The sequence below is a fragment of the Aspergillus affinis genome (assembly GCF_023601865.1).
Source record: "Aspergillus affinis strain CMG 70 chromosome Unknown NODE_112_length_118489_cov_85_125139, whole genome shotgun sequence".
Taxonomy (NCBI): domain Eukaryota; kingdom Fungi; phylum Ascomycota; class Eurotiomycetes; order Eurotiales; family Aspergillaceae; genus Aspergillus; species Aspergillus affinis.
Genome location: NW_026515893.1, coordinates 1 through 118,489, shown reverse-complemented (window position 1 = coordinate 118,489; position 118,489 = coordinate 1). Strand labels below are relative to the sequence as shown.

At 51.3% G+C, this 118,489-nt stretch overlaps 37 protein-coding genes across 37 annotated transcripts; 16 read left to right on the top strand and 21 right to left on the bottom strand.

Moving 5' to 3' along the window:
* KD926_000670 (uncharacterized protein) lies at nucleotides 1–285 on the bottom strand (the record flags this gene model as incomplete). The annotated part of the gene is made up of 1 exon (XM_053104476.1): nucleotides 154–285. A coding segment is annotated over one exon (132 nt), but the record flags the coding sequence as incomplete, so codon positions are not given.
* Nucleotides 286–1,968: 1,683 nt separating this feature from the next.
* Nucleotides 1,969–2,492, top strand: KD926_000669 (mitochondrial 37S ribosomal protein uS14m; the record flags this gene model as incomplete). Its single annotated transcript, XM_053104475.1, has 3 exons — nucleotides 1,969–2,075; nucleotides 2,195–2,366; nucleotides 2,430–2,492. The coding sequence occupies 3 exons, from the start codon at nucleotides 1,969–1,971 to the stop codon at nucleotides 2,490–2,492; spliced, it is 342 nt and encodes a 113-aa protein (XP_052952288.1).
* Nucleotides 2,493–3,059: 567 nt separating this feature from the next.
* Nucleotides 3,060–4,586, top strand: KD926_000668 (uncharacterized protein; the record flags this gene model as incomplete). Its single annotated transcript, XM_053104474.1, has 4 exons — nucleotides 3,060–3,127; nucleotides 3,187–3,302; nucleotides 3,406–4,029; nucleotides 4,132–4,586. The coding sequence occupies 4 exons, from the start codon at nucleotides 3,060–3,062 to the stop codon at nucleotides 4,584–4,586; spliced, it is 1,263 nt and encodes a 420-aa protein (XP_052952287.1).
* Nucleotides 4,587–4,978: 392 nt separating this feature from the next.
* On the bottom strand, nucleotides 4,979–9,650 carry KD926_000667 (uncharacterized protein; the record flags this gene model as incomplete). The annotated part of the gene is made up of 3 exons (XM_053104473.1): nucleotides 4,979–6,772; nucleotides 6,834–9,280; nucleotides 9,374–9,650. 3 exons carry the CDS (start codon nucleotides 9,648–9,650, stop codon nucleotides 4,979–4,981), a joined length of 4,518 nt encoding a protein of 1,505 aa, XP_052952286.1.
* Nucleotides 9,651–11,306: 1,656 nt separating this feature from the next.
* KD926_000666 (allantoinase alX) lies at nucleotides 11,307–12,886 on the top strand (the record flags this gene model as incomplete). Its single annotated transcript, XM_053104472.1, has 2 exons — nucleotides 11,307–11,804; nucleotides 11,864–12,886. 2 exons carry the CDS (start codon nucleotides 11,307–11,309, stop codon nucleotides 12,884–12,886), a joined length of 1,521 nt encoding a protein of 506 aa, XP_052952285.1.
* Nucleotides 12,887–13,509: 623 nt separating this feature from the next.
* Nucleotides 13,510–14,529, bottom strand: KD926_000665 (TMEM199/VMA12 family protein; the record flags this gene model as incomplete). The annotated part of the gene is made up of 2 exons (XM_053104471.1): nucleotides 13,510–14,181; nucleotides 14,278–14,529. 2 exons carry the CDS (start codon nucleotides 14,527–14,529, stop codon nucleotides 13,510–13,512), a joined length of 924 nt encoding a protein of 307 aa, XP_052952284.1.
* Nucleotides 14,530–14,790: 261 nt separating this feature from the next.
* On the top strand, nucleotides 14,791–15,640 carry KD926_000664 (tubulin-binding prefolding complex subunit PAC10; the record flags this gene model as incomplete). The annotated part of the gene is made up of 3 exons (XM_053104470.1): nucleotides 14,791–14,813; nucleotides 14,968–15,439; nucleotides 15,527–15,640. 3 exons carry the CDS (start codon nucleotides 14,791–14,793, stop codon nucleotides 15,638–15,640), a joined length of 609 nt encoding a protein of 202 aa, XP_052952283.1.
* A 647-nt stretch (nucleotides 15,641–16,287) lies between these two features.
* Nucleotides 16,288–20,582, bottom strand: atg26 (UDP-glucose:sterol glycosyltransferase; the record flags this gene model as incomplete). The annotated part of the gene is made up of 3 exons (XM_053104469.1): nucleotides 16,288–16,575; nucleotides 16,631–19,234; nucleotides 19,287–20,582. 3 exons carry the CDS (start codon nucleotides 20,580–20,582, stop codon nucleotides 16,288–16,290), a joined length of 4,188 nt encoding a protein of 1,395 aa, XP_052952282.1.
* Nucleotides 20,583–21,957: 1,375 nt separating this feature from the next.
* KD926_000662 (DNA-directed RNA polymerase I subunit RPA34) lies at nucleotides 21,958–22,958 on the bottom strand (the record flags this gene model as incomplete). Its single annotated transcript, XM_053104467.1, has 2 exons — nucleotides 21,958–22,699; nucleotides 22,756–22,958. 2 exons carry the CDS (start codon nucleotides 22,956–22,958, stop codon nucleotides 21,958–21,960), a joined length of 945 nt encoding a protein of 314 aa, XP_052952281.1.
* A 438-nt stretch (nucleotides 22,959–23,396) lies between these two features.
* On the top strand, nucleotides 23,397–28,526 carry grc3 (putative RNA processing protein Grc3; the record flags this gene model as incomplete). The annotated part of the gene is made up of 7 exons (XM_053104466.1): nucleotides 23,397–23,430; nucleotides 23,500–23,899; nucleotides 23,953–24,082; nucleotides 24,134–24,445; nucleotides 24,501–26,112; nucleotides 26,322–26,749; nucleotides 26,814–28,526. The coding sequence occupies 7 exons, from the start codon at nucleotides 23,397–23,399 to the stop codon at nucleotides 28,524–28,526; spliced, it is 4,629 nt and encodes a 1,542-aa protein (XP_052952280.1).
* A 231-nt stretch (nucleotides 28,527–28,757) lies between these two features.
* KD926_000660 (MDR family MFS transporter) lies at nucleotides 28,758–30,652 on the bottom strand (the record flags this gene model as incomplete). Its single annotated transcript, XM_053104465.1, has 3 exons — nucleotides 28,758–29,116; nucleotides 29,216–29,589; nucleotides 29,667–30,652. 3 exons carry the CDS (start codon nucleotides 30,650–30,652, stop codon nucleotides 28,758–28,760), a joined length of 1,719 nt encoding a protein of 572 aa, XP_052952279.1.
* A 1,344-nt stretch (nucleotides 30,653–31,996) lies between these two features.
* On the bottom strand, nucleotides 31,997–33,499 carry KD926_000659 (folliculin domain-containing protein; the record flags this gene model as incomplete). Its single annotated transcript, XM_053104464.1, has 2 exons — nucleotides 31,997–33,337; nucleotides 33,464–33,499. 2 exons carry the CDS (start codon nucleotides 33,497–33,499, stop codon nucleotides 31,997–31,999), a joined length of 1,377 nt encoding a protein of 458 aa, XP_052952278.1.
* Nucleotides 33,500–46,274: 12,775 nt separating this feature from the next.
* Nucleotides 46,275–49,732, top strand: KD926_000658 (uncharacterized protein; the record flags this gene model as incomplete). The annotated part of the gene is made up of 6 exons (XM_053104463.1): nucleotides 46,275–46,890; nucleotides 46,938–47,133; nucleotides 47,187–47,462; nucleotides 48,088–49,044; nucleotides 49,108–49,373; nucleotides 49,437–49,732. The coding sequence occupies 6 exons, from the start codon at nucleotides 46,275–46,277 to the stop codon at nucleotides 49,730–49,732; spliced, it is 2,607 nt and encodes an 868-aa protein (XP_052952277.1).
* Nucleotides 49,733–51,531: 1,799 nt separating this feature from the next.
* Nucleotides 51,532–52,887, top strand: KD926_000657 (SDR family oxidoreductase; the record flags this gene model as incomplete). The annotated part of the gene is made up of 4 exons (XM_053104462.1): nucleotides 51,532–51,641; nucleotides 51,697–51,979; nucleotides 52,048–52,237; nucleotides 52,301–52,887. The coding sequence occupies 4 exons, from the start codon at nucleotides 51,532–51,534 to the stop codon at nucleotides 52,885–52,887; spliced, it is 1,170 nt and encodes a 389-aa protein (XP_052952276.1).
* A 1,576-nt stretch (nucleotides 52,888–54,463) lies between these two features.
* On the bottom strand, nucleotides 54,464–55,117 carry KD926_000656 (Beta-galactosidase; the record flags this gene model as incomplete). Its single annotated transcript, XM_053104461.1, has 1 exon — nucleotides 54,464–55,117. One exon carries the CDS (start codon nucleotides 55,115–55,117, stop codon nucleotides 54,464–54,466), a length of 654 nt encoding a protein of 217 aa, XP_052952275.1.
* A 4,125-nt stretch (nucleotides 55,118–59,242) lies between these two features.
* Nucleotides 59,243–63,806, bottom strand: smc4 (condensin subunit SMC4; the record flags this gene model as incomplete). The annotated part of the gene is made up of 4 exons (XM_053104460.1): nucleotides 59,243–59,338; nucleotides 59,403–59,480; nucleotides 59,536–60,288; nucleotides 60,336–63,806. 4 exons carry the CDS (start codon nucleotides 63,804–63,806, stop codon nucleotides 59,243–59,245), a joined length of 4,398 nt encoding a protein of 1,465 aa, XP_052952274.1.
* Nucleotides 63,807–64,116: 310 nt separating this feature from the next.
* KD926_000654 (uncharacterized protein) lies at nucleotides 64,117–67,518 on the top strand (the record flags this gene model as incomplete). Its single annotated transcript, XM_053104459.1, has 5 exons — nucleotides 64,117–64,270; nucleotides 64,341–64,570; nucleotides 64,632–65,129; nucleotides 65,800–66,191; nucleotides 66,243–67,518. 5 exons carry the CDS (start codon nucleotides 64,117–64,119, stop codon nucleotides 67,516–67,518), a joined length of 2,550 nt encoding a protein of 849 aa, XP_052952273.1.
* Nucleotides 67,519–67,884: 366 nt separating this feature from the next.
* S10a (40S ribosomal protein uS10) lies at nucleotides 67,885–68,401 on the bottom strand (the record flags this gene model as incomplete). Its single annotated transcript, XM_053104458.1, has 3 exons — nucleotides 67,885–67,969; nucleotides 68,032–68,255; nucleotides 68,360–68,401. The coding sequence occupies 3 exons, from the start codon at nucleotides 68,399–68,401 to the stop codon at nucleotides 67,885–67,887; spliced, it is 351 nt and encodes a 116-aa protein (XP_052952272.1).
* A 491-nt stretch (nucleotides 68,402–68,892) lies between these two features.
* On the top strand, nucleotides 68,893–71,013 carry KD926_000652 (ASCC2 family CUE domain-containing protein; the record flags this gene model as incomplete). The annotated part of the gene is made up of 1 exon (XM_053104456.1): nucleotides 68,893–71,013. The coding sequence occupies one exon, from the start codon at nucleotides 68,893–68,895 to the stop codon at nucleotides 71,011–71,013; it is 2,121 nt and encodes a 706-aa protein (XP_052952271.1).
* Nucleotides 71,014–71,512: 499 nt separating this feature from the next.
* KD926_000651 (fatty acid desaturase) lies at nucleotides 71,513–73,270 on the bottom strand (the record flags this gene model as incomplete). Its single annotated transcript, XM_053104455.1, has 2 exons — nucleotides 71,513–72,968; nucleotides 73,062–73,270. The coding sequence occupies 2 exons, from the start codon at nucleotides 73,268–73,270 to the stop codon at nucleotides 71,513–71,515; spliced, it is 1,665 nt and encodes a 554-aa protein (XP_052952270.1).
* Nucleotides 73,271–73,691: 421 nt separating this feature from the next.
* KD926_000650 (phosphoribomutase PRM15) lies at nucleotides 73,692–77,388 on the top strand (the record flags this gene model as incomplete). The annotated part of the gene is made up of 12 exons (XM_053104454.1): nucleotides 73,692–73,700; nucleotides 73,781–73,859; nucleotides 73,991–74,310; nucleotides 74,364–74,382; nucleotides 74,443–74,452; nucleotides 74,501–74,681; nucleotides 74,733–75,022; nucleotides 75,083–75,759; nucleotides 75,819–75,978; nucleotides 76,178–76,221; nucleotides 76,688–76,958; nucleotides 77,001–77,388. The coding sequence occupies 12 exons, from the start codon at nucleotides 73,692–73,694 to the stop codon at nucleotides 77,386–77,388; spliced, it is 2,448 nt and encodes an 815-aa protein (XP_052952269.1).
* Nucleotides 77,389–77,981: 593 nt separating this feature from the next.
* KD926_000649 (dihydrolipoyl dehydrogenase) lies at nucleotides 77,982–80,230 on the bottom strand (the record flags this gene model as incomplete). Its single annotated transcript, XM_053104453.1, has 4 exons — nucleotides 77,982–78,821; nucleotides 78,899–79,381; nucleotides 79,479–79,558; nucleotides 79,669–80,230. 4 exons carry the CDS (start codon nucleotides 80,228–80,230, stop codon nucleotides 77,982–77,984), a joined length of 1,965 nt encoding a protein of 654 aa, XP_052952268.1.
* A 4,192-nt stretch (nucleotides 80,231–84,422) lies between these two features.
* On the top strand, nucleotides 84,423–86,474 carry KD926_000648 (putative MFS monosaccharide transporter; the record flags this gene model as incomplete). Its single annotated transcript, XM_053104452.1, has 7 exons — nucleotides 84,423–84,819; nucleotides 84,871–85,060; nucleotides 85,121–85,512; nucleotides 85,574–85,656; nucleotides 85,715–85,943; nucleotides 86,005–86,102; nucleotides 86,172–86,474. 7 exons carry the CDS (start codon nucleotides 84,423–84,425, stop codon nucleotides 86,472–86,474), a joined length of 1,692 nt encoding a protein of 563 aa, XP_052952267.1.
* A 254-nt stretch (nucleotides 86,475–86,728) lies between these two features.
* KD926_000647 (MGMT family protein) lies at nucleotides 86,729–87,277 on the bottom strand (the record flags this gene model as incomplete). Its single annotated transcript, XM_053104451.1, has 1 exon — nucleotides 86,729–87,277. One exon carries the CDS (start codon nucleotides 87,275–87,277, stop codon nucleotides 86,729–86,731), a length of 549 nt encoding a protein of 182 aa, XP_052952266.1.
* Nucleotides 87,278–88,506: 1,229 nt separating this feature from the next.
* Nucleotides 88,507–89,363, bottom strand: KD926_000646 (uncharacterized protein; the record flags this gene model as incomplete). Its single annotated transcript, XM_053104450.1, has 2 exons — nucleotides 88,507–88,858; nucleotides 88,924–89,363. 2 exons carry the CDS (start codon nucleotides 89,361–89,363, stop codon nucleotides 88,507–88,509), a joined length of 792 nt encoding a protein of 263 aa, XP_052952265.1.
* A 994-nt stretch (nucleotides 89,364–90,357) lies between these two features.
* KD926_000645 (uncharacterized protein) lies at nucleotides 90,358–91,223 on the bottom strand (the record flags this gene model as incomplete). The annotated part of the gene is made up of 2 exons (XM_053104449.1): nucleotides 90,358–90,685; nucleotides 91,054–91,223. The coding sequence occupies 2 exons, from the start codon at nucleotides 91,221–91,223 to the stop codon at nucleotides 90,358–90,360; spliced, it is 498 nt and encodes a 165-aa protein (XP_052952264.1).
* Nucleotides 91,224–92,755: 1,532 nt separating this feature from the next.
* Nucleotides 92,756–94,799, bottom strand: KD926_000644 (CCR4-NOT transcription complex; the record flags this gene model as incomplete). Its single annotated transcript, XM_053104448.1, has 3 exons — nucleotides 92,756–92,816; nucleotides 92,899–94,454; nucleotides 94,545–94,799. The coding sequence occupies 3 exons, from the start codon at nucleotides 94,797–94,799 to the stop codon at nucleotides 92,756–92,758; spliced, it is 1,872 nt and encodes a 623-aa protein (XP_052952263.1).
* A 735-nt stretch (nucleotides 94,800–95,534) lies between these two features.
* KD926_000643 (D-aminoacyl-tRNA deacylase) lies at nucleotides 95,535–96,405 on the top strand (the record flags this gene model as incomplete). The annotated part of the gene is made up of 5 exons (XM_053104447.1): nucleotides 95,535–95,541; nucleotides 95,598–95,779; nucleotides 95,843–95,885; nucleotides 95,956–96,146; nucleotides 96,271–96,405. 5 exons carry the CDS (start codon nucleotides 95,535–95,537, stop codon nucleotides 96,403–96,405), a joined length of 558 nt encoding a protein of 185 aa, XP_052952262.1.
* Nucleotides 96,406–96,805: 400 nt separating this feature from the next.
* Nucleotides 96,806–98,215, top strand: KD926_000642 (peptidylprolyl isomerase; the record flags this gene model as incomplete). The annotated part of the gene is made up of 5 exons (XM_053104445.1): nucleotides 96,806–96,821; nucleotides 96,894–96,961; nucleotides 97,016–97,025; nucleotides 97,079–97,165; nucleotides 97,275–98,215. The coding sequence occupies 5 exons, from the start codon at nucleotides 96,806–96,808 to the stop codon at nucleotides 98,213–98,215; spliced, it is 1,122 nt and encodes a 373-aa protein (XP_052952261.1).
* Nucleotides 98,216–99,195: 980 nt separating this feature from the next.
* KD926_000641 (NAD(P)/FAD-dependent oxidoreductase) lies at nucleotides 99,196–100,592 on the top strand (the record flags this gene model as incomplete). The annotated part of the gene is made up of 2 exons (XM_053104444.1): nucleotides 99,196–99,388; nucleotides 99,466–100,592. The coding sequence occupies 2 exons, from the start codon at nucleotides 99,196–99,198 to the stop codon at nucleotides 100,590–100,592; spliced, it is 1,320 nt and encodes a 439-aa protein (XP_052952260.1).
* Nucleotides 100,593–100,752: 160 nt separating this feature from the next.
* On the bottom strand, nucleotides 100,753–102,220 carry KD926_000640 (acetamidase/formamidase family protein; the record flags this gene model as incomplete). The annotated part of the gene is made up of 4 exons (XM_053104443.1): nucleotides 100,753–101,331; nucleotides 101,392–101,665; nucleotides 101,725–102,068; nucleotides 102,146–102,220. The coding sequence occupies 4 exons, from the start codon at nucleotides 102,218–102,220 to the stop codon at nucleotides 100,753–100,755; spliced, it is 1,272 nt and encodes a 423-aa protein (XP_052952259.1).
* A 1,051-nt stretch (nucleotides 102,221–103,271) lies between these two features.
* Nucleotides 103,272–104,772, bottom strand: usgS (transmembrane protein UsgS; the record flags this gene model as incomplete). The annotated part of the gene is made up of 5 exons (XM_053104442.1): nucleotides 103,272–103,631; nucleotides 103,686–104,082; nucleotides 104,133–104,305; nucleotides 104,363–104,469; nucleotides 104,715–104,772. 5 exons carry the CDS (start codon nucleotides 104,770–104,772, stop codon nucleotides 103,272–103,274), a joined length of 1,095 nt encoding a protein of 364 aa, XP_052952258.1.
* Nucleotides 104,773–105,250: 478 nt separating this feature from the next.
* Nucleotides 105,251–106,963, top strand: KD926_000638 (uncharacterized protein; the record flags this gene model as incomplete). Its single annotated transcript, XM_053104441.1, has 1 exon — nucleotides 105,251–106,963. One exon carries the CDS (start codon nucleotides 105,251–105,253, stop codon nucleotides 106,961–106,963), a length of 1,713 nt encoding a protein of 570 aa, XP_052952257.1.
* Nucleotides 106,964–107,580: 617 nt separating this feature from the next.
* KD926_000637 (signal recognition particle 14 kDa protein) lies at nucleotides 107,581–108,054 on the bottom strand (the record flags this gene model as incomplete). The annotated part of the gene is made up of 2 exons (XM_053104440.1): nucleotides 107,581–107,967; nucleotides 108,028–108,054. The coding sequence occupies 2 exons, from the start codon at nucleotides 108,052–108,054 to the stop codon at nucleotides 107,581–107,583; spliced, it is 414 nt and encodes a 137-aa protein (XP_052952256.1).
* A 381-nt stretch (nucleotides 108,055–108,435) lies between these two features.
* KD926_000636 (MIF4G domain-containing protein) lies at nucleotides 108,436–111,226 on the top strand (the record flags this gene model as incomplete). The annotated part of the gene is made up of 2 exons (XM_053104439.1): nucleotides 108,436–109,978; nucleotides 110,031–111,226. 2 exons carry the CDS (start codon nucleotides 108,436–108,438, stop codon nucleotides 111,224–111,226), a joined length of 2,739 nt encoding a protein of 912 aa, XP_052952255.1.
* Nucleotides 111,227–111,732: 506 nt separating this feature from the next.
* KD926_000635 (uncharacterized protein) lies at nucleotides 111,733–113,154 on the bottom strand (the record flags this gene model as incomplete). Its single annotated transcript, XM_053104438.1, has 1 exon — nucleotides 111,733–113,154. The coding sequence occupies one exon, from the start codon at nucleotides 113,152–113,154 to the stop codon at nucleotides 111,733–111,735; it is 1,422 nt and encodes a 473-aa protein (XP_052952254.1).
* A 1,371-nt stretch (nucleotides 113,155–114,525) lies between these two features.
* Nucleotides 114,526–118,302, bottom strand: KD926_000634 (transcription factor domain protein; the record flags this gene model as incomplete). Its single annotated transcript, XM_053104437.1, has 4 exons — nucleotides 114,526–114,852; nucleotides 114,999–115,485; nucleotides 115,553–116,999; nucleotides 117,321–118,302. The coding sequence occupies 4 exons, from the start codon at nucleotides 118,300–118,302 to the stop codon at nucleotides 114,526–114,528; spliced, it is 3,243 nt and encodes a 1,080-aa protein (XP_052952253.1).
* Nucleotides 118,303–118,489: the final 187 nt, after the last annotated feature.

The window sequence follows — 118,489 nt, the reverse complement described above, 5'->3', positions numbered from 1 at the left end:
CCCCCCCCCCCCCCCCCCCCCCCCCCCCCCCCCCCCCCCCCCCCCCCCCCCCCCCCCCCCCCCCCCCCCCCCCGCCCGCCCCCCCCCCCCCCCCCCCCCCCCCCCCCCCCCCCCCCCCCCCCCCCCCCCCCCCCCCCCCCCCCTGATACTTACTCGGGTGGTTTGGAGGACTTTGGAGAGGCGGGGGAAGTCGCTGATTCCAGCGTCGAGAGTGTCGATGGAGGAGTCGAGGAGGTTGAGAGAGGATTGAAGGGAGTCGACTGATGCGGCGAGCGAGTCAGCCATTGTTTGGAATGTGTAGGAGGGTTGGAATAATTGCACAGGAAGATGAATTGTTCAAGACTGACTGACAGCAAATATGGGATGTATGCAATGTTTGTTATGGTTGTTTCCAGGCGGGGCGATAATCCGGTAAAGGCGGCCACCCGCCAAGACTTACCTACGGCTTAAAGCGGCCGGGCATCGGACCTCCGGGCAAACCTCGTTGTACCCGCTTCTCCTCGTCTTCTCTGCATCATCTCCATCTACTCCTCCAAGTCAAGACCACCTCGTCAAGAAAACCACTTGTCATCATGTCTCTCCTCGGAAAGAAGTTCCCCACCCCCGTCGGTAAGTCTATGCCGCCATATCCTCTTTGTTCCGTCGTATTGCAGCGCGAATATCAACTAACGGATCTCTCAACAGCCCGGCCCATGGCTCCCTTCTTCGCTGCCGGTATGTCGGGTTAAACCTCCCAGATGGATCTTCGGATGCTCAGCGGTCTCGTCTTGTTGCGAGTGACTGGCTCGTGTTGCGTCCTGGATACCTATCGTCTATATTTGTGTCGGCGCTGGTGGTTCCGAAACTAACTGCGATTCCTAGGTGCGGTCATCCTCTACGGTATCAACTCGGCTGCCAACGCCATGATGAACAGTGAGTCCCCCGGTCACATCCTCTGGAGCCCACCCTGCTTGGGATGGGGCATATAACTCCGACGCAAAAGCTTTATTCGGAATGTCAAGAGTGTCAACGCTAACCGCGCTTCTTTCCTACCAGCCGCTGAGTTCAAGAACGACCCCCGCAACCCTAACGCCAAGGCCGTTAAGCACTAAATTAATCCCAATAATCTCGGAGAACGTCAATATGGCGGACGCAGGAGGATTATGGGTGGCTTGATGGGCCCGGATATCTGTTTCGCTTTTGGTTCCGCTCTGCGGGCAGATGCTCTGTACTAGCATATAGAATACACCGTCATCGCACATATTGACGAATTGTCAAGTTGTATCAATAATTTGAAGACTGTAACTCGTGTGTCTTCGACTCTTTCAACTCGAGGGCCACCGACACGGCAAGCGTGCTAGGGGTCTTATGTGCTGGGGGAAGCAACTCTACTGGTGTAAGGGCACGCTGTTGTACAAAGTATGCACGAGACTACTATTCATAGTAGCCGCTGCATCCTGCAGTGCTTAATAGTTCTTTCCTAGCGTGCTCTCAAGCAGTATAAGAACTGGATTGCTCCCATAGCTCGCAGTGTGAACCTGGCCAGGAGCAAACCAGGCATTGAACCTTCCACGACCTAACCAGCAACGTCTCCTGCCCAGGATCAAGTAGACAAAACCATATACCATCTAAATCCATCCTAAATCTGCCGGTTGTTTTCCATAACCAGAGCGGACATCAAATTCTGCTCCCAGCATCGGCCGCCACAAGATCAACAACCACGTATGCCGAGTAAATAAGACTTTATCTGCCTCGATCCATTTGCCACTACACTCTCCATTCAAGAATAACATCCCCGTCCGAGTATCCTACACAATCGAGGCAAATACTCCGCATAAAAAGAGCAGAAGACTATCCGCGCTAAACCCCATACGGCCGCCCCGTGACCGGCGCCAAGACCCGCGGAGAAGCCGTCGAAATCCATCCAAACTGCGGCCAAACCGACAATACTCATTGCGCCTTGTCCCCCAACTCAGATATCCAGTCACCATGTCGTTCTTCCGGTCGAAGAAGCTAGACCTCGGCGGTTTTGTCAACATCCGCGCGATTCGCGACCACACCAAGCGGAAGGCTTTCGAGCAGTACGAGCCCGAACGGTACGATCTACCTACCACCGATCTCAAGAGCAAGGCTGTTGTCGCATAGCTGGGCCTTCACGGTTCTGGCTATATGAGAAACTAGAGGAATTTCTTGGCTAATGTGAGGAATTATACAGCCAAGCTCTGCGCTACATCATCCGCAACACCTCCCTCCCTCAGCGTACCCGCGCGCAGGCTCAATTGCAGCTCACCCAGATGCACGCCTACACCCGTCCCACGCAGATCAAGAACCGTTGTGTTGCAGGTGGTATTGCACGTGGTATTATTCGCGATTTCAGAATTGCCCGAGTAAGTGCTCTCGCTGGCGGTGGTATTCCCGGGATGGACCCAACTAATGTGATCACTTTCTAGTACCAATTCCGAGAACAGGCGCTGGCAGGTGAACTACCAGGTGTGAAGAAGGCAAGCTGGTAGAGGGGAGAGGAAAATATAGAAGGGTTAGAGAATGAGAAGAAGATAAAATGTTGTACACTGCCGAGATATTGCGATATCCATCAATCTCTTTTAGTGGCAACTCGGCCACCTGGTTGGGTTTGATTTGCACGAATGGCGTTTGTTCTCCGTCCTTATTTGAAAATATGTATTATATGCTGAAATGTATATCGACGAGAAATGTATTTCCGGGTCGATTTCAACCACTCACCTAACTTGGAGAGATGTGACGTGAATATGAGTGTTTCGAGTCTCTGGCGTCAGTGATGGAGCAGGCAAATAGCCGAGGCCATTAACCCTCGCCTTCACCGGGCAGGACTTCTGTTAATGTCTTCTGGGTATTCGGGTCATTGAGATGTCTTATTTGCTCGTACAATTCACTTAGGCAAACGAGCTTCGTTTCTTCACGGCTTATCGGGAACCTGCAGCTCTCATATACTTTCTCTTCTCTACCCCCATCTCCTTCTCCTCAGTCTTTCTCTCATCAATTTGTCCACAGGGCACTTTTCCTCACATATCCCATCTCTACGATCCGATATCTCTCTCACAATGTTTGTCTTCCGTCGAGACGACCTCCCAGCAGACCCTGAGTTCCAAGCCCGGCTGGACAAACTGGGGTAAGACAGAACAATCACCCAAACATCTGGAGAACAAACAAACTTACCCCGCGGTCTAGATACTTCATCAATGACAAGGACCAGATCCGCCAAATCTCTGACCCCGAGCAGGATTTCAAGTTCAAAATCAACAGGAACCCAAGATGGAACGAGCGACAGAGAGAAGTGATGAACGGTACGTCCAAGACTCTTCACATTGGTCAATGCTTGTCGATGATGTCTTGACCAAAAAATGCACGAAGCACATAATCCGATACTGATGATAATAATGCTTGCAGCTTGTATCCGAGATATCGTCCTCTCTCGTCTGCGTGCTCTAGGCCTAGCCACCCTAAAACTTCCGCTATTTTCTGCGCCTGGTGATCCTCAGGTTCCAGTCCTGGTTTCCTCGAACCTGTCGACTGCGTCCAGGGTTATCGTCGTGCTCGGTGAGCCTGTACAGGACCTGGCCATCTGGGCATACCGCAGTGTCGGCGCAAAGAGCATCGACGTTGGCTCTGCAGTGCACTTTGCCCGTGCCGTTCTGCATCCAGACAATTCTTCACGTCCAGGAACTGGCACGAACGGAACCGCTTCTCCCCATGCAGTCCCCGACCACTCCGATACGGATACGGCGCTTATCCTGGCAAACACCGGTCAACTGATCTGGCACTGTGGCTCGCAGAGCGCAATCACGATACAGTCATGGCTTGCTCTGCCTCGTGCATCGGCCGTGGATTCGTCGTTGACCATGTCACACAGGAACAAGATCCCTAGAAATGGAAACTGGCAGGAACATATTGACTGCGTGTTTGACGAGATCATGGCCCCGGGAAGTCGTCTCGTCAGCCCTGATGCGCAGATTCAGATCGTGGGTATCGCGGACGGTGGGCTGGGCGCGATTAGGTATTTGGCTGGTCGTTGTATGTCTTCTCCTCTCCTTTCACTGCTATGCTCTCTCACCTTCAACCCTTGTTGGTTGGTCGCATATACAAACACTCCCAACTAATCAAGACGCGAAACAGGGGAAACCTGGCACACGCGCATCAATGCCATCTGCCTGACCAACCCACTCCACTTCACTCACCTCGAGCTCCGCACCAACGCAGATGTCGATGTCGATGTCGATGTCGATGTCGACTCCACCGCCGCCACCTCACCCACCTCTCCTCTTCCTGCATCTTCCTTCGCAACATTTATCGCCACCCGCTGCCGTGCCTACGTCCTGTCTGAAGAACCCATCAACATGCCCGTCCCTGGCGCCGCCGAGCACGGCTGCAATTGCTTCGCGTCCGGCGAGGCGCTGAACATCGAGTGTATCTTCCCGAGTGCTTGCGACGCCATGCTCGCGTGGCTGAATATGACTTATCGAGATTCTGAGTTCTGTGAGGCAGCGTTTGAGGTGGTGGAAGTTGATGGGGAGGATGGGGATATGTCTGCTGGGGGTGGGGTGGAGGTTATTTCTACGGGTTCGGCCTGAGGGTTGAGGTTTCTTTCTGTGCTTGGATGATGAGGAGTTTTTTCATCAAGGTAGATGGGGAGGGAAATTTTTCGGTTTTCGGTTTTCGGTTCTGAAGGAAATAGAGACGTTTGTGGTTTATTCTGGGCTGCTGGTTTTTTTTGGACTTGCGTTGGGTTTTTACCTAACCCAACTTAATTTGTAAATTCTTGCGATCTTTTCCTACTTGAATCTGGCTATTCGGAGATGTTTAATCGGTGCAAGTAATTCTTCGCTGAGTAAATGGATTAGGAAAAGAAAAGAAAAAGTTGTTGCATGCGTAGTCTGGGCTTGAGAACGGATACATATTGCGTAAAGTACCACTAACCTCTAACCTCAACAATGGCCACCCACGCAATCACCAAAAAATTTTTTTACTCATCCAACTCAACATACATCTTCCCAATAACCCCCTTCCACTCCTCCAACGAAATAGCCCGTTCGCCATACGGCACGTACCCCCTTGGAATCTTCCGCATCTTGTCATGATCCCACTTAGGGATCACCAAGAACTCATGGCTCTTGTCGCAGATGTTCAGCGGCAACGCGCCTTTTTGGAGTTTTTCGAAACAGTCCCGGTCGAAGGTCAGGTTTATGCAGTCCTTGCACCACCACATTTCGCTGGCGGTTTCCCAGTAATGACCGCATTCGCCGTCACAGACCGCGAAGATCTGTGGAAGGGAGAGAGACAGGTCGGCGAAGGGTGAGGAGGGGGAGCCCAGGGTTAAGTTTGCAGTTGTGGGACTAGTAGAGATAGGGTGAGGCTCTGGCTTTGTAGGGTGTTCTTCTCCCTGTCTTGGTGATTTGTTCATGGTGGTGTCAATTGAGGGAGTGGCTTTGCTTTGCGACTTTTCTGTCTTGTCGAGAGTCTCTTGATTTGGGGGGTCGGGGTGAGCGGTGTCTTGTAGATTCTCGAGAAGGGCTTCTTCTCGGCCGGTGTTCGTATCTGAGGATGACTGGCTTGCAAGTGCGGCCATGATGACTGCTGCGGATGCGTTCCGGTCGTCGTCTAGGGGTAAGAAAACGAGGAGGAGTCTCCAGTACGCTAGGTAGTCGTTGTGTTTATCGTTGTCAGACAGGATCTCCAGAGATATCTTGACCACGCTACGAGCAATTTGCTTCGCCTTGGCCTGGCCCCCTTTCACCTGGTAGTATCGAGATAGGTAAAGCTTTGCGGGGAACAGAATTTTGTTCTCGGCCACCTCGTCTGGGAGAATCTCTGAGATCCGGCGGAGGTATTCGTGGGCCATTCCTGAGTCGTGCTCGGCGGCTCTTGCTCGACGCAGGTAGACCGGGGCTAGTTTGATCGTGAGACTGGGGAGAATGTCTTCAACATCCAGGAATGACCGAGGGAGATCGTCCTTGAGAGCGATCTCCCAGAGTGCGACTGCGCGTTCTTCGTTTTCAACTTCCTGGGAGAGAGCGTTGGCAAAGTGATAGCGGATGTAGTACAGGCTCGTATAGGCCTGTAGCTCGGAAGCTAGCTGGATAGCGTCATCGTACATCTGCTCCAGAAGACTGAACTGCTCTGTCTCTATGGCTGTCTGTAATATGATTTCATGTATAGTCTCCTTAGTGGCTAGATTGACAAGCATGTCAGAAAGAGACCGCGCATCCCCGGAGGTGTCTTGGATCTTTCCTAGCAAGGCCACGATATCCGTCCATCGGTGTTGGCCCTGATACTGCTCAAGAATCACCAAAGCACGATCGTAGCCGGTGTAGTTGGTTTCGATCGATTTAGTGTAGCTCTGAGTGGCAAGATCGAACTTTTCGAGGGACCAGTATCTCTGTCCTAAGTCAAAGAGCATTTCGGCCAGCACTTTCCTGTGAAAGTCTTCCTGCATCCATTCGCTGTCCTCTTGGAGACGTGCTGATGCGTCTTCCAGTATATTGATGGCTTCGTCTGATGCAACTGCGCGAGCTAGGTAGAAAGAAGCACGCCAATTGGCTGCATCAAGCTCCAAGGCGTTTCGACACCGCCTTTGGGCTTCGACTTCGAATGAGAAGTTTTGTAGAACTGTAGCTACCTGTACTTCCCATAAAGAGTCCGCCTCTTTGGTTTTCAGTAATTTACGGCACCAATTTTCTACTTTGCAAATGCTTTCAACAGTAGGTTTGGACTGGTCATTGGGTGTTGAATGCTCTTCACACCTCTCACCATGCTCAATCTAGAAGGTTTGTTTGGTCAGAATCGTGTCGTCTCGCGGGTGAATTTTAAGAATGACAAACCTTGCGCATAGAGTCAAACAGGAAAGAAAAGGCGTTGCAGGCCAGAGGCTGAGGAGAACTCTCCCGCAGCCAGTGGACCGCCATCCTTTTTACGAATGATTCAAGGAGATCCATCTGGGGTGACGGGCTGGCAACAAGGTTGGTAATCCAACCTCTTTCCTTATGGTCAGAGATGCTCGACACTACGGCCGAGTCTCTAAACCATCGAAGGACTTCTGTCACACCATCGTTACTATCGAGCCATGTAGAGCGGGCATGCCACACAAATGTGGCTGCCGTTTCCAGGTCATTCGTCCACAGTAGTGCGTCTGTCGATGATGCGTCGGTAAACAGCTTGAAAAGACGAGGCCCGACGGCAGCTTTCCATTCTCGATCCACAAAGGCTAAATCCACCGAAGATAGATGTTGAAGAACGTAACTCACTGCGTAAGGCCGAAGGATTTCGCGCCGTTCATCTCTTTGCTCTGTTAGAACACGCAAGCAAGTAACCGCAAGCTTCACCTCTGCCGTGTCTTTGTCATCTCGGTATATGTGGCCACCCCTGCCACGGAGTTTCTGCTCGAAGAATGACTCGAAGCCAAATCGATCATATAGTTCTGGTGGACAAACCGTATTAAGGAAGTGGCGCACAATCGTAACTTCCGAAGATTTGACTTTCTTAGTGGCGTTGGAGGCAGATTCTTCTCCATCGGCGTCAAGAGATTGGCGCCTCTCCGGTATCAAATCCGTGATTTCATAAGAGCGAAAGTCAATGTCTCCGTCACTATCCACTTCAAACAATGAATACTTTATTTGCAACTTTGTCTGCAAGGGTAGAAGCGAGAGGTCGCCACTCTTTTGATAAAGCACGGCCGCCATTTGGCGCGGCTTGAACCACTCCCTGCCGTAAAGGATCCAAAGAATGATCTCATTTACCTCCGCAATCTCTTTGGAGCTAAGTGTTTGGTTTAGTTTCTCGATCTCACCTAGGATTTGCTCGGAACGCTCCTTTCCAGCACCCTCCAGCACTTGATCGATATCATGAACATAATCTAGAGTGCTGATATGCTTAAGGATTGTAATGATCCTGAAATAGTCACCTGCGGTCTTCTCACATAAACTCTCACTGATCTTCTGTCTGAGCTCTGGGATCCCCATGCGGCTTGTATCTTTGAGCGCCTCAATGTGATCCATCTTGGACTGCGTGTACTTTTCCACGTCGGACCGGTTCTTTGTGCTGATGGATATCTTCTCAAAGGACATGCCTTTGACGGCTCCGAGTTGTTCGAAAGCCCTTGGACGACCAGTTAGAAGAACGCGGACGCGCTGATGATCAGGCGTGAGTGTCGAGACTCTACGAAGGAACTTGACCAACGCATCGCCAATAATATCACCTATCCCATCGATGACGATAAAGAAAGTCGCGTCAATAATTTGTGCCAAGTCTTTGTTAAACAAAAACTGGTCCGGGATTTCATGAGGATCCAGATCGTTGGTTTCGTCGCATACAGCGGCTGCTAATCTCAAATACGATGCGTCGGCCTGCGTGAATTGCCAGACCAGGGATTTGATAATAAGATCCAGGTGGTTAGTCCTCTTTAGCTCCTCCTTCGAATCGCCCTCGAGAAAGTAAAAGGCCAGTAAAGTGCGCGAGCCGCAACTGTCCACCGAACTCCGATTCCGGAGTCTTCGTATTATCGTGGAGGCCAGGTAGCTCTTACCGGTACCCTCAACGCCTTCGATCCCAAGAATAGGCGAGCTCGTATCCTGATTCCGTTCCCAAGCCACGAACAAAGGCTCGGAGAAGCACCACTGTCCTGTGCCCGGTACGACTAGCTTTCGAAAGTTCTGATATGCCCGCTGCCAGAACGGGTCGGGCTCGTGTCTCTCACGGTCGAGCTTATTCTCGTCGAACGCCAGCTTTTTCAGGATGAGATCCCGCCTGCGCTGCGTATCATTCTCCTTTATTTGGTCCGAGCGATTTGCGATGAGCATGTCAATCTTATTATTCACAGCCTTGGTGATGGCTAGGTTCTCCTTGGTGCCCACAGCGGCTTGGGATGCGAAACTGAAGGTTTGTGCCGTGACCAGACGCCCTTCGCGATCGACCAGACTATCCATCTTGTCCAGCAAGTCCTGGATATCATTGTCACCGAGAAAGAAGAATTTGGAAAAGACCATCAATTTTCTCCGTTTCGAGTGTCGCAACTTGATGGTGCGATCGCATATTTCTACAAACAGTTGTAGATGTTGACAGGCAACCTTAGCCAGTCGGGCATCCATGCCACCGCGGATGTAGTACTCTAGCCGACTCAGATAATGGCTGCATTTGTCGAGCAGGCCTGCCAAGCTCTCGAACACGTCCCGGTAGCCCTGCCATGCATGGATGACAAGGCTCACGGCGTTGAAACATAGCTCGGCAGGGCCAAAGACCTCAATTCGCACGCAAACATCGCAATCAGCAGCGTCTTTTTTTAGACCGTTACATGCTCATAGGCTGATTTAAATCTCGATACGGTCGGAACCCGGGGAAGAAGCAGGTAAACTCACTTCGGACGCACCGCCCGCGACCACACCCCCGACAGTGTCAATGAACTTCAAGGTATTATCGACGGTGGAGCGGATAGCGCTTTCCTTCGGCGAGGAGTCTTCCAGCACCCGGTCAAGATGGGCAAGGACATTCTCGATGGTGAGGTTCTGCCGGATCTGATTGGCGTCTCCCCCGGCCAACTGGATGACACGGGCCTGGACTTGGGACCAAATGACCGCGATCTCGTCCTTGATGGCGGAGGTCCTAAAATCCTGGGGGGATTTGGGGGAGACGGGAGATATAGTCATGGTCTATGCGGCGGAAGTATATACAAAAACACGCACTGTCTGAGCTCTGAGATGCCAAAAAAAGAGGGTCTATTCAGAAAAAACCACGGGTCTACAAAGGGACAGATCATGGGAAAAACGGTCTAGGTCCCGAGGTTCGAATTCCCAAACCAATGAATGGTCACATTTTGGCCTCTTTCAACGAGGCTGTGTTAGGCTGCTTAGGCAGCGAGAGACCTGGTCTAGCGGGACGAGGATCGTATTTGTTCAGGGTCCAGGCCTCTGACTGCAGGACTTGCAGGACTTGCAGGGCTTGGTGGCGAGCATTGTCCCCTGAAGGGATGAGACAACCTGAGGGACAGATTGATCGGCCTGCAAGTCAGGGGTGATGATTGTCGATGAAGGGATGGGGATGGACAAGGAAAGTGAAGAGGGGGAGAAATGAAGGAGAGAGGAAGGAGTGATTAGTCAGGGTCTTGGCGAAGATCATCTGAGCGGCGGCAGCCCTACTTGGCTCGACTTGACTTTCCTTTGTCTTCATCATCATCTTCTTTATTCATCATCATCATGTGAACATCGTTCCTGACGGCGGACTCCGTTCCATCGTCCGCTGAGGGGAAAAGAAAACCACTCAAAGAAGCGTCCGGATCAGCAGGCCAAGCGCATGCCGCAACTTCCGATCTGAATTCGGGCTAGTCAAGAGAGTGAGCAGACTAAACATGTCGCTTCGCGATGCTTGTCGCAGAAGGTCCCGAGGGAAATCCTATCCGTGACCAACAACGTGAAAGTATCGAGTAACAGGATATGCGGATGAGGAGTTTCGATCGAGTAAACGCCGATAATTTGCCTCAGGAGACGTCCGATAGCGGATGCCGGAGGCGCCCGATGCAGAACCACGGTTGATGGGGCCGCCTTAGCAGGTCTGAATCTTTTCATCGGGAATTCGTCCTGCTCTTTGTCAGCCCCTCGATTTGCCTCCCGATGGGTAACAGTTAATGGTAGTATGTCCCGAACCGGTAATAGTGAGGGCATCGCCGATAGCCGCCTCTTTTTCAGGCAGCGCACGCCCAACAAATCCCGGCAGAATCATGGCAATGATGAAAGAGAAAGCGTATTCATGGCATCCGGAGCGGCACCAACGTCGGCGGTGATTGCTTATCGCAAATCGATCGAGTAAGAGATTGAAAAGGTCAATTCCGGTGGCACCGTGTGGATCCATTTTGCTGTTTTTTTCACTTTTTTGTTTTTCAAGTGGATCCGCTGTCCTGTTTTTATTATTGTTTTGAATTATTTTTTTTCTCCCCCCTCGGATCTTCGCCCGTAATTCTCTGAGGATTTTCCATCTTACTCGATCAGAGCCACTCCGTCTGGGGCAATTGCGAGGTTATAAATTCGGGCTTATCGCAACCCCGGACTGGGGCTTATCTTTGCTCTCCTCTCCATTAGTTTTGGCCTGTCTTTCTCTCACTTTGGCCCTTATCAGTCGTTTATCGTGACTCCCTTGCCTCTCTTATCATCGGAACTGTCCTTATCTGTTCTTTTTGTCTTTTGACTTGGAGCTGTTAGACTTCATCCATTCTCGTCGTTCTTCACTCTTTCTCCTCTCTTCCCCTTCTCTCTCTCTTCCTACCTTCTCCCGTCCTATTCCACGCCTGTTGGCCTCCCCTCCCCTGAATCATGGAGTCCACTCAAATTCCCTCGATCAAGGTCATCACCTCGACGCGCGCGGTGATTTCCGGTCGTCTGACATCTGCAACGATCGTTGTATCGCTCACCACTGGCAAGATCACCGCCGTCTTTGACTCGGTGATCCCGGCCTCGGACTTCCCTGAGGGGACCCCATACACCGACTATTCACCCTATGTGCTGCTGCCCGGTCTAGTCGACGCTCACGTCCACCTGAACGAGCCTGGCCGGACCGAATGGGAGGGCTTTTATACCGGAACCCAGGCCGCTGCCTTTGGGGGTGTGACCACAGTCATTGACATGCCCCTCAATGCCATCCCACCAACCACCACGGTGGCCGGCTTGAAAGAAAAGCTGTCGGCAGCTAACGGCAAGTGCTGGGTCGATGTCGGCTTCTATGGCGGCGTCATCCCCGGAAATGCCCACGAACTGAAGGAGCTCGTCAACCAGGGCGTCCGCGGCTTCAAAGGCTTCCTGATCGACAGTGGGGTAAGTATCCTTCCAAGAATCTCATAACCCAACGTATCAGTGCTCACCGTGTCTTCTAGGTTGATGAGTTCCCTGCCGTCTCCTCGGAAGACATTCGCAAGGCTATGGTCGAGTTGGCCGATGAACCCACCACCCTCATGTTCCACGCCGAGATGGACCCGCCCATCACCGCGGCCGGCTCCGATCAGGCTCAAATCCCCGAAGGTCCCGCAGAGGCCTACTCCACCTTCCTGGCCTCGCGACCCTCATCGTACGAGACCTGCGCCGTGGAAGAGATCCTCTCCCTGGCCCATCTGGCCCCCAACCTGCCCCTGCACATCGTCCATCTGTCCGCCATGGAAGCCATCCCGCTGCTGCGCAAGGCCCGGGACCAAGGCATCCCCATCACCGCCGAGACCTGCTTCCACTACCTGTCTCTGGCGGCCGAGGAGATCCGCGACGGAGACACCCGACACAAGTGCTGCCCGCCGATTCGCTCGCAGTCGAACCAGGATCGTCTCTGGGCCGAACTGGAACGCCACGCCGAGGACGGCGTCATCAAGACCGTCGTGTCCGACCACTCGCCCTGCACCCCAGACCTCAAGCTCCTCCCGTCGCACGTCCCTGGACCCCACGAGGGCAACGAAGACCCTGCCGCCACTGTCGATAAAAACCAAGGCAGCTTCTTCTCCGCCTGGGGCGGCATCTCCTCCGTCGGCCTGGGTCTCCCCATCCTCTGGACCGAGCTTAGCCGACGCAAGGGCCTGACCGCCTCGCCCGAAGACACCAATACCAAGCGCGCCCTGCAGGACATCGTGCGGCTCTGCTGCGCCAACACCGCAGCGCAGGTGGGTCTGGAGCGCCAAAAGGGGGACCTGGTGCCGGGCTTCGACGCCGACATCTGCGTCTTCGACGACACCGCCGAGTGGACCGTCGAGCCTAGCACCATGCTCTTCCGTAACAAGTGCTCGCCCTACCAGGGCCGGACCCTGCGCGGCCAGGTGCGCGAGACGTGGCTGCGTGGCGAGAAGATATTCAGTCGGGACGAGGGCTTCGGTAGCAAGACTCCGGCTGGTACTCTCCTTTTGGAGAAACGGGTTTGAGACCCTAGTTCTGTGCTTTGTTCTCTTTTTTCTCTCTCTCCTTCAGAATTGCCCTCAAGGGTGATTCTTGAGACTCGTTGACAAGACGGACAGTCAATCTTTCAACAACCAAACCAGAAAGAACAAAAGACACAAGACAAGAGCAAACGACACGACACGACACGATAGATCGCTTTTTGATGATCACTAATGACCGCTTGGTTTTTTTTTTTTTCCGTATTAGACAGCAACCATCATTCCCCACGCACCTTGATTACAAGAAGCGATGGCGTAGGCTTTGCGCTTTGCTTCTGTTATTCGACCTTTTTGATCTATTTTTAGCTAGCTGCCATTATAGCTTTTGCTTTTTGATTTAATAGAGGGAAATAAAACATGATAAAGCTTAATACTTTCGCGTTTTCCACAATGAAAACCGTAGATTTTGATGAATGGAAGTAGGTAGTCCTCTTTCAGTTCGTGTATCATAATTTCTCATTGTTCCGTTTTAGATTGGTTGAAACATATTGTACACATCTGAGTCGAGAGTTTTGGCAAGACTCGACCGAAATTTGAGAGTTGGGGTATCAAGAAGAACTTTCTGTCCTAGTCATGGTCAAAAACGGGGCAACCTCGTCAACTTACGGTCATTGCCCATCCTCTGCATTCCCTTTCTCCTCCCACCGTTCTCGTACTCTCCTCCGCAATCCACCATTTGGTCCTCTGCCCCAGATCTCCTCCTTGTCTCCGTTGGTTTGTATGTCGGTGACGTCTCCCCTTTCTCCCTCTTCGGCACCATTTTGTTTTCCCTCGTCACTCTCCACCACGACTTTTCGTTCTCGGATGCGTTTTTCGCGCGCCCGCGCCTGCTCAACTTTGCGTAAATAGATAGCGTAGATCAACACCTCCGCGACGCCGACCATCAACGCCACGAGGAGCGATAGCAAAACTCGCACGGGCTCGGACACGCCGCCCTGCGAGCCGGTTCGGCCCGATGACCGCCATATCGTCGCCACCAACGCCACCAGTAAATCGGGTGTTCGGAAGCTCGTCAGCGCCCAGTAAACGCTGAACCCGGTGAGTAGGACAGAGAGGAAGATATTAAGTACGAGCCCGGGAGTCAGCGGATCCGAGTCGTCGGCCGGATGGTCGCCTGATGATTTCGATTCGTGGATCGCCGAGAGTGTCGGTGTAGATGATAAAAAGATGGACGCCGGGGATTGCGACGACGCGGCGAGGTGTGGAGAAGTCATGCGTTTGTAGGCGTCTGCTTCGGCGGCGGCGAGGAGACGGGCTTTTACAGCGAGGTATTCGGGACTCTGTGTGGGGTTGGGTATCAATACAGGGAACAGCTTGGGTGAGATGGCGTGAAGTAGCTAGGAGGCAGAGATGATGGTGGTGGTGACATGACGTACGGGTTCGGGCTTCGGCGGCGGCGGCGGAACGTACACCTTGGTCCCGTGGAGGAGCGAATTTAGACTCCGGTCATCGCTGGTGGTGGTTGTGCCATGCCTGGTTCGAAAATATCGAGCCAACCGGATTAACTGGTCATGGGCGATCGGGGTCTCTAGAGATAAGGTGTTGGGCAGGTCAAGCTCCTGGCGGGAAGAAGATGGGACATCCTCGAAGGCCGAGACGATGCGAGGCGTGGTAACCAGGCGGACCATTATCGAAGGATAAGTAAGGAAGTATTATCGGCAACAGTCCATGGTCGATGGAGAGCAGGGAGGATGGAGTCGAGAGTAGAGGGGAGAAAGTAGAGATGGGGAAACGAGAAGGGAAAGACATGATGAAAGCACGGGGGCCGCCATGCCCGAACAGGAAACCTGCTTCCCCCCACATCGACTTTACTTTCCTTCCTTCGTTTGGCGCTCGTCGGCTTCACCTCTGTCGACTAGAACCTCTCGGTGCTCGTCTACACCGTCATAATGGCTGACAAAGAATCCGGCCCGTATGTTCTCCCTTCCTGAATCCATCTCACTCACCAGCGAAAATCTGAATATTCTCCTCTCCCCCCCTCCGCCCTCCAAAAAAACTCCTACCCTATACCCCTCCCTCCAACCAACAAATCCACCCACCACGTCTAACGAACACCACACAAACAGGTCAGTAACGACGCAAACAAACCCCCGCGGTATCCCCGTCGCCCCCTTCGTCGACAATGTCGGCGACTACGTGTCGACCCGCGCGGACGTCGAAGCCACGCTCCGCTCGTTCCAAGAGATGATCTCGAAATACCAGTTCATGGAAGTCAACACGCAACGACGAGGTGCCGGCCTGCGTGAGAAGATCCCCGACATCCGCAAGACGCTGGAGATGGTCAAGTTCCTGAAGCTGCGCCGGGACGCGCAGTCCGGATCGCTGGAGACCAACTTCGAGCTGAACGACACCCTCTATGCGCGCGCTACCATCTCCCCCGAGGACTCGGAGGAGGTGTATCTCTGGCTCGGGGCCAATGTGATGCTGTCGTACCCCATTGCCGAGGCGGAGACCATGCTGCAGGATAAGCTGGTGGCGGCGGAGAAGAGTCTGTCGTTTTGTGAGGAGGATTTGGAGTTCCTGAGGGAGCAAATCACGGTATGGTTTATCCTTTTATCCTCCCATTTCCGGCTCCTCTGGGTCTGGTCTTGTTGATTGGACATTGGCTGACGCTCTTAAAAACAGACATTGGAGGTGGCTACTGCTCGTGTTTACAACTGGGATGTGGTACAGCGACGGAAAGAAAAGGCCGAAGGGAAGGGAGACGATGAAAATGAGAAGGGCCGCCCTGGTGGTTAAACTGCTTACGACGTATTTCCGCGCTTCAAATTTGCTCAATCTTGCATCTTTTCTTTCTAAACTCTTTGAAAAACATTCACCCATTCTTCTCTTTGTGTATATTCCCGGTCAGGTTAGATGAGCCCAAATAAAAGCGCTGTATCAAGGACTGTCTCTAGGTTTCATCTTAGGAGGTTCGTTTCATATGTTTGTATGGTTTCTGAGCCTAGTACCTCGTAAAAACAGTATATCATAAGCTAGTAAAGTATAAATAAGCTTGCCATCTTTGCGTCGTCGCTATAACAGATCAACAAACATTAGAAATATTAGCAAATTGGCTTGTATAGCCACTGTGAGAAGTCATCAATCATCACCCAAACTCTTCCTGTAAAAAATTACCCAAGCTAGGAAAAAAAGAAAGAAAAAAGAAAGAAAAAAGAAAGAAAAAAGAGAGCAAAAAAAAGCAAGTGACAGCAAACCAAAGCAAACCAAAGAAAAGCAAAATAACACAACACAGCACAAGCCCTATCCATGCAATCTGTATCAAACAAAAGCAATCCCAGGAAGTAATCAACTTAAAAAAAATCATCAGTCGTAAATCAAAGAAAATTCACCCGCTGAAGCATGTTCAACAAATATGCAGGGGTAATTATGAATCAGGCATGCAGCTAAACCCTGAGACCCGGGTACTTGGTAATAGGTTCAGGTAGCATGTCTGCATCAGATACGGCTCTATCTCGCACACGTCTGGATATGTCAATGTCCGTGTCGTCGCCGACAAATGTCCACTCCTCGGAATCACCGACGTCCTCGTCTTCATCTTGTTCAGCCATGGTTTTGGCCGAGGGCGTTGGAGAGAACGGTGTGGACGAAACGATCGAACGCTGCCGAGCTAGGGTTGTAGCATATTCAAGGTCGCGGTACAGTGCTTGAATAGCAGTCGCCACTCCATCCTCCTGTACAGGCATTAGAAATCGCTCGGGTCATACGAAGCAAAGAGAGGTCACTTACACTGCGAATTTGTACACCCAGTTCTCGAGCCTTCACAATCATACGCTCGCTGTGAGTGGCCTCCCACAAGGCTCGTGAAAATACGCTCACGTTCAGCCTCTTCATACAAATCCCAACACCCAGATCTTCAACGCGGGTCCCAAAGAAGAACTGGTCCCCAAAGAACGGTTTGATGATAGTTGGAACGCCCGCTCGTAAACTTGCTCCAGTCGTTCCGGCGCCTCCGTGGTGTGCGGCTGCGTCGATCTGCGAGAAAAGCCAATCGTGAGGGGCCGATTGGATTTGAATGATTTCTGGAGGAAGGGGAATTTCTGCCTTCGCACTGGCAGGATCCCCAAGACGGTCTGACCAGCCCTTGGACAGAATGCAGCGAACATCTGCCTTTTGAACGGACTCTACGACGGTCCGTGTGAGAGCAGACGGGTCTGACACGACAATGGAGCCAAACCCGATGTACACAATCTTTTTGCCATCTTTTCGCGCTCGCTGAATGAACCTAGTCAGCTCCGCGGGCGGAGTCCAGTCCGTTCCTTCGCTGAGAAACCAATACCCGGTTATCCGGATCCAGTCGGGATAGTCGAGTGGCGGGGCGACCACCGAAGGAGAGTAGTTGTAGAGAAATGGGACTTTGTTGGGTTGCATCTTATCCAAGTTTGTCGGTTTCAAACCAAGTTCAGTCTTTCTCCATCGATTCACTTGCCCCGCGATTGCCTTCCAGAAGACGTTATCAAACATAACGTAGGTGATATAGTTGTAGGCACCACCCATCTTGTGCTCGGGAACAGCGAAAGCATGTGGGTATGCTCGTGTCCTAGTCCAGGGCATCGTGAAGGCGCGGAAATACGGGATTCTCAGTGCCTCGGCAATATGGATCCCTGCCATTGCACTGGGCGATTCGATGAGGAGATCGCTTCCTTGGCAGCTTTTCCATGCAGACGATAGGAGGTCGTCAATCCAGCCTCGAAACTTCAAAGATGCTTCCCTTAAGAACGAGTATGTGAACATTCCGTTCTCCACGCAGATTCGCATAAGTTCTGCCGGGTCTCCGTCAACCGGAGCAAAATCAATACCGTGCTTCCTCACCCAAGGCTCGAATTCCGCATGTGTTGCGATTTTAGGTTTGTGGCCTTCGGCGAGTAGTCCTTTGCACAATGCGATGTATGGTTGTACGTCACCGCGCGAACCAATGGTAAGGCATGTGATCCTCAGTGACTCGGAGGGTTTGAAGTTGATAATCGAAGCCCGCGGGTCATCGAAAATGGGATGAAGCTCCGAGGACTCTTCTAACGAAACCTGGGTGTCTTCGCTGTCGATAGTGCCCATCCTAGCTTCCTGTAGCATCAAGTGCTCTGCCTTTGCGGCATCGGATTCGTCCTTCTCCTGTTTTGCGAGCAATCCCGACTCTGCTAAAAACCTGACCGACTCGAGTCCCTGATGCAGCGTCACGGCACAATCATCCCGAGCGTCGGACGCATTGAACTCGAAAAACAGTTCTTCATGTCCTCGGATGATGATGACAAGCCCGTGGTAACCGAACCGAAAGCCCTTTTCTTTCTCAACGTTCTCGACATCCTTCAGGGGAAGGATCATTTTGGTACGGGTCCCGGGGATCAGGCTGCGGAAGCAGAGCTTTTTCTGACTGATGTAGATCTTGCCATACAAGGGAAGGACGCGATGGAGATGGGCGAAATACGTTGCCTGAAGCCTCTCTGTCGGCGGAAGTGCGAAATGAGCACGGAACCGGTCCCCATGCTTGCAGCCATCTTCCCTGTCTTCGGGGTCAACGTCCTGATCATCCGGCAGTATGTCTTCTCCTTCACCGTAGTGCTGGCGGCCACCTGCCCACATTCCCGACACTTTTTCAAAGTATCCCATCGATTCGCTGGCCAGAAGAGTACTCATTTGCTTTGATCGATTCTTCAAGTATCCCGCAATTCCCGCGGCACGTTGAAGAGGATAGACCCCGGCTCTGACAAGCTCATTCAGAGAAGGAGTAGCGGTATTCGTCTTGGAAGAATCCTGCACTTCCAGGTCCGATTCGCTAATCCCGTACTGAATTTCTGATTCGTTCCGTTGGGGGATAGCCAACGGATTAACGGGAGTATGAGATCCACATCGCGCTGTGTCACCAGAGTACCGGCGTTCAGCCTTCTCTGCGCCAGAAGGCCGAGCTCCCAGGGTGTGTATTGTTGGGGACTGGAAAACATCACTTCGGGTTAGAATCTGGCTAGCCGACTCTGTTGTGTCTGTCATAGACTGTAAGACAGCTGAAGATTCAGCTGCGTGCTCAAAGGAGTTACAGAAGGAGTCCGATGGATCACCATGCTTTGTAGGAGGGGACGTCCCAACTACGTCGTGACCGAAGCTGATATGACTAGTGCTCGCGCTTCTGCGCCGTTGAGAGCTAACATTTCCTATCCCTCGTGGCTGACTCAGTGCGCTGCTCAGTGACCACCTATTCTGAGATCCCCGCGAACGTCTGGACTGAGTGGCGTGGTCCAGCCTGGGCGATAAGGCCTGAGACTGTTTTGTCGTTGTTTCGTGGGTGAGGCTTTTCAAGAAGTTGAAGGCGTCTTGACCGGAATTGAAGAACGAGAAGTAATACTGCCGACAGTTAGTGATGAAAATATTCATACTATTTAGCCAAGACACAAACCTCGTCAATGGCATAGGTTTCCCTATCAACAACACGTATCTTGAACGTATCGGCAAACTCAACCATGGGGCTTTCTTCTATGTCTATGATATTGTCAATCGGAAAGGATATTTTCACGCTGTCGCCGTCGTTGTGTGTCCGGAAGATGACTTTCTGCAGCGATTTTACCCACTCTTTGGCGCTGGCCTGGCTATCCGCTCTGAAATAATAGGTCCGCTGGTCGGTGGTCACTTGGAAATCCTTCGTCTCCTTTCCCTTGTCCTTTTGCTCCACCAAAGAGGCAGATATCCCGTATCGGAGATCCACGTGACCACTGGGGAAGTAGAAGTTGGATGGATCGGCATAGAAAGACAGAACATCCCCCTTCAACGAGAACCAATAGCGAGTGTATCGGAGATTCTTTCGGCCACGTTTGTGGAGCCAGCCGGATCTGATGGCGACGGTTGATTTTCGGGGGAGATAAGCGTAGAAGCAGATATGTCCTTCGGTGACATACATATACCCTTGCAGAAGCATGCTTTGTAGTAGAGAGCAGGCATACTCAACGACAATCTTCTCCGGAGACTCATAACCAAACATCTCCATTAACCTAACAGAGAGGGCAGATGAGGCTGGCTGCTGTGGATCACGGTTGGTCCCCTCCGCCGTTGATGGAGGGTGTTCAGGAACCGCCTTGGGGTCAAGGAGGGCTTGAGCCTCCACCATGCGACTGAGAACAGGGGCAGCGCGAGGGGTGGCACTGCGCGGACGCCTTGGAGATGGGACTCCGGGCAGCTCATCGCTCGGCGTGGACTCGGTTTGTATTGTCTGTTCTTTCCCTTTACGAAAGCTCGAGGCTGTCTTGAAAGGCCGCAAAAGCCTGTTCTCCGATATCGTCCTGCGATGACGGCGACCTCGTTCCTCCGGCTGCGGCTTGTTGTCCGTCGGCCGGTTGGAATTCTCGGCTTCCTTGAGAGGTGTAGCGGCCGCAGTGGGTGGGATCTTTCTGCTTGGTTTCTTACAACGTCCCTCGGCCTCTCCTTCACTATCACTTGAGTCGTCGAAACGCGTATGGAAGTCGGATTTGGAGCCGACGGCGGCAATCATAGAAAATATTGACTGTTGCATGTACGGTACGTGACCATCGCGAGACCCAGTGGCACCAGGCGGAGCGGTGAAATCGACCTGGGAGTCATGGTCATCCTTTAGGCGTTCCGGCAAAGCACTGGAAAACATCCGGCTTTTCGATAAAGATTGTCTTCTTGTACTGAGCTTATGGTCCACCCGCTTTTTGGTATCATCCAGAAAGGGTCGCATTGTCGGTGATTCAAACGAAAGTGGAGGGCAAAAGGAGCGGAAGGCCGACCAAGGTCAAGGAAGGAAGGGATAGACAATAGCTGTAGGCAGGAAGCGTCCCAGCAGGTGACAGCCACGAATGATCCGCTCCTTCAGAGAGAGCGTGATCGCCAGTAAAGTTCTCGAAGTCACGACGAAGACGGGGCTCTCGGACCACAGATGTGAGCCTATAACTATAAAGCAGATGATGGTACCGGTTAGTGTATATCATCATCCATCAAGGTCAAGCAGTGTTTTGAGTTCTTGGGAGAAAAAGGAAAAGGAAAAAAAAGAAAAACCACACAAAGTAAGGGAGAAAAAAAAGACCAGGGTACATACAGTAGGCTGACAAGCGACGTTGAAACCCGAAATAGTATCAGCCCGTCCACTATTCGGAGTAGAAAGTAAGGATCAAAGAAAGCGCGGCGAAAGGTCGTGATCAGGCATGACGAAGATGGAGATCAGACCGGATAGGAGGAGGGAAGTGTTGATGAAGGAGAAGGAACACAAATGGAAGCGGTCGAGGATCGTGCGTGATGCAGGCGGGCTTCTAGGCAGAGCGAGAGACAGCAGGAGAACACCAGAGAGAGAGCGAGAGACCGCAAGAGCCGTAAAGTCTGGCGTCACTCATCCGTATCAGCTGTTCACCCGGATAAGAGTCAGGCCAATCAGGGGGTGCGCATGTGACAAGGGGGACCGTGTCTCGCTTATGTCATCCGTCAGGACCCCCCGGTCCTTTCGGTAAATTACGGTATTGATGGTTCCCTGGGAAGCGCCGGGATGCCCGATTTTTAAGGCAGTTTGGCTTGTTGGACTTCTTTGACCCTCAGGGGACTTTGTGGTCGGCCGAGTCAGGGCTCCAGACTCCATGCTCCCCAGGTTATCTGAGGTAGACTGGGACAAGGACTCCGTACAGAATCCGAGGTACAGTACATCAGGTACAGACCTACCGACACGAGGCTCCATCGCCGAGGCTTAGTGGCCGCGCTTGGTTCTAGGCAGGCCCGCGGTTGATCGACGCCGTCTGGTGGGCCTGAGATATTAGTAGTTAGTACTAGGTAGGCACCAGGTCTCTCTTCAGTCTTCCCAGTCTGCCTTCAATATGATTCTCATACTGTCACTCTGCGCTGTTGCACACATATTCAATAACAACCCAATCAGAATAAAATGACCATCTCGAAACTAGCTCTTCTTGAGGTATAACTCCATTATAAGAAAACTCGTAATCTCACAATTTTTGGTGCTCCACCTATATACATACATACAAGTTTCATCTTCCAGGTATCATACGCCTGGATGCAAAAGCAACGTGCATCCACACCATGCCAAACGTCGAAGAAAATCTGATATTCATCTCTCATGCGGACTTGCTCGACTTCTTCCGCTTCTTCTCTTCCTTATTCTTGCTGGACTTCTTCTTCTCTCCGTCCTCGTGCTTCTTAGACTTCTTCCGGGGCTCGCCGCTAGCCGTGTTCTCTTCGGCCTCGGTAGGGTGTTGTTTACGCTTTCTTTCCTCCTTGTCGAGATTGGCACCCTTGGGGACCTTGAACGTAGGCGCCTCTCCCTCCGACTCTTCCGAGCTCGACCCGATCGTCTCGGCTGGTGCATTGCGGCTTCCCACGGGGCGGAACCGCATCTTCAAGTGCTTGGGTTGTTTTCTGGGGGGGACGACCTGTTCCTGCGCCGCTTCCCGTACTTTGCCATCCAGCTCTGATAGGTTGGGGATCTGGACCAGCTCCTGCACATGGTAGCTGTGGATGTTGTTCGCGATCGTAGGAGTATACGTCTGGGTCTTGGGGTCGTAGGTGACGAGCGTGTTCGCGGCCCCGTCGCCGTTGGTCATGCCCTCGGCGGGGATTCCGTATGCCACGCCATCGTGCTTCATGACGGGCTCGCCCTGCATGACCTTGGCCAGCGAGATCTCCTTGACTTTCGAGAGAGGGAGGGAGGCGGGTGCGGAGACGTGGAAGATCTGTTTGCCGCGGAGATCGAACAAGGCGGAGGCGACACCGGAGGAAGGCGGCGATTGTTTCTTCACGGATTTGAAACCGGAGGGGGCCTTGAATGGCTGCGCGGCGATGGTCTTCACTTTCGAAGACCTGGACATGACGGGTTAGACCACTGATGAAGACAATACGGAAACAATTGCACCTACTCGTCGGACGATTCTTCAGACTCGCTGTCTGATCCCTCGGCGGAAGAAGCGCTTTCATTGTCGCTCTCGCCTTCGCTGGAGCCGCTTGACGAATCCTGCTCCGATTCCGAATTCGAAGATTGCGCGGTCTTCTTGGTTGTTTCGGGAGAAGACGATCGGCTTTCACTCTCCGACGAGGAGGATGACGCGGATTTGGGAGCCATTATGAGTGCGGGGTGTTATGTGAAGAGCACTTCTGTCGACGCTCGGAGTTCGAAAGGGAAGAAAAAAAAGTTCGGCGGGCCTGCGATGCGGAGCGCCAAGCAACGAGTTGGGCTGGCTGTGAGGGTGACAGGCGTAGTAGAATATAGCCAATGCACAAGCTCAACTGCGTAATTAATGGTGATAAAATGCGAACGCAATGCAATGTCTAGAAGTTGAATAATTATCACTGGCAATTCCTGCGAGTGATAACGCGATAACTTTTTTTTTTTTTTTTTGCCCGACCCTCTTTGCTCCGCGGAGCACGGACCACCATCAAAAGTCCGCGGTCTGAATTATCGACGCTCGCAGGTCCCCCGCCAGCACTAACTCTCCAGATTTTCACCACGCTGTCGAATGGGCTGGAATTTGGCTGGAAACATCGCATTTTCTTGGAAATTATGAAGCGAAAGGCTGACAAACAGCCAGCGGCCGGTGCGTATCTGATCCAGTCTTTCAGTTGAAGTGCAGAAAAAAATTGTATACTGACATCAATTCTCCTAGCTCCGATGAGCGCCGTTGCGGCGCGCAAAGCTCGCCAGCAGCAAGCACAAGCTACCGTGACCCCAGTGAAGCCGTCGAAACCTGAATCATCCGGCGAACCTCCTTCTAAAAAGGCGCGTCGCACTCCCGAAAAAGAGGAAGAGAACCCGGCACCAGCAGTCCCGGCAGAGGATCGCCGCCAAACGAGACGATCAACCAGGCAAAAGACCGAGGATTCGAAGGCACAAAGCACACCGGAGAAAAAGGCTAAAGCGCCAGCCTCAAAGCCTGTCGAACAAGTACCTCCCCCTAGCACCTCGCTGGGCAATGGAAACGAGGACGCATCTGAGGAGGAATCGGAAGACCAGAATGACATTGCGCGAGAGAATGGAGTCGGTCCTGCGCAAAACGATGACGATGAGTAAGTCTCGGTCTTTTGTTGAGGCATTGAGAATTTGAGCTCACAATGTCCAGGTATGAGTCGCCTGTAGACACGCCGGCCCTCGCTCAGGAGGAATTCCCATTGTCAAGGACTCGATTGAACAAAAGCAATATCGTCTACAGCGATGAGGAAAGGCTGTGCGTCCGGATTAAAGACAAAATGGTTTGTCGTTGCGACAGAATAGCACTGTAACATCATGCTGACCCTTCACAGAGTCTAGTATTGCTTGGCCACTACGACCTTTGGGTGAAACGAGGTGTGATCAGTCTGATGGGCGCCAAACTGCATCCTTCGTCTCGAATCTACAGAGTCTATGCGCCCTCAACTCACTCTCTCCCGGTCATCAAGTGCGTCTCGAGCGTCGATGGTGCGGCCGAAATCGAGGTCAAGTCATGCCACAGCGGCATCTATCGTCTCAGGGATCTGTCTCCTCTATACCAACGGGTGTGGAATGGAAAAAACACATCCGCTGACAAGCTCACCCTGAAGAACGAACCGCAATCTACCAGGAGAACATTCTCTGTTGTAAGTGGGCTTCCTTTTCGCCGTCTTCAATACCAGCAATCTAAACCTAGCATAGCTGTATACATCGGCGGACGATTCTCTCAAGCGACACTTGCGGCCACTGCATCTGGAAAAGCAATGGAGTTCAGCTATCAAGTCTCTCTCCCAGCGTGGTGGACGGCTAAAGGCACTGATCTGCGGCCCCAAGGCTTCTGGAAAATCCACCTTCAGTCGATACCTCTTGAATCACCTCCTCAGTCCCGCCCCGCAGACTGAGACGCACTACTACAACACCGACGGCGTTGCGTTCCTCGACCTCGACCCTGGCCAGCCCGAGTTCTCCCCTATGGGCCAGGTCTACCTTGCACATCTCCGGTCTCCCGTCTTCGGTCCCCCATTCTCTCATCCCTCGCTCGACGGTTCGCAAACTGGCTCGATGATCCGCGCTCACCACATCGGAGCCACGTCCCCCAAGGACGATCCCGATCACTACATGCTCGCGGCCATGGACCTCATGGACCGTTATCGCGCCCTGCTAGCCACTTACCCCCAATGTTCTCTCATCATCAACTATCCCGGCTGGATCTTCGGCCTCGGCTTGGAAGTGGCGACCTGGCTGGTGCGCTCGCTCGGGCTATCGGATGTGGTCTACATGAGCGAGAAGGGCCCGATGGAGGTGATCGAGCCCCTTGGACAGGCCGCACACGAAGCCATGGTCCCTCTCACCATCCTCCCATCCCAACCCACCGATTTCGTCAGCCGCTCCAGCGCGCAGCTGCGCTCCATGCAGATGCAGTCGTACTTTCACCTGAGTCACGCCGACGGACTCCGTAGCCCGCTCTGGCTCGACCAGCCTCTTTGCCACACACGTCCGTTCCGAGTCTCCTACGCAGGACCCAACCAAGGCATCCGCGGCATTATGGTCATGGGCTCCCAGATCGACCCCGACCTTCTGCACGACGTCGTCGACGGCGCCCTGGTCGGCGTCGTCGCCGTTGAATCGTCGCGTGCCGTCCTCGGCGAGGCCGATGGGCCGGGACCGCAGTCCACGAACGACGCAGAGGACGAGGAGATGGAAAACGCCTCGACTGGCGGCTCAGACGTCAACATGGAAGGAGAGGACGAGAATACCCGCACCACCAAGCCCTCTAAAGCGCAACGATCCATGGACCCCGACATCGAAGCCAACATCACCCGCACGCGCAACGAAGACCTCCCGTACCTCTTCGTCGGCGCCGGAAGCTGCACCCCGCTCGACCCCCGCGCCTCGCACAGCCTCGGCCTAGCGCTCGTGCGGTCCGTTGACGTCTCGTCGCGAACCCTCGAGCTGGTCACACCCATCGCGGGGTCCGCGACCCGCCACGCCCTGGAACATGGGTACGGGCTGGTCCTGGTGCGTGGGCAACTCGACAACCCGAACTGGGCCATCAGCGAGGAGTACCACGCCGCACGAGCCGCGGAGAAACGGCATCGCGAGACGATCGAGAAGGCCAGGAAGGCCGGCAACGAGGATCTGGACCCGGCGACGCAGGCGCGAGTGTCTGCCGCTTTGAGGGACCGGGTCCGACGCGCAAGCAACGTGCCGTGGATGACGGTCATCGAGGACCATAGTCGACGACAGCGGGAGGCATCGCAGCGCGAGAAATCGCTGTGGAAGCTTCGCAAGAAGGCATACCCAGGGAGTGAGAGTGAGGGGGATTGGTAGATGATTATATTACTTTCTTATTTTGTTATATGATTAGGTACGTCCAGTATATATGTAACAATACATACCTGAATAGAGATATAGTCTTGTAGCATTGGATCCACCTGGAATGAGTGGAGCGCAAATGGGATGGACAAAGGGACCCTTGTCTCTAGTACAACCAACATTGGATCACCTGATTCCGGCCATTAGTGGCCGCCATCTCCCTCTTGGCCTTCCTCGATGGCTTTTTTTCTGATTTATCCGCTTCTACGACATTGCTCACCTTCATTTCCATGTCTCAGATGTCTGTTCCCCATGGTGCACCGTCACATGATGCCTCCTGGCAAGCCACTCGGAGAAAAGTGCGCAAAGGCACCCACAGTTGCTGGGAATGCAAGCGTCGGAAGATGAAGTGTAGATTCGATCCGCGCGTGGCTAGTGCCTCCTGCAACGGCTGTCGACGACGCGGCTCCGCGTGTATCAGCCAGGAGTTCCCCGAGGACATCGCATATGCCCTCGTGGGCATTGGATCTAGTCGCAGGGACGGCACTCCCACGCCCAGCGAGAGGGCAGATCCTAGTATTCTCGCGCCTCTGTCAACGAACATGGAGCCGTCGCGGTATCACAGGTCTTCCGAGGTCCGTCTCTTCCAGATTTCTTTTCCCAGTATGTCTTGTATGATGGCTACTGACTGCTTTCCAGCAATATCTTACGACCACCCGGAATGATACTTCACACCGTAAATATGAGAGTCTATCTCGGTTCTTGCATGAATTACTCCCGTCGCGAGAAGATATCGAGAGGATCTGCAAAGCCAGTCGCCACTCCTCCATCCTCACCCACGAATTATTGACTACGCCATACCCTACCCTCTACCAGAACGGCCTCCAAACGCCCGAGAGTTTATTGACGACCCCGGAACCAAACATGCATCCTGTTTTGATCACGAGGCACATGCTCCAGCTCGCTCTTTTCCTACAACATCTTCCCCCGGAACTTCACAAGGAGATTAAAGGCCTGTCAGAACCACCCAGAGCCATCATGGAACGTTTAGCAAGTGTTGCCATCTATCACATCACAACAAACGAGGAGCTTATTGGCAGCATAGAGAGCCTCGAATGCATCATGCTCGAGAGTTTATATCAGGTGAACATTGGGAACCTTCGACGAGGCTGGGTCGCGGGTCGGAGAGCCATGAGTGTCGCCCAGCTGATGGGCTTTCATCAATCGGATACCCCGACCCCATACAAGGCGCTCGACCCCAAGACGACGACGAATTACAGCCCCCAGCTCATGTGGCTCCGAATCGTCATTCTGGACCGCCATCTCTGCATCCTCTTAGGTCTGCCCCAAGGCTGCACCAACCAGAGTATGGCCTCCGAGGGCCTCACCAAAGACGACTGCCCCATTGGCCGTCTCGAGCACCAGCACTGTCTCATCATGTCCCGAATCCTCGAACGTAACGCATCCAAGCCCAGCCGCGCAGACCTGCCCACCACCCGCGCCATCGACCTAGAGCTACAGGCCGCCGCAGGCAGCCTCCCGAGCAAGTGGTGGCTGGTCCCCAAACTCGACAGTGCGTCCGCCGACCTGCAAGCCGTGTTCTGGGATACCCGCCGCCTAGTCCTACAGATCTGCCACTACAACCTTCTCAACCAGTTGCATCTGCCATATATGCTGTGCCGGTCCTCGTCCGCGGAGGAGAGCAAATACGACTATTCGCGGCTCACCTGCGTCAATGCGTCGCGAGAGGTTCTCTCGCGCTATATCTCGCTACGCAGCGTCAACCGCATCGCGTACAGCTGTCGCACGGTCGACTTCATCGCCCTCATGGCGGCCATGGCGCTCCTCCTCGCGCATATGGATAGCCATCGCGACGGGGTGGACAATTTGCTCGCGAACCAGTATCTGGGCGATCGCGCGATGATCGAGCAGGTGCAGGAGCATATGAACGAGATGAACAGGCTCAATTCCGACGAACTCAGCGCGCAAAGTGCGGATTTGTTGAAGGTGCTGTTGGCGATTGACATGGAGACAGGGAATGGGAGGGTGAGTGTGTTGCCGCAGGATGGGATGGGCCGGGACCAGGAGAAGGAGGAGGGCGTGGTACGTGTGCATGTTCCATATTTTGGAATCATTCGGATTGTACGCGTGGTTCCGACTAGCAGCAGCACGAACAACACCTCAAATCCACTCTCCTTGCACGTCGCCGACACAGCGGCTTCTCAGGACTTTACCGCACCTTTTGCGCCTCTGCAACAATGCCTGGACACTTCCTCCGACCCGAGTTCTTTTCAGGACCCATCCCCGCTGGCGCATCCAGAACTCGCCGCAGGCGGCGAGGAGTGGGCGTTTCAGGGGGTGGATATGGCGTTTTTCGAGAGCATCATGAGGAACGTCGGGGGCGATGGTTGATAACTGACGCAATGGCACAAGGATTCACCTGCTCATGCTAGGTTGGATACATTAGAGATCTCAAGATCAAGAAAGAAAAACACAACTAATTAGATCTCTAAATCTGATGTTTTCATTTTGGAAAAGATTCCCAATATTGTACAAGGTTTTTACCTTTCCAGAACCTCGCCTACCTACCTAAGAGTCGGTCAGATCTAGGCAGCGCTACCTACCTAACCAAAACCAACCCCCCTACCTCTTCCCATCGACAGCCTCCCTCTTTTCCTTCCCCTCCACAACCTCTGTCGCCGGCGTATCCCCGTGATTCGGCAGCTTCTTAAACGGAATGATCAACGACAATAGGACCGACAACGCCGCACACGCCAGAGAAAACGCAAACACGTCCTTAATGCCCACCATGTACGCGGCGATCACCGCCGTCAGATCGTCCCCGCTGAAAACGGTCTGGAGCTCGGAGGCGCCGGTGCTCAGGACCAAGGCAGGATCGAGATGGGATGATGATGCACTGCTAAGAAGCGTGTGGAGCATACGGTTGGCGAAGAGGGATTGCGCGATGGCGACAGAGTAGGCGCCGCTGAGTGTTTGGCACACTGAGGAGTTTGTTAGTACATATAGATGCAGCCCATAGGGATACTCGGATGCGAATTGGTACTGGTATTGGTATTAGTGATTGCATAGTGAGTACTTACTAACCATGATGCCAGTAGCGCTGGACACGTCTTCAAGCTTGGAGAAGCCCTGCACAGCCGTCATGGGGACCTGGTTGGAGATCCCAACCCCGAACCCGAAGAGCACCTCGGCACCGATGTACATGGCTGGGGAGGAGTCGACATCTAGGATGTAGATCAGGGCCATACCGGCGGTCATGATGAGGGCACCGAGAAGCTCGTAGGGCTGTGTGTAGCGGGTCTTTCCGATGACGGCACCGCTGACGACGGCTCCGAGGGCGAACAAGGCGAGGAAAGGGAGGGTGTTGACTCCACTTTTGACGGCGGACTGCCCGTGGATGGATTGGAAGTAGATGGGGAGGTAGAACATGACCTGGTAGAGGGCGGCGTAGGAGCTAGAATGGAGGAATTGGTGGGTTAGGTTAGGTAGTCATGGCCGGGAGAGAGATGCATAGCGAGAGATGATTCTTACATGAAGCAAAATAGGGCATTACTCCAGGTCATGCGCTGTTTCAAGATGCGAAACGGAGCCATGGCGCGAGGGCCCTGTAGCCATTCGGTAACGACGAAACCAATGGTGAGTACAATCCAAAGGACCAAAGTCGCGATGACAGAGCCACGGTTCCATGCTTTGGTCTGCCCACCCCATTGCAAGGCCAACGTCAAGCATACGAGAGCGACGAGAAGCAAGCAGAACCCCGGGATATCAAGGGCGAGGATGATCTCCCTCCAGGTGGCCGGGACACTCTGGATGTGCTTGGGGATTCGAAGGAACAACAATAACAGAACGACGATGAGACCACCGACGGGCAAGTTGATCCAGAAACACCATCTCCACGAGACCTCGCTCGTGAACGCACCGCCAATCACCGGTCCAAGAATGGTCGACACCATAAACACCGCCATCCAAGTTCCGATGAGAAGCGGATGGTTCCTAGGCGGCGCCACGTAGTTGATGACAATCAGAGTGCCTGCAAGGACCCCCGAGGCTCCCCAACCTTGAAGCGCACGGCCGATGATGACGGACACGCTATTCGGAGCTGCAGCGGCCACAACACTACCGACCAAAAATATCCCGACTGCGCTGAGAAAGGCCCATTTGACGTTGGCGTACTTGAACAGCTTGCCCCATAGGGGCGAGGCAGCGGCTGCGAGGATGAAAGTGGCGCTTCCATACCAGCCCACATCGTCGAGGCGGCGGAAGTCGGTGGTGATGCCGGGAATTGCGGTCGCGATGATACCGATCTCCAGGGAGACGAGGATGGTGCTCACGAAGATCGTGAACATGATGAGGGCGAGTCGCGTGCCAGTCGCATAATCGGGCGGGGGCTCGTTGAGGCCATTGTTGTGCTTTGGGGGACCGTCAGCTGGAGACTGCTCGCTATCCCGGGTCGAACCTGGCTGGTTTCCGTCCAACTCGGCCTTGTTGCTGCTCTCGAGGTCTGAATCGCCTGCCATGATGCTTGGATATTCGGTGTCACGGCAGCATGTCGACGGGTTGAGGAGAGTTGCAACTTATAGTCTTGAGTTCACAAAGAGCCATGGTGATTGCCATCTCGATGACAAACCAACACGTAAGAGGGTGAGGATGGGAGATGTATGGCGAAGTCCGCGATTGACACGGTCAACCGAGAAAACCAAACGATTCGACCGCCGTGATGTTGTACACTTGGCCCTACAGCCTTCGACCGCCGTGTGGTGCATATCTTGGCGATGTCGCACCGCCGCTCTGCTGACAAAAGCCGAGTAGTTGATTGCTAACTAACTAACAGTCGGTTAATAATATTAATCATACATCTGGCTTCGCCTATCTTGTACCGGACAGGACGAAGGCAGACCTAGGACCAAATGGTTGGGAGAAGTATACAGCGGGAGAAGTGTTGGCCCTGTTAGTGGAAATCACCTGGGCATGTTCACTTACGTCATCAGCAGATGGCGAAGGCAATTGCTTATTTTGAGGCATCAGATCGATTTACACCCACTCTATGTATGATAATGTACAATACAACATATACTACACAAGCCAAATCAAAGCATATATCCATACAAGAGAATCTAGAGAAATAGTAGAATACATGGTAAGAAGGTTAGTTCAGTTAGTTACATACAATACAAGCCCAGAAACAAACGGGGGGAAAGGAAAAGGAAATTGGATATGAACATGACCGGATCGTAATCATGATCATAGTACTGCCTTCATGTCGACAGAAAAAGAAAAAGCGTAGTGATTTATCATTTCCCATCGCCCTTCGTTAAAAAACGACATTCAGATCATGGGGCTCATGATATGATGCAACAAGCTGTCTGACAAAACACAGAGCCTCTTTTCTTCGCGCATCATCTTCCGACGAGACAGGGATAGTATTAAGAAAGACAGTAATAGTCATATCGCCAGGTTGGACGAAAAAAAGAACATAGCAAGCAAAGCAAAGGGGAATAGAACAGGAAAACTTGGACCAAATATCACTGGCCCACCCACGCTTGAAAACAGAGGAGGCTAGGTAGTGCCCAGAACAAAAAGAAAAAAAAAAGGCCGTAACTCCGTTTCCGATCTTGAGAGGACGCCATAAGTCTATTGGAACTGGTCCCTCGACGGAACATGAAAGAAGAAACAAAGACCAGAAAGAGAAGCAAGGTAGTGGCCATAGAATTCGGAGGCCTCACTGTTGGAGCTCAAAGGCAAGGGTATTGTTGAAGTCCAAGGATATTGGGGAAGGAGAAACAAAGGGTATCGGTGCTCGTATCTAAAACGTCTGAATCTTGGTAGAGCGATCGGTTGCAGGTAATAGCGGTTTATAGGATCTATGCGATAACGGACCGGCGGGGAGCGATTGGAATGGGCTTCGGACCCGACGAAATATCCAGCTTGGTCATGCCAAGATCACTATCGTCGTATTTCTGGAGTTTCTGATCGTTGGGGGTGCCCTTCTCGTTGCCCGACAAAACCGACCGTCGAGTATCTTCGTCTTCGCGTACCGTACTGCAAACAAATCGTTCCTCTGAGATGGGGACGGCTCCAAACATTGAACCCAGCTGTTGCAAAAGGGCAACGAAGTGTGCGTGAATTTCCGCAAATATGTATTGGTTGCCCACGATGTCCGAGAGGTTTCGTGCGCGAACCTGGCCGGGTCGCCGCATTCCATCGGGGTCGACGGTGCGTCCGGTGAGGAAAGAGGAAACGGGGGTATAAGGATGATTCTTGTTCCGATTGGAACTGTTGTTCTGCTCCTCGCGCCGCTTCTCTTCCTCCTGGAACTTTTCAGCCGAGTTGACGATGCCGGATGCAATGCGACCGAATGCCCTCCATATTACCGGACAGGCACGGAACGCTTTATTCGCATCCTTGCCGGCCAGCGCGACCAGCGCATAGCTGCGCCGTTTCCCGCGAGCCATGGGATCGGGAAGGCGAAAGATGTAGGCGACCGTGTAACCGGCATTCGAGTCACCAAAGCACAAAGGACCGGAGGAGAGACCGCGCGGGAGGAGCTCGCAACTCAACGTGCGGATGGAAGATCGTCGCAGAAGGGCGTAATCTGCGGGGTTGGGAGGACCGCGCAAGGAGAGATAGGTGAGAATATGCGTGTGGCAAGAGGCGTCCGACGAGACGGAAGAAGAGTGCAGGGAGTCAGGAAGCGAGGCATGCGTATGCGAGTCGTTTGGGCTGTCGTTATAATCGCAATGATTACTGCCGCAGGAGTAGACCAATTCCCTGGACCGCAGCACGGGGCTGGCATTATTACCCTTGCCGTCACCCTTGGGGGATCCCGGGGCGCCTGCAGGAAGTTGTTTGCTCACACCCTCCGGTAAGGTCAGGCTACAGCTGGCGCAAGTATCGCCGTCGGCACCTCCGACCCGGGTTATCTTCTGGGGTTCGGGAGCACTCGGTTGAGACTTGAGGAAATAAGGATGATCCTCGATCTTGGGCGATTTGGAACCCCCATTGACAGGCTTCTCCGGGGGCTTCGAGGGACTGAATTCTTTGCGCAGACCATGGGAGGAGACGGTGTCGTGAGAAGTCGCAGGGGTATCATCGGGAGAGGTGTCGGAATGTTCGGGGTAACATTGCGAACAGGAGAACGGGAGGACTTGGGAACAGATGATCGAGGTCGGGCCATGTACCTCGCAGAAATGCGTCAGAGAGAGCTAAGGAGAGCAAGGCCGTTAGTCAGATCCACGGGAATGGTACGGGAATGGAGGGTAGTCACATGAGATCATCACCCCGTATCGGTGGCAAGACAAGCGACCTGAATGGGCGCAAGCATGATTCACGGACGGGAGGATCATCAAGGGACGCATGCGCAACATTGACGCAGGTCGCAATGCGCCACCGTCGAATGGCCAAACAAGGGAGAAAAAAAAAAAGGCGAGCACTCACAATAAAATCCATATCCACGGATTAGCGTCTAGCAGTATCCAACAACCATATTAAACCATTATTGCAAGGCATGCTTTCCGGGACGGGATCTGGATGATGGCGACGGTGGCGACGCAGGACGGCCTCCCGAGGGTGAAAGGAAGAGGAAGAGGCGGAGGATTGGACTGGATTGAGGCGGATCCAGACACGAGAGAAAGAGGCGAGGGGAGGAATTGACTACCACCCATTCACTACTACCACCACCACAACAGCCGCACCGACATTCACCGGCGGCAGTAGCAGCAGCAAGGAATCGTCACGGCAGCTGCAAAGGCCAGCTTGCAGACCAGACGAGGGGATAGGGAGAGGGGGGAGGTTGGAGGAAGAAAAAAGAAGAGAGGAGAGGAAAAGAAAGTGAACGGGGATGAGGGGGGGGCGCAGGGAATATAATAATAATGGGAGGAAGGAATGGGAATAGATTAAAATATGGGGATTGAAGGGTCGAGACGAGAGATTCGGGTGTATTACTTTTTACTTTGACTTGACTTTACCTACTTTGAATTTCCGATTTTCCATTTCCAATACTTATTTTATTTTAATTCTCTTTTATTAAAATGAAAGAGAATTCTTAAATAAATTAAATTCTGGTGACGGAGGGATCTGTTACGGGACTAGACTGCCTTCCCTACCTACGAGCCTAAGCCTTTCCGGGGCCCAAGTGGAGTCGTCGGCTGCGTCTGGCCTGGACAATACAATACCCCGCCGATACGGTACCGCGTAAGGACGGGATCAGGCCGAAGAGAGCAGGAAGCCCAATGACCTCCAGCCCAACCGGTCGCTAGTTTAGATACTGAGTAGTAATAGTATCTAGTATCTACTCAGTAGTTAGTATCTACTCATCCAGTAGGTGGTCTTACTCAGAAAAGCACCCATTAATCTGTCTGATTCCTAGCCCTTCGCCTGCCCCTTGACTAGCCCGGGATCATTCCCTTTCGAGGACAAACCCTCCTCCCTCTTCAGCCTGTCAGCGCTGCCGGATGGAGTCCGACAGAAAACGGTTTCGATGCTAGATTGACTCGATCACACTTCGTTATCCAATAACCCGGTCCGTCGTCTCTTTAGTCTCGGCTGTGCGGCCTCTGGGAGTGATTCCTTTGTTCCCTCTGGCTGTGTCCGCTCCTCCATTTCAGCCCCCCCTTTTTTTTGGTTTTTCTGACGATGCTGATTATTCGGTTGTTGGCTATTGATTGATTGATTTCCTCCCTTACCTGTGAGACCGTCATCAGTCGAACGAGGACCCAAGACGAAACACGGACTACTTTTTGAGATCGTTCTTTCGTTCGTTCTCTCTGTCTCCATTTCTTTTCTTTTTTCTGTGACTATGACCATCCAAAGTGAACGCGTCGTTGCAATAGAATAGACACCTCCGTACTGTATTCGTGACCGGAGTTAAGGTTGAGGCAGCGAACCAAAGGCGACGAGGACCGACGGAGCGGGTCGGCGTCTGCCGCTAATCACACAGCTGCTCCCGGGCCTTTTTCTTTTTCTTTCTTTTGGGTTGCGCGGGTTTTGCCTTTAACCCTTTACGCAATGGAAGGCTTGTAGAACGGGAAATGGAAGAAGTCAATCACAGATCCATTTTTCCGCGTTATTTTAGCGGATGGACTATTCTCGCCATGGGGTTTTCTCGGGATTCTGTTTACTCTCGGTACTGGAGGCACTTTTATTGACTGATAATTGCTGGTTCTCAGCAAGGAACGCAGGCAATGAACATCGTGAAAACAGTGAATAAAATTAAATACGATGGAGAAAAAAAAAAAAAAAAAGGAAAGAAAGTACTCGCGATTCGTCTGATTCCTCCCCTGCCGGCTGGCGGCATCCATTGAATTTATTTAGTCTTGTGACTTCTGGAGAAGGAAAAAGAAAAAGAAAAAGAAAAAGAAATAGAGAAAAATCAATATTACGAAGGTTTCCGACTACAAAAAATAAACAGTTGATCGATCCAATGATGACCCGGCCAATTCCAACCCAAACCTGAAATGAAGCAGAAGGATTTGCCGCTTTTCCACTGCCGGCGCTCCCGACGTTGAACCGCCCACTTCGGCATTCTTCCACCTGCCCGACTTGCTGGAGATGTCCGGAGCGCTGGATCATGGATCTACTGTGCTCCGTAACTTCGAGGTTTCAACTTCTCAAGTTCTCAGGAGGCAAGTGGTGGGACGAGCGACCGACGCCCTGCAAACGGTTCGCTGCCAAACCCAATCTGGCATAGGGTCGACGTTGGTTGCTCGATCAATGGGACAACGGTCTGTTTCTGGTGGTCGTACCCGGCAGTATGGCCGTCACAGATGGTGTTCACCGGCCGATCATGGGTGGTTTCTCATTTTCTTCTCATTTTCCGTCTGATACAGTCAGACTGCCCCAAATCCCCTTGGTCTTTAATATACACGGAGGCGGAGTACATTCCGCATGGAAATATTCTTCCGGTGGTGATCCTTTTTTACGGAATATGGGATTTCCGCCCAGAGACCCTCACGACGAACCGCAATTTTTTTTCGCTACCGGAGTAGTATGGTCATTATGGTTATAATTCTGATCATTATGGCCGTTCCTTCTCCGTAGTAACTGGATCAATGCATGAAAGAGTCATATCTCGATCGAACCAGGTCGGTCAGCCTGTCAGGCAACGCGACACGGCAGGAAATCGTGATCGAGTTACCATGATCCCATCCCTCCGATTTGCTGCCCTCGTCCAGTCGCATCCGTTCCTCTGCCACTCCCTACTTCGAACGGTAACTAATCCAAGGGCCCCCAGGGCTAGAGGGCCTCCCTGGGTGGCGAGCTCCACCGAACGCTGCCGGGGCGGGCGTTCAGTCCAATCTATGACCACGCGGTTGTAATCTCCTTATTATCAATGCTGCATGCGGAGTGCATGAATCCATTCCTGGAGGCGAGGCCACTCCGTCTGCTCCGTCGGCTATGGGTAAGGGACGGGCGCGGATTGATTAGGATTGTCGCTCGTTTCTCCATCTCGTTAGGGATTACTCCGTACGAATCCAGATGATGGTTGAGAGTTGACATCTGAGTCTGACAGTCTGACGAGAATTGGATGTTGACCATCCTCCGAAGTAATTCTCACTCACCAGTAATTTTTGGTACATTACGCGAATAATCATAAGAATCGGACTAATAATAATAACGCCAATTATACCCGAACAGCGAGGATCTGGTTATTACTTCCTCGGAGGTCGAACGATAATTGGCATGGAGATAGGGATGCGACCGGCCAGATTCCCTGTCCGTTGTGAAAGGGCAACGTCACACTGCAGCCACTGGTTCATGATGCCTCTGGTCTGGATGCCTCCTGCTTACGGGAACCGCTCGGGTCGATGTGATAGATACACAGTCGATGTATAGATGTATAGATTATAGATGTACTGTATGGAAGTACTGAGGACTGGTTCCGGGGCTTCTTATCCGCGTCGGCATCGGCATCAGCCTCCCGTGATCGATGGGGAGCGACTACGGAGTTATCATTTGATGATTTGTACTGCACCGCCAAATCAAACAGCACAATTACATTATTCCCCGAGCTTTCTGACATCAGAGCCGCTCCTTTCATTTCGTGATCTGAAACCAATTCGGCCGTCGCTTCTCGATTTTGCTCGGCGTATATTGTCCGGCCATCGGCACGAGCCTCGCCTGCGTTGTCTTGATTGAGTCTTGAGTCTTGACCCTGATATGACAGATCATGCAGACCAACTACGGTTGTACTTCGTAGTCACTCTCCGTACATGGAATTTATCAGTGATCCGTCCGTTGATTCTAACCGGCTTGGGACTAACTAAAGCAGAAGCAAGGCCGGAGGACCGTGAACGGCGGAAAGGAAGCATCTGACTGTGTACAGTTTACGGAGTACTGTGTATACATCGTTCCATAATTAATCGGAATCGATCAACAATACCTGAAGAAAACACATCCGAAGAACCTCGTAATGCGATTGAAACATCCGCGAATATAACATACTCGGTCAGGTAACCAGGCACACGAGCTTCAGCCTTCACCGTGGTGGTCCAACTCCACCCGAGGATGCAAGACCGGACCACTGCGCTGCGAGAACTGCGTCCCCACGTGGCCACCTTCACTATCCATGGAAATGGGCAAAGTCGCTCAACCATCCCTCCGGACAGAGTAAACACAAAGAGGGACATCACGGTGCGACGGAGGAGTTCCTTCTTTTTTTTTTTTTTGCTCCCCTGCCCACAGTTTTTCCCGGCAGAAACCAGCTCCAACCAGGCTGACAGCAGACGGAGTGAGCGATGCGTTCATTGTGGATATAAAATTTCCGTTAGTCTTTCCGGTGCCTGAGAGGGCGTCGACGGAGGATTCCCACAGGTCCAATCGTCCGCGTCCTTCTGCAGATTACGGAGTATTATCATTTATCGCTCGTCCTTCAGAGTCCTTCAGTCTCGAAGGAGCGACTCCACGATGCCGAATGGAGTATTACCCAGGCAACTTCCACGCCCAGTAGTGGACCGTTTGCCGGATCGCGTCTAATTTACGAGTCCCCATTGACCCCATTCCTGTACTCCGTAGGATTAAATGATTACTAGTTGCGCTGGAGTTGGCCCGTGCTTTCGAGTCTTGACAGCTGAATTGCTTCGACTCAGTAAGGTACATGTTTTCGCGCGTTTTGCGTATTTGTACGCCACTCCGTACATTGGCTGTTGACCAAAGAGGATAGAATAACCCCTCGGTGCCCTCTCCAGGTCGGAATAACAAATATGCTGAGACACGCAGAGCGCTAGATCCAGCCTCACGCAGTAAACGCAGTCGCTAGCGGAGTCGAAGTAGATCGATCAGTGCGGCTGAACCTCTCTCGGGGTATCCCTGGAGTTTCCTCGTTCTCGAACTGAAGATTCCATGCAGCCGAATGAAAAGGGAAACCCCAAACAAAACCAATAATTTAAAAAAAACAAACTCCGACGTACGGAATAGACTACGAACAAGACCATAGACACCAAGCAATAATTAAAAAATAATAACTATACAGACTCCTTCGCATTTGTCAGAGTGAGACATGAATCGTCAACCATTAAACCCATTAACCAACCACGGCCACCACAATGGCAACAATAATCATACTACTCCGGAGTACTCATCAACCATCCTCCTCCGTCATATCGCTTTACCATGAGAGCCAGGTCTAGACTAAACCTGCCCGCCCCGTAATACTGACTTTCGTCTCGCCCTTCGTTATGTAATTGTCCCTACCGCCGGTGGTACGCCTTAGCCCGAGCCTTAGTCTCCTTCTTTCTCTCTCTTTCCTCTTGTCGCGTCTCTCCACTTTCATGAGTGATTTTATGCTTCTTACTAAGCCCATCACCTAAGAAAAGAGTAAGTTAAGTCCCCCTCGCCCCTCCCGAGATGTCCGCCACTTTTCTAGCCTCTTGGAGGTGGCCATTGCTTGGTCTGGCTCCTTGATTGGAGGGTGGTTGGTGCGGTGTCCTCGGTGTACCGTGTGTCACTGCTTTCTTGTTCTTCTTGTTCGTCGCCTCGACGGTCGAGTGAGATCGAGTTCCTGTCCCCCTCCTCCCCCTCCCCTCTCCCGCCTTCCGGTTCTATTTACAGTAATGACTACGTATCGATTCCTGTTCTTTTTCGTTCGATTACGCATTTGGCGCTCTGAGTGGTTCTGGGGGAGCGGACTAGGCGGGCTTGTTGCCTTGGGGCTAAGTCCTTGCGGAGTACTGCCTTGTCTAGGGATCTTTAGTGTCGGTTTCTCTAGTGACTACGGAGTAGGGATTACCCTGCTTCTTGTACAGACTATAGACGTAAGTAAGCGACTTTAGTAGTTTTTAGTACAGTATGTAAATAGGAACTACGAAATGGAGCAGATGACTAAGGTAAATAGTCTAACTATGACAGATGCAGACCAAACTACCATATGCACAATACTTACAGTACTAAGGTGCTTCGATGAATGTGATTGTGTTACGGTGCTGTGCGAGATAGCTAGCCCGATAGACAGGTAAGTACTAAGTAGGTAGGTAAGTAGACAGGGAATGTATTGTATTCTACACTGCAGCAGCTGCATATCTCAATATCTTCTACTAGCACCTACCTCTCCACCGCAGTACTCAATCAGTGCCTCATAAAGATAATCAATGATAACACCAATACTCCATAAATTAAGGACCTATTTACCCACATTCTTCGAATCCAATTCAATCCAGACCGGACCAGACCACGGCCAAACCCAATCACTCTCGCACGGTTAGACCACCACCTCCACCTCCACCTTGCCTTGTAAGTTGACATGCCTGGGCGGAGTCGAGTCGAGTCGCGTCGAGTCGTACATGTACAACGCAGCAGCATTAGCAGCATTAGTAGAAGCAGTAGCAGCACCACTCGCACTCACTCACTCGCGCCTTCACATAATTTGATTTGATTTTCCACTGCATGTCAGAATCCTTGTCTGCATTTTTCCTTCCTTTTTTTTTGGTTTTTCTGGACTTTCATTATTTATTTTCTGTTGGCCGCAGTCTCCGCTGTATCCATGGAAAAAAATCATCTTTAATAATCAAATCTGATCTCAGATCGCAGGGTGATTTGATTCCGGTCTTCCAGTCATGGTGGTTGGGTTTCGTTTCCCGCGGGGTTCGATTGAGGGGTTGGATTCATCTTCCAGGTTGGTTCCTTGCTTGTGGTCTGGTGGGCTGAGGTTTGGGTATAGTATTTTCTAGGAGTGAGTAGAACTGTAGGCAGACAATTACAAGCAGTACACCCACATTTCTTGGGTGTTGGGGTTTGCTTGTTCAGTCTACTCGAGGAGAGTATAAATATACATCACGTGTGTCACAACACCAAAAGATATGGATAATCTACGCAACACAACACTCGACATGATATACAAAAACCCCGGAACCAACTAGCTCCTTTAAAAAATCCATAAATTTCCATGTTCAACATCAGTATCTTCCAGACATGGCACGTTAAAACCAAAATAGACAGAAGCGAAACCATGAAAAAAAGAATCAAGGCAGGAAGAGGAAGAAGAAAGATCGTATGTACTTGATTTTCTAGCCAGGGCGAAGGCTTTCCCTTTCCGTTTTTGTGCTCACCCCTCGCCGCTTTTTGCTCACTGGGTAGATCTGAGCACGGGATGAGCGGAAGACTGAGTGCCCTGAGTGAGTAACCTCAATAAACTGTACCCCAACTAGCGATCTTCCTCCTTGCCCGTTTCTCCACTCCTAGTCCACTTTTGCCCGCCACACTCCCCAAAAAACCCAGCATTGCCATCACAAAAATGACGAATAAGGGAAGCTATTATTCCTTCTGACGCCCACGGCCGTTTCCCCAGTAGGAAAATGCTGTAGTTACTACGCTGCATTAACCTGGCAAACATTTTCGTAGACTTTCTACGTCAAAAGACAGCACAAGCCCAGATTGTCAGGAACCTTCTGAACATGGATCACGTGACGGAATCCATAGATAGAATAGTGAAGTGGTTAAGCTCAGAGGAGTGGTGGAGTTCGATCGGTCCGAGCTGTACGAGGCCTAAGCCATAAGGAGGATGCAAATGAATGAAGTAATACTCTATCTAAAACGTAGCCTAGAGTACAGAAATACTTGAGTGCTTCAGTGTTTGAAGAGGATTGTAGCTTCTGCAAAATATGAGCCTCGGACGGACTAATGTTGTTCCCGGCTTTCGAGCTAATTACATATCATTACTCCCCTTCGCTCAATATCGCAGAATTCAGAAAGCTTTATAAAACGAATGAATGGAGCGAGTTGAGCGCTCAAACCAACCAATAAAACCTGTATGTTGAATCTAACCATCTTCACCAGTCTTGATGAGGCCTAAACCTTTAACCAATCGATCCTGGCTAATCTTATTGGTAGTCTTTGTCAAACCGTCTGCAACCATTGATCGGTAGGGAGATATTCAAGCCGTATCTCTCCATTATTAACATGGTCCCGAATCGCATGATATCGCACTGCAATGTGCTTGGTCTTTGGGTGATTGACAGGATTGTCAGCACTCTTGATCGTTCTCTGGTTATCTTTAAAGATTATGGTTAGAGCTCGACGATATATAGCCTCCTTTCTAATTGCATATAGAAAGTGCCGACACCAAATCGCCTGCTTAGCAGCTTCGGAAGCCGCGATATATTCGGTTTCTGTAAATCTCTGAGCTGTTACCGACTGCTTTCGGCTATTCCAGCAAATGGGTAAATCATCTATCATAAAGACAAAACCGGTAGTGGACTTGTTTTCTTTCGAATTGGCGTATGCAGAATCTGAGTAAGCAATAAGTTCCCTCTTCTGACTCCCTTTTGTACCGTAAACTAACCTACAGTCTATAAAGCCTTTCAAGTACTGAAGCACATGTTTGGCCGCTATGGCCTCACTCCCTGGCCGCCTACCTTCACTAGTAGACATTTCTGCTAGGGTTTCTGATGGTTTAACCGGCTTATCCACTATGCCAGCAATATTCAACTTGCTAGGCGTTGAATCAACCTCCATTGAATCAAGGCTTGTTCTTTGGAATGGCATCATGGCGTCCATGGAACCCTTCTCCACAGGTTCACTTCCCACGGGTTCAACAGGCGTAGGATTCCATACCGAGCAGTAACCGTATTCTCGCCTACAGAATTCAGGGCTAGTGACAAGCTTTAACTTGCTACCCCTTTTCAGCAGTACTAGATATTGTTTATCACTTTTTCTATATAGCAAAAATGTTCTTTCATCTATACAGCTTTCAAACTTCTATCTGACTTTGTGTGATACAACACACGGTAACCCCAAGCTCTGAAGTGAGTCATTTTTGGTTTGTGACCATGCCATAGCTTATATAGAGTTTTGTTTTCTTCGCTTTCTTCCGCAGAACCTTCCAATTTTGTAGTTCGATTTCGCAAGTAATTTGCTGTAACAGCAGTATACTTCCAATAGGCCCGACTGACTTTTCTATCAAATAATAGAGCCCTCGCGATCTCTAAGATGACACAATTAAATGGCCCTACAACACTATTTTGCGGGGGAGTTTCAGCCTCGATAAACTCAAATTCAATACCAATTGAATTACCTTACGGCACTAGAGCTTTAAATTCAGCAGCGTTATCAGTTCTGACTACTAACAACATTTTACCGGCTTGTCGTTCAGCCTGCCGCAGCCAAAGTTCAAAATGGTGTCTGGCATTATTGATTGTTCGATCGGTCATGATCAAAAGCCATAAAAATCGGGTACAATTATCAATCAGATATGGGTAGTATTTTTTTTCACCTGTACCTTCTCGGTTTGGTTTTCAAAAGTCTATGTAAACACGTTGCAAAGGCCTTTTAGCCTTAGGAACTGGAACGTAACTCTGCTTCTTGATTTGCTTTGCCTTTATACACATCTCACAGTTGTTCTCAAGCATTGTATCTCGCTTGTTAACCCGAAGCTCTTCTATATGTATCAAGCCGATACATTCACTGAATCGTTTCCTTCCGGGATAGCCCAAATAACGGTATAAAAGCTTCTGCCTCTTTGCTGTTTCGTCATCTGTAGAGAGAGCCAATCGAGCATATTGCATTGAACGCTTTGAATCGACAAATAAAGCATCAATATGCTTTACCCAGTCAAGATATGTCGTGTTCCCTGTCCTTTTCCCTCTAGTAATAACCTTGCCATTCTTCCGAAGTTGATATCCTCTCTTCGAACCTCTTGATTCGAAATCAGCGTTGTGGAGTGCCTCTAAAGACAATAGATTTCCTGCCAATTCTGGCACATACATGATACCTAACCGCACTGTTGAGCCATTCGGCAGCTCAATCTTTGCAATTCCTCGCCCTTCAATAGGCAGTTGCGTACCGCTTGCCACGGTAAGGGTCCCCTTTCGCGTGGGATCGAGATATTCAAAAATTTCTCGCTGACCCGCTGTATGACATGTAGCTCCACTATCAAAGTACCAATCTTGATCTACCGAAGCTCGGCAAGCGCCTTCCCTGACAAACATAGTTCTCTCCTGCAGTTTCGAATAAGTCTGATCAGTGAGTCGTATATTTCTGTCAGTATGAATAACTCGCGCGCTATAGTGATTATCCTCAGATCCTGGTCTAAATTACTTAGCTCCTCCCGATCCTCTGCAGCAAGTCTGCCTTTTTGCTTTAATTTTTTTTCCGGTCGTTCCTGCGGTTCTTGCCCTTCCTTCTTTTAGTGCTATGATTACTATCATCACTGTCACTGCTGTCCTGTTTTCTTGGGCATTTGCTCGTATAATGACCGGTTTTCTTGCAGTAGAAGCATTTCACACTTTTCTTCTTTTCCTGGGTACAGGATCCCTTCTCTGATTCCTTTTCAAATCCTCCGGGTATGTTGTCAAAGTCATCGGCCCGGTCTAGGATAAAACTCTTTGTCAATTTAGTATTCGAGCCAACCACAGTGGTTCTTAAGCCCGAATAGTTCGCATGCAAATCACGAAAGAAAAATATTACCACTAGATCATTAAGATTGACCGTTTTACTGCCATTCAAATCGACTATTACTTGATTGATTCGCTCAATTTCTCTGAAAGTTTCCCTAGCCGGCTGATCAGGGGTTTGCTGCCAGCTTGCCAATTTTAGCAATTGCTTTGCTTTTATTGCATCTGAAGATTTCAGATAAGTAGCCCGTAGATGATCCCACTTCTCCGCAGCAAACACGAGATCTTTAACCTCTAAAATCGTGTCTGCTGTCAGATCATACTCTAAAATGACATTTGCCTTCAGGTCTAGTTTCATCCAATCCAGATCTGAATCTATCAGTTGATCCCATTCCGCCCTTGTCACTTTATGAAAGCCATTAACGGCTTGCCAGGCAAATTGAACCTTCAATTGCCTTTCCATGACATGAAACCAATAACGAGCGTTTTCCTAAGAAAGCTTCTCAATTGAGAACTTATTGACCGTTAAACCCGGGTCAATAACCGCATTACCTGTAGATGGCTTCCCATTGGGCCTTTCACTGGCCTTCGATTGATAGGACAGCTCAAGTCGCTGAGGTAACTGATGAGGTATCTCTTCCGTTCGATTCGTATTATCCGATATGGTGTTGGCGTATCCACAACTCAGCGTAGTACGCTAGGAATCTACTGGCCGATGGTATTCGTAGGTAGGACGTCGAGGGTAGAGCTCGCAGCTCGATTCGGATCGATAGTCTATATAGGATGTGAAACCCATACAGATCTCCCGGGGTGCCTGGTTGGTTACAGCAAACCCGGGCTCATAACCAATGAAGTGGTTAAGCTCAGAGGAGTGATGGAGTTCGATCGGTCCGAGCTATACGAGGTCTAAACTATAAGGAGGATGCAAATGAATGAAGTAATACTCTATCTAAAACGTAGCCTAGAGTACAGAGATACTTGAGTGCTTGAGTGTTTGAAGAGGATTGTGGCCTCTGAAAATTATGAGCCTCGGACGGACTAGGTAATGTTGTTCCCGGCCTCCGAGCTAATTACATCTCATCATCCCTAACGCCCTCCAGCGCGTTGGCCCAAAGAAACAGAAGAACTACGTCCTCTGGTCCGAAATGGTGAATGATGAGAACGCCAGGCAGAATGTTGGCAGCATTTCTGCCAGGTAGCGGCTATATAAAATGTCGCCCCTATGGTTATGTGCAAAGTATGCGATCATACTCTTAATCATCCAGCGGATGGCCATCGCAGAACATCGTCTATGAACAAATATTTCTCGCAAGGGGTTAATTGTCGGAAGGGAGCGCCTCACTCAAAAGATATCAGAAGGCTAATACAAGACGGTGTATGCTAACCTATTCATCCCTGTTACTCCCTATAGTAGTTACTAAACTAAGCAATTCTAGGTATACCTGGCCTCTCAAAAACCTACCTTTACCCAGCAAGTCCGGATAGAGAGGGTAATAAGTTTTATTACTGCCCATCGATTGCTATTTCAGCTTGTTGAGTCTCCTGATTTCCGTGCCCTCCTTGAAATGAATATGCTTGCTTCATCTTTCCCGGAAATACCCTCTGCATACATTATCCGGCACCAACTTCAGGAAATAGTAGCAGAAAGACAGCGTACTCTTCTTCAAGAGCTACCTACGGGCGCTAAGCTTTCTATTGCACTAGATTGCTGGACCTCACCCTTTCGACAGGCATTTATAGCTATCACAGGCTATTTCATGGACCATGACTGGAACTACTGAGAGATCTTGCTAGGCTTCGAGCCCCTTCATGAGCAACATACTGGAGTCAATCTAGGTTTAGTTCTCTTCGAGCTTCTTCAAAAGCATCAGATTGAAGACCGGGTCTTGACGGTTACTACTGATAATGCGTCTAACAACTTAACGTTGATGGATAGTATCCAAGTCTCTCTCCAGTCACTCGAGGTGCCTAACCAGTTACCAATCATTCGTATACCATGTATCGCACATATTATTCAACACAGTCTAAAAGAGCTTCTTGGTAAAATAGAAGTGAATCCAAGGAATGACAGAGAAGAGACAGAATGGACTGAAAGAGATAGTAGGATACGGCAAGAGAACTGAAAGATTGTGCATACCCTTAACAAGGTAAGGTCCTATTTATTTTACTGTCCTCACTGCTAACGACATAAAAGATTTGACGGCTAGCAATCTTCAATAAGAGCCCCCAACGCCGAGAGAATTTCCTTGATCTTCAGGCTAAAGAACCAAAGCTTGTTCCAATACAAGACGTTCGGACACGTTAGAATTCAACGTATTTAATGCTCCGACATGCAAAGCGCCTGCAGTCTGTTTTGAATAAGGTCTGCTCCCAATACGAGAATTATGAGCTACAACCAAGTCAGGAGGAATGGCGACAGATTGATTACCTTCTTTCAATTACACAACCTTTCTTTACCTTTACGACCTCTCTCTCAAAGACAAAGGAAGTCACTATCTATAGTGTTTTCGCGATCTACAACAACCTGTTCACTCATCTCGAGAAATCTAAGGCACAGCTTGCGCGAAAAAAGGTTGGCTGGAAGAAAGTAATGCTATCTGCCCTACGGGCGGCAAAATTGAAGCTTTCGGAATATTATAGGATGACTGACGAGATTGGTAATGACCTTTATGCAATCGGCACAATCCTAGCGCCACAAAATAAGTTTGAATTCTTTCCCAATAAGGACTGGGAGCCAAATTGGCGTATGCGATACCGTAAGAGCCTCGAGGAGTACCTCGTACCTTATCAACAGCGCTATTCGGAATTACAGCCTACATCAAACAGCCAATTCTCGGTAGGGGAGATCTCTGATGGTGATATCCTCTTAATATCAGCCTCATCTCTCCGGCCACAGATGACCGCTTATGACGAGCTTTCGCAGTATCTTGAAAGTAGTAAGTGATACAGTCATCCCTTCTGTTACTCCAAATAATCTCTCTAGGTATGCAAGTAGTCAACCCGCGGACGTACTGGAAGGATCATCAGCATGAATTTCCTATCCTCGCAAGCTTAGCACGGGACATTCTTACCACGCCTGCTAGTGGGTCTTGTGTTGAGCGGTTATTCAACTCTGCTCGTAATATCTGTCACTACCGCCGAGACTCGCTGAAACCCGAAACTATAAGGGATCTTATGATGTCTATGTGTACGATCAAGTTTGACATGGAGTCCGAACAGCTTTCCCTTATAGAATTTCTACCCGGGAGGCCGAGGCAGCAAGAGAAGAAAAAGAAATTCGGAAAACAGAGGATGAATTCGATCCTATCAGTGATACTGAGGAAGATTCTTTAGTCACTATATCTCAACTTGCTGAACCAGTCAGTCAGCGTGCCCTCGGTAAAATACCAAGGGTAGAAGCTGCTAAAGAAGACCCAGGGCCTTCGATTGAATCAAATGAAGATGATGGAATCTCCCTACCTGATAATACCCACATACAGGGAGAGAGCAGTACTCAGAGGCGTTCGACGTAACCCAAATACATAGTGGGTCAAAGATCAAGTCAATGCTGTCTCAGCCAAAAGGCAAAAGCCCACTCTTGGTGCGGATTTGCTTGACGAATTGGATAAGTCCCACACTTGGCAAATATCCACTTCGGTAGCTGCGGGATTGCGAGACAAACTTCGCTGATCGGACTCATCCTTGAGATTGCCTTCTTCAACCCCCATTGACATGGTTGCCCCTTTTATATGCGGGACCTGTTTCACAGGCTTCTCTACCAGCACACATTTGCGTCGACATGAGGAATCACGTAAGCTTACCTTCCGGCCCTAAACGCGTACGGAGTTAGTCTTAACCTTGCATTCCTAGATTTTCCCGGTCAAAGACATTGTTGCTACTTTTGCGATCGATTGTACCCCCGAAAGTCTGTACAAAATCTCTTCAATCTCGCAGTTACTAACGCAAATTCATAGAGATACTGCCCGGCGTCATGCCAAGACATGCGCGAAGAGACGTGGTCGGCCACTCCCACCAACAGAGCAAAGGGGAAAACCGCGAAAATCATGTGATCTGTGTGCTCACAACAAGACCTCCTGCGATAAAAAATCGCCATGTGGGAACTGTAAAAGCAATGCTAGATCGTGTGATTACAGCCGGGTTATGCTTTCTCCCCAGAAAGAGACTACCAAACCGATAGAGACTCCGTCGCCACCATCCGGGAATTCTCCAGACAGGTTGCTGAAAGCTCGCATACCATTCTTACTACGATATTATGATGCCAATAACACAGTTCTGGATCTGATTCCAGCGCTTGAGGCTGGACGGCCAAAGGCTGTTCATTCTTCCAATCTGTCCTCTCATTCAGGCGAGACAGCTAGTGGGCAGTTGAATGTCACAGAGGGCTTTTTGGAAGAACCGGGCTTTGAAGAACCCCCTTTCATGTGGAACAGTAGCATCGAGTTGAACAACTATGTAATAGCTCAAAGAGCCGAAAATGTGCCCACCAATCACCAAGAAGGCGACATTCTTTCACTGCGCGCTCAAGAGCTGGCGCAGAATTTAAAACCCTTTGCCACATGCACCAAGTCCCAAGCCAATTTGAAAAACGCTGTTGACCAAGGCCTATTTTCAGCGACAAATATACGCCTGTTTGAACATCTCTACGTGCAGCACCATCACAGACATTGCCCAATTATTTATTTTCCAACTTTCCAAGCTGAATCTGCTACCCTGCCTCTCCTGTTGGCTACATTTTTAGGAGGTTCTTTACACTCCTATCCGAGAGACACGTGCTCTCTAGCAGTTGATTGCATTGACATTGCGGAGTCTTATATGTTCAGCTTGTCCGTGTTTAACACAGAAATTCAATACACTGCGACCTATGAGTCGCAGATGTCGGAAAATTACGATATTCTGAAAGCAGTAGTCATTCTACTACAACTACAAATTGGACGCAACGATCCTGATATCCGTCGAAGGGTAAGATACCAGCGATTTCCAATGCTGGTACATGCTGCGCGATCAATCTCACTATTCAGCTCGAGGCACGATCGTGGCTCCACTACTTCAGAAGGGTGGGTTTGGAATGCCCAGTCGGAATCACGGTTAAGGTAAACAAATGTTTCCCGCTTCTTCAGCCTAGTGCATTCAATGTAACTAATCATATGGTGTAGGACTGCTCATTTTATCTTGCTGTTGGACTGCGAATTTGTGACTTCTTTTCGAATTCCTCCCATGATCACGATTCTAGAGTCAACTGGAAATCTTCCTTGTAACGAACTGATGTTTTTTCAAAATCAGTCGTCATTATTGGTAAAAACCCCGCATTCACCTTCCCTAGTTCATGTCATAGATCTCCTCATGGATGGCGCTTGGGATGGGCCTAGTAATCCAGTTTTCAGCAATATCGGGGTATTTGGACTCTTTACTGTTATATCTGGTTTGTCATCCGATTCAAGAGAACCTCTTCCCAATATTCGGCTACAAACTAATTCTTGGTCAGGGCTGCACCTAGTGATGTTCTCGGCCTTTACAAGTCGGATGATCCAACAAAATTTAGCCCCTTTGCATCGGGCGTTGTCTAGATGGAAGATATTATGGGAAGAGTTAATCTCCCAAACTAGCAATGAAGCAGAGATGGAACTAGCTGGTTTTATGGCAAGTGCAAATGAATTGTGGCTTGTTACCAAGGCTATAATGCGGATTGACTCGGAGGAGTACTTCAGTCTATTTGATGGACAATCCCTGCAACCTTTCAACGAACTATTCCCGAGCATCATCGATATGAAAAATCAATGAGAACGAAAGTTCGACTGTTCGACTTTGATTCCAGCTTGAAATCGTATCTATCAACGCCTCGACTTTCCGTGAACATTTAGTGTTAAACGATAATTGATTGCGACGTAAACGATATCTGCAACATGGATCTCGCACTACGCTCCAGGACTGAGAATGGAGAGGACGTGCCTTCTGGACATTCAAGCAAAGAAAGAAAATATCAAAATAAGCAATTCAGAAGCTATTTGCTCGGAGACAAGCTGCAAGACTCTTCAAAGTAAGCCGACGGAAAGGTCAGCAGAGAAGTATAGCGTACATTTGACATCGCTCAAGAGATAGTGAACAATTGGAATTGACTAGAGGCTTTTTCAAATAGCTGGGCTTGTGTTCAAAAAGATCAACATCTAACAATAGTTCGCCCAGTAGTAATGTAATCGGATTTTGGGGCTGAAGGTCATTAATAAGCGTGACTGAGATCATGGCAGATGGAATACCTTGGAAAAGCCAAGACCATCCACCCTGTGCGTTCCGCCACATTTTCGCGTGGGAAAATACCGATTGGATCGATCTGCAGTGGGATAGTTCCTATTGGACTGATGCCTTGTAGGCTCGCCACCTCAGCATCCACAGGTGGGGAACTACTGGATATGACAGGTCTCCCGGACCTAGATGGCTACCGGGTGGCTTGTGGTTGGGCCGAGATTGTCGATCCCCTCGGGGTTACCGTCTCCCGGCCCCTCTGACTAAGCGGCTTCTCGGACTCGGCTCGGAGGAACTTCCGATAGAGTCCGAAAACGGCGGTTGGCACAATCACAAACTGTCTGGGCAGGAAATGAACTGCAGATTATGTTTTCCGGGCTCGGACACGGCTTGAAGGTGATTCGTAGTCAGGTTTAGTGTGAGGAGGGTGCATTCGGGTTGCTATAGTTAGTGGATACTGGAGCAGAAGGGTCCAGAAGTTCTATTTTCTAATGTTCAACGGCTCATATGGTATTCTGGACTCTTCATCAATTGTGTCACTATAACAATGCTTATATGGTGCAGACACCAACATCAAAGAAGGGAGATAGAAGACTGAGTGACTCGGCATTTTGACATGGTCTAGCAAACATTTACACGCAAGCCAGCCTTTCTAGTCGACTTGGATCGTGCCATTGAGGGGCAATGTAAACAGCCTTCTAGAGCAAGAGGTAAAAAAAGGCACTAGAGCCTTTTTAGTCATCGGTCTGCTGCTAGGGGCGTAGAATTCATTCATGCAGGACCTAGAATAACGAATAAGAACTCTTGGGCGCTGTAGGCCTACGGAGTGATGATTTTAATTATGATCTGCTAATGCCATAAGAAGATGGAGTATATTAGAATCCAGGCGGGGTGGCCTGGGCCTCGCTACCGCCGGACGTGGCCGCCTTGGCACCTTGGCGGTCCAACAGAGTTATACATGTTGGAAATTGGATAAACATCTCCCATTTAGGAAATTCTGTTTATGAATCACGAATTCACGACGTATGCAGCTCGGCGGTCCTCAGACCTGACCCTTACTAGTAATAATCCACACGCGTTTTTGACACTTGCAATAGGCTAATCATCTGGCAGAGGTTGACAGCCAAGACAAAATGACGGCATACGCGTGAAACTAGATGGCTAGAGACTTCCGAATTCTTCACCCTGTTCTTTTAGGTGATGCTTTTGACAGAGTATAATCTCCAAGAATTGGTATAAAAGCAGGTACGATTCCCAAGTTGAGAGGAGAGGTCTTCTTCTATCAGCCAATTTCATCAACCTCAAAGATACTCATCATCCTGTCTTTTACAACCAACGCGATGGTTAACCGCAACTCTGACCTTCCCAAGGTAGCGCTTGTCACCGGTGCAAATGGCATCAGCGGGCATGCCATTGTTGAACACCTGATTCGGAGACCAGATACCGAATGGTAAATAAACCTGACGCCCTCATTGCAGATAATTCAGCTGACATCGATGGTGTAGGTCCAAGATTATCGTGACGTCGCGCAGCCAGCTGCAAAGCTACTGGGTTGACCCTCGTGTCGAATTTATCGCACTGGACTTTCTGGAACCAAAGGAAACCATCGTGCGAAAGATGAAAGCTATCTGCAGTGATGTTACACACGCCTACTTTACTTCATACATCCATAACAACGACTTCTTCAAGCTTGCCGAGAAGAACTGTCCCTTGTTTCGAAACTTTCTGGAAGCCATTGACACAGTGTGCCCCAGTTTGGAGCGCGTTTGTCTTCAGACTGGAGGAAAGGTAGGCAAGGATATGGCGTTGGACGAGATAGGATGATCATTGGAGCTGACACAAGACTATTATCCTAGCACTATGGAGTGCAATTCCAAGAGTCCAATACACTCCTTCACGAGGATCTTCCTCGGTATTGCGGGCCCGGCTCGGAATCAATCTTCTACTATCAGCAAGAGGATGATCTCTTCGAGATCCAGAAACGAAGAAACACCTGGCACTACAACATTATTCGCCCTTTTGGTATCGTCGGGTTTACTCCTCAATGTCAGCCTAACCCTCCATTCAGGTGACGCTCCCAATTGACACAAGCTAATCCGAGGACTGTAGTCGCTGGAATGAACGAAGCCGTCCCAATAGCCCAGTACTTCCTCATCTGCCGCGAGCTTGGCGAAGAGCCGAAGTGGCCAGGAAGCCTCAACACCTACCACTCTCCTCAGGGCATGTCTTACTCCCCAGGCATCGCAGATCTGACTATCTTCGCTACGACTCGCGACCACTGCAAAGACGAAGCGTTCAACCACGTCAACGGCGATGTTTTGGTCAGCAAGTTTCTCTGGCAACGACTTGGAGAGCACTTCAACATGCACGCTCCCAACTATTCTTCTGTGCTAGACGAAAAGAAGTCCCAGGTCGACTTGGGGGAGTGGGCCAAGGATAAAGTCCCAGTCTGGGAACGCATTGTTGCCAAATACGGCGGAAGGGTGGATTCCTTCCGAATCGACGCATTTGAGATGATGAACTGGTTTTTCAATCCTAATTGTGATGTTATAACCCCTTATGTGGGCTCGATAAATAAGGCGCGGAAGGCTGGCTGGGGACGTGTTGATGATTCCTACGATATTTGGGCCCTAACTTTGCAGTCCTATGAGAACGCCGGGGTCTTACCAAACCATCGTCAGTTCCATGAGAACTGATTCGAATGGCACGTCATCCCAAAATTCCGACGATTGAATGGAACAAAACCCTCATGTCAAAATAGATTGTAAAGAAAGCTACAGGAAGAGCTGTGGTCGATCTCCTGCGTCAGAGTGTCAGCCGTAGCAGGCTTCATCGCAGCTAGCCGGACGTTGGCTAGCTCAGGTTGGCGCTGTCGACGGCGAGCCAAGATTCAAACCTAATCGAAGAGTAGACTGGCTCGCGGCCCGTAGAGTCATTATGAATGTTCTTGCGTGATTTGCGCCGCGACCGAGGATTTCGTCGGAGTTGGTGTTCGTAATACCCTGCTTTCTGGGGGTGCTTGTGTGGATGATACTTCTGGCACCTGGTATAGTAAGGTGACGAGTGATAGAGACTACAGATAACACTGTTAGTCCTAAGCTACTTCTGGCTACAGTTATCGCCCCTGTTGGAAAAAAAAAATTTTTGTGGATTGAGCTGAAGGCGACTAAATTAGGAAACGACTCCTCCCCCCAAAGGTGCATTGAGTCAAATTATTAGCCATCAGATTGACAGTATTCACTGTGCCCAGCTCCCCTTATTATGTATATTGTCGATCACACCAGCAACAGGAATGGAAAGGGATAACTTGGCGAGTTCAAGTAAAGCACTGTTTCTGGCTGGAGCGATGCTGAAGGCTGGTACAGTTGACAAGAAAGGGTTTAGCTCTTTTGCTACCTAGTTCCGGCAATTGGTAGGGACAACGAATCCGTAGCATGGTATTCATCTTGAAGCCTGGTTCTGACAGAACATGGCCATCCTTTTCCAGGACCGAGCAGAATAGAATCGTGCCGCGTTGCCGAATCTTCCCGCATGATGGAGTCGACTATGTAACGTCAAAGTCCGGCTAATTAATTCCCTCGTGTTGAGGTACTACCGTACTTAGGCAAGGCGCCGGGTTTCCCTCTATCGGTTGAATTATGGGTCGTTTGAGCGCAGGAGGCCTCCGCGTTTCTAACCTTGACCTGGGTCCAATGGCAATGCGAAGGGATTCCTATGGAAGGACCGTGGGCGATTGAGAACTAACACAGTCATCCCTGGTACTTTATGGCCGGAAGAGGAAGTATGAGGGGAGAGCCAGAAACTTCAATCCTTCATATCTAAACCTGGTCAAAGCACGAATCAATGTGGGTGAGCCCTACTTTTCCCCCCGACCTGCATGCACCTAGTGTGCCCTAAGAACAATCTCTGCCCCTTTCAGACCCTCACTCTCAGCCCTGACAGTGATTCTTCCCGACGCACCCACTTTAGCCCGAACAATGCACAAAGCAAGTCCATTTAAATCGATAGGTCAAGGGCTCATTCTTGAGTCTCCCTTGTGAGACGCCGTTGAGGAAGAGCTCTGCCTCGTCACCAGAGGTAAACACGTGGACTGGCGTTACTTCTCCAACTCTATCCGGCCACGTCCAGTGGGGAATGATACGCCATTGGAAAGTCTGGCCGCCAGCGTGACTGGTAGAGATAGAATCGCTCTTTCTTAAAGCCTGAGAGATCGATGATTCCGGAATACGCACTGCGGGCCTCGTCGTAGGGGTATGGCTCGCCGAGGTAGTCTCAACCCGCCCAGATGAATCCACCAGCGGCGAAGGGGTGCTCGTCCTGAGTTAAGAGGACCCTATCAGGAGAAGACCCACTGTCGGAAGAATACAGCTCGTATGCAGAGATTTCAAGAGCGCTCGAGTTCCCACCAGCTGTATCGTTTATGGGCGAACTTATATAATTCGTGACCGGAAACATGAACGAACCTCGACTGCTCAGCGACCACGCGACTTCGCTACCAAAAACAAGCTTATCGGGATGGGCGTCATGGAACGCGTCATATTGTGGTTTCCCGCGGTTTCCAACCAAGCGCGTGTATGCAGGACCATACCGCATGTCTTCGCCTTGGTAGTTTAAATTTATGATTTCGACCACTTCAGTGTACAAACTAGTCGGCGTGGATCGATGAATCGAGCCTGTTGACGGACGGGTCGTATCTTCCTCGATGACGATATTTCTGAGGTATGTGGTGATCTCAGCTGTCTCCGCGTCGTAGTTCCCTTGCTCGCCTACTTCATTACCGTAACTCCAGACAATGACAGAAAGATGGTTTCGGTCCCGACTAAAAGTCATCCTTGTGGGTGCTCTTCTGCGGCAGTGGGTTCCATAACCCCATCCATCTCCAAATCCTTGTAGAGCTTGTTTCGTTGATGTCGCCATTTCCGGCATTCAAAAAGAAGATGGTGTACTGTCCCCTTTGATAAGCCACAATCTCTGCAGGTTGCATCCTTTTAGGCCTTAATCCGATGTAGGTATGCTCCAATAGCGGCATGTCCTGATTTCAGTCGAAAAACCTGCTCGCTAGATGTTGGGGAGCCACCACAAGTGCAGGATTCAGTCGCCAGTTCCTCCCTGGCCTGTACGTCCGTTGACCTTGTTGAGATCGCTGGCTAAGCTCCTTAGTGAGCCATCTATGCTTCTGTGTTACAATGGCCTTTGTCCGGGCTCTGCGGGCAAAAGCCAAATAGATCTCTTTTGGGCCTCTCCCTGGTGGCTTATTAGCTGCCCGCTTTGCTACCCGGTCAGCTCTCTCATTTCCTTCTACCACCGCATGTCCCGGAACCCACTGGATGGTGGGTTGACAACCTTGAGTAAGGAGTAGTGTGCTTGTATTCAAAAGCAGAGCGAGTAGACTAGATGGCAAACAACCTTGAAGCCACCACGGTATCAGCAATACAGCGTCTAATTCAAAGTCAAAGGAAAAAAAGCTTTCAATCATCGCTTAAGGCGCTAGGTGCTGCTACAAAGGATGTTCTGTCGCTCAACAAGCTATTGACAACTGGGGATGATTAATTAGCCCGAAACAAAGACTCGCAGCAGAAGCAAGAGGCGGGCCAACGCGACCATCCAGGAGCAATAATCAAAGCTCTGTGCGGAGGAAGGGAAAAATAACGACTTCACTGACATGTTTTCCCAGATGGCTAAGAGGCGGGCAGAGGAGAGTAATGATCTTCAGGCACAGGCCAGCATTGACAGCATTAAAGCAGTGAAGAAAAAAGAAACTGAACTGAAAAAAAAGGTGGAACACACTGAGCAGGCAACTCATCAATCCTCTTGCTGCATCCTACCCGCGAAAATGATCTGCGGAGGTAGTTCGCTGCCTATAGCATTAATCGTGACGATTGAAGTGGCCCATTCGCTATTTTCGGGTTGAATAAATCTTGCGTTCGTCTCACGGGGTTCTGTATTGCATTATAAAAGCCTTTGAAAGGTGTCCTGCCGCGTCCATGCTTTCGAGTGTCGTTGTACATGGGGCTCTGGCCAATGGATAACATCATGTGCATTACACCGGAACTGACTGTGAAGAAAGGTGGTCAACATCCATGATCCAGGCTGAGCCGGTACTTGATAGTAATTTACCACAGGATCTTCAATAGTACTTATAAGCGGGAATTTTGGGGAAAGTGGTTGCGTTTTATAAAGGAGCCAAGAATTGTGATTGTCAGCAGCGGCGGACATCGGTTAAATCCTATTCGGTTCGATGACTACAACTGCGATGTATGTACAAACGTGTTCCTATCGAGGAAAGAAAGCTAACAAAGTAAGTCTTGTAAATGGCAAAACACATGACGTACGGTAGGCACATAGAAAGCTGTTAATATTCAGTTGTAGATGATTATCATAGGACCTTATGTACTTTGACGACGCATTTCGTTAGGTTTGGTGAAGGGTGATGGGCAAGAAGAAAGACTGGACGGACAGGACGGGCACTTTATAGAATGCAGATTTCTTCCATACCTAGAAATTTATAATTGGATAAGGAAAGCCATGTCTCACTTCTATCGTGATCACGAACAACATGATCGATTTTGCGAATTCAACATCGAGAAGCTGTACTCTATTGTAAGGAAAGGTGGAAAGAATTTCTGTATGCCTACTGGCTTTCACCTTAAGTCCGTTACATTTCGTCATGCTAGGAGAATCTGGTTTCTTCTGTAAATGTATAAAAGAAGACCAAGCTTCTTGGTAAGACTAAAGCGTATATGTATGCCATCCACTAAGACTTACAGTATCACCGTCCTCCATACGGGCTTTTTTTTTGGCCTTTTGCTAATATCCAAATTCCATCACGATTGTTTTTTTTTTTTTTTCTTTGTTAGAGGACGGCTAAGCCATGAAGGAAATCATGCATGCTGCACTAGGGGCTGTTTACAGTCCCTCGCTGCTTAGTGCTTACATATTCAAATCTGGTCCTTCTGGACATGATCGTTACCATCCTTGTCATGGTATTGATAACTTCCGACATCCTGATAACGATGATGGCTGAATTAGTCACAATATTAAAGAACTGGTAGAGCGGTCATTCAGTTGACATAATATACATTTCTCTATTGACAAACTGTAATCAGCTTTGCTCAATCACCGATAAGACGACTCACCTCTAATAACTTGCAGCAAGTAACAACTCGGCTCCAAAGAACCCCGCGTAGCAGCTAAAGGCGAAAGGAAGCTATAGGAAAGATATAGAAGGGCTAGGGATGGTCGACAAAGTAGCAAGGCAAATTCGTACGCTTGCCACTCGATTCTGCAGGGTGTAGTCCCAGCCTGTTGCTCTAGTCTAAAGTCGTGGGGCCTCATGCAATAATATCACACTTAAGTATGTGTAATCCAATGTGACTTCAACATCATCTTGGCTCTAGATATGTAGGACAAAATCTGTAGAACTGTAATGCACTATACTATTTGGCGATAAATTAGTATTGATGTGGGGATAGGAAGGTACGCAAAAGTAGTCTATTGCCACTAAACTGTATGTGCTGGTCGCCGCAGCTGAGCTTCATCGATATTGGATGCTCTTCACAAGAAACGGTCGCTCGGAAAAGAAGCGGTGCGATAGCATTCGAGCTTCGGAGTTCGGAGACTAAGGGCACCCGTTGTAGTGGTATGCTTCGCGTATATTTGGAGCTTTAGATTCCGAAACCGTGATTCCAAGAATGTTGCTACAAACTACGTCTTAATGTTAGCTAGGTCGTGATATATAGTAGTTATATCACAGGATGCTGGGTTTTCACGCTATTATTCACAATTTCAGAAGGCAGCAGGCTTTTGGTCCAGCAGTTTGTCAAATAACAAGGGCCGCAGGGAAAATCCGCTGCTCGAGTTGAGTTAATGTTATGTTACCTAACTGTTACCTAAGCCGCCCAGACACAAGTGTAAACACTTATCAATGAACCTCTCTGCTGCAACGAAGACTCTTACCAGCCGTTTTCTAAGATGGCAGCACCCCAGATATTCCAGCTTTCAGTGGCATCTGCATTCAATGGCCTGGATCCGCAGTAAAAGCTTTATGCTCATTACATGGCTAAGTATACAGCCCTCTGAACTTCACGCGGCTTGACGGAGAAACTGCATATTAAACATATTTCAGAGCCGCATGGAGTGGCTCGCGGATTATATTCCGACAATTATCTCCAGAAGCCAACGCTGTATTTGATTTTATCATGGAGCTCTATAATAGTTGCCATGGTGAATGGGAGCGCCTTGCGGCTCTGGCTAACCTCGATTTCTTCGATATCCAATTATTTCCAGACTAAGCTGCGACTTTTCTCTCCAAAAGTTTACGCCTGCTATTCCTGAAGACAAGCTCGCACATTTAGTCGCCTCCGGTTGCCCCAATGCAGCTGTTCTTTGGGAACAAATTCGGGGTCCCATGTTTCAAAAAACGCCACTCAGCCTAGGACCTCCATCTCAACTGACCCAGAGTACGTACTATCCGGGACTCGAAGGTCCCTCATTTCAGGAAGATGTGGCCTTTGTTTCGAAGGTCATGAATGAGTTAACAATTCTCCCGGAAAACACCCGCCTGGAGAAAAGATACCTTGCATCGGAAAATGATGTGTTCGATATACTTCAAGTATCAAATTATGCCAACCTTCCTAGGTACTGGGTTGTCCTTCAATTCATCGTGAATCCCTTAGTTACAATCGTAGCCGGTGGAAACGTTCCATCTGGGCTGAACTCGTCAACCAGTGACTTGGACACTCAAGGAAGCTGTTGTGCGTCTATAGCAGCTTTGCAGTCGTCAGTTCAATGACCGTTCTGGAAGTCTGGAGCGGCAATAGAACCTGCGGACTGCCTAGGGTTATTTACGTTCGCATTTAAATTCAGTACTGTGCTACCCTGCATAGAACATAAGTATAAGGAAAATAACACGAATGGAAGAACAACTAAATTGAAAGCATCCCAAAATTCAATCCCACCCTATTTCCGGTGCCAGCAGCCATAAATAGAATAAACCCAACAAAGCTAATGTGAAGGAAAACTTGTAAATAACGAGGCAAAAAGCGCACTCGATCATCGTCCCGTGATGTAATCTCTGTTCTGGATGGTCACACTTTTGGTCATATGGTTGACCTTGTAGACTCCGACAAGTCGAGAGGCGAGTTCGAACTGGAAGGTCCAATGTCAGTAATCCGGTCGATCATCCGCGCAAAGGTCTGATCTGGAGACATACCATGTTGTTTCGCAGGGAGATAACGATGAATTGTGCGTTCTTGGTTCTCTCCTTGATGTACGAGGCGACGATTGAGACCTGAAGGATGCAGATTAGTTGAGATCTCTCTCGTCTGAAAGGGTTGAATACTCACGTTTCGGAAATCCAGGGCGGCGTCGATTTCGTCCATGACGTACAGCGGAGTAGGCTTGTAGTGATGCAGAGCGAAGACCAGAGCCAAACTGGACAGGGTCTTCTCACCACCGGACAGGTTACCGATGTTCTTCCAACTCTTCTTCGGGGGCATGACGGAGAACAGAATGCCCTCCGAGAAGGGATCCAAAGAGTCAACCAGTTCCAACTCAGCGTTACCACCCATTGTGATCATCTGGTACATCTCCTTGAGTCGGAGCGAGATGATGCCGAATCCTTCCATGAACCCGTTCAGCCGGGACGACCTGAGACCGTCCAGACGTGCCTTGGCGCTATCGCGAGTAGTCAAGGCAGTCGCCAGATCCGCCGAGCGAGCTTGGTGCTCAGCCGTCCGGCGACGGTACTCATCAATGACCGAGAGATCAACCGAAGCGTTCTGACTCTTCTCCTCGAGAGCTGCGATAACCGCTTTAAGAGACTCTTTGTTCATCTCAGACAGCTCGTCCTTGGTATAGGTCTGGAGTTCTGTGGCTTCCTGATCCTCCCCCAGATCGCTGACGTTTTGCAATGTCAACTTGGACAGCTTCTCTTGCCAGTATCGTCCACGCTTTTCGTTCTCCGACAGAGCCTTCTGGTTCTCCTCGAGCTTATTCCGCATCTCAATTTCGGTAGCTCTGCTTTCGTTCAACTCGGCGACTTTCTCGTCCAATTGAGATTTCAGAGTCGAGAGTTCCTCTTTCTTGGTCTCAAGGGCCTTCGTAATGTAAGTTTCTGTTTCATTCATTTTTATGAACCACTTACCTCTTGCGCTTCCTCCACCTTTTGCCTCCAGCCGGACGCGTCGCTGTCCTGGTTGGCGACGTCTTCCGCGAGCTTCTCTAGATCTTCGGCAATATGCTGAAGTTCGTCTTCGGCATCAGCACGGGTCTTTTGGTGCTTCACGATCGACTTCTCGTTCTTGGACTTTCCAACTTCGGCGTTGGAAATCTCGTCCGAGAGAAGGCTGATCTGCTCCTTAAGCCCATCCACCTTAGCCTTCTGACTCCTCAGGCGCACACCACCAACTTCCATGATTTTGTTCTGGAGCGATTGGATTTCCTCCTCGATGACTCCTTTCTGGCTGCGGAGGTCTTCGATCTCCTCATCCAATGCGGAAATTTGCTTCTCGAGACCGGTCGTCTGGCTGGCATCAGTCTTGGAGGGCTTGTGGGCAGCACCCAATTCCTTGACGCGGCGCTGTGCATCTGCAAGACTGCGATTGGTACTCTCGATCTCAATCATGATCTTTTGGATCTTTGTCTCCATGCGAGGAATCTCCTGAGACTTCTCCCGAAGCGAAGCTTCAATGTGGCGTTGCTTTTCCTGGAAAGCCTGGAACTTTTTCTCCATCTCCCCAAGGTCACCTTCAAGCTTCGACACCTGCTCCCGGCTCGTTTCGGCCACTTGTTTCGACGACATACCGCCTCGCGCAACACGCGTGCCACCACCACTCATAGTACCGGATGTGTCGATAAGCTGGCCGTCAAGCGTAACTACCCTCCACCGACGAGCACCATAAGCGATACGGTTGGCCTGCTCAAGGTCCTTTGCGACCAAAGTGTTTTGCATCACGCTGTAGAAAGCCGGCGCAAATTTGGGATCTTTGGGATTGACCAAATCGAATAGTCGTGGAACATTTTCGGGGGTGGAGACGGCGGACATGTCTCGCCGGGGAAGGCGATCCAGAAGGATGAAGTTGGCACGACCAAGATTGTTCTTTCGGAGATAGTCGATACACTGCTGACCAACCTCCACCGTGTCGACGACCATATTATCTAGGGCAGGGCAGGCGGTGGAAATAGCGACATCGTACTCCTGGTCAATCGTGCCCAAGTTACCAAGTCTTCCATGGAATCCATCGATACGACCGGACTCCTTCAGACGCATCAGACCAGACAACACGCTGCCGCGATTCTGAGTGCTGGCCAAGCTAGCTCTTGCCTCCTCAGCCTTCTGCCGAGCGTTAGAGACATGAGTGCGGACTTCGGGCTCCTTGTGAGAATATTTCTTTAGGTCGTGCTTCAGTTTCGCCAGCTCTTCCTCGAGGGTGACTTTTTGGGCCTTGCGCTCCTCAAGGTCAGCCTCTTTGGTAGCCAGTGTCTCCTCAATCGACGACACCTTGCTCTGAGCTTCTTCAAGTTGCACTGCACCGGCGTTGCTTCTCTCGCGAATGATGTCGAGCTCACTCTGGGCCACGGCAACCGCGGAAACCTTTTTGTTGATCTTCTCATCCCAAGGCTCCAGGGACTTTTGCTTTGCGGTGACCTTATCGGAAAGACCCTGCGTTTTTCCTTTCAGACTTTCACGGATCTCCGACAACTCAGCCTCCTCAGCCTGCATCTCCTTCTCCAGCTGTGCGGTCTCTTTCGTCTTGTTCTCGATATCATTAGTATGCTTCTCCACCAGGCTTTCACACTCCGACGCAGCTAGGCGGGCGGTCTGCATGGACTTTTCCAGCTTTTTCTGTTTACCGGCTAAGAATTTTTTCTTCTCCTCGAACTTAACTGTCTCCTTATCGTACTTGGCCATTTCTTTGGCCAGAGACTGCGTCTCCTTCTCCATGCTTTCGTACGCGCGCATGCCGCGCTTGTAGGCCTTCTCCATTTCCTTGATGCCGGACTCGTTGCCTTCGTGTTTCTCGAGTTCCATGTTCAGAAGCTCCTGCATTTGAAGGATGGCCTCTTCCGTGACTCGAATGTTGTCGGCGCATTCGTCCATGTAGATTTGATACAGTGCCGACTGCTTATGGGACAGCTCATTTTCGTCGCGAATAAAGGCAAGGGCTTTATTTTTCTTATCCTCTAAGCCAGTCTTCTCTTTTTCGACATGCTGAACACGGTTATTCTTTTCCATGCAGACATCGTTGAGTGTCTCCAGTTCCGCGGCCGCTTCGTCGATGGGTTGCTTATATTTCGAAGTGCCGATGATGTCTTCAAGATACTCCAACAGTCCGTCCTCGTGTTCGTTCATCGCTTTGGCTTTCATCTGAGCGATGGATTCGACTTCACCTTGCAGAATCAGGAAACGTTTGTGGTCAAGATCGATTCCGCGGTCCCGAAGTAGGCCTGTCACCGCGGTGAAGTTTGTCTCTTTGCCGTTCATGTAGTATTTGCTGGTATTGTTTTTGAATGCCTTTCGGGAAATGATCAGTTGGGAATCTGGGACGATATCGTGTAGGCCGTCGGGCCGGTCGAAAACCTCTTGGAAATGAACCTCGACCTCGCAGAAGGGCAGGTTCGGGTGGTTAGCCGAGTTGTGAATCAGCGCAGAGATCTTGCCCTGTCGCATCTTGCTTGCTCGAAAACCGAAGACAAACAGCAGCGCATCGATGACGTTCGACTTTCCGGATCCGTTTGGCCCGACGATGGAGGAAAAGGAGGCGTGGAAGGGCCCGACAACCTGCTTTCCTGCGTAACTTTTGAAGTTCATCAGTATCAAGTTTTTCATCATCAGCCGCGATTTGGGTCCCGAGGGTTCTTCCGGGGGCTCCGAAGGGTTCAGCGTTCGCGACTTCAACATGATGTCCATGGGTTTCTCGAGGATGGTGGTATTGGGGTTGATGGCAGAGACCTGGGACTTCGGATCCTCAGCAGGCTCCTCGGCGGGTTGTTCGGCGGGCTCAGGCGGCGGCGGCTGGTTTACGGCGGAGTCGGTGATATCGCCGAGGGGGGGCACACTGCCTCGCTGGGATCGCGTTTGGGATTGCGGCGACTCTGAGGGCTCTGGAGTTGGGAGTAAGGAATGTGTTGAAATTGGCGCCAAAGAGCCGCGACTCTTGCGGGGGTGATGAGGCATACTTCTTCTTTTCTTGGCCGAAGCGTCTTTCTGTGTCGGTGTTCCGGGCTCTTCTTCTTCAATCGTCGCGACTGTTTCGCCTTCGTCGTTTGCATTGCTGATTTGCGACGACTCGAGGTCCTCCGTCGTTTGCGATCTTCGGGACCTCCGCGAGGTGCGTGCGGTACTGGGGGTGGCGCTCGGTGGGGGCATTTCGGAGGTCACACGTCGCGAAGTCCTCCTCGAAGACGTGGTCTTCTGTTGGGGAACCGGGGTGTATTCTTCTTCTTCTTCTTCTTCTTCTTCTTCCTCCTCCTCGTCATCTTCATCTCCATCGGGGTTGGACTGGGTGGGGGTAACATTTCCGGCATCTTCCTCGGAGGAGGACTCTTCCATGGCATAACTCCGTCGGGAGGCGGTAGATCGCCGGGACGGGCGACCCTTTGCAACTGAGGACATTATGTGAGGGGGGGATAGATTGGCGATGAGGGCCTCATAAGGGTGGAGGAGGGACAGGCGGAGATGTCTTTGTTGGAAAAAGCGGCGGACGGAAGTGGGTTGTTTACATTGTCTCCCGATCGGGGAAAGCGCCTCTTTCTGCCACAACAATTCGATGCCTTAGTCATTGTGTCGATGTCTCACCGCCTGCCGCACTGGCTCGGGGTGCCTGAGTCAGCGGTAAGTACGGCCGGTGTCCGATACGGTATCCAGTAAAGTATCGATTCAACGCCGCCTTCAATCCCGATTATTGTTTGCGACAACCGCCAGAATGGCTCCGTGGGACGACTTTGACTCCATATTCTACTTCGACAAGAACTTCACCTACGATGGCAAGGTCATTGAGCAGATCCTCGCCAATCGTCGAGCTCTAGAGAACCAGTTGTTCGCCGACAGACTCTTAAGACTCGCCGGAGTCAAAGCAGGTACGAACAGAGCTCAACCATGACCTGGGTCTATCTGGAGAAACATGCTGATCAGAGACGGCGCTTTAAGTGACCAAGCAGTACCCTCCTAGGTCGAACTCAGACCTTCGCACACTTGTCGACCAGATCGTCTCCTCCGCATTGGACATTCATCACAAACAAGCGTTGATCTACTACATTTTGAAGGATTGTCGGGCAGCTAGCGATGCGGCCACGCAGTTCTCGCGACGATGCCATTTGCCTGAGAAATACAGACTCTTTATCGAAGGGCTCTGGAACTTGGACAGGCTTGAGTTCAGGGTATGTCGAAGAGTCGAATCGATTTGTCTAGCGACGTTTGCTAACAAGAGCCCTCATCCAGCGCGCTGTCGAGTACCTGACCGAGCCCTCGATCATTCCCACTTTCCCCGACGAGATCCTCTACGTCCTTACACTTCCACATATTCCCAGACACGACGATAGCCTGGTCATGGCCTACTACCTGACCGTCTCTCCGCCACTGGCCACCGAAGCCGTCCAACGAGCTTTCTTCCAAACGCTCTGCCGGTCTAGCATTACGGAAGCTTTCTTCTTCACTCGCAACCACCAAGAACTCCTACGCCAGGCTTATTTCGAGCTGCTGGTTGAAATCGTTCACGCCACCGAGGCTGGGCAGATCCGCAGCCAACGGGCCATGGAGTTGATCGGGCTTCCTTTTGACGAGCAGGAGGAACAATGGCTGGAGGATACGCTGCTCCGTGGCAGCGCCAAGGGCCTGCACGGCTCCAAAGACACGGTGATGATGCGACGACTTGCGACGGGGAAATTGACCGGACTCTCGCCGGAGCTCGAGTCCCTAAGTGGGAAGAAGATCGACGGGGTGAACTGGGATGTCTTGAAAAAAAGCATGAAACACGCGTAGGGGGTCTTTCTTGAATTTTTGGTGATATTCGGCCCTCGCGGTCATGATTTCAATAGCCCTGGAAACGGTCTGGAGAATAGGAGTTTTGTGTTCGGAATCATGTACTTTTACTCGACGGACCCAAGTCATAATAGTAAACTAAAACAAAATCCGATTAGTTTTCTCTCAATATATTTCTAGTGGAATAACCTAACCCATCATCCATATCCATCGGATGGAAAGTCAATCATTGATAGATCGTAATTACGATACGCGGCGGGCTTCCGACGAAAGGTATTGATACCGGAAGAACCCCCGGGCGACGGTTTATCGATAATAATGAATTCATCCATCTTTCTTTCATGTCGGGGTGGCTGGTCCAGCGCTACATTGTCGTTGATATTGCTCTTTGAACATGCTCACTGCTGAGCGATAAGCCCCCCTTGTTAGTCTGCACGTGACACTCACTTCTAAAGCCGGTACAATACCTCAGCGCGCGCGCCGCAGGAACGTTGGTACCTTTTCGACTTTAGCTCCTAAACAGGACGACGCCATGGTGGTCTGTACTTTCTACCAGCAGAATCGATGTAGATTCGGAGGTAAGTGTCAATATCAATGTGGTAGCAAGCCCTGCTAATGATCGATCTAGATCGCTGCAAATATGAACATCCGGGCAGATCAGGCTCGGGGAATTCGTTTGCTGCTCTCGCAGGCGGAGGAGGATTTCAACAAGGTACGCCTGCGACTTCCCCGTGGACGTTCCATGCCCCAGGCTCCTGCTCTTTCTATTTTCAACCATGCATTTGTCTGTCAAGAGGAGTGTAAGGCTGCCGCCTGCTCTAGCTCTTCAGCATGTTGTCTTGTGCCCAGTCTACCCTATATTTATGTGGATTTCTTGCATATTATTCCCCAATTTGAGTATCTTGCGTTCCTCTGGAGTATATCGATTGTCTCAATGCCTCATCACTCAGCACGTTTCTGTCCTCTAACTTCTCGCCAAGGCCGCCAAAACCAGGGACAGCAGAATCAACAGACGGCTAAGTCAGTCACTCTCCATTTTGCTCAATCTTTCCTTGACTAACGGGATTTCAGATATGGCTTGACGGTCAGCGATATCAAGATTGACTTGACTGCCGGAAAGGGTCGACCGGAATGGATCTTCTCCTGCTTCGGACCCGGGCGGAACGCCCCAAGGCAGCTATTTGGAGGTCCTCAACGAGAGATGAGCTTTGAGGAACTTCGTCTGCATCATTACGAATTCGCTGCAGCTGGAAATGCGCAAGGCGCTATTCAAGAGGCCCAGAACATGTATGATGAACATGTCAAGCAGATGGAGGTCATCTTAACCGATCTGGACGGTGCCATCAAATACATCATTGATGGCGAGAATGAACACCCAAATCGCATTGATATCTGCGAGGGCAAGACGGCCCTGTCCTTTTCGGGCTTTGGAAACTCGCCATTCGGAAAACCTGAAGAACCTACACCACCCCCCGATCAAGTGTCTGGATTCGCCAAACTAGCACAGCCAGGATTTGGCAAACCATCGGGCTTTGGCCAGCCGTCGTTTGGCCAGCCAGCGTTTGGGCAACCTTCCGCTGCTGGTCAGGCTGCATTCGAGAAGCCGGCCTTTGGACAACCTTCGTTTGGTCAACCTGCGATGGGAGCAACGGGGTTCGCGGTTCCTCAGAACACTGAAAGTCCTTTTGCTCAGATGGCCAATAAATACCAGGGTCAAAATACCGGGTTCGGCCAATCTGCCTCCAGTATTTCGCCGTTTGCACAGATTAACCAACAACCTCAGCCTCAACCCCAATCCCAACCTCAACCTGCGGCGCCTTCAGGTTTTGGCTTCGTCAAGCAACCCGAGCAGCCCGCTCAGCCACCAAATCCATTTGGACAACCTGTGACGGCCCCGTCGTCATTTGGCACTTTGCAACCGCAACCGCAACAACCAGCTCCGATTCAGGCCCAGGCCCCCGCGGTAGGGATGGGGACAGACGCTGGAGCTCGTCCCTTTATCAGGGTTGAAGACCCTAACGAACTGATGCCCATCCCACCTTTGAACGGCCAGACAACTCGGGATCCCGTGACAAATAAACTAAATTCGTGGAAGGGGCAGCCGGTAAAATACTTTGATAACGTGCCGTGCTACCTACATCCCCAGGACCAGAAAACCTGGGCCCGCATATTCTTCCCTGACGGGCCGCCCGACGAGGCAAGCTTGAGAGACGCCTATGGAGAACCAGACGAGTACAACTTCGAGATCTCCGAGCAGTACGAGTTCTTTACGAAGAACGGATACTTTAAAGACGGCATCGTCCCCAGAGTTCCCCCGCAAAGAAGGAACGTGAGCTTTGATTTCTAGCTATGGGGGTTTATTGGGAATCTGCTATTATGAATCGTGTATAATAACTATTGAGCGTTTACAGGAGGTTAAAAGGCGCTTTCCAGTTGAAGACTTATTTTATTAGGACCAGAATGGACGTTATGCCGTGAGCACCAATTCACGTAGACACGAATGTATGAGCCCGTCGAAGAGCTTACGAAGATCAAGGACCAAGTTACTCGTTTTTTAACTTTTTAATTTTTGTGCCAAGTTCTAGCGGGTATCGATGTTGGCTCTGGCAAAGCCCTGAAGCAAATCTACTACATGACTCGAGGAGCACATCGGCGCCGCCCTGGGGAAGGCATGACCCAACCCCATCCTTGTACCGGACTAGAACGATCCCATTTAGGCGGCAATGGTGACCTCAACCTCAACACCGGCCTCGATGTTGATGATGATCTGCTTGACGGTCTCGGTGGGAGCGAGCAGGCTGGAGGGCAAGTCGTTAGCATCCCCCAATGTCACGTCGGGGTAGGAAGGGGTAAAACATACTCGATGAGACGCTTGTGGATGCGCATCTCGTACTTGTCCCAGGTCTTGGAACCCTCACCGTTGGGGGTCTTACGGGTGGAGATGTGCAGGGTCTTGGTGGGCAGACGGACGGGACCCTTGACCTGGAGAGCCTTGGAGCGGGCACGGTCGATGAGCTCCGAGCACACCTTCTCAAGGGCAGCGACCTTGCGGGAGGTGAGGGTGATACGGATCTTGTGGACCTTCTGTAGTGCGATGAAAACAGCCACCGATTAGTATTCACGTCTAACCGCATTGTCTGTCACAGCGACAATTATAATGCAAATAATAGCAAAGGACAAGAACATACGGGGCCCTCGCCGAAATCCTTCTCGGGCTTCTGGAAAGACATCTTGACTGAGGTTGGATGAGACCGGTGGGATTGAGATGGCTAGAGGAGAAAGGTTAGTTCTGCGGGACAGGGAAGAAATTATTGGGAAATTAGGCGGTGGGCAAAAACCATACCACAAACGAGGCTAATTGCCAATCAAGACCTGAACTTCGGGGTTCGGTAAGGTGATGATGGCCGTTCAAAAGACTACAGTTGGATCTGGGACGGAGTGTAAAGGGAGCTCTTTTTTATTTTATTCGATTTAATTTTCGTAAGTGCGCTTAGCGCCGCTTGTGGGCGTGAAAGGCTTGGCGCTCGCCTATCTGGCGCTAACCGCATTGGGAAACCGACGCAGCCTCGACTCATCGTGACACATGATTGATATCCTGGTATATCCTGGTATATCCTGGTATTAATTCCGGTTCCTCTGGCATATTTGCTCTCTGTTCTTCTTTTTTCTGTTGTTCATCTGTTTGTCTGTCACCCTCGTTGTCAACTCACACTGCAGGGCCATGGCAAATTGGCCTCCGCTTGCTCCAGTTCCACCGCCCGAGGTGCAGAGCGCCATCCCGTCCCAAGAGTGGGAGCTCTATATAGATGCTTGGGTCTTGGTACTCGGTCTACGCATAGAGGCGTCGGATGCCCAATTCCGCGACCTCGCACCTAACGATGAATCCGCAGTCTCATTCTTGACTTCATTCTACAGTCAATTATCCGCACCCGGCACGTCTGGTCTTCATGCAGGTACCAAGTCGAAGACGTTACGGAAACTCAGCTTTCTGCTGACGAGACGATATCTACTGGAGCTGTCAACCTCGCCGGCCCAGCTTCTTGAATGGAAGTATCTCGGGGATCTATGTTGTTGCTACCCTTCGAGTGCGGCAGCGAAGAAGCTGCTGTTCGATGTATGGAACAAGCATGAGAACACGATATCGTCCAGTCTGGAGAAGGCCAAGTCGATGATTATCAAGCAGCTCTCTCTTATGAACCCTGCCAAGTCAGCAAGCGTCGTGTCTGACATTCGCTCGCTGACCATCCTGGCGTCTGCGCTTCCTCAGTCCGGTCAGATACTCATGGCCGGTGCGGACTACCTCGATACGTTCTCCGATGCCTATCAAGCGCATAAACGAGAAGATGCTCGTCGAGTCCTCGTCGCGAACATCTACGTTGGCCTGGTGTCTCTGTTGAAAGGTCCTAAGCCCAACCTATCACTACTGCTCGATCAACTCTTCAGCCTGAAAGCCAGCGCCGGCGTGGGCAACCCCCAGACCAGGAAGGAGGCCACGCTTCTCTCCGACGTCATCTGCAGCTCGGATCTGCTCGTCCGACTGGAGCGGTATCTACTCTCGTATCCGCAGAAGCGCGGCCAGGACCTCGTATCCAGTCTGCGCGCATACCAAGCCGACTCAAAAGTCTTCCATCATCGATATCAAAAACAGAAGAGGACCGTCGACAAGGGTAAAGCCCGCGCCTCGGACCTCCCTCGCCCTGAAGATCTCCACATCCACAAGATGTCCCTCGTCACCCAGGTCCAAGATCTCTTCCCCGACTTAGGCTCTGGCTACATCGTGCGTCTCCTCGACGTGTTCGACGACAACCCCGAAATCGTCGTCGCGCACCTCCTCGACGACTCTATCCCGCCTCATCTCCAATCCCTCGACAAATCCGAACAACTCCCCACCACCTCCTCCACCATCCCTCACGACCCTTTCCCACCGCATCCCACGCCCCCCTCAGCCACCCCAGAACCCATGCCCACTCGCAAGAACGTCTTCGACACCGACATCGACCTGGCCGAACTCGCGCGCTCCAACAACGATGACGGCAAACTGCACTTCGGCGGCCTAGACTCCACCCTAACCACCGAAGCCGTGCTCAACGACCGCAGTCACCACGCGGCCAACAAAGCAGCCATCATGTCCGCCCTCGCAACTTTTGACTCAGACGACGACGAACGCGACGACACCTACGACGTCGCCGATGTCGGCGGCACCGTAGACGCCACGACCACCAACGCAGACGCCGACGCCGACGCGCGCAAGACTTCCGAAGACCTCGACATGACGCTCTTCCAGGCCTACAAGGCCAACGCGGCCCTGTTCGCCCGAGACTCTGCTACCCGTCGCTCGCAGCCCCGCGCGTCCCTGAAGCGCGAGACCGGAATGACCGACGAGGCTATCGAGGGCTGGGCCGTGATGCTGTCTCGGGACCCGAAACGACTCGCCCGCCTCGAAGACAAGGTCTCCTTTTCTGGTGGTGGCGGTGGTGGCGGCGTGCTCTCGCAACCGGAACTTCGTCCAACGGCGTACCGGAAACCCGGACCGAAGGGTGACGACGATCTTGACAGCGAGTCGGACGAGCCATCTGGGTCGGGATCCGCTCATAGAGGAAGAGGAGGCGGTTCTAATCCGCGCGGTCGAGGTCGTGGAGGCGGCGGTGGTCGAGGACGAGGAGGAGGCGGGAATCGACGAGGTGGTGGAGGTGGAGGAGGAGCCTCCGGAGACCAGAGCAGTACTTCGAATACAAACGTCTCGCGACAAAGAAAGGAGGAGAATAAATCGAGCCGAGCGAATCATAATCGACGACAGCAGAGAGCGAAGAAGGTAGCTAGGGCGGGGGGCATGGTTGGATGATAATGATGATGTTACATAATTCATTCGTTCGGTGATGATTGTTACGCCCGTCACGATGCCGCATGGCTGTCTACTGTTGCTTCGTTGTGCTGGCCATGCATGTTTATATTCGCTTCTTGAAGCCTGCTTCATCAGTACATAAATAGATTATCTACAGTGTTGATACTTGGACTGGTCTTCTCGGTATTCTGTAAGGTCTTATAGGATAGTACTGTTTGTTTGCTTTGATTGGGTTATATAGCGCCTAAAAGCTTGTAGTATCAAATCGACAATAGATAATTACAAAACCGTTATTTCATAATCAATACTAGGAGCATCGTAAACACATTGACGTGGTAATGCGGATGGTCTAAATCAACAGAATCCGATACCCAAACAAAAGGCCGCCATAAATACAATAGGCAATGAATATTTACAACACCCGAAGTAGGTGAGCTCGTGTGAATATACGCTGGGAGGTCAGGCAGGCAAGGAGGGGGGTAAGACGTCATCTAGAAGGCTAGTGATGGTCCAAAAGGGTGCCCTGGTCGGCGCATGTCTTGCGACATTCTTCGAGAAGACGGAGCTGCTTTGCGACGTCGCCAAGTTTGCCGAGAACTTCTTTGTTGCCGTCGTAGAAGGTGAAGATGGCGTAGGGGATGCCCGTGTCTTTGCAGAACTCCAGGACCAGTTTCTGCGCGCGACGCAGGTTGTGGCGGGGCATACGAGGGTAGAGGTGGTGGATCGCCTGGAACTGCAGACCTCCGTGGAAGAAATCGAGCCAGGTTGGGCAATCCACATCCATGGTGGTGCGCAGCATCTTCTGGGGGAAAGATTCGCTGAGACCCATGTCGGCCGTAGACATGGCGAAATGGGAAAGCGTGATCTGCAGGTGCAACGGAGACGTGACGACATGGGAAACCATGAGGTAGGTCAGGCGGGTACTCCAGTTTGGGAGGGTGCAATAGAGGACACCATAGCCAAACCAATACCAGAAGAAGATCTGACCGGCAAACTCGAACCAGCGGTGCCACCAAGCAGGGCCCCTCTTGGGAGCCTGGCCGGTGAGCAGATACTCCCAGCTCAGACGGTAGAGGTTGAATCGAGCAAGCATCAGAATGGGGTAGTAGAGGTAGTTCTGGTATCTCAGCATCACCTTGGACACGGCATCAAACTTCATGACTCGATCATAATAAGTGCTGCGAAGGCTGTCGAAGAAACGATGCGACACCGCGAAGAAAGGCATATGCTCAATGTCAGGATCATGCTCAGGCTCGTTCGTCACGATGTGATGGACATTGTGACTGCGCTTCCACCAACCCAGGCTGAGACCCCCAATCCAGTCGGCGATGATCATCCCAATCGTAGTATCCACGTGGAAATTGTGGGTGATGCCCATATGACCAGCATCATGAGCAGTGAAGACTAGCTGGTGCCAGAGACACCCCAGGAAGAATGCCGAGCTTGCGTACCATTCCCAGCGCAAAAGGACATAGGCCAAGGTTGCGAAAAGCGTGTAGCGACAGCATTCGACGAAGTACGAGAAATAGTTGCATTGGAATAGACCTTCCGCGTACATCCTATCGTTTAATTCCCGGTATTTCTGCCTGATCGAATCCTGATTTTCCCGGTCGAGAGAGGGATATTTGGCAGTGTCGAATACGATCTCCTCTCGAGTTCGTGCGTCTAGGAAGAAGGGCTTCGATTCATTTTCTTCATTCGGAGGGGTCGAGACCGAGGAATTCGTTGTGGCGGACGTATTCCGGCGGCGCGCCTTTCCATCGACAGCATCGAAGATTGGGGAGGGAGGCATCGAAGTTTCCAGGCCGGAGCTCTCTTCGTCTGTCGAACACGACTCCTCAACATAGGGACGGAACTTTCCGCCATGGATCGGAGGAAGGAAGTTCAACCATGGTCCGTTGATGCGACCGACTTGATATTTCAGCATTTGTCGGCGCGTATCTTCTCCGTGTAGTCTGCATAAGGCGAGGCGAGTCAGCAACCCGAGGATGTTCACGGCCGTCGGAGTCCGCGTAATCACACAAGGTAGCGCGGAGTGTTAAACATACACATTCATCTCATCCGTGGCATCCCTTCCGACCATATGCTTGATGGTCTTCTCACCTCCGGGGTGAAAAGGAAGCCATGAGTCCACTTTTAGCACGCGGTCATCGTAGATGATCATATGCTTGCCCTCTGCAATCTGGCCTTCAATGTATCGTCGCGATAGGATCGTCTCTTTGCGAGCGGTCGACGGCTTAGTGACGGCAGAGGCCATCTTGGACAGAAGAGAGGGACAAAAACAAGACAAGTAAAAGACAGAATCAAAGGTGAGAAAAGGATAAAAGAACGTAGTACAAGAGAGGAAGTAAAAGCAGAGGGAAGAAGAGGAAGCGGGAGAAACGGAAGAACGACGGTTGCCTGAGGTCGCAAGGCGGAGACGGAAGTGGAAACGGTCAACGCTGACGATCATTCCACTTTCCTTCCTCTTTCCCACTTCTCCCGCCGTCTCTGGATCCTATTCTTATTCTTCTATTTTTATTGCCCTTTGCCCACTCGCGATTATTGCTGGAGTCTTGCTGGATCCTCTCCAATCATGTCTGCCGTCGCAACCGAGGTAGTTCCCTTGTGACTCTGACCGCCTCGTTTATGCTCGTTAATTCCCTTGCGTAGGATTCGCTGTCGCCGTTGATCCAAAAATGGCTGGAGTGGGACCAAGTAATATGATTCTATTGACCCATCATTGGTGTCCCAGGGGTTTCATGATTGTGCTAATGCCCGGGCCCAGGATCCTGCCACGCGTGCGGAAATTGAGCAGCTGCGAGATACTGGAGCTGTCAAGGACCTAAAACTACGCCTTCAAGCTCGTATGTTCGTGCCTGGATCCTGATTCGTACCCACTTTGAGGGGGGATACTATTCTCACTCTCCCAACCTCTGTCTATACCTTGTAAACGTCTAATGGAAGCAAACTTTCTCTTTCTGACCAAGTGCCACAGGCATCCAATTCGGAACGGCCGGCCTCCGGGGCCGGATGGCAGCAGGATTCTCGTGCATGAATTCTTTGACGGTTATCCAGGCATCCCAGGGTCTAGCCAGATATCTGAAAGACAAACATGCCGACGTTGCATCTGGCGGTGTGGTCATTGGCCATGATGCTCGGTACAACTCGGCCAAATTCGCTGCTCTGGCGGCGAATGCTTTCATTGCTCTAGAGATCCCCGTTTGGTTCTACCCCCAGCCTTCGGTGACACCATCGGTCCCCTTTGGTGTAACACACTTGCATGCAGCAGCAGGAATTATGATCACTGCAAGTCACGTAGGTCTTCTGTAAGCACTTTGATTCCAACATAGTGACTAACCATTTCGTAGAACCCAGCCCAGGATAACGGTAGGAATCTTCCATATTGCAGGCTCCCAAGTTACCGCTAACGGCTGATGCTCTCTACAGGCTACAAAGTGTTGGTGTCCTTGTCTAATTCAGCTGAAGTTTAACTGACATCACCTAGCTATTTCAAGAATGGGGCTCAGATCAACACCCCCATGGATGTAGAAATCGCCCAATCAATCGAAGAAAATTTGGTCCCTTGGGCTGGTGCCTGGAAGGAACAGCAACCCAGCGAATATCTCCACACTGATGCGTACCAGAGGATCCTGCCAGAATATACAAAGAAAGTCTGGAATTATGCTGTGAGTACCGATTAGTCCATCTGGTTCTTTTCGCTGACACATCCATCGTAGAAATCCACCGTAACCGAATGGGGACCTCCGAGCCCTTTTGTGTATACTCCGTTGCACGGGGTTGGTGGCTTGGTTTTCCCGGATCTGTGTCAGTCTGTGGGAATCAACAATCTCTCCCCCGTAGCAGAACAGATTCAGCCCGATCCAGACTTCCCCACCGTATCATTCCCAAATCCCGAAGAAGCTGGGGCCTTGGACCTTGCCATGCAAACGGCCTATAAGGAGGGGAAATCTCTCATTGTTGCCCATGATCCAGATGCGGACCGGTTTGCGGCAGCTGAGAAAGTCAAGTGGGTCATTATTATCTGATTTCCCCTGTAATATGTTGCTGATTGCTTGTGTGGCACCAGTGGTTCTTGGTTCCCTTTCACGGGAAATCATGTCGGAGTACTCCTGGCATCTCATCTCTTTGAGTCTCTGGAGGGCCGAGAGGATAAGTCCCGTATTGCCGTCCTGAACTCCACAGTCTCCACGGGCATGCTGGAGAAAATGGCAGCAGCCAAAGGTATACGTTTCCAGGAATCATTGACGGGCTTCAAATGGATGGGTAATATCTCGCGGAAGCTTGAGGACGAAGGATACTACGTTCCGTATGCCTTTGAAGAAGCCCTTGGCTACATGTTTTCGGAGGTCTGCTACGACAAGGATGGCATTACTGCCGCAATGGTCTTCCTGTCAGCGGAGGCAAAATGGAGATCCCAGGGGCTCACGCCCTACACAAAATTACAGCAACTCTTCAAGGAGTTTGGTCACTTCGAGACTCTCAACACCTATTTCCGATCTCCCAATCCAGCTACGACGGCTAGCTTGTTCAAAGCCATCAGGGGCGGGCCCTACCAGTCCGAGAAATCTCTAGGGTCATTTAAGATATTGAGATGGCGAGATATGACGGAAGGCTACGATTCGGGGACCCAAGACAACAAACCGACGCTGCCTGTGGACAGTTCCAGTCATATGTTGACCTTGTGGCTTGATCGGGATATCCGGTTCACCATCCGAGCCTCAGGCACAGAGCCCAAAGTAAAGGGTAAGTTGAAGTTTTGATAGTTTCTTTGTCTTCTGGCTGACCATTGCTTCCGTAAACAGTGTACATTGAAAGCTGCGGTGCATCTCGCGAACAGGCCACGGCTGCTGTTTGTGATACTTTCCTGGCCGTGTTGAAGGAATGGATCCAGCCTTCTGCCCCGTCAATGACATATAGCAAACAGCTGCCCACCTCCTCTGGACATGTATACACGGTTCCAGAGTAAGGGCTAGACGGTCATAGATGCGGGTTCCCAGGGTGCCATTGCGTCTGTTATCCTATCAGGACGCGGCCAGAGAGGAAATCACGGGCCAGTTTCTATGACTGTCCGACGCTACTGTGTCATCTATCCTATAAAGAAAAGTCAAAGTGGAGATCTTCTGCCCTCAGTCAGAGCAACCTTTCTCATATTGACGTCTAGATGTCAGGCAAGGATGATGGTACTATGGAGAGCAAACAACATCAGTATGTTGCACAGCATTTACAACCCTTAGAAGCAACGATCAAATCTATTGGATACCAATGTTACGGCTACCGTCAAGATCATGAACAGTTTGCTTTCTTTGCTTTGAATATTTGGTCTCCTGAAGACATATAAACCTGTAGCATCTTCTGTGTTTTTCTCTTTCCCTTTTTCCTCCATCTTACCACTCTGATTCATTGTCCTTTCTACCCCAAGTTCATTCCTTGCATATCAGCTTCGTTTCTTGTCAAGATGAGCAGACATCATCACATCCACCACTATTCCAACCCTGGCTACGTCCAAAATGCCGCCGTTCATATTGACTACGGTGACAACTTCAATGATGACCCTGCCTATCCTCCCCCTGTTGGCAGACCCCGCAATCGGCCCCGGTATTATGAGCAGCCTACGTACCTGTCCAATCTTCTTTATTTTATTACTGACCCATGCTGAATGACAAACCCCTAGACCACCACGGCCACCAATCTACCAACCCCCACCACCCCAGTATGACCCCCGCCACGAGGATGGAGACGACACCTGCTTTTGCTGGTTCCGGCAACAAAATGGGCCCCCGCATCGACCCGCTCGTGTCGCGTTCGAACGTGGCCGCAACGATAGCCCCCATCCATGTCGTCGAGGACGGTCTCGCCGCAGACGCGATGACCGACGGACTCCCTCCCGAGGACCCCACCACGACAGCGACAGCGACAGCGACGGCAACCACAATAGTTGCTGCGTTTGCTGCAGGCAAGTAGCCGCCCAAGGCCAAGGATACCAGTACCAAAGCCAAGGCATCCGTCGACGACCTAGCCATAGCCGTCGACGTGGCCATCACGACCACCGTGACCGCGATCGAGATCGTGACCACCACCACAAAGCCCCAGCGCAGATCCAAATCCAAACCCAAGGCCAAAACCAAGAGCAAACCCAACGACAGGAAATCCACCATCACCACCACCGCGCTCGGAGTCCCCCCTATCGGCCACCTACTCCTGCTCGGAGACGTAGCCGTGGTCGCGATGATCGTGAATATGACCACGATCACGAATGTAACAGGTATCGTCCCCCTTGCGCAGATTTCTCACCCCCTCATCGGCCTTGACAAAAGTCTCATGTTCACGCTCATAGGCATCCGATGTACGGCCCGACTGCGCCGCTTATTGTGATGGACCAGGGCCGTAGGAGGAATAGAAGTTGTTTGTATGATTGATGATGGTTTTGATGAGCTTTCAAGCGTCTAGGGATATGGAATCTGGGGCAGGTCAGCGTGCTAGAGAAATTGTCTTGAATTGTTTAGGTTGGGAGAATGAATGTTGGGATACTTTATTTTATGTTTTCGGGTTTACTTTGATTAGTTTCACTTTTTTGCACACGAAAAAAAGACCAAAAAGGGAAGGACGAAAAGCAGGGAGAGTGAAACAAAATAAGGGAAATTGCACAAGTCTAGTTAGTTTGTTACTCTATCTGGATCGGAGGATTACGTTGTCAGCTTGATAAAGAGACTGCAATGCACGAGAATAAAAAAGAAGTCTGATGGTACAATATTCCTCATTGGGGTCTTTTCCTGGAATATGAATTATAAGCTATCTTTTATTCATAATTCTCAGTACAGAAAAAAAGTTCAGAACCAACAGAGGAAAATATGGGGCGGCAAAACATCGAAAATGCTACAAGGTTTACTAGCGAGGCTAGACTAAAGGGTCGAGAGAGATAGAAGGGTACAGAGGATCGGAGGGAAACAGAAAGGAGGTGAAGGTGCTTAGAAGTGAATGGCCTTGGAGTAGGTGGCCATGGCGGCCTCCTTGAAGGCCTCGGACAGAGTGGGGTGAGCGTGGCACGTCCGGGCGACGTCCTCGCAAGAGGCACCGTACTCAACAGCAAGGGTGGCCTCGGCGATCATCTCACCGGCGTTGGGGCCGATGATGTGCACACCGAGAATGCGGTCGGTCTCGGCATCGGCGATGAACTTGACCTGACCCTCAGTGTCGAGGTTGGTCTTGGCACGAGAGTTGGCGCTGAAGGGGAAGGTACCGACGCGGTACTTGACGCCGGAAGCCTTGACCTCGGCCTCGTTCTGGCCAACCCAGGCGACTTCGGGGTGGGTGTACATGACGCTGGGGATGCAGGCGTAGTTGACGTGGCCGTAGCCCTTCTTGATGTACTCGACGGCGGCAACGGCCTCCTCCTCAGCCTTGTGGGCCAGCATGGGTCCGAAAGTGCAGTCACCGATCACACGGATGTTGGAGACCTTGGTGCGGTACTCCTGGTCGATCACCAAACGGCCCCGGTCGTCCTTCTCGATTCCAACGTTCTCCAGGCCCAGACCCTCGGTGAAGGGACGGCGACCGATAGCGACCAGGACGACGTCGGCGTCGAGGGTCTCCTCCTTGCCGCCCTTGGCGGACTCAACGCTGAGGCTGACGGTAGCGCCGCTGTCGTCACCCTTGGTAACCTTGGTGCCGGTCTTGAACTTGATGCCCTGCTTGCCGAGGATCTTCTGGGCCTGCTTGGCGATGTCGGCATCCATACCAGGACCACCGATCTGGTTCAAGAATTCGACGACGGTGACTTCGGATCCGAGACGCGACCAAACGGAAGCCTGTTAAACCCAATTAGTGATCCGTATCGATTGTCGCGGCTATCTTCATAGCACTTGTCCAAAAAGGGCAAACTTACCATCTCCAGACCGATGATACCACCACCGATGACAACCATCTTCTTGGGGACCTCCTGCAGAGAGAGAGCGCCGGTGCTGGTGATGATGCGCTTCTCGTCGATGTTCAGGCCGGGAAAAGGAGTGGCCTCAGAACCGGTGGCAATGAGGATGTTCTTTCCGCGGAGGGTCTGCTCACCACCCTCGAGCAGGTTGACCTTGACGGTGTTCTGGTCGACCAGCGCACCGGTACCCTTGACGTAGTCGACGTTGTTCTTCTTGAACAGGAACTCGATACCCTTGGTGAGACCGTCGACGGAGGTGTCCTTGGCCTTCATCATCTGCTCGAGGTTCAACTTGACATCACCGACCTCGATACCGCGCTTTTTCGTGTCGTGGAGGACCTGGTGGTAGAGATGCGAGTTGTTGAGCAGAGATTTCGAGGGGATACAGCCGACGTTCAAGCAGGTGCCTCCGAGGCGGCCACGCTTCTCGATACAGGCAGTCTGTTGATGACCGAAAGAAATTTGTTAGTCGCCCCAAAAATAATGATTCAAACGAAAATCCTGGCCACGCCGGGGGGAAGCGGAATTGAGAGCGCACCTTCAGGCCTTCCTGACCAGCCTTGATGGCAGCAACGTAACCAGCGACACCACCACCAATGATAACAACATCGTGCTCACCTATCGCACAAAACCACCTATGGATTAGCAACGGCTCAGGTTCCGAGGGAGAAGGGCGCGACGCCCGGGTGCGTCCGAGGACATTAGCGACGGGCGAGGGGATCACGTACCCGATTCCGAGGCGTAGCCACGTTTCGAGCGTCCGAGGAAAGCGAGAGTAGGGGCAGCGACGAAGTTAGAGGGGGTGCGAGCAGTGCGGAGGGCAGCCCGCGGCGTAGCCCGGGGCAGAAGAGTCCGGAACATGATGAAAAGCACACGAGGGGAGAAAAAAGAAGAGATAAGGTAGTAGAAGTAGATCAGACAAGCAAACCCCCGAATCAGACAATCAAGGAGGGGAGGGGATGCAGCAATGGAGGGTATCAGTGGATAAGAGCTGGAGCAGTATAAGGGAAGAAGAAGGGAAGTTGGGACGAGAAAGCTTTCTTGAGGTTTGCCAGCAAAAGCTGCCGGCCCGGTATCCTTACCGTATTCCGCCCCGGTACCGATTACCTCAGCGGTATAGCGTCGGGTCAACTCGGCTATCGCGATCTCTCCTTTCCTGCCCTTTCCTATCTGTTCCTTGCCCTTGTTTCCCTTATGTCTGTCCCTCCTGCCGACTTGTTGACTGCGGTCCGGGGAGTCGAGGGACACAATACAGCTCTCTGTCCTGCTCGCGGATCTCCTGCAGACCATTCTCCGATCTGGCAGCGCTGAGCCGCATCTCCGACCATCGTTACCGGTATTGACAATAACTAGTTAGTTACTGCTGAGTCCGCTTTGTCAGCCGAGTGGACCGTTCATTCTCGTCGGAAGGGGAAATACCTCATCCTCAACCAAAAGGGTAATCCGCGACCCTCCTCCATGGCCGGGGACGTGCGGCAGGCATGGACTGGCCATCATGATTCCCCTCGCTCCCAGTCCGCGTAGGGACCATCGCTGAACCCCAAGGCCCAGACTCACCGTCTTTCGGTATCCGCGGGTAACGTTGGCCTTGACGTAATACCAGCCGTGGCTATCGTCGGAGCTGCTTCCTGGGCATTCCGTTGGTCGGCTGCCCTTCCCCGCCAGATCACTATGACCGGACTGAAACAAATATGATCAATAATCAGAGAGGTCACAACGTGCGGTCAATATCATTAGACACAATATGCCGTGTTGATCAACACCCACAAGGAGTATGCTGTGAAACCGCCAAAGATCTCCGTGAGAAAGCCTCACTCCCGGGACAGTTGAGTGAGAGAGGAAGAAAGAGAGGATGAAAGAGAGAGATGAAAGAAGAGAAAAAGACTGAGAAAAAGAGTTGACACTCGCACTAGCGGTCTTCGTTGGCTGTTGCGATATACTTTTATGAACATACGCTTACATTACGAGTAGGGGGAAACCTTAGGTCTGCATGAACTTGATTACGGGTTGCCCCTAACACTCTCCTTGGTCTCTAGGTACTACAATTCATAAGTTGTAGGATGATGAACTGCCACGGCAGGATTTCCTTCTTTTCCCTCTCGCTGTGGCTCCATTAGAGTAGATGAGATGAGTACTTTGAAACATTAGCGCTGCAAGCATAGGAAGGAGATGCCCTTACCTTGCCATCGGGGCCGTTTCTCTGGAGTCCGTCGCAAGCCCGTTTACGATCATTCGACTGGACTCGGCTCAGCGTCCGAACCACCGCTAGGGAATGTATCAAGATATCTGATATCAGGTGTATGGGAGAAGGACTGGCTGGGTTCACTTAGACATGTATGTGAGAAGCTGGTCCTCCGCCATTGCAGCTGCTTCCTCGCTTCGACGATGAGCAAATGTTTCTCCGAATTCATCGTAAACTTGGGCCAGGGTCAAGACAAGCATGCTGTCTAGTCGGATTCGACACAGCCTCACTCTTGTCCGAGCTTCCAAGAACTTTATCTGTACAGTATAGGACCTCATCTGCCCCAAGATTCATTAGCGTCCTTCAATAGTTAAAGCACAGATTAAACTTACCAAGCAATGCCGTGTTGATATAATCAGGGTCTTGGCTCGATACCCAGTCATAATCCGCATCTTCCTTCAGGTGAAAGGCGTCCTGAAGATCGTCTTGGTGCCAGCTCCAAATGCATTTGTCGCCGGAACCAGAGCCGGAACCACGGCTTTCGCAGCGCGATCAGTCTCTTGACGCTCCTTCTCTGTCACGTTCTCTTTACCCATTAGTGCAAGACATTTATCCACTTAGAATAAATCCCATTTGTGAGTCAGCTTGGCCATGTCTGACAGGCGTTTGTGGCGGATCTTTCTTAACTGGCCTCTGATAGGGGAAGAAGACATAGTGACGAACTGTGTTGAATGGGCAGTCTGCTTCTGTTGAAAGGAGGGGAGAGGTGAATCCACTATTGCAGAAGAGAGAATGTCTGAGAGAAGAGGGAAAAAGAGGGAAAGCAGTAGAAAAGGTAGGACCGCATCGTTTGGGAAAGTGATGGTGCTCATTAAGAACATATCATTCCTTTGTCACCAGTGTAACTAATGAGAATCTACAGAATGATCGTCTTTGATAAGAGGACTCTAGAGAGAGAGACTAGTTCACGAGCAGCTCCAAAAGTTGATACCTTTCATATAATACAACTGTGTTTCTTAATCTACCCAGTCTTCGCTGGAGTAATTGATATGCCGAGCTCACGGCAGCTGTCAGTGCTGCTGCTTTCTTTCTTTCTTTCTTTCCTTCCTTCTTTCTTTTTTTGCCCGGGTGCTACAGGATATCAGGTCGTCGTCATTCTACCATCATGTAACCTGAAAATTCCCAACTAGCGTAGCTCCATAAAGACCGCTAGAAAATGGTTCCAATATTTTACTAGGGCAATTTATTAAAGGAAGTAGTTCTATGAGAGTCGAACGATGATTAAATTGAAGCTATCGAGGACGCAAGATATTTGGATACTAATGTCCTCTTGAAAGGTTCCCACATCCTTTTGTCGTGACCTGGGCCGAGATCGAATATCCAACTCTCCTCCTGAGGTCTCATAGCGAAGGTTTTCACTGTCCAATACAAATGCCATATTACGGCCCCATCGCGTTGTGGGATGAAATTGATTCGGGTAAATGTAGGCCTGCGGCGGTCGACGACAAATCCAGGACACAACTCAATGACTCCAAAGGAAGATATTGGGGGCTCTTGGATCAACATCCATCTCCAGCTGGCCTCTTCGCGTCGAAATATCTCTTCATCTACAGAGTAAACCTTGCACATGTAAGGACTAGGGCCCGTTCTCTTCAGTAGTTGAGGCCACAGGTGTCTCTCCAAGAGTGGGTTTCGAATGCGTTTCTTGCTGTTATGGGGCCCCTCCATCACTGGCTAAAAAAAAAAAAAAAAAAGGGGGGGGGGGTTCTTTGGGGAGCGCTGGAGGCCTAGGTTAGCTCATGCCAGTGGTGGCATACTCGCTGAGCAGATACGAGCAAAGTGCCTATATCAGTCGATAAGAGAATTTGCTCTAGCAGTTCTGTAATTAGAAAAATACTATGCGGTCCTTCTTGATTCATCTTCGCGATAGATACTAGGTGGACAAGACAGGACATAGATTATTGATGAGACGTAGTGAGTGTTGGTAGTGCGGACAATTGCGGAAGTCTTCCAAATAGGCAGCGAGGTAAAGTGACTCACAGATATGAAGTGAGTATGACCGCATACACCCAGCCAGCCAATATCGCTACTGACTGACATTTCATTTGGCTTTTTGGTTTTCTCCTTGCAGAAAACCAACATAATTCACTTCTTCATGCGGGTCTCTTAGATTTCTTCTCACGCGGAAATTGCAATTATCATCAGATTCGAGACAGTCCAAGTGCAAATCTCGTTAGCCATGCCGGCGCTGGTAAGGCCAAGGCTAATGCACAACGAGAGGAAGAAGAAGGAAAGCCTGGGATGGCTGACCCAGATACTGCAGGACGCATCCCTTCATCTTCCCCGTAATAGCGCACTTTCTTCTTTCTCTGATCTTCTGGATTGAAATGTCTTGGAAGAATGGTAGGGCTGGCTATGTTCGTCTCGTCTCGTTCCTGTCTTCTTCTCCTGTATAGTGTCGGAAAGGGCATCCGCTCCACAGAAATATACTTCCGCACCTCCTCTCGCTAGACCTACCAACGCTACTTTGAACTTATCTTTTCACGAACCGACAGGTTGCTCTAACATTTCAGATGATATAGCAAGCTAAATCCTATCTATCAGGTCTATAATAATTTATAACTGCAGGAAAAGGTGTACCCCCACATTATGACGACTTCCCGAAGAAGACCGACTGCAGATCCAACTTTTCCCGAATCCTCCCACCCGGAATGTAACCATATTCGACCAACGTGGGGCTGCCCGATGCGATGCTTCACGATGTTCCCCCGCGTGAGTCACCCTGCCTTCTGCACTCATAACCTGATACTTGATCGGAATCCAGTCGCACCCAACAGGAACCTGCAAGATGCCGTTCTGGAGTCTTGGACACATAGCTCGGAGGGAATTCATACCCCGCGGGCCCGGTCCAGAACTAATGAACTATACGGTGTACGGAGTATGCAGCCTCGGCCTGGGCCGATCATCGTGTGCCCACTTCCCAGCCAAGTCGGCCATGGGCCGATGTTACCCCTTGAGTAGAGTCTAGAGTCTAGTATCCAGTCTCATGTAATAACTTCCACCCCACGAAAGCCACCCCCCAATTTCTCCGCGTTCTCGGTCCTGTCCATTTTCGGTCATTTACTCGACGTCGGCGTCCGGGGAGAGGAAGAGGTGGGGGTGGATATAAGGATAGCAGGGCCCTGATTTTGTCGACAGGGTCGTAAGGCACTTTTACTCTTTCTTCTCATTTACCTATAGCTGCTGACCCATTGCCCTGCCCTGCCCTGCTCCGCGCAGCGCAACCCTCCCACCATCGCCATGTGCGACCAAATCCCAAAATGGAACGTGGTCCACAAACTCGAGAAAAAGAAGCTCCTGATCGGCATCAACAGCGTCGCGGCACTCTCAATCCTCTTCTTCGGCTATGACCAGGGCATGATGGCCGGCGTGAACAACTCCAAAGACTACATCGAGCTGATGGGGTTTGGCTACACCGAGATGGTGGACGGACACCCGTCCCCCGTCGTCACGAATAGTCTGCTGCAAGGGGGCATCGTGTCGGTGTATTATCTGGGCACGCTGTGTGGCGCCTTCCTGGGGGGCTGGACCGGGGATCGCGTGGGGAGAATCAGGACCATCGCGGCGGGTGCGGTGTGGGCGACGCTGGGGGCTGCGTTGCAGTGTTCGGCGCAGAATCATAATTGGATGATTTGCTGTGGGTGTTTCCCTATCTAGGCCCTGACGGATGGATGGATGGATGGACAAGTGGAATGGTTGGCTGATGAGAAGAATGCACGTCTAGCTCGATTCATCAATGGAATTGGAACGGGGATCCTAAACGCCATCGTGCCTGTGTGGGCGACCGAGACGGCCGAACATACCTCCCGGGGGCAATTCATTGCGATTGAATTCACCTTGAACATTTTTGGCGTCGTGTTGGCGTACTGGCTGGAATTGTAGGTGCAGGACTGATTTTGGTCCGATGAGAGGATACAATTCTGACAGTACACTCGCAGTGGTCTCTCGTTCATCGATAACGGCAATTCCCCCTTCCGATGGCGATTCCCCATCGCTTTCCAGATCATCTTCCTTATCTTGCTTTTTGTGGTTGTGTGGTTCTTCCCCGAATCGCCCCGGTGGCTCGTCAAGGTCGGTCGCGAGCAAGAAGCACGGTATATTCTCGGTCGACTGCGCGGGAGCAGCGACGAGGATGTCGTTCGCGCGGAGGCCGAATTCCGGGATATTCAGAGCGTCGCCGAGATGGAACGCTCGATGAACCATAGCACGTCCTACCTGGCGATGTTGTTCGGGTATAAGACGGGTAAACTGCATCTCGGCCGTCGGGTGCAGCTGGTCGTTTGGTTGCAGATCATGCAGGAGTGGGTTGGGATTGCTGGAGTGACTGTTTGTAAGTGGGATCGAGGTAGCGTGCTATATGCCTTGAGGCAATCCTGACATGATGGGAACAGATGCGCCGACGATCTTCAGTATTGCGGGGTTCGATTCGATGAAGAGTCAATGGATTAGTGGATTGAATAACGTGTTCTACATGGTGCGTTCCCCTGGATTTCTAGGTACTCTTCTGTGTGTATGTAAAGCTGACGAGACAGTTCGCCACTCTCATCTGCGTCTTCACGCTCGATCGCATCGGCCGTCGCTGGACGCTCTACTGGGGTTCTACGGCGCAAGGCATCGCCATGTTCCTGGCAGGAGGATTCTCACGACTGGCCATCAACGCGCGAAACGCAGGGAATACCCCTCGCGCGGACTCGTTCGGCGCGGCGGCAGCCTCAATGGTGTTCATCTTCACCTCGGTATTCGGGGCTACATGGTTAACAGGTAGGAGCCTCACCCATCAAATGGACACAAACAGGACCTCAACTCTAACGAGAATACACAGTACCCTGGATCTATCCAGCGGAAATCTATCCCTTGGCTGTACGGGCACGCGGCAACGCCTGGGGCGTGGTAGGCTGGAGTATCGGTAACGGATGGCTGGTACGTCCCCCCTTCTCATCAAACTTATGAACTATACACCGAACCCAACTAACCCACTGAAATATACAGACCCTCCTCTGCCCGGTGATGTTCGAGTCCATCGGCGAAAAAACCCTCTACGTCTTCGCCGCCAGCAACGTGATCACCATCCCGATGGTGTGGGCACTCTATCCCGAAAGCAACCAGCGCACGCTGGAAGACATGGACCTGCTGTTCGCGGCGGAGACGCCGTGGGTGTGGGATGCGGAGCGCACCTTTGCGCGCCTGAAGGCGGAGAACCCGGGGTTTGTGGATGCGGCGAGTCGCAAGAATAGTGTCTTGGATGCGGAGGTGGGGATGGTGCATGAGGAGGTTGCTGTTCCTGCTAGGTAGCATAGGATACCTATGCGGGACTGTGGAGGACTGGGTATTAGTCTTTGGGTAGGCATTTGGCTCGGTATGGTATCAGGTCCATATGTAGATCAGGAACTGTACCTATTGCACCTAGAATTAGATCCAACCAAAATAAACATAAATATAACCAGAACTCCATCAAAAGACTTCCACAAACCCGAATTAATCTACATACCACCCAGCCCAAGAAACCCAACTCATCCACCCCCCCCCCAAAAAAAGAGGATAAAAAATCACCCCACAAAATCAACAAAACACTCCCCTTGGGCGCTCGGTCCTTTCCCCTTCTTCCCTCCGACCAACCAATCCCCATCCCCTCCGAACTTTACCCCCTCCGCCTCCAAAATCTCTCTCTTCCGCTGCAAATTCCTCCCCCCACTACTCGGCCCGTCACCCATGTATCCACCCAACGTGCCGTCCGACGCGAGGACCCGATGACAGGGAACGTCAGGAGCGAACGGATTCGTGCGCATCGCGGTGCCGACGGCGCGGGCGCTGCCTTTGGATGAGGTTTCCTTGGGTTTAGGGTTGGGTTTGATAGTGGTAGTGGAGGTGCTGCCCATGTACCTGGCTAGCGCGGCGTAGGTGGTCCAGCGGCCTCGGGGGATGGAGAGTAGGACGAGGTAGATGCGGCGGCGGAAGGGAGATAGGGTGGGGTGGGATTTTATGCGGTGGATGGAGCGGGTGGTCGTGCTGGATTTGGGGTCTTGGGGTTGTTGTAATGGTCGTTGGAGTTGATGTTGAGATGGGGAGAGGGAGGGAGATATTGAAGGGGGTGTCATTTTGGATGGACAGTAGGTTATCTGACTTTAGATATTAGATTTGGGTTTGTTTTTCTTGGACTTAGGGTAGTGGATTGAGTGCCTAAGGCTCCAAGGAAGTCGCTGTATGAGTATATTGAGAGTGTGGATATATGCTTACCTGATCAATCAATAATTCAATATTGTGATTGAGAGTGGAGCAAGAGAGATAGATGGAAGAGATGAGATGAGATCCGATCCGATCTCTACCTTAAAAACCAAATCCCAGCCCTGGTCTTGTCCCAGAAGTGACCAATCAGAACCCATACCCGACAGTATCCATCGGGTTCCTGCGACGGAAGTAACAAATCAAGCTCCCTGACCTAGCGTACCTGGTCGTACTTGCAAAGTGGACATACACAGTAATCATAAGTTTAACAGGAATTATGCATAGCCTAGGCTAGACTACTCCGTAGAATTTCTAGCCTCTCTGATCTCCGCGGAGTCACTGCCCGACCCGTCCGATCCTTTTATTTCTCCACATGACGTCAGGGGGGACAAACACCGCCTCACACTGCCTTCGTGCTAACGCTAGCGCCGTTTTTCGTTCCCGATTACCCGATACTTTTTCTTTGGATAGTTAGTTAGTTAGTTAGTCAATCCATGAATTAATTATGTAATTAATTTCCAGGGAACAAAAAAAGAAAGTTGTCGATCATTGAGATTGATTATATCATAGACGGAGTACACAGTGTACATGTACATCGATAACCATAAAAATAACAACAACAACATAGAAGAAGACCAAGGAAATTATATAATAAAATAATCATAGATATATTGCGCATGAGTCCAATAGATTAATCGGATCGATTGGATGAAATGGTAGAGTAAACGGAATAGACAACGCCATTCCGATCTACCCAGGATCAATCATCAACAGAGGAAGAGGAAGAGAAAGAGGAAGAAGGGCAGAGAAAACCGTGCTGTACAACCGGAGAAGGGGGAAAAAGAAAAAGAAAAGAGAACAAAATGCATCAAATAAAATCAACCAACTCCGTCTCTCAAACGCCGCATCCCACCCATCATTCGTGTCAAAGAAACATAACATCACATGAATTATAACCATGAAGCATGAAGTCGTGGCACGTAGCACCAACATCAAATCAACGTCAACATCCCCAGAAAGAAGAGAAAGGAAAGGCAAAGGAAACTAAAACAACATGACACATGGTAAAACATAAAGCATAAAGCATAAAGAGAAAGAGAAGCTAAGTCGAAACCTTCATTCCCTTCCTCACGGCTCGTCGCTTCGGCACATCCCAATGGTGGTACGACCGCAAGTGCTCGATGAGGTGGTCTCGTCGCGGGAACCCATTGCCGGCTTTGCGCAGACACTCCTCCACCGGACAGTCCTGGAAGACGGGGTTGTGGACGCTGGTCTGGTGGCGCTTGAGGTCGGCCGGGCGCGTGAAGGCGCGGCCGCAGTCGCAGGAGAACGGCTTGGTGCCGGAGCTGGAGGGGGAGGTGGGAATAGGGCTGGAGCAGGCGCTGGGGCTGGTGTGGAAGTCTGTGGGGATGGACATCGGCATTTGCATGGACACAGTGGGTGCGGGCATGGGTCTATTGAGGAGGGGTTTGTTAGTGATGCGTTGGAGGTGAGGTGATAGGTGTCGATGGGAACTTACTTGGGCTCGTCCATGAGGTATTGTTGTTGTAGGTCGAGGTCGAGGTCCGTTTCCAGGTCCATGTCTACCTCGTCGGCATCCGTGATCAGAACCTTCTCCACGGGCGGCATTGCGCCGGCCGACGCGACCGCTGCAGAGACAGGAGCTGCGGCGGCGCTCCAGACGCAGTGAGACTGCATGGGCGCAAAGTATGTGGCATTGTTCGTTTGCATCGCCTGGGCAGAGTAGGCGAGTGGGGGAGTGGTGTAATCGCAGGTACTGAAGGCGGGGGAGTTGTATGACGATGCGCTGAAGGAGGACGCATACGACGGCGCATATGGCGGTGACGAGGTGGGCTGGAAGGGCAGCTCGAAGTCGGAAGTGGGAGGGTAGCTAGCATAGTAGAAGGGCATGGTCGATTGGATCGAGTCTTCGCTGCTGGTCGAGTACGAGGGTTCCATGGGAGGGCATGACGGGGGATTGGGGCTCTAGAAGGAGGGCGTTAGTAATTTTTTTTTTTCTAGAACATAATTTACGTGGTTCCAATTTAATTGGATTTAAATTAGAGTATACGCGCATGGGGAATTGGGGTGGTGGTGGTGTACCATTGAATACTGCTGCTGCGCGAACATGATGGGCGAAGGAGAGACGGGCGAGGCAGAACAAAGGAAAGAAGCCAAGTCGAGCCGAGTTAAGTCAAGTCAGGTCAGATGAAGTCAAAAGGAAAGACAATTCCAAAAGAAGATTGGTCGAGGATCCGAGAGAGTGAAGTCACGTAAAATCCTAAGATTTTCTTTCGCAGTCAAAGACCGAGGGACTGACGGGGTTTTATAAGTTGAGCACAGCATGCATGGACTACCATCTTCAAGCAGACTACGTCGCACATGCAGGAGAAAAGAAAACAGAGCCGACTAACAGGCCTTCTCCAGGCTCCACAAGTCAGCCTAGACTAAACTAGACTAGTGGCTCCCTGTGGGTTTGGCTGTCAAACACGAACATCTCCGGACTTTCTGAGCCGTGAGCAGTGCTTCCTTTCCCCGCGACCGTCACCTGAGCATGGCGTGCAGGCAGCGACGAGGAAAGCTAGATCTGCGGATCTCTGGAATAATAATAAAAAATACTGAGAAATAAAATCAAATCAAAGAGGAAATCAACACTATTGCAGCCAAGGGTCAAGGTCAATCCGGAAGCACAGCCCCGGTCGGGGCACAGGTGATTGGTGGTGGGAGGGGCGTGGAAGTGATGCGGATCCCCGACTAAAAGGAAAAGGAAGGCCGCTAGAAAAGGGATCGAAGTCATCGAACTTTCTTAGTCTTCGTTCGGCCCTTCTAGCGCCTCGTGATTGGGGCAGCGGTGCAGGGGGTCCCTGCACACACGGGAAGGGGATCCCTCTTCCCTCGTCATCGTCATAGGGGGACTCCGTTGCACTTGCGGCTCGAACGATGATCTGATCAGTCACTCCCACTCTTGACTCTCGAGTCCTCGACCCTCGTTCGCCTTATGATCGTGCACCTCTCTTATTCGTGGATCGTCTAAGGGGGCGATGGTTGGACCCCCCTCGGAGACCTCCGACGGGGAGGAGATAAGGGGGAAGGGGTTCGTAATTCGTGTAGTCGCATTACTTTGGTGTTCACCCTGGAGACCATCCTCTCGTATCTCTGCCCTCTGGCACTCTGCACTGAAGTCTGGGGAACGCAACTCCGGACGGATCAGGTGTTCAGGTCCCGGGATGATCCCCCTTCGCTTCTTCTTCCCCGGTTGGTCCTTGACCATCTCCTCCCAGCTGCTCTTCAGGGTTAGTTTTTCAACGTCCAATCCACCTGTGCGTTGGCAACCATTCCCAATTCCCCCTAAGCCCCCCTGCTGATTTGGCCCTAGAAGGACGGAAGAACAAAAAGAACAACGAAAAATTGTCCGACCGACCAACTGCTTGGCAAAGACAGCGCTCGGCACGTTTTCCGGCCGGTTTCGTCAACGATCCGCAGCGAATGACGGGCTGATTCGACAATTGACAGCCTTGTGGTTTTTTAGTCCCTGCCCAGTGCCCAAAGTACGGTGGACCCCAGGCCGGTGAGGTGCTGTGCGCTGGCTGGCTGGCGGGTCGGTGGATTTTTCCTTTTTCCAAGTTCCAAGCCAATGTACCCTACTAACTCAGGGTTCTTCCTCTCTTTCTCCTCGGGTCGGTCGGCCGTTCGGCCGTTCGGTCGGCCCAGTTGGTGACCGTCTGGGTCGTCTGGGGTTCTGCTGGTGCCACCGTCAGTGTCCACCGCAGTTACCCATCCATAGCGCACAGCCTCTCTGCAAGATCTATTCATCATCATGATGCCGCTGATGATGATTATTACCGAGACGGTAGATAAACAAGGTCGTCGTCAACCCATCCCCAAAGAGAGTAAAGTTATGTGAGGGAAATAAAAAAATGACGCATGCCAGGGTTTGCCCTTCGTCAGTGAGGCGAGCGGGCTAAATCAACCTGGAGGCAGGCAGGCAGGCAGGCAGGCAGGGCAGGGTTAACGAGAAAAAGCAAAGAAAGAAACGCAACGGGGAGACTTGATTCAGTATGATTGATCGAGATCCAGGGCAGGAGGTAACCCGGTGACCTGGTCGTTTTAGTGTTAATCTAATTCCGGTCGGGCTGGGAGGGACCGGTTTCTTTGGATTCAATGGAGTGATTATTGTCCTGGACTTGGCTGGGCCCTGTCTAATTAATGCCTCGCTCATCATCATCATTCCTTCTCATTAATTATATGTTCTACGATTGCTGCAAGGATAGCTAGCGATGGCGCTTGTCAGGGAGCAAAAAACAAAAAGATAAGTTGTCCGAAGCAGGGTTCGAACCTGCGATTTATTGTGATACTTTGATGTAAGCTGTTATTTGTTAGTGAGAATCATAGTGAGGGAATTTATCAGGAGGACTAACACAATCGTCATGACCACTAGACCATTCGGACGGAACCATGTGGATCCTAGGTCGACAGGGCATCTATAGTAAAATTTTATCTTCCCTATTGACATACATTCACTGAAGAGGTGTTGACATAGTTGTTTGGCAGTTGCTAGACCTCGAATAATGGAAGACACTGTTAGAACCTTCTGCCTCATCGTCATTCATCATTTGACAATCCACCCAGATTGGACTTTCTCTTCACACATGAGAAATAAAATGGAATATGCTCCGTGAGATGGGTAAAATTTACATCAAAAGGACCTGGCAGTATCAAAATGTTTTACAGACAGTACTTTTCATAAAAAAAAAAAGGAAAGAGAGAAAATCAGGAAGACAAGTAAATATCATCCGACAGACCGACCATTCATTTTCATTCATTCTTACAAAAAAAACAAGAAAAAAGAAAAAGAAAGTCGAGGCCAACGGGGTGAGCAATAAGACATGGCTGCATATCCATCAGCCGCCACGTAAGAACAGCGCAGTCAAAACAAAAAAATAAAAGAAAAAAACTCCTCCCTCCCCCCTGTCCCACAAGGTCCCATTTCATTTCCTCGTGCCTGAAACATGCATTCGAACGATCAAACAGGTGAAAATTGGATGGAAGTCAAAACAAAAAGAAGACGGAAGAGAAAAAGAAAAGAAAATGCAGAAGAGAGGGAGCAAGGAACAAGATAGGAAGACAGAAAAGGGTCAACGAATAGGTACAACACTCTTTTCAACCATGTTCCCTGTATGGAGTCAGCCATCCGGTCGGTCGATCGGACTAGACGTTTTCGTTTTTTGCTTTGTCCAAATGACTCTCCGTCCCGCTACTGTTTCTGCCTTTTGCTCTTCTCGCCCCGGGGATGCGAATCAATACATAAGAATCTCCATAAATGGCATTGACTTGTTGCCTAGTCTCTCACATTATAGCTCATCTTCTAGATACTTGTACACAAACTTGAAGTCCGCCTTGCGTCGGTTCATCCTGCGTCACGTTAGCTTGCTTCTTTCCCCCCTCCTCATTGCAGATGAGGAGTGATTCAAGGGAGGAGAAAGGCATGACATACCATGTACTCTCGTAGTCGAAGAACCGATACGTCCCCTGCTCAAATTCCTCGGTGATGGTCTTCGGCTCCTCGTGTCGTTGGAACCAGGTCTGGTATTGCTTGTGAAACCGCCAGCTCTGGTTCTTCAGTGCCTTGGCCGCAAGGAATTGCTGATACGTCCCCTGCCGGTAATAAAACAGGTAGAAAAGCGTATCCGTGTCGATGCGCCCCGTGTCGTATAATCGCGGGTCGTCGAAAATCGACAGCGGCTCCTGGGGGTAGTAGAGGGGCGTGTTGTACGGGTTCTGAGGCTTGTAATGTCGGGGCTTCTCTGCGTCCGCCGGCTCGGGGCATGTTGACAGTGATGCGGCCAGGAGTCGTTGGACGGACGGCGGCGGATTCGAAGACGTTGTCGACGCTCGGCTCTTGGTCACCTCGAACGAGTGGATCAGGTCTTGCAAACCCGGAGGCAGGTGATATACTGAATCGCCGCTCTCTTCCTTGCTGCTCGAATCTCCGTTGACGGTCGACGCTCCCCGAGTGGCCGGCGTTGTCGTCGTGACCTCCGCCTTGTCCGTCGCGGGAGGGGGTGCCACCGTATTCGAAGGGGCGGGGGCGGCATTTGCGGCGGCGATGTTAGGACTGATGGCAGGAGTTTTCGACCGTACGCTGGGCTCGTCTGCCGTTGGGACCGGGGTGGATGTCGTTCGGATGGCTGGCTGTACCGACGAGACGCTGGGTGAGGCGATCGACGAAGCTTTCGAGGCGGGAACTGCGACCGGGAAAGCAGGGCTGGCGCCCGGCGGTGGAGGGAGGGGAGCGATCCCGACGCCGTTCTTGTCGCTGGCAGCCGCCGCCGCCGCCGCCGAGGCGTACTTGAGCGTCTCGCCAGGCAGACGCGTGGGAGGTGGCGCAGGCTTCATACCAGACGTAGCGCTGGTAGAGGTCGACGGGTGCAGGGTCGCGAGCACGGGCAGCGGCGATTTCATCTGCGCGGACGGTCGTCGCGGCCCCGTTGCTTCACTACTGCTCTTGGGCTTGGGCTTGGGTTCCAACTCATCATCTTGCACCGATTGCGTATCTTGTGACGAGACCCGGTCGTTGTCGGCGTTTGCAGCCGCTGGATCGATTTCGTCTCCGAAGATTAGATCGTCGTAGAGGGTCTCGTCTTCCCCGGAGTAATCCACGTTATGCCCATCTTCCACGTAATATTTTATGCTCTCCTTGAGATCGATCACCTGGTTGACTTCGATAGCGCCGTTCTGTAGGGACCGCAGCAGGAGCTCGAGCTTATTGACGTGCCACTTGTGTCGCTCGTTGATTCGGGTAAGGTCCGCTAACCGATTCGTCCTGGAGACGTCTTTCTTGCCTTTCTTTACTTGCATGTGCAGAGTTTCTTCCTCTGCTTCCATGGCCTCGATCTTCTGTTGCAACTCATCCACCATATTGGACAGGAAGTCGCACGCCTCCACCTTCTCTTTCTCTTTCGGGTCGAGTCTCGAAGCGGCGGATAGACCTTCTTTGGAGTATGCCTTGGTCTTCATTTCTTTCTCTACCGCCTTGAACTGCTCCATACACTACACCGCCGTTAGCTAGTCGCATTCTCCATGGATGGTGTCAATATCGAGGTGAGGGTTGGTGAGAGGAGGGGAAATTCGTTAGCGCACAGTTTCGATGGCTCGACGCTGCTCCAGCAGCGGTCCTTTGTCCTTGACTTCATTGCCCGAAGCCCATGATTTGATTTGATCGCGATACCGTTGAAGCTTCTTGATCTCTCGTTTCAGGTTCTCCTCCAGCTTATCCCGTTGCGTGGCATTCGTTGTCGAACGGATCTTCTCGTAGATGCCTTCGAATTGTTGGATCCCTTCGGCCACCTTCTTGAAGGTTTTGTCGATCTCTTGTTGTGTCTTTCGGGACGTCATGATTGCTGTTTCATGGGAACAGTCGGCCCAAGTTCTTGCGAGTCTTTCGCGTCGTCAAAGTCGTAGGGTGTGTGTGGGGGGAGGTTAAGTAGCTGCCGGGAGCAATGTAGGGTTGGAGATCGAATGGAATCCCCCGGTCGGTAAGAATCCGGGGAAAGGGGGGATAGTGTGTGACTCAGGTTGCTGGGAAAGTTCCAGCGAAAACAATTGTGGTTCGTTTGAAGCAGAAACAAGGTGGAATAAGGAGACAACAATGACGAGAGAGTGAGAGAGTGAACCTCCTGATGCGCTTCGATAGATTCGCCGAAGTTCCCAAACGGGTTTACCGCCAAGACCCGTGACACCGCTTTCTGGACTCGTCACAAGAGGCGAATCGCTCTGCTCTCAAGCTTTCCCCATCACCTCACATCGCCTCTCCATCTCTTTGCTCGATTCTCACAAATTTTCCTGCTATCGTCATTCTTGTTCACTTTTATTCACTTCGCTCCATCCTGGTTAATATCCGTGGTTCGACCCGACCATTTGTCTTTGCATTTGTATGAACGATGCGATATGCCGCTTGCGGTTATTCCCCCACAGCGAACTAATTAATGTTCTTTGTATAGATCCTACTTAGTCACGTCGATCGATATTGCGCAACCCTGCTTATATATTCTAATCACTAAAACCACTTCGCTATTATTCCTTTGACATTACTCTTTGCGACTACACCCAAGCCTTTCTGAACCGTTAAACATGAAGGGTGCGCCATCACTGCTGCCCAATCCCACCAAGACGCGAACTGATTTGTGTGAACAGCGGTTCTTCAGCGAGTCAAATCCGCCTCGGTCACCGTGGACGGCCAGCTGATCTCCTCGATCGGTCGAGGAATATTGGTATTGGCGGGCGTCGGGAAAGAAGACACGGAGAAAGATATGGATACGATGGTCGGACGCATATTGAGGTCCAAGCTGTGGCCAGCAGACGAGAATGGCGGACAGGTGAGTGACCATGCGACTAGGAGCTGGCATTCAACCAAGTACTGACGAGCTACCTCGACGCAGTGGAAGAAGAACGTGCAGGAGATTGAGGGAGAGGTGCTTTGTGGTAAGCGCCCGGGTCTCCTCGAGCGCATATGTTGCGCCTGAACGAGCCGGTCAACTAAATGCATGCGCAGTGTCACAATTTACACTTTACGGCGATATGAAAAAGGCCAAACCCAATTTCAACGGAGCCGCCGACGTCGAGACCGCACGCCGACTATACGACTATTTCTTCCAGAAAATGCAGGCCGCCTACAAACCCGAGCGGGTACAAAACGGCGTCTTCCAGGCCATGATGGATGTCGACCTACGAAACGATGGGCCGGTGGGTGTGAACTACCGCAGTCACGACGCGGCGGTAAAGCAATCTATTGCTTGCTTGTTTTTTCTTTTGTCGGCTGCTCTGGACTTGGAGAGGACGAGATTCGGCTAACGATTTCATGGTACAGGTGACGATCGAAATCAGCACAAAATTGCCCCCGAGCGAGAAGACGGAGAAGAAGAAGAATAAGGAAAGCGACGAGTCAACGGAAGGCGAGAAGAAGTCATATGAGTTCAAATTGCCGGCTTCGCTGTTGGAGTAAAGGATGGATGGTGACCCCTAATGAATGATACCCTTGTAGATAGACCTTTGACGTATAGACTATTTATATCACCCCCTCTACATAGACAAAATAGACACGTTTCACGATGCAGTCCGAAACACAGGAGCAGTTGGGGAAGAGCAGCTGGGGTGGTGAAGACGGTGCCGTTGATGCGGAGGTTGCATGGAAGCTTCGTGAAGCCGCCTCCACACTTTTCTGCCTGCGCGCTTCTTTCCTCTTCTCTTCTCTTTTCTTCCCCGCTCACTTCCCTCTCTCTTTTCCCGCGCTCTCTGCTCCCTCCCTCTCCTGTCTCGACTCGTCTGGGATTCATTGATCGCCTCTCCAACCTTCATATCCACTTTTCACCTTCCTCTCCTACTCTCCCGTAATTCTATCCGTCATGGCCGAATCTCAGCGTGCGTGGACCTCTTTCTTCCCTCGGCCCCTCTGAAGCTACCTGCCCGTTTACTGATGCGCTGTGACAATAGGTCGTCCTCGTGTCTTCTTTGACATCCAGATTGGCAAGCAAAAGCCCGGTCGCGTTGCCCTTGAACTGGTATGTCTTTGCCCTACGTGCTCTGTGAACTTTTGTCGCTAATTACCCCGCCAGTTCAACGATGGTATGCTTGCGCCCCTCGAGCTCTGTAACCGCCATTTCTAACCCACGTCGTAGTTGTCCCCAAGACTGCGGAGAATTTCCGTGCTCTCTCGACCGGGGAGAAGGGCGTTGGAAAGCAGGGCAAGCCATTGAGCTTCAAGGGTACGTTGATCTCTCTCTCCCTCTTGCACACTCTCTCTTCCCCCACTTCCGTCCCGCATCGTGCAATATGCAGGCAACCTTGCTTACCCGCTTCCTGCCGCGTAACTAGGCTCCATCTTCCACCGTGTGATCAAACAATTCATGATCCAGGGTGGTGACTTCACCGCATTCAACGGTACCGGTGGTGAATCGATTTACGGCGAGAAATTCCCCGACGAGAACTTCGACCTGAAGCATGACCGCCCCTTCCTCCTTTCCATGGCCAATTCCGGTCCCGGCACCAACGGCAGCCAGTTCTTCATCACCACCGTCCCCACCCCCCACCTGGATGGCAAGCACGTGGTTTTTGGCGAGGTGATCAACGGAAAGAGCGTTGTTCGCAAGATTGAGAACATGTCTACCCAGGCGGATAAGCCCACCGTCGACGTGACGATCGTGGACTGCGGTGAATTGACCGGCCAGGAGTACGACGATGCCGACAAGCAGATCCCTGACGTTACTGGTGACCCCTACGAGGACTTTCCCGATGACCACCAGGGCGAGGAGCTGAACGCCCCTGTGTGCTTCAAGATCGCCTCGGAGCTGAAGAACTTTGGAAATGCCGCCTTCAAGAGCGGAAACCTCGCCGTTGGTCTGGAAAAGTACCAGAAGGGTCTGCGTTATCTGAACGAATTCCCCGGTCCCGACGACAACGACCCCAAGGAGCTGGAGGGCCAGATGAAGGCGCTGCGCTTCACCCTCCACTCCAACTCGTCCCTGCTCGCCAACAAGCTGGGCCAGTTCAAGAACGGCCAGACCTGGGCCACGTACGCGCTCGAGGTGGCCGATGCCGCCAACGCCAAGGACGCCGACCGGGCCAAGGCCTACTACCGCCGTGCCGTCGCTAGCACCGGCCTGAAGGAGGAGGACGAGTCTCTGAAGGATCTCGAGCAGGCTTCTAAACTGGCCCCTAACGATGCCGGTATCTCCAACGAAGTTGCCCGGGTGAAGAAGGCCGTCAAGGACCGAGAGGCCAAGGAGCGCGCCGCTGCCCGGAAGTTCTTCTCGTAAGAAGCATGACTTACCTACTGACCTATCGCGAGACCAGAAAAATCTACGATGGTTCATGATTCATGATTACATGAATTGCCTCCTCTTCTCTCTCCCTTTTATTTACTTTTTATTCCATAAACAAGCGAATTCCAGCATACGGCTCTGCATTGTCGTGATTTCACGTATTTTCGATCTTTTCTATATCTTGCCCTTTGCTTCATCAAAGCCCGGTCTCAAATCTCCCGGCATGGAGAACCGGGAACTCGTTTCCATCGTATCACACTTGCTTGGTTCATCATATGGACCTGCTAAACCCCGAAACCCTCTCTCAATGCGCAGCGTATGTACTCACATAACAAAGGCCTTCTTGTCAAGGACGGAAGCCAACAATTTGGACAGAAGAGACAGACGGTAATAAACAAGCAAACCAACAAGACCAACAGATCATAAATAAACTGGTCAATTGAAATGACAGCTCATAAGTATGATACTCTTCGTTTCTAGTATGCCTTTTCAATAAGTATGTACGAACATCCTTGTCATCGCAGTGTAGGCCTGAGCAAATGCACTCTCAGAACCAGACATAGGCGGGTGATGAAGAAAAAGTCCGAGTTTTTCCCGCACATAGGGACTCTGACATCAGAGCGTAGCAAATCAATGATTCTCCACGCTATGCAGCCACGCATGAACTATGCCGCAGAATTAGATTCATGGTGGCGATATGAAGTACTGGTCAGACCAGCATGGCGAGAACTTGATATTCAAGCCAAGACAGCGAAGGAAAAGACGAAGGAAGGTCCAGCCGCCGAGCGGGGAATAAACTGTTAACTAATTCCTTTAGTCAGGTCTAGTAGCTAGTTAGTGAACTAAACTATTTATCTAGGACACATCGACATCACTGGGTCATGGCATGATTGACCTGGTCTGTCTTCTTGATATACATTCATCTCTTCCGTGTGCTCCTGTCTGCCCCCTTGATGAATGTGCAGCCTCTAAACATGACATCCTCTCCGCTCAGTCTGACTTCATCCATCCTCATCGTCGGAGGAGGTACCTGGGGATGCTCGACGGCTTTGCATCTCGCCCGACGGGGCTATACCAATGTCACCGTCCTCGACCCATATCCGATTCCCTCGCCCATTGCAGCAGGCAATGATATCAACAAGATCATGGAGCATCGAGAACTCAAAGGTAAGTACACCCAGCCCCCCTCCCCCCACCATCTCCCTCAAGCACCTATACAACAGCCTCGATCTAACACCAACCAGACACCGAAACCGACCCTAAAAGCATCATGTTCGCCACCTGCTCCCGCGCGGCCCTGAAAGGCTGGCGAACAGACCCCATCTTCACGCCCTACTTCCACGAAACCGGCTCCATCATAGCAGCCCACACCCCGGCGCTCATCGAACACATCAAGGAAAGCGAAATCGACCCGGTCAAAGACACCTTCACCGAGCTCACCACCGCCGACGACTTCCGCAATACCATGCCCCCCGGCGTCCTCACAGGCCCGTTCCCCACCTGGAAAGGCTGGTTCAGCAAGTCCGGCGCCGGATGGATCCACGCCCAAAAGGCCATGGTAGCCGCCTACACCGAGGCACAACGTCTCGGGGTTAGATTCATCACGGGCTCCCCAGCAGGAGCCGTAGAGTCCCTCTCATACGAGAACGGAGACGTGATCGGCGCACAAACAAGAGACGGGGCTTTTCACCGCGCTGACCAGACCATCCTCGCCGCTGGGGCGACCAGCGACCGACTCCTCGATTTCAAGAACCAGCTTCGCCCCACAGCCTGGACACTCTGCCATATCCGTATGACCGCCGAAGAAGCCGCACTATACCACAACCTACCGGTGCTATTCAACGTCGCAAAGGGCTTCTTCATGGAACCCGACGTCGACCACCACGACTTGAAGATCTGTGACGAACACCCCGGGTACTGTAACTTTATCCCTGACCCCCTGCACAACAACGAGATTCGAAGCGTGCCGTTCGCGAAGACCCAGATCCCGAAAGAGGCGGAGGCTCGCGCGCGCGCGTTTCTGCGTGACACGATGCCGCATCTGGCGGATCGGGAGTTGGCGTTTGCCAGGATCTGCTGGGACGCGGATACCCCTGACCGGGCGTTTTTGATTGATCGACACCCTGAGCATCCGTCGCTGGTGGTGGCGGTGGGAGGGTCGGGGAATGGTGCGATGCAGATGCCGGCGATTGGGGGGTTTATTGTGGATGCGTTGGAAGGGAAACTGGTGAGGGAGGTGAGGGATGTGGTGCGTTGGAGACCGGATACGGCGGTGGGGAGGGATTGGAGGGATACGCAGGGGCGGTTTGGGGGGTTGGGGAAGGTGATGGATTTTCAGGAGATTGGGGAGGATGAGTGGACGGACGTGTAGATGTTGACCACTATTTACTAGCAGTGAAAATGCATGTTCATCGGGAGGTTTGTCCGGAGTAGAAAAGAAGCATTAACTATGAACAATAAGCATACATCTGGCAGGCATTCGCGATGGCAGTAGACAAGCTCCTCAAATACACGGAGTTGATAACGCCCACTCAATCACTCGCAAACGCACAACTTCCCATATCCCTCTTCACCACCTCTGCCTCAGGCCGAATGTCGAAATCAAAGATATCCATCGGCACCCCCAGCGTGGTACACGCATTCGGAATATCCACCAGACCCGCAATATGGCCCTGAACCGGCGCGCAACTCAACAGCAAATAGATCTGATAATCACTATATCCATACCGACGCAGGTACTCGATGACCCGAAGACAAGTCTGGCGGTACGCGACGGTAGCGTCCAGATAGTGCTGCTTGCCGTTCTCGTCGACCGAGAAGCCCTCGAAGGTGAGGTAGCGTCCCGGGCCGAATTGCGGCTCCACGGGGCCCGGGTGGAAGATGGGGGACTTCATGCCGAGCTTGGCTATGCCGTCTTTGAGAACGGTGAATTTCAGGGTGATCACGCCGGCCATTTCGATGGCGCCGCAGAATGAGATCTCCCCGTCGCCTTGGGAGAAGTGGAGGTCGCCGACGGAGAATTTGGCGCCGGGAACGTGGACGGGGAGATAGACTTTTGAGCCTCGAGAGAGGTTCTTGATGTCGCAGTTACCGCCGTGTTCGGGGCGGCCCTGGCGTTGTTTGTTAGATTTGGGGATATGAGAATGGCTGATGGCGTGGTGTATACGTACTGGGATGGTTCGGGCACCTTCTCTTCCGACCTTCTCTTTGATACTGTCGCTGGCGCTGCCGGCATGAGCACTCTGTGCTAGGGGAGGTTTCGCGACATCCCGTTTAGTGGTGTTGGTCGAGATCAGTTCGCCCTCGCGACGGTTCCATTCTGCCAGGACTTCTGCGGAAGGCGCACAGCCTAGGATACCGGGGTGAATGAGGCCCGCGAAGCGAACATGGGGGATGTGACGAGACGAGCAGAAGATTCCTTCAAAGTCCCAGATGGCTTTCGCTCTGGTGTTTCTCCAAGTTAGAAGGTATGAGACAATCAATGAAAGTCATTCATCACGCACGGCTTGGGATAGATCTCATCTAGAAAACCACCGCCGTTCTGGGGATGGAAGATGCCGGTAAACCCCCACGGCTGGTGCTCGAATGGTTGAACGTCCTGGATTTCAACCAGGAGCACATCGCCGGGCTCGGCTGTTTCAATGTCGAACGGACCGGACAGGTAGTGGATCTGAGTTAGATCAACGTTCTTGATGTCGTCGGCGGAGTCATTGTTCTTGATTTGGCCGCCAGTCCAGTCAAGACATTCGATCTTGACGACTTCATTGTTCGCGATCTTTCCGGTGGATGGAACTAGATGGTTGTTAGATAGACATGATTGAGCGATCATAAGGTGGTAACGTGCCGTCTGGGTGCCATCGGTTCTAATTCATTGTTAATCTATGCCAACGCGGTGTTCATCTTTCTAGAAAGTACTGGACTTACATGTAGACCGGGTTGTTTCCAGGCCGGTTTATCGAGATCGACTTTGAGCGCGGTACGGATGCCTTTATGACCCATGATGATGATATGGACAGAGGAGAGATTCGGAGAATGAATACGAGAAAGAAGGACGGTTGCACCGCAGTTATAGGGAAACCCCCTCACGAGGAGTGCAAGCTATCTCCAACCCCGCATCCACTGGCCATCTTATCATTGCCGCTTATCAGCGGGACTCCTCGGGGAAAGGGATTTGCGTCCTGGACCGGGGCCCGGGTGAAAACAAGGGGACTTCATGCTGAGCTTGGCCATGCCGGGTGATTCCGCCGGCTCTAGAGGGAGATTGGCTCTTGAGCAGCTCTACATACCGATGGTATATCTTCGGGTGGCTTCCCGTGTTTATTTGGCCACACTAACCTCATTTTTAGGCAAGAGTGACTTCACCTAGTTAGCCGCTGCCTAGTTTAAAGATTTCCACGGCTGTCCACTTCCGCAGTGTCCACCCTACCACTTCGCCAGCTCTGATCTATATTTGAACGTGAAGAAGCCAGCTGGAAACGAATGTTAGTTCAACAGCCTCCAATATCTTCTTTCGGAGTTATTGAGATGTTTCCTGGAGGGGTTGAGGACAAGCCTCGATTTACTCGAATTAAATTCACCCCAAAGCGCGATTGGACTGTGATATGGCATTTATATTGGGCGGTGAAAACAATCGTTATGAAAGGCCAGGAAGAGAAGTGGATATTCGATACCAGCTCTCATGAGAGTACAAAGGAGATGTGGGAAGATTTAAAGAAAGTGGCCGTATCTAAATTTCTACCGGATTGCGTGATGGTGGTTATTACCAACCATTTTGAGCCAATTGCAGATCTGGAAAATGATGAGTTGGGTGCCTCAGGTAAATGGCTAGGTAGATGGATTACTATGTTTTCTGAAGTCCAGATCACTCAGCGCCGTGAGTTGGTATTGGTATAGAGAGGAATAGTATACTTGTTAGGTTTAACAACGCTTTTGCTTTAGTTTCGGCTTTTCAAGAATAACCAGCCGGTGAGTGCAGGAGGGCCCTTCACCACCGACTCTGCCGCGGACGGAGGAGAGCTCTAAAGGTGGATTATTAGGGAGGATCCAATCTCTATGTAAACTTTTGCCTGGAGATGTCAGGGTTGGTGGCCTCCTTGCTTTGGTGAACGGCCGTGTTGATTTTGTCGATGTTGTCCAGGGACAGCTGGAGGAAGTCGTGCTTGTTCTTCCACGTCACTTGGCTCTCAGCATAGCCTTCGCTGTCGGTAGGACTTGGGGGAGGGTCGGTGATCTTGGTGACAAGATAGGCGGTGGATGCCTCTGCTACGCCGTACATGAGAACTCCAATGTAGGGCGTCTTTAGGACAACGGTGAAGGCAAAGGCGAAGCCAAAGAGTACACCCTCCCGATCGGAAAACCAACGTTTTTTCTGCTCTTTGGTGAACTTGACGCGACAGAAGTAGGGTTCCAGCTGATGATTGTCAGAATTCCAAATCTATCGCCTAAGCGGGCAGATTCAACTCACCAGTTCACGCATCAAGCTGCGGGACGAGAAGTAGGTATGGAGAAAGGTGATGACAAAGTTCCTAGGAAGCACAAGGCCGGTTCCGAAAATGACGGCAGCCGGCGTGGTTCCAACAAAGTCCTGGAAAGAGAGGAACGAAACTGCCGGCATCACAAATCGACCCACGATAGGAAGAAGCGAGAGAACGAAAACCGCCAGCATCATTCCGACCTTTCGACCGTACCGGACCATGAAAGCGACCAGAGCGTCCGGAACAGGTTTATTTGACGCACCTGCGCTGCCGTGGGTCGAATATTTGATAAGGTTGGGATAGTACATGGCCCGCAGAGTCGCCGGGTCGTCCGACTTGTGCTTGTTGACGTATGTGTAATCGACCCATTGCAGAGATTGCATGAAACTAACTCATTAGTACGCCCTGGAGGCTTGCGAGATGGACAGATAACTTACATGTCATCTAGAGTCGGAGTGACATATCGCATCAAGGTCATCAGTAGGAACGGGACTTGGAGGACAGATTTGTTCAAGAAGTCCAGAGATTCCAGAATGGTGTCATCCCAGGTGACAGTTTCTAAGTCAACAAAGAGCGATACAACCACCAGGAGGAATTTGACACCTATGATCTGTAAGGAAAGTTAGTCGTGTACCCTGAATTCGAAGAGACTGATTGATTGGCCTACCGGAATTTGAATGATGAATTGAATAACAATTCCAACCACGATGGCTAGAGCTGCCTGTCGGAAGTGCTCAGATTTGAATAGCTCGGGATTACGTAGTGCCCGAAGAGCTGTTCCATGGGGTTAGCATCTATACTGGCTTCTGGAAGTAAAGTGATATTCATTGGACGCCATCAGAGCCACAGTCGCTGCAGACCAAAGTAGATCCCTGCATAGAGTGATCTTGGCTTCTGATGTCTTATGGTTCACGCATGGAGGTGGAGGAGTCCCGCCTGTTCGTTGACATTGGACATCTCGAACATCCGAGTTTTCCGGATTGAGCAATGATGAGCAGGGGACTAGTAGTCAAACTTACTGCCAACGACGGTGAGCTGAAAGCCGCGGATTACGGCGTTGGGTTCAAAGTTCGGCATGCCGACGTTCCTCGAGGGTCGAGTATAGAAGAGGACCGGAGAGAAGAACGAGGGGAAGGCAGGAGGAAAACGTAGACCAACGCAACGCAGGCAACCGTCAATGTATGGCTGCCGCGTGACATTGGCCAAGCAGCCGCTAGTCGCGGGCGCTTGCAGAGCCGCGCAGCCCCACCGGGGGAATGCCTGTGGTTGCCTCAGGCATTCACTCGAATTGCCGAATCCCCGCCGAGGCGAAGGCAAATCACGCGGGATGGCGATGATGCTCGATCGCTCCTTGTCTCACCCTCCGTCGTACTCCTTGGTCGTTCATTTCCTTCACTTACACTTACTTGATCTACTACCGGTCTCTCCCATGGCCCTCCCTTCTTTTGTTTCCATCTATCCATCTCTCTTGTAATCATCTTTCCTTTGATCCATCCAATGTAAACCTCCTTTATAATACTTATCACGTTCACTACCTACTTGTTCCTCATGAACCATGTCCGATCCCTCGGATGCGCCGCTGCCTCAGATACAGTCTATCCGTCGATCGGCTACACTACCGACCAAACTAAATCCGCGAAATCGCCGCACCTCGAATTCCTTTAAACCGTCCGAGAACGATCTGTTTTTCCATCCCTCCGCCAAAGTTGTCCACTTCGCCCCTAGGGCCCTTGCGCCAATTCCCTCGAGCACCGCCCCGTCGGATTTTGATTATCCGGTCGATACCGTCGAAACTCTGCCATGGAGATCGCCTACCGAGCGGACGGTCGCCTTTGCGCCGCTGCGTCTTGAGAATGTCCACGGCTTGACCGTCTTCCTGAAATGCGGCAGCGTCGTGCATGCGATTCTGAAGAACTCCCAGTGCTGGTGTGTCGATGGCGGCCCGACTTTTGTGCTGCGCATTCGCCCTCTTACCTACTACCGCATCGAGCTGCCAAACGAGACAGACGAGGACAGGGAATTGGTCACGGGAATGAAAGAGGCTTTGCCCCAGATCCTGCGATACGAAGTTACCCCGTGTCCTTTCAAGCGGGGATTTACCGTTCCGATTCCAGAGGCGGCCAAGGCGCCGAGGCGAAAGAAAAAGGCATGGAGTCCCAAAGGACGCAGGGAAAGCGCGCCGATCTATTTGGGGCTTGCCAAAGATCATAGCCCGGTGCGCGAAGACATTACGATCGATTACTTGAGTGCTGGGGAAGAGACCGATGGGAATACAACGGACGGCAGCGGTTTCACTACGCGAGGTAGTAATAGTACCATCTTGGAGACTATTCCGGACGATAACGAAGTTCAAGAAGGGTGTTGCACTCCTGAGCTGTCCGTCGAAAGTGAACCGCGCGGGCTTTCGCCTGCACCGTCTGTTACCGAGTCCTTGGATATTCCCCGGCGCTCTGTAGCGGAAACACAGCGGAGCTTCCAAACCTTGCTGGCAAGGTTTGAGGAGAACACCGAAACACAGGCTGAGCCTGACCCAGCACTCTCTTCAAGTGTCGATTCATTCCATTCCATTGAGCATTCCTTACCGCCTTTGCCTGAGACAGATTTGCAGTCATATTCTCGGCCAGAAGTACCTGTGGACGAAGGCCAGGGTCAAGACTGTGGCGAGGACAAACCGTCGGATGATTCTATCTTTCAGGAGGTTGATTATGCCGCAGAGACGAGCTTGCCAAAGATCGTCTGCCGCGACTGCTCGTCCCCCAGCCCGAAAGAGTCTCCAACGGCTTCAGTTTCCGAGCCTGGTCCTGAGCCTAAGCCCCAGCCTGAGCCCGAGTCCCAATCAAGTATTGCTGTCGACGTAACGGCAAATGTGGAGCATTCCGAAGTCGCATCGATCGCAAGTTCCAACCCCAACCTAAGCAGCATGAGTGCTGAATTCCGTCGGCGGTCGAAGGCCTCTCGGGATCGGGAGGCCTCACCAATGCCCCCGTCGTCTACGCTGGCTCTTGCTCATCCCCCGGAGAAGTACGACGCGGCTTCCATCATCCAAAAGACCTGCAAGTTGGTCTTGGTGCCTCCAATTCAGCTGTTTGTGGTGCTCATTCACATCGCCGCGCGCATCGTTATCGGGCCAACTCCAAGCTCAGATGGACATGCCACCAACTCTCGGGAGACGATGGATGATTACGATCTACCTCTCGCACGCGACAACTTCAGGAAGCGGACCGTCTCGGAGGAGATCCGAAAGTTCGATCCTTGGGAATTGGATTGATCGACAACTCTCATCTTATCTTTTTTTCAATCCGTTGGGTCTCCATTCATCCATTCATCTCATTCATCTCATTCATTTGATTTTATTCCGGTTGGTTCTGTTTTGCTATAACGTTTTTAATCCTCACCCTTGTACAACCTCTCTCTTTTCTTTGACTCATGCCTCTTTCGATGATGATGGACTTGTATGAATTTTCCTTTTTCCTTTTTTTTTTTTTTTGTTTTCCTGTATAACTTGTGGGTGGACTCGGTATTGCGTTGCTCTTGTAATCCCCTAATGTTTTGTATTCTAGCGATACAGTCATAATTATATACCCTATTATCATTACTCAGATTATGAACAGTCCGGTACGTAGACGGTGTATACCGATTGATCCATGATACATTTATCATTCCCCTTATACCTACTTATTCTCTAGAAGTTTAGTAAGGTAGGTAGACAGGGCCCAAATATCAACAGAGAAATAGAAGAATCGAAAAACCAGACAGAACGCCCTGAATGCAAAAGACAGAAGTAAACCATCATCTCCTTGAACCTAATTCATTCCAAACCTCTTCTCGCCATCATAATCACCTCCCAGCTCAACATCGCAACAAGCGGCCAACAAAAGAAATAAGCTAAGCCTTCGCAACCTTTCCCGCGCCTCCCTTTCCCTTAGCCTTCCCACGCTTGCGATCACGCTTCTTCAACCCCGTCATCCCCGCCTTACAGACCTCCGCATATCTGGTATAGAATGCTTCGAGTTCCTCCGGCGCGACGACCGTCGACAGCTTCACTTTCTGCGACGTCGACGAGGGCTTCTTCTTTGCATCTCCTTCCTTAGCGGACTTGGGGTTCGGGGCGTTGGTGTTGCCGTCTGTGGCGCGGATGAGAATCGAGGGGGATGCGGTTGAGGAGGTCTCGTTGGGAGGGTTCGAGGCGAGGAGAGGTTTCTGGGCGAGGAAGATCGAGCCGCGGGCTTTTTGGGATGTGTTGGTGAGGAGGGTGGTGAGGGATGTGAAGAACTGTAGTTTGGGGTTAGCTTTTGTGGTTATTGGGGAAGATTGAGGAAAGGAAATGCATACCTCGTCGTGAGCGAGATGTGCTGGCATCTTGACTATCTTGACTGATTTGGTGCGGGATTGTGTGATTGTGATCGAGATGATGGAATTGACTGATTAGGTGGAGGTGGAGGGCTGTGAGCCTGCAGAGAGAGTATCACAAGAAACAGTTACAAAGACGTAATAAAGAGTAATCCAATGCCACCGAGACAGAGTATTAAGTAGTGAGCGAGCGAGACAAGCCAGACAAGAAGTCCAGAACCTCCGCACTGCGGGCCTCGGGCTTCACACCGCCTTCAGAGTAGCTGTCCGCCTTCCGCTCCGCCCATAATTCTCCGACTTTTCCAGCGGCATAAAAAAAGTTCCTCTTGGAGTTTCCCAGCAGCGAGCAGCGAAGGAAAGTTCCGTCGCACAGCGCAATTTCTATTCACGATGCCTCGGCTCATGCATAATACGACCTCTTTGCCGAGGAACCTGCGCGTTGAGCTGGACATCAAGGACCACTACGGCGAGAAGCAGAAGAAGAGGAATCAGCGAAACGGACCGGCGTCGCGAAAAGATCGACGACGGGAAGAGCGCAACAGCAAGAAGACGAAACCGCAACAACGGTCGGGCGGATATCAAGGAGGGCAACGACAGGGTTATCATCAGCGAGGTGGTAACGACGATGACGGAATGGACTCCGATATGGGTGGATCGGATGACGAGGGAGATGTCATGGCAAAATTAAAGGCCGCCAAACAGAAGAAGACTGCGACGTCCAAACCGAGTGCAGAGGAGGATGCGATGGCCAAGTTGAAGGCTGCCAAACAAAAACAGAAGGAAACACAATCCAAACCGAGCGACACCAAATCGAAGAAGTCCAAGAAGAAGGATGTTGACAGCGACGAAGACATGGATGACGTATCGTCGGCACCGAAGGTTTCTAGGGCGGTTCAGGAAAAGCTGGACCAGGACGATGCAGAGATTGCCGCATTAGAAAAGAGGCTTGGACTCAAGAAGGGAAAGAAACTTCCGAAATCCTTTGCAGACGATGGTCTGGATGAGTTGCTCGGCGACTTGGATGACGGGTCAGCGGATGAAGGTCGCAAGCGCAAAAGAGAAGCCGACGATTGGTTGCAGAGCAAACGAAGAAAGGCCCAAGGGTTGCAACCCGACAGCGAATCTGGAGAGGACGACAGTGACATGGGAAGCGATCTGGGATTGGACGACTTGGACGACTTGGAGGAGGGTGACTCGGACGATTTGGATGACATGGATGAAGACGAAGATGACGATGAGGAGGAGGGGGATGAGGATGATGATGATGCTTTCGGCGAGTTTGATGAAGATGACGAGGACGAGGACGAGCACGACGAAGAGGCCGACGAAGAGGCCGACGAAGAGGAAGACAAGCCTGCCCCCAAGAAACGCGAGAATCCCTACGTTGCGCCTGTAGCTCCAGAGCCGACAGAAAACAAACCGCAAAAATACATCCCACCGTCTTTGCGCGCCGCCTCGAATTCAGAGTCCGAAACCCTTATTCGCCTACGGAGACAAGCTCAAGGACACCTCAACAAGCTGTCCGAAGCGAACATGGTGTCGATTCTTTCGGAATTTGAGAAGCTCTATCGGGATTATCCTCGAGGAGAAGTGACGTCCACCTTGATCAATTTGCTATTCGGTTTAATATGCGAGAGGTCTGCGTTGCAGGACACGTTCGTCATTCTTCATGCGGGTTTCATCGCAGCTGTGTATAAGGTGGTCGGCATCGACTTTGGTGCGCAACTTGTGCAGAAGATCGTGGAGATGTTCGATGCTGGAGGCGACGAGAAGGGTAAGTTTGGAGGCAAGGAAGCCATCAACTTGATCTCTCTCCTGTCGCAGCTGTACAACTTCCACGTCATCGGAAGCACCCTCATCTTCGACTATATCCGACTCTTCCTGCAGGAGATCACAGAAGACAACACCGAATTGCTGCTCAAGATTATCCGAAGTACGCTCTCATAACCCCCTTCTCTCTCTAAACCCAATGCTAATCCATCCAGACTCCGGACCCCAATTGCGACAAGATGATCCCTCTTCCCTGAAAGACATTGTCCTCCTGATTCAACCCGCCATCGCCAAAGCCGGCGAATCCGCCCTCACAGTCCGAACGAAGTTCATGATCGATACGATCACCGACCTCAAGAACAACCGCATGAAGTCCGGTGTCGGCGTCGGCTCAACGACAGTGACCTCCGAGCATATCACCAAGATGCGCAAGATCCTCGGCGGGCTGAACAACTCGCGCGCCATCCGCGCCACAGAGCCCATTAGCATTGGGCGCAACGACATCCACAACGCCTCGAAGAAAGGTAAATGGTGGCTCGTCGGTGCCAGCTGGAAGGAAGATCCGCTCGAATCCGCGCGCAACGAACTCTCCACAACCAACCAGCACGGCCTGCCCGCAGACGCCGACGAGTCTGACAGCGAAGGCGAACCCGACTACGCCTCCCTCGCCAAAGCCCACCGTATGAACACCGACGTCCGCCGATCCATCTTCGTCGCCATTATGTCCGCGCCCGATTATCAAGATGCACACGTCCGGCTGCTCAAACTCCGCCTTAAACGCGCTCAGGAATTCGAGATCCCTCGGGTCCTCACCCACTGCGCCATGGAGGAAGAGGCTTACAACCCATACTACACGCTCATCGCGCGCCGACTCTGCGGAGAAATGGGCCGACGTATTAAAATTTCCTTCATGTACACCCTGTGGAACATCTTCAAGCGCATGGGCGAGACCGGCGCCGATGAGGATGACGACGACGACTTCCACGCAGACGACGAACAGTCGAATCTGCCCATGAAATCGGTCGTCAATCTAGCCAAGTTCTACGGTACCTTGATCGCCGACGGCACGTTGAACCTGGGAGTTCTGAAAACGCTGAACTTCGCGTACCTGCAATCCAAGACTAGCACGTTTGTTGAACTACTCCTCATCACGACGATTCAGCAATCGCAGAAGAGCAAGCGCGGTAAGAAGGAGAAGAAGAAGGACGAAGACGTGCGGGATGAGCAGGCGCTGATGGAGATCTTCGTGCGAACGCGGGACACGCCGCAGGTCGTCAAGGGACTGATGTATTTCATCAGGAAGGTGGTCTCTAAGTCAGATATTGTGTCGGAGAAGGAGCAGAAGGTGGTGCGATGGGGGTGCAAGGTGGCAGTTGATGCGTTGAAGGTGGTTGCAAAGGAGACGGATTGATTTTATAGTTCTTGCCAAATGAAAATAGGATGATGTATAGAGGTACAGCACATACATATGTACCGGTTTTTCTAACCAGCGCCAACACTGTCTATCAAACTCTTCCTGAAAGAGCCAAGTCCGGAGTGCATGTTCCAGATTATTGAAATCATTAACGAGTTAGAAGCCTTCTAATAACGCCCGCTGTTATGGTCATGCATGAGAGCAAAGAAAGAGCTCTCTGCTCACCGCCGATGCCATTTCCATTAGGTAGTAGATAAATTACTTATCTTGCTCTTGGAATAGGTAGTGTCTCTCTACCTACTTTCACAAATACTACCTGCCAGTAATAATCATGGCCTCCTCGCCTCATATCGTGGATGGAATCATCAGAGGCTTGTAAGCGGTGCATCTTAGTCGTGAGTATAAATTTTGCATTATATCACAATTTTTGCAAATAAAAATCTGGTAAAAACAGGGTATCATAGTCTATGTCATAGTAAAGTATGTAGCAAAGAAATTCAGAATCACAACACATCCCACTCCATACAAACCGACCACTTCTCCCTCTCCCCGGACATCGACTCCCCCATGGCATCTAACTCAACATCCCAAACCAGCCCTTGACACACACCAACAAGATCTCCCTGTTGAAGATACATGACCTCATCCCCTTCGTTCACCTCCGGATTCAAATTCCGTGACTGAGGCTCGCCCATCAAAATCACATTCCTCACCACCCTATCACCAGCATCTCGATCCTCATCCCCACCTCCTACTTCCTTACCATCCACTCCTCTCACAAACACCAATTCCCCACAACTCCCCATCACAGACCTCTCGACCTCAATCGCACGAAGGACAAACGCATACTTCTGCCCATCCAGACTCCCTCGCTCACTATCCCCACGGTCATCTCGGTTCCCATGCCCAGAGCGATAATTGCTCTTAACACCCATCTCCAGCACCCACCCTCTCACCTGCTCCGCCATTCCCCCGGCCACATACCCCTGTCCCGAACCTCTCTGTCGCCCTCTTCGGCGCTGCGTCCGGGACGGCGAGAACAGCGATGGAAACTCATCGGCAGCCGTATCGGGGGACGGAGATCGTGGGAGAACGAAGGTTGGTTTTCGGCGGGTTGACGGCGGTGGTGCCATTGTTGAATCTATTGCTGTTGTTGTGGATGGCGGGGCAGCGGGGGTCATTTCTGAAGGGTTGGTGGATGTTTGCGGTTTTGTATAGGATGGGGGATAGAGAGGGGAGTGTGTCTGCGAAGGCGTATGCAGTTGCGATGACGCGGAGAGAAGGAAGCGTGGACGGTGGGAACTTGGGTATGGCGTTGATGGCGGTTTGAGTGGTGAAGAGGGGATGTTTTCGTCTGAGTATGGGTTTGGGTCTAGGTCGTCGTTTTGGTTTTGATTGCCTTGGGTATGCTCGGGTTCGGGTTCGGGTTCATTGCCATTGGTAATGTCAATGTCGTGGGAGTTCTCATTGCTTTGTTGCTCGTAGCCGTAGTCGTCTGCATCATTGCTCTTATTCCGTCCTTCTTCTTCTTCTTCTTCTTCGTCATTCTCCCTCTCCACCTCATCCACCCGTCTCCTCTTCGCTTTCGATCTCGATCTCGTCTCCCCAAACAGCGCCCCATACTCAGCCTCTAATTCCGAGTCGACTTCTCCCGCAGACAGCCCGCTCTCCTCCTCGGAATCCTCAATCACGTCCCTTGCGCGGGCGGCGCGCAAAGTACCTGGCTGCCTCGTTGCCGATCCCGGTGTCGCCAGATCTAGACGACCGCGGACGCGTTTCGCGAGGGGCGTGTTCTGCGGGGAACCATCTTCGTCGATGGCCTCGGGGTGAGGAGGGCGGGATGCGGAGAAGGATGAGGATGGAGGGGGACCGCGTTGGGAGAGGAGAAAGCGCGGCGTGGATGCAAATTGGGGGGTTCGTGGCATTTTAGCGGTTGAGGTTAGGAATTGGATGGATCGCGGAAGTTCATGATGAGGAGGTAGTGTTGTCGGTCGGTCGTGGCATCGTTTCAGTGGGTATTGGGAGTTAATTGGAGAGAGTTGGAGGTTGGAGGAGGAGAGTGAGTCGATAAGATAAGATAAGAGATAGGAGATAACAGATAAGAGGTATGAATATAGAAGGCCTATTGACCGTTAGGTTAAGGCGGATTCTTCAAATTAGGGCCGGTATTGCATGACGTTAGGCCTCTAGCTCCTTGGCAGCTGTTAATCTTCTAGAATACGGAGTATACACTGAGTAGATAGTACGGGGTGGACACCTGCAACTCAAAAGATTCGGTAGCGGTATTGTGCGCGGGAGATTGCAGAACTACGTACTCCGTAGGTCGGTGGGGACTTGGGCAGAAAGATTCGCCTCGTTTAGTGGAGAACATATGCTGGTAAGCCTGGTATTTAATCTTCGGCATGTACTACTAGTAGTGCCTATGGTCTAATATGAAGAATGGGGCTAGTCAGAAAAACAGGGACACTTTAAGGTTTTCGCAGTGGAAAAGGGCCCCAACTACCGCTTGACTAAGGGAGGTGCCATAACTATAACTAGTAAGGAATAGCTTGAAAAAAACATGTATACTCCGTAGATGTTCATTCCCTGTTAATTACATATTGCTCCTCCCAATGAACTCCAACTTTTATCCCGATCATGACAAGTAAAACGAAAGACGTAAAATAATGGAAGATGAAAGATCACTTCCGACAACAAGACCCGAAACATAAATCGGCAGCTATCATGCAATCAGAGTCAGCGAACTACAACCCAATACTAATTGACATAAAGGGATATCGAAGAAACATACCATTAAAGTCCCCCCTCTCACGAATCGGCTTTCTCATAGTAGATGGGGTACATTCTCGCTCTCCATCGTGTGACTTTTTCCGTCTAAGAAGTGGGTGTAATTAGTTGGTCGGAGTTCTTTTCCACTGATCAGATTTGGAGAAATATGAGACTTACTCGAGCAAGGTGATTTCAGACACTGAGTCCGACACCGGACTTGAATTTCGGTAGTTATGCTTTTTAGACAAGATGTTGAGAATAGAGCTCGGCATGATGTATTTCTCTTTCTCTTCTGTTTATCTGCTTGTTTTGGAGAGGTGAAGGGTGAATAGTTGAGGGTCGATGGGGTAGGTGGCAAATGCAGCGTGTGAAAGTAGCCCTAATCGACACAACAAACCACAGTCCAACGCAGGCCGTGCCAGGGTATATATAGATCATTAAAACCCTTACCTACCTAACTAGGTAAGAGGAGAGAAAAAAAAACCTGACGCGTACCCGTCGGCCGATATCCGCCGAGCGGAACCAAGTTAACTTCCCGCCGCCGACCCAGTGTTACTACTGCTCTTCACCACTTCGGCCACATGACCCGGCAGGACGAAGGTCTGTTCCAGACCCACCCAATGCACGGCATCAAGCCGAGTCAGGCCCAGTTTCATCATGGGGAAGCTCTGGCTTTGACAGCGCAGCACGCGTAGCCAGGATTCGACGAGCTGTTTACCTTTCAACGCGCGATCGGCGTTGGGGGCTTGAATGAGGAGAAGAAGGAGGAAATTCGAGACGGTGGCGAAGGAAATGCGGGACCCTTGTTGCTTATTAGTTTCTTGTTGTCGAAACGGGCGGAGGGCGATGTGAAACTGCGGTTTTGGGATGTTGTTTCAGGGACACGGAAAGGGAGTAAGTGGCAAATAGCGCAATAGAGAATAAAACAACAGGAGGGAAACATACACGAGTACCAAAAACCCACAAAATCACTGCTCGTCAGCCGTCTCGTAAAGCTCACCATGATGGAAGCGCATCTCTCCGCCGCGTTCAAGATCGTCTCGCCGGTGCCATGATCTGTCAGGTCGACCGCCGGGAAGGATTCGATCTCCGGCATATCGAAACAATCGAGCAGCGGCGGATTCTCGTCCCCGTTGCCAACCACCCCATCCCCATTGACGTCCGCCGACGCATCAAGCTCCGGGTTTGTCCCGGGGACCGGATCCGGATTCGTCGGCATCTCCTCCAGATCGAAGATCAGTGGCGGACTGGATGACCTCGCCATCGGTCTTAATAAGGCGCGGTAAACAAACAGCACCAGGATCATGTAGGCGAAATGAATGGAGGTTGGATATGGCGCTAGCCCGCTGACGGATTTGCTCCAATTCGGCAGACGGAAGCTTTCGGGGAGGGAGGAATACCAGGCATTGAGCCGTTCGAGAAGTGGACGGCCGATGTCATGAGATGCGTGAAATCGCTCCGAGAGGTACTGTGATTTGCGCAGAGTGCTGTATGATGCCGTTAGCTGACTGACGGGATAGCTCAGTCTAGAGAGAAAAGAAGAATGTGACTTACTAGAACGAGCGATAGATCTGCTCCGCGATGGCCGACAAATCCACCAGATAACGAAACGGGACCGGATCCAACGCTCCTGACACGCCCGCCGATCCTGCCGACGCCGCACCTCGCGCATGATACAGGAAATCCGTATCGTCGAGCTCGGCGACGTCCCATTCGCCGGCATGGATATACGGGGGACGACCGAGCAGCAAGCTGCGCCATTTGTCCTCGGCGTAGACGGCCCACCAGAGTCGTCGCCGAAGACGTTTTTCCCAGGCAGGAATCCCCCACATGCGGCATTCGATGTGCAGGCCGAGCGATTCAGCCAGACCAACGATACTCCCGACCCAGGACCAGACAAATGGCGTGTCGGCCCGGCTGGCTTGGGCATCGTCCAGGGGCCGATGCAGGTAAAGGATGGCGGCCTGGAGGACGGCTAGGTGCGGCGTGTGGATCTCCTCGGCGACGAGCTCGTAGACCAGCCGCCAGAGACGATGCGCCGGCGGCGCGCTGTAGGTCTGCAGCACACAGAGATAGTCATCATGGACGGCGAAGGGCAGGGCCGAAGCGTAGATTGCCGCCAAGAGATGCACGGGCGTGCGTTCGAGGACCCAGGGCTGAGGCGTCCAGCAGGTCGGCGTGAGGCCCATGTGCGAGCGCGACAGCAGCGGCAACGCCGGGAACACATACTTGACGAACAGGGCAACTAGTCGGGGGCCGTATTCTGGGGGCACGAGCCGGTTGAGTTCGTCGCGTGAAGAAGCGGCAGACGAACTTGTGGTGCCCTCGGCCGGCAGTCGACAAGAGGTCTCGCGTTTGGCCGCGTCGGCCAACTCGTCGGCGGCGATCATGAAGTGCACGGGGATCTTATCGGCGGTGGGCACGCCGCCGGCATTCCGGAAATGCACCTTGTAGAAACATTTCACGCCAGCATCATCGAACGAGCAATGACGTAGGAGCCAGGGATCTGACTCTGCAGAGGCCCCGAATAGCTGAGCTGAGAATCCCTGAAGTTGGTCGAGCGATTGCACGAACTGCGTGGGTGATCGGCCGAAGACGAGTTGGCCGGAGACTGCCGGGGAGACACCGTCCACCGGGAGGTCATCCAGGCTAAAGGTCTGGCCGATGGGTGGTGGTTGCTGCTGTTGCTGCTGGTGCGATTGCGATTGATCAAGCGTCTGCGTGGGCTGGGGAAGATGGTCAGGGGTCACATCCTCCCACATCCACGAGGACTGCGAGGACTCTCGTCGCGGCCGTTTGGGCGGCGGATGCTCGAAAGTACAGGCGAGATCGGCGGAGCGGCAGCGAATGCAGGGCAACCCGTCGTCGGTCTGGCAGCCAAGCTTTCGCTCGCGGCATTGGTCGCAGGGACGATGGCGTTTAGAGCGATAGGGACGGGACATTCCAGGAGAGCTGAGAGGGCGACTGAGGATGCCGAGAGTGCGAGAGACTGGCGGACTGCCTGATGAAGAGCGTCGGAGATGCAGCCAGCCCTGCTCGCCGATGACTCAGCTCGGCGGTCGGCGAAGTAGAAAAAACGTAAACGAGAAAAAGAAATGAACAGAGTAAAAAGAATTATCTAATATAAACATGTGGAAGACACCGAGAGAGAGAGAAAACCAGTTCTTCATCTCGTCTTCGTCATATGCCGGAAATGATGGCCGGACGGGCAGATTGTCACCACCCCAGGCAGCCCTAACTCCAGGTCTTGACTATCCAGTATACTACCACCATCCCCTCATGATATCATCGCCAATCTATATTTCAATCGCCTCCAACTTACCCTCCAGCTCATCTAAACTCTCAAACACGTCTGTACCCGATACCCCCTCCAATTCATCCAGACTACGCCCGTCCAATCCAAGATATCCCCGCCACCCGGCATCCAGACACCCCCGATAATCCTTCTCTAGATCATCGCCCACATGCACCATGGTCCAGTCCAGTCCCTCTTCCTGCCCCACAATCCTCTCGGCTTGTCGTCTGGCGATATCAAAGATCTTCCGACCGGGTTTCTCAACCCCCGCCTCGTAGCTCGTCACCACGAAATCAACATCCTCTTGACCCGATGATCCCTCTTCAACTTCGTTTTGCTCTTTATAATCTCCTCGCTCCTCATACCCTGGCAGCCGCATGCTCTCGATATCCTCATCAGCCCTGACATTCCCCACCCGTAGGCCCAAAGACTTCAACACAGCAGGAACACGATCATCCGAATTCGAAACCACGCCCACGATGACTCGATCGAACGGACCCGGCCCGGTCCCCTGTCTTTTCACGCGCCGGAGACATTCAAACAGCTTCTCCGCCCCGGGATAAAATGCGTATCCTTCTCGACTAGCAAATAATGTCTGAAGCTTTTCAACAAAGTCCTCCGGTATCTGGATTTCCCCGGCGCTTGTATTTCCACCTGCGATTGCATTCGTCTCCGCGCCGTGGGCACCTGGCCTCGCATCACTTAATGCCTTTGTAAACGTCCCCCTCACAATCTCCTCCCACCACTGTCTTGCGCCGCCGTATTCGCCGCGAATCGCGAGCTCTCGACCATAATTCGGGTATGCCTTTGTTTGTGATTTAAATGTCGATTTGAACGCCGCGCCGAGGGTCACAGATGTGAGGTGTTCCGCGTGGGGGAGTTTGCGCGATTGGGCGGCTTGGATGTAGAGGTCGAAGACTGGGGCGCGGGGTCGGTAAATGGTGTTGAAGGCGTCGAAGGTAAGAAGGAGAATGCGTCGACGGGAGGAGGGAGGGGAGGAGGGAGGCATATTGGCGATGTCTGATTGATGATTCTGTATGTTGCTTACTGTTCGGTTTACGATTTCATTTATTTGGAGTTGAGCGTCAGGATCCGGGGGATGACTCATCACCGATGTTAGTTAACGTATTTCACTAGCGAGTCGGCCACACGAAACGAATCGGCCACCTGTATTCCATATAAACTACTACTTTTTT